The sequence below is a fragment of the Liolophura sinensis genome, chromosome 9, assembly GCF_032854445.1.
Source record: "Liolophura sinensis isolate JHLJ2023 chromosome 9, CUHK_Ljap_v2, whole genome shotgun sequence".
NCBI lineage: Eukaryota > Metazoa > Mollusca > Polyplacophora > Chitonida > Chitonidae > Liolophura > Liolophura sinensis.
The window spans coordinates 11,751,946-11,869,717 of record NC_088303.1 but is presented as its reverse complement, the minus strand read 5'-3'; the positions used below and the strand labels follow the sequence as shown (position 1 = coordinate 11,869,717).

General features: G+C 40.1%; 7 protein-coding genes and 1 long non-coding RNA gene across 12 annotated transcripts; 2 read left to right on the top strand and 6 right to left on the bottom strand.

The window, feature by feature from the left end:
- Positions 1-9,403: 9,403 nt before the first annotated feature.
- LOC135475476 (peroxinectin A-like) lies at positions 9,404-24,763 on the bottom strand. 2 transcript variants are annotated; one of them, XM_064755388.1, is made up of 14 exons: positions 24,652-24,763; positions 22,093-22,126; positions 21,616-21,721; positions 20,478-20,601; positions 19,722-19,921; positions 18,702-18,896; positions 18,175-18,220; positions 16,320-16,438; positions 15,700-15,801; positions 15,327-15,419; positions 13,113-13,812; positions 11,865-12,034; positions 10,481-10,586; positions 9,404-9,949 (listed from the first exon to the last, which is right to left on the bottom strand). In XM_064755388.1, exons 1-14 carry the CDS (start codon positions 24,678-24,680, stop codon positions 9,889-9,891), a joined length of 2,085 nt encoding a protein of 694 aa, XP_064611458.1. In that variant the 5' UTR covers positions 24,681-24,763; the 3' UTR covers positions 9,404-9,888. The 2 variants fall into 2 exon arrangements, with proteins under 2 accessions (XP_064611458.1, XP_064611459.1); XM_064755389.1 differs by lacking the exon at positions 15,700-15,801.
- A 1,974-nt stretch (positions 24,764-26,737) lies between these two features.
- Positions 26,738-30,913, bottom strand: LOC135475600 (peroxidase-like protein 3). The gene is made up of 8 exons (XM_064755526.1): positions 30,736-30,913; positions 30,162-30,207; positions 29,777-29,895; positions 29,335-29,436; positions 28,957-29,049; positions 28,001-28,709; positions 27,565-27,734; positions 26,738-26,847 (listed from the first exon to the last, which is right to left on the bottom strand). Exons 1-8 carry the CDS (start codon positions 30,911-30,913, stop codon positions 26,738-26,740), a joined length of 1,527 nt encoding a protein of 508 aa, XP_064611596.1.
- Positions 30,914-31,514: 601 nt separating this feature from the next.
- Positions 31,515-32,632, bottom strand: LOC135475087 (uncharacterized). The gene is made up of 3 exons (XR_010445023.1): positions 32,543-32,632; positions 31,974-32,097; positions 31,515-31,622 (listed from the first exon to the last, which is right to left on the bottom strand). It is a non-coding gene; the product is annotated as an uncharacterized LOC135475087 (long non-coding RNA).
- Positions 32,633-37,682: 5,050 nt separating this feature from the next.
- LOC135475599 (peroxidase-like protein 3) lies at positions 37,683-40,870 on the bottom strand. The gene is made up of 6 exons (XM_064755525.1): positions 40,861-40,870; positions 40,106-40,207; positions 39,728-39,820; positions 38,772-39,480; positions 38,336-38,505; positions 37,683-37,792 (listed from the first exon to the last, which is right to left on the bottom strand). The coding sequence occupies exons 1-6, from the start codon at positions 40,868-40,870 to the stop codon at positions 37,683-37,685; spliced, it is 1,194 nt and encodes a 397-aa protein (XP_064611595.1).
- Positions 40,871-47,997: 7,127 nt separating this feature from the next.
- Positions 47,998-54,529, bottom strand: LOC135475598 (peroxidase-like). The gene is made up of 12 exons (XM_064755524.1): positions 54,314-54,529; positions 53,493-53,595; positions 52,924-53,047; positions 52,357-52,571; positions 51,686-51,874; positions 51,108-51,153; positions 50,723-50,841; positions 50,282-50,383; positions 49,917-50,009; positions 48,961-49,669; positions 48,508-48,677; positions 47,998-48,107 (listed from the first exon to the last, which is right to left on the bottom strand). The coding sequence occupies exons 1-12, from the start codon at positions 54,527-54,529 to the stop codon at positions 47,998-48,000; spliced, it is 2,196 nt and encodes a 731-aa protein (XP_064611594.1).
- A 4,679-nt stretch (positions 54,530-59,208) lies between these two features.
- LOC135475597 (short transient receptor potential channel 7-like) lies at positions 59,209-73,960 on the bottom strand. Its single transcript, XM_064755523.1, has 11 exons — positions 73,205-73,960; positions 72,465-72,662; positions 70,762-70,929; positions 70,297-70,488; positions 65,619-65,916; positions 64,458-64,719; positions 63,500-63,722; positions 62,465-62,662; positions 62,098-62,148; positions 61,834-61,903; positions 59,209-60,562 (listed from the first exon to the last, which is right to left on the bottom strand). Exons 1-11 carry the CDS (start codon positions 73,958-73,960, stop codon positions 60,363-60,365), a joined length of 2,616 nt encoding a protein of 871 aa, XP_064611593.1. The 3' UTR covers positions 59,209-60,362.
- A 15,735-nt stretch (positions 73,961-89,695) lies between these two features.
- LOC135474954 (lipoma-preferred partner homolog) lies at positions 89,696-111,001 on the top strand. 4 transcript variants are annotated; one of them, XM_064754657.1, is made up of 10 exons: positions 89,696-89,941; positions 96,660-96,799; positions 97,516-97,527; positions 100,606-101,280; positions 102,042-102,143; positions 103,082-103,149; positions 104,059-104,106; positions 104,880-105,010; positions 105,250-105,370; positions 105,942-111,001. In XM_064754657.1, the coding sequence occupies exons 2-10, from the start codon at positions 96,661-96,663 to the stop codon at positions 106,071-106,073; spliced, it is 1,428 nt and encodes a 475-aa protein (XP_064610727.1). In that variant the 5' UTR covers positions 89,696-89,941; position 96,660; the 3' UTR covers positions 106,074-111,001. The 4 variants fall into 4 exon arrangements, with proteins under 4 accessions (XP_064610727.1, XP_064610729.1, XP_064610730.1 ...); XM_064754658.1 differs by lacking the exon at positions 89,696-89,941 and adding an exon at positions 95,401-95,954; XM_064754659.1 differs by lacking the exon at positions 97,516-97,527.
- A 2,262-nt stretch (positions 111,002-113,263) lies between these two features.
- Positions 113,264-117,400, top strand: LOC135475406 (uncharacterized). The gene is made up of 4 exons (XM_064755291.1): positions 113,264-113,322; positions 113,977-114,164; positions 114,976-115,062; positions 116,360-117,400. Exons 1-4 carry the CDS (start codon positions 113,313-113,315, stop codon positions 116,819-116,821), a joined length of 747 nt encoding a protein of 248 aa, XP_064611361.1. The 5' UTR covers positions 113,264-113,312; the 3' UTR covers positions 116,822-117,400.
- The last annotated feature ends 372 nt before the right edge of the window (positions 117,401-117,772 follow it).

The following is a 117,772-nucleotide window of genomic DNA, read 5'->3' as shown; positions in this document are numbered from 1 at the left end:
CTAACCTGGGAACATGGCCAACCGATTTCAGAGCTATAACCATGCGGGTAAAGCCTGGTTAAACTTCGTCACCCATTGAAGAAATGTGATTTGGTAAGATACGATTAAAATTTGCCCTGTACAACGTTAAACAACAAAAGAAAGTTCATGCCCAGGGGTTATCTTGTTAGCGTAGCCAAATGACTAAGGAGCCTCTCACCAATGCGATCGTTGTCAGTTTAAGTCCAACTCATGCTGACTTCCTCTCCAATCGTATGTTGGAACATCTCCCGGCAGCCTCTGAGTCAATCGTCGCATAATTGAACTATTTTGGCTATAAAAAGCCAATCAAATAAATAAATGAATTAAACAAAGGGAAGTTTAATAGTCGACGACAAAGTTTACATGGAGACGCGGCAAAACCTCAAAACGTACACCACCCACCCTATTCACTAGCTTCAGATAGATTATAAAGACTATTAGAAGCGGATGGGAAAATAACCTGTCCTGCAGGCACAACATTACAACATTGTTGATAGCCAGTCCCGGTATTGTCGCCTATGTTTGTACATAAAACTCAATCAGCAACATATGTGGGACCCGCATTGATTTGATTTCCCTAGACATACCGTAATGAACATTATGCGGTAACATATGACACCTAAATAGTCAAACGCTGCAAATTATGCCAGGGTTGACGATCATGCTAATGATGCGTTTATGCTAACAAATATTGAAAAACATGGAACATAAATTTATTGTATTATCATTGGATGTATCTCTTCACATAATCGTGACGAGGAGCACAGCGGGGATAATGTAACCTAAGCTTTGAGACAACTTAACCTCAGGCAGACACACGTCGTTATTTTCTCCTTTTCAGGCTGTTTTGTGTGGTGACTGTGCATTCTGGCAATGGTAAGCAGAAGTGTGTTGGAAAATTGTGTTTACAATAATGAGGATGTAAACGGGCTGACCGGGCATAGGACTATTGTTGTGTTCTGTATAATAATCTGAAGGGAAAACACCGTGTTGACCGTTAGTTCTTTTCTTTATTGGGCAGTCCGGTTTGTGAGTAAAGTGTTCACTGCTGGCTGTCCTTTTAAAGACACAGAGAACAGTTGTCAACCACGACGTGTCCCTTCAGGTTACAATTGTGTTGTGTTCCCTATGGTGACCTAATCTCCAATCAGCGTCTGACTGGACATGGTAACCATAAGACTACTGATTGTTAGACAAAACTCAAATTAAGACGAAGCCTGCAGTTTGCACTGGTTTCCACAATGTACCTAATAAATCTTACGCATCTAGCATGACAAGTAATACACACTTATTCCTACATCTTTGTTAAAAATAAGACCATATTAGTATATAAAAATACAAAATTAACTCGTATGTGTATACCCACATATGAACATACAATAATTCTTTACCTTAATACAATATAAAATACATAGTAGACACATATGAAATCTGATAACAATAGTCTTTAATATCAATTAGACAATCATTTTAGTTTACGTATACTTCATGTGTACAATACAACACTATACCCGGCATTGGAAGGGTCGGCCTCAGGAATACACCTGACATTAGAATGGGCCGACCTGAGGAATATACCTGACCTTGGGATTGGTCACCCTCAGAAAGATACCGGCAATGAAACGGGTCGGCCTCAGGATTATACCCGGCTTTAGTACGAGTCGGCCTCAGGAATATACCCGGCACTGGGAATATACCGGTATTGGAAGGATCGGCAACAGGAATATATCGGCATTGAAAGGATCAGCCTCAGGAATATACCTGGTCTTGGGACTGGTCGGCCTCAGGAATATACCTGATCTTCGGAGTGGTCGGCCTCAGGATTATACCCGGCATTAGAAGGGGCAGCCTCAGGATTATACCCGGCATTGGAATCTGTCGGCCTTAGGATTATACCAGGAATTGGAATGGATCGGCCTCAGGATTGTATTCGGCATATATCCCGAAGGAATGTATCCCTGATTGGAACGAGTTGGCCACAGAAATGGAACGGGTCAGCCACAGGAATATACCCGACGTTGGGACTAGTTCGCCTCAGGTATATACCGGCATTGGGACTGGTCAGCCTCAGGAATACACAAGTATTGGAAGGATCGGCCACAGAAATATACCGGCACTGGAAGGATCGGCCTCAGGATAATACCAGGCATTGGAACGGGTCGGCCTCAGGAATATACCCGGCAATGGAAAGGAAAGGCCACAGGAATATGTCCCTAATTGGAAAGGGTCGATCAAAGGAATATACCGGCATTGGAAGGGTCGGCCTCAGGAATATACACGGAACTGACACTAGTCGGCTTCAGGAATATACCAGCATTGGAAGGATCGGCCATGGGAATATACCCAGCATATTGGAACGGGTCAGCCACAGGAATATATTGTCACTAAAACTGGTCGGCCTCAGGAATATACCCGACATCGGGACTGGTATATACCCGACATCGGGACTGGTCGGCCACAGGAATATATCCGGCATTGGAATGGATAGACCACAGGAATATGTCCCTAATTAGAAAGGGTTGATCAAAGGAATATATCCCTCCTTGGGACTGGTCGATCTCAGGAATATACACGGAACTGAGACTAGTCGGCCTCAGGAATATACCGGCATTGGAAGGGTCGGCCACAGGATTATACCCAGCATATTGGAACGGGTCAGCCACAGGAATATATCGTCATTGAGACTAGTCGGCCTCAGGATATACCCAGCTCTGAAGCTGGTCGATCACAGGAATTGTCCCTCGTTGGAACGGGTCTGCCATAGGAATATACAAGACATCGGGACTGGTCGGTCACAGGAATATACCCCGACATTGGGACTGGTCGGCCACAGGAGTATACCCGGTATTGGAACGGGTCGACCACAAGAACATACCCGATATCTGAACCGGCCGGCCAAAGGAATATACCCGATATTGGAACATGTCGGCCACAGAAGTATACCCGACATCGGGACTGGTGGGCAATGGGAATACATCCGGAATTGGGCTGGGTCGGCCACAAGAATATACCCGACATCGGGACTGGTCGGTCACAGGGATATAGCTGATATTGGAACGAATCGGCCACAAGAATATACCCGATATTGGAACGGGTCGGCCACAGGAATATCTCTGGAAATGGAACGGATCGGCCACAGGAATATACCCGATATTGAAACGTGTCGGCCACAAGAATATACCCTATATTGCAAAACAGGTGGGCCACAGGAATATACCCGACACCGGGACTGGTTAGCCACAGGAATATATCCAGCATTGGAAGGGATCTACCCCAGGAATATTCCAGGCATCAGGACTGGTCGGCCACAGGAATATACATGATATTGGAATGGGTCGGCCACAGGAATATCTCCGGCATTGAAGCGGGTCGGCCACAAGAATGTACCCGACATCGGGACTGGTCGGCCACAGGAATATATCCGGCATTGGAGCGGGTCGGTGACAGTAATATACCCGATATCGGGACTGGTCGGCTACAGGGATATACCCGATATCGGGACTGGTCGGCTACAGGGATATACCCGACATCGGGACTGGTCGGCCACAGGAATATATCCGGCGTTGGAGAGGGTGGGTCACAGGGAATATGCAGCACTGGAACGGGTCCGCCATAAGAATAAACAGTGCCTTGGAACTTATCGCCCATAAGGATAGATCCGACATTGCAACTGGTTGGTTACATGTATTCCTACTCGGAAACAGATAGGAAAACAACGTAAATGAGACTCAACACCTCAAGTAGGTCTCAAGGCCATAATATGACGCAGTATCACAAGTAAGACTCAAAACAACTTTTAAGACTGCACAAGCTAGACTTAACTGCAAGTAGGACACACGCCACAAGTAAGACCCAGTACCACAAGTGAGACTCAGTACCACAAGTAAGACCTATACAGATCGAAAAACTCTTTTAATTTTAAGTGGTCTATTTAGCATCACTAAACAGACCACTTAAAATTATGCATGAATATACTTTCATTTATATTTTTAGAATTATCTGAAAAGAGTGAAGGGCGATCAAACATGTCAGTTCTAAGGTGGGTTTCATATTATCAGGGGTTAGGAACTCTGACGTCACAGGAAGTTTATTAAACTCTTATCCTATGTTGAATGTTGGAATAGCTCTCTTTACCTATAAGTAAAAGATTACGGAAATAATGTCTCCAAGAATTCCTTCCTTCTAGTGGAACATCAGCCTAAACAAAGGTGATGTGACATCAGGGCTCCTAGATACCGTCAGTATGCCCATAAAACCCAACATAGTATTCAAATATTTAAATGTCTTTCAACACTGTTAAAAGAGAATCTGAAAAAATGATGACAGTATTTTCACGCACGGTTTTATTATAGCTTTCTTTTACTTTAAAGTGAACATAAGGTCTGCCACTATATATTCATAGAAAAATATGATATAGGACACAGTTATTGCAGAAAAATATGCAAAAATGTTTTGAAAGACGAAAAGTTGAAATTCAGCTCTGGGTATATGGCACTGACGGACAGTTCTCTCGGAGTAGCCATGTTGTAGAAGCCCAAACTTGACCAATAACTAATTGGCTGTCGTGTCAAAAAACCTATTAACTTTCTATTGTCAATGTGGTTTCATATAGTGGATAAACAGACATCGATGCAATGAAGTAGATTTTACAGTTAGTTTAAGTTTAATGATGCATTTTGAGCCCCACATTTATGAGTAGGGAACTGAGAACGGCTGCCTGTGTCACAATGCGTACATGTTCGGCCGGATTCTGCAGGAACTTGTCATGGTGAGCTGGCAATAAAAACCGCCTCGGTAGAGTCATAGCTAGAAGAAAAATGTTATGACTTTGCAGTATATTTCTTTAGCAAAGTCAGATTTATTACGAAAAAACATTCCCAAAATCTGAATGAAAAGGTCCGTTATCAAGCAGAAGGTCCTGTTTATGTTCGGTAAATTCCCTGAAGTCGGTACTGTCGACTTGGCCACCTACACCCATGCAGGACGAGAGCGAGCATGGCCGCTACCTTGTGTCCGCTACACGAATTTTGTGCCCACAAACATTGCCCTGACCGAACGTCAAACTAAAAGAAACATCGGCCCTTTAAACACGGAACAGAGCTGATACTCTTTGGTTGGGTATCAGACGTTTTTGTTTGTATTTTCTCATTGTCACATTGTTTAATACCAATGGTACGGGAGAGCTATTAGGTTTTGTGACGTCACCCTGGATAGCTATAACATGGCAAAATGGCATCACCAAATGAGTGGCTAGGTGCTGACGATTGTTTGCTATTTTTTCTTGGAAAGTGGTGTAGAATTTATTAAAATATTTTTGGAACATTTATGGAATAGTACTTTGTTAATTAATTCAGCTTTAGTGGCTGACTTTATATTTACTTTAAGCTTTCGGAGAATGCAAATGAAGTTAAATTAGTCACTGTAGTCATCATGACAATGTGGAAATATTATTAGCATAAATCCGTGGCCAGTATCTGTTCCTCCCATGTCTCACTGGCTACCTGGTGAAGGAAGAACTGTTTTTTATTGTGCTGACCAAAGTAAAGGTTAGGAGGGCAAGGGGTAGAAATCGTATGGGACGCACATGTATAATGAGCATTGGACATATTGCTCAATGTTGATTAAATCCCAGTTCTCTCGGGGTGCAATAAACTGAAACGTATCCCTAATTATGTATCGTTAATAGACTATATCAGTTCAGACCATCAGCCTATGACGAATATGGTCGTGTACTGTCAGCCAGCAGTCAGGGGTTCAGAAACGACCTTATGTATCCGAGTTGTCACAGTACCTCGTACAGAATGGCAGAGGAAGAACAGCTTTCCAAGGAAAAGCTCATAGCAAGAAGCCTTCTTCATCAAAAAAGGACTAAATCATCACACGAACAATCCATGAAGCAGAAACCATGGAGTTGAAAAATGTTTGGGTGTCATGACTTCTTCTGTAGCCTTCTTGTTCTTCTGTTTTCATGTGTGGTGAACAATCAAGAGTATGGAAGGATGAAATCGGATGAAAATCATAGCTTCTTATTCATTTACTTGACAGGCATCCTTCAATGCTAGTGCAAAGTGTCTGCTTCAGTAACCTAATGCTTAGAGCGTCTGTCTCGAAGTCGGGTTACTCCGACATCAAACGCCGGTCGGGTCATACTAAAGATTTTAAAAATGATAATTGCTCCAATTTAGCTTGGCGCTCAGCACTGAGAGGCTATAGCAGGGAAACATGACTGGTTTGCCCGGTGTGAGTATAATGTGACTGGGTGAGGGTCATGCCTGGTGTCTTCGGTATGATACTTCAGTGGAGGCAGCACTTTGGCAGCATCGCCCTGCAGCAAGAAGGCACAATAAATGTACACACCTAATGACTTTCGTCGTCATATGACAACTTAGATTTGATAGGAAGGCTACAAAAGAGCTTTCCTCTAGCAGGCTAATAATGTAAAACTTCAGTTCAATACATAAAGTACTGAAATCGCGAATTTTGGTAATTTGCGGTAATTAATATGCACACAGGGCATCAGTGATGGAACATCCTCCTTGTGTCCTTGTGATTTATATGCATGTAAAAAACAGGCCAATATATGCTGTACATTAGATGTCACCTCTAACAGTTTGTTTATCTTTGAGTCTAATATTCAACACATTAAGTCAGGAATTTTAGTAATTTACGGTGTTTAATAATCACATATCGTATCAACGATAGAATATCCTCTGCGTGTTACTGTGCTCTACATGTGTGCAAACCATGAGCTCAATAAATGCAGTACTTTTTGAGAATATCCCCCTCGTGCTATTCTGCTCTACAATACCGGTAATACTTTTTACGATACCACCCCTAACATTTTGTTTAGCATTGATTTTAATACACAATACATTGAGTCAGGAATTCAGTAATTTATGATATTCAATTACACCCCGACTCAAGGGTGGAATATCCCCCTCGTGCCATTCAGCTCTACAATACCGGTAATACTTTTTACGATGCCAACCCTAACATTTTGTTTCACAATGCTTTCTCTGTTATTGGACGCCAACGCCGATGCTCAGGGTAAGACATAACTACGCCTGTACAAAGCTAAAAACGCTAAGTACGACGTTAAACCATAATCATACATACATATACTCGTGAAAGGTTATACCTCTCGGTTTGCAAAATCTATGGATCATTTGGTCAATTCCAAAACGACGATCAACGTCGAAATCATGCAAAGAGAAGCGGTCAACAGATTTCAATAATGTTGCAAATACATAAGGAATGTTTTAGGCGAATGAATGAAACCAGTATCCGAAACGTTAGACAGTAGTTGCATTGGCCGTCTGTTTCTATATATTTTTATGCTTCTACATGCTTCCATAATTACGTCATCATAGCAAAGTAATAAGCCGTAAGGAAAGCTAAGTCATAAATACAAATGGGAGTCCAGGTTTCTCCAACTAAAACGATTCTATATTACACCCATTTCACGAGTCATGTAAGAGAGTTTTAATCAATGCACTTTTTGAATAAAACCGAAATTTGTTTAATTTAATGAATACAATTTTTGGTAGAATGAACAGTATAAATTTTTGACGGTACATTTTCGTGAGAGTAACACTATACATCTACTATTCTTACTGAAAACATAACAAGTTTTACCCAACGTCAGTGTCCGACACACAAAGCCAGCAATACCAAAGTCCCACTACAGAATGTGAGCAAAAAGACTCATGAGGTTGTCTCCCTTCCTCATGAAAGAACATGGGTTCCATTCTGTCGTATGGATTGTCACAATTCATTCCCTGATATTTTTAGGCACATCTCTGCCCTTTTTCTTTGCGTGGGTTGTGGGGGTGGGGGGCAGTTTTTTTTATATTTGTGCTGGTTTGGTGGTGGTATCAGTTTGTAGGACAGGAATTTTGATTCTAATTAATTAGGATTTTAGGCATGGTTTGAGGTAAAACCGGATGTTGATGTGGCCATAAAGGCAAATGTAATGAAAAGGCAGGGTTTCAGATGTCAGAAACAGAGGTTGTAACCCGCCACATGTGCAAACAAGGTTGCAGTTCAAACTTTTGGCAGAGTTATGACACGGGTTGAGGATTACCAGGTCGGGGATTGCAGATTGAAGAAGCATGTTTTGGCATCAAACGTTAATATGTAAGTAAATATAAAATAATTGTTGGTTAGCGCGCTGGCACAGCGTAATGACCCAGGAGTCTCTCACCAATGCGGTCGCTGTGAGTTCAAGTCCAGCTCATGCTGGCTTTCTCTCCGGCCGTACACGGGAAGGTTTGTCGACAACCTGCGGATGGTCGTGGTTTTCCCCCGGGCACTGCCCGGTTTCCACCCACAATAATGCTAAGTGAAATATCCTTGAGTACGGCGTAAAACACCAATCAAATAAATAAAATAATTGTCGACTGCCTCTTTATTCACCAAAATACGCGTTTGCATGAAGGAGTAAAGTGGATGGAAAGTGTTTTTAAGTTATTATAAGCATGTTATGTCCTCTTTCAGAAAACTTTTTTAGTAACTTCGCCTTATGGCACTTTAACCTAGACAACGTCTTCAACGAAAAAAGTTACGAGAAATATAACTTATTCGGTATGAAGTTTTGTGAAAGTGGCCCCAGGAATTAATCTTACACCGCGTGATAGATCACCTTAAATCCACAGTATATAATTGTTAGCTTATACGATAGACCAACGACAAAGCGGTTCGCCCTTTGAGCCATGTGTCGTTAAACATGGCGGCTCTGCTTCCTGTACAGATAAAACTTGCTGGTATGATGTGAAAGATTCTGGAGCACGGTGTCAAGTCTCAATCAAGAAATAAAGCTATCCATTGAGGTGACACTACTTGAACATGACGGCATTGGGACTGCCCACTTGTAAAAGAACAAAGAAGTATTCTGACCATGAAAACGAGATGAACAATTGGTAGGTTGAAGAGTTTAAAGGTACAATGGCACTCTGGTTATAATGAAAGCGTCTCATAGGATATGTGTTGGTAGGGACATATAGTGTTACCGATACGTATATACTCACTAGAAACAAGAAATAAACAAAATGCAGCTCCAGACCTGGGAATTAAATTCTGAACACATATCGGTAAAGAAAATTTGCTTTTAACAGCAGTCTTTGAATTGCAAGCACAACATTAAGCTGCACTAGAGCATGTAACCATTATGTCCACCAAAACTAGAAGAATGCTGAATCTCCAAACGTCATTACGCGAACATGACCATACACCTGAATGTTGCGTTATTGAGAGATAATGGTTACCATGACAACCTCCAAACTAGACAAGTGCAGTTTGCACTTCATCAAATTCCAAACTGGACAAAAAGAGGGCGAGGGATGGTAAGTTTACTCATGAATTATGCAGACAGGGCATTGCTTTGTTTTTGTTTGTTTATTATCGTTCAACTATTTAACATTACACATAAACCGAAAGCAAAGACAAACTCTAAACTATTATATATAAACATTCCCGGGTGGTCTGTTTTAAAGGTAAAGTTTGGAAATATCATTAATTGCTTTCCATTTTATAAAATTCATTATGCAGTTGGCTAATTGCTTGACTCCACAGGCTCCAAAGGTATGGCACACAGATATTAATGCAAACTACAGTTAACAGAATACTTTATGCAAATGAGTTAAAGATTATTTCAGTTTAGTTCTCCAAATCGATCAAACTTACCTTGTAATTTGAACATTTGAATATCATTCAACATGCAGTTTGATAAACAAACAAAAATGAAGATAATTTTTTTCTGATTCTTGAGGATTTATCCTTGGTTTTGAATACACTTTTCCTTTAAACAACAACAAAAAAAATTGACGAAAGCTATTAGTAAAACATGTTGTGCTGATTAGACAAATCCCTCTATTCCTGCCAGTGCGACAGGTCAATCCGCGGGATGTCATCACAAGCTATCCGCTCGTTTCTGGAATAAAAAAAAGAACAACAAAAGCAGGGTATAACCTTACGGTGGCGGACTTAAATATGTCTAGGCAGTACAAAGCCCAACTTAATAGTGTAGGATTCATACTTGTATCGCAGGTGAATTCATTGGTATGACGCTACTGTGTGGATTATCAGCAAAACTTGTGTGGAAAGGACTTTAAATACTTGGTTCAAAACAATCATGTTGATATGTTTGGATAAAGGTTTGGATGCAGTAAGTTAACCCTCTAGCTTGCTTGTATCTAAGTAATCAGATTTAGAAGTATATGAAGGTATGGATTTAAAGATGGACTTTTCAGAAGACCCAATCATTTTGATGTTGTGGCGATGCCTCGCTTCCAACATGTGCGTTGCCTTGCCACGACATGGCTGATATATACTGGCCGAGTGGCATAAAACCATTATGTCTCCAGCATGTGCGTTGCCTTTCCACGACATGGCTGATATATACTGGCCGCGTGGCATAAAACCTGTCATGGACATAAGCAATGTTTTTTTTACATACACTTACCCCTGCACGCTGCTAAGCTTAAAGGCCTCAGGCTGAATGGTGTCCACGTCAAAATTGTCACAAATTATTCGTGCCAGGGTCACTCGCCTGATCTCTGCCAACTGAGCTGAAAACAAGCAGCCTCATTCTAATCTAGGGTATGGCTACCAGGCTGGTATTTCATGTATTAGTGCATCTTTTTTTACCCTACCGTGGCCATTTACACAATGCACTAGGGGTTTTAAGTATTCCAGTGCTACAGATAAAGGGCATACAGGCGTAAATATGCTTCAAATATAAGATGTTACGCTTCTAAAATTAAAACAGATCGTACAGTATACGCATGAAGATTTGTGTGTACGCCCAAGTTCCCGAAAGCTAGAGTACATGCGAGACTTAAAGCAGACGGCCCTGCCAAAATCAAAAGTAAATTTCCACAGCGAACTATGTGCTCGGTTCTCCTTCCATGTAGACACTGTAGACCTCTGTTATCAAAGCAAAAGGAATGCAACGAACAGAATAAAATTGTCAATGAGTGAGTTACTGAAATAAACCCTACACAGGTTGATGTGAAATAAATGTATTAACTTCATTCAAATTCATTCATCTTGCGTAAGAGCTGAAATAAACACTGTATTCTAGAATGTTTTGGGGCAATTTATATGTGGGCCTACATGTACTTGTATACCGGGTAGCCCTAACTAAAAAGGAAAGAATCTCTGTGTATGTCGACATATGTATACATGTATGCACATGCAGGCCTATGTCTTTTCTTCATCCCCTTTCACTCGATCAACTTTATACTGTACAGGTGTATTACTGGTGACCCAAAATAGTGAAGTTTTAACGGTTTGAAAAATAATGTGTTCTGCGGTACCGCGTATTTGGACAGTCTGCGTACCGTACTCTTGCTGACAAAAAAATTATCTGTAACACTGGCTATAGTTAATTTTCTTAAACACGTTGTGTATTTTAATTCTAGTACAATATCGTTTGTTTTAATATATAAGTTCCATGGGTGTCTTTTTTCCGGGTAATGGTGAATGCAGAGTGGACCCGATGAGAAAATGGCGGCTAAATCAGCTGTTGTCGATGTGCGTTTCGTGGCGAATCGTGCGCCAGTTACATTGCTGTTAATTGCGAGGATATAGTCATTATTAACTAGGTGGTATGAAGGACTACCTCAAGAGCACTCAAGGAAACCTGATTGTGTGGCTTCTAGTGCTGATATGTTGACAGCACACTTAGAATTCTAGGTTAGTAAATGGAAGAGTACAGGTCCGTATTTCTAAAAACTATGCTGGGAGGAATGAAACAGATCTCAGGTGTAAAAGTCATCGTGTAATGTGTTCTATTACATCACATTGCCATGACTTTATCTCACGTATGTTGGCTGCCCACTTACCAGAGGTAAAGGCATGCAGCGTGCGCCCTGTCTCATACCAAAACCGGTCACCTCTCTTGTACCGCTCGAATTGCCGCCCCAGAATGTTTCCGAAGAGGGGACCGATCAGACCGCCTGTCACTGGTTCCTCGGCCACGCCCCCTGTCCACACGTCGATGTCGTCAGGATGACTGAACGATCAACAACAGACGAATGTATGGGGTACCATTATAGACCATAAGGCGTTGATGGTTACTCTAGATATGGTACACGCACAACAAATTGGCATTACTATGCAAATAATCATATTTTAGGCAGCTCAGAAAACACCCAAAGCAGTCAAACAATAAATGCTATATAGCGAATGCAAACATTAAACCCACATGCATGAACAACTGTCGGTAGATTGGTAGTACCATTTCCTGCGAAAAAGCAACTCGGTCATTGTCGGGTTTATCATTGTTCTCTTGTAATACATGAGCACCACGTCACCAGTTTGCCCATATAAATATATATCATTGTGACGACAGAAACAGACAAAGAACTACACACCTTAGACCGGAATTAAATTTGACGGTCAGTATTTTCCACTGATAATTCGTAGCCGCACTTTGTGAGAACTGTGCGCTATGCCACATTTCCGGTGTGGCTTTGTTGATGAGGCAGCTAGAATTACATATCTGTTTCAGTTATTTGATGGGGCAGGGTTGTTCAGCTTGGAAAGAATGATCTGAGATACACAGTATCCGTGGTAACCTGTTTGTGGATGACAGGCTGTTTGTTACCGATGTGCCACTCAAAAGAATGTGTCGCCTGCTAGAGCAGTATTTATTTATTTATTTATTTAGGTATTAATTTATTTAATTGGTGTTAGGTCGTACTTATGTGTTCACATATAAGACGGCGGCCAGCATTAATTAACCACGTTACTGATCTTCGGAAGTTTTGTGAAACCTGTTGCTGAGGCTAAAGAAGATGTGCCTGTTCGTTTATGTATTTACTTATTTGCTTGGTGTTTTATGTCGTACTAAGAATATTTCACTTATACGACAGCGACCAGCAATATGATGCGAGGAAACCGGGCTGAGCCCTGGGGAAACCTACGACCACCTGTTTGAACAGCTACTTTACAACCGCCAAAAGAGCAAGGGTGTAATTTTCTTAAGCACCATAAAACGATTCTTATGGAGTGTTTTGTCAAGAAACACTCGATGTTGGACTCCGAATTTAGCACTTTACTCAGAAAAATGTTGTGTACATTTTACTTGCCCATATACACTAGCTAAAGCCTCTGTGGTTGCTGCGGGGATGTCTGGTAGTGAGGTGAAGGACGAACTAGTGGTCAGGTTCAAGGATCTGCGCCAACTGTTATAAGGTGCCAAGCCATGCTCACGAGCCCGCTGGATATTCAGTGCCACAAGGTCAACGCCATTGTCTTGGCGAGTCTCCTGGAGCTTGTTGGCGAGGTCAGAAGTGATGAAAGGGTCCATGGGCTGGCTCCTCTGCACTAAAAGTCCCCTCATCATCGTCTGCTCATTCAGCAAGTACACGTTTGGGCGAAGGAAGAGATCCTTTAACTGTAACGCTGGCGAGTTGAGAACGGTATAGTCTCTCTGGCACAGCGGATAGTTGGGCGCCACCATCGAGTGCCCAAACCTAAAAGCCGCTGTGGATACCACATTGGACGTAGAGGCATCAATATTGGCGTTGTAACTGGTGAAGAAGCCATACCTGTACCCTCTCAGGTTGTACTTTCTCATCAGAGTGGGACCGAGAAGGGGAGGTAACCATTCCGTGTATGTGATGTGCTGAATCATGGCGGACACTAGTCGTCTGGTCTCTTGGTACAGCATCTCGTCGTCCCAGTTTGGATTGTGCTGAGCGAGAGTTCTGGCGATACGGTTGTGTTCCCTTATCCACAAAGTGTGCATCCCCAACAACGGCATCACCTCGGCTGCCCGAGGGTCACCTGATGATCAGACGATAAGTACCGGCATTAGACCAACAGGTGCAGTAGGATGATTGCCAACAGCCCCTCCCCCTCCAACCAACCTCATACATATCACCATATCTACTTCCCCTGGAAAATTTTTGTAAGAGCCCCTTTACAAGGCATGGTCTTTCCGAATTGTTATATTGATGTTCATACCTTAGTATTGATGTAAATAGCCGCTCAATATTAATGTAAAAAGCTGGTCAATATTGATGTAAATAGCTCTTCAATATTTATGTAAATAAGGTGTTCAATATTGATGTGAATAGCTGTTCAGTATTGATGTAAATAGCTGGACATTGTGATATTAATATCAATAACAAGACAACATGATGCTGATTTGAATAGCTGTAAACTGTGATATTAATTTGAATAACTGAACACAATGACATTACTATGAATAGATGGACACTATATGATTCTGATTTGAATAACTGGACACTGTATGATATTAATTTGAATAACTTGACACTCTATGACATTAATTTGAATAACTGGACCCCATGATATTAATTTGAATAACTGAACACTATGACATTAATTTGAATAACTGAACACTATATGATATTGATTTGAATAACTGAAAATCCGTATCATATATGATATTCATTTGAATAACTGGACACCGTGATGTTGATTTGAATAAATGGACACCATGATATTGATTTGTATATCTGGATCCCATGATATTGATTTGAATAACTGGACACTATGTTATATTGATTTGAATTACTGGACACTATATCTTATTAATTTGAACACCATGATACTGATTTGAATAACTAATCACGATTATCTAAAGCTAGTGAAAGGTTATGGGGCCACCATCCCAACCCATGAGGCGAGGTCTTATTCCTATTCAACATCATGATACAAGCTTACAAGTAGGTAATCTTTATATTTTAACGATCTTTGTACTAGAAAACATAAAGCCATGGCGTCATTACACAATAGCTTAGTTGTTTTATCGCCTTGCTGTAATAAGCCATAAAATAAGACAAAAACTGCATTGAGGTTAACTTTTGATAGATAATTCGGCCACTGAGATCGTTCTGTGCGACCTCACGATGCCTTTCGGAGGAATAGGCGTGAATGGTTTTTACACCGTTTGATTTGAGTTACAATGACCGATTTTGTGAATTACAAAACTTCGGATACCAATTTACAGTGCGTTAATCTGTTTGAACAAATTTAACAAAGCGTTTCAACAACCGATTGTGATAAATTTCAAATTTGAATATTCACCGTGTCGTATTTTTTTTACATGGTTGGGTTAAAAGGGGTGAAGACATGCTCCCCCCCCCACTCCGCCCACTCCCACCCCCTTTCCAAGAGACCCCCTCCAACCACCCCCACTCCCACCTCCTCTCCAAGCCCCCACTCCCACCCACTTTCCAAGCCACACCGACGATGTAAATTTGAGGAACTGATTACCAAACTTTATAGAAATAGATCAAGACATCAGTTTGAGAAACTGATCTGTGTCTTACCGGCCTGGACGAAAGAAAAGCCTTGTCTCTCAGCGAGGTGATTTCCATGCGACCTATAGGGCAGTTCATCTGGCATTGATGTTGCCATCTCCCCTGGCACAGTATAATAAATAAGACACAGACATATTTCAATAGCAAAATAGGTCTACACCCTACGGAGGTAGCATCTTAACCCGTAGAATGGTTTGTTCATGTACGGTTTAAATTTGGGGTAGATAGTGAGGAGGTCCTGACTTTAAATGTATGCTTGTATAGGCAAACTACATATAATCGTTTACAGTTTGTAGACTAAGAAAATACTGTATTCTCCACCAGGTTTCTACACTGAAAGGTTTCCTTTGTTTGTTATTTTATTTTCGTGTCTCAAACCTACCGCCACTGTGCGTCCGTAAAAAGTCCGCTCTCTCTTGAGTGGAGCCGTATACAGCACTGCCATCAATGTACGATGTAGCGACGTTCATTTGCTCCCTACGCCCTGTTGAAAGTAGTCCGCAAAATTAAGTAGCCTATGCCACTTTACAAGCAAGCGTATAAATACAGGGCCCATGGACTGATACCTGCTTGAACAAAATGGCTGGGCATCACAGCATGAGCGAATAACACTCCGAATCATCCATTATAGTTAACAGTCCCACTAGGATCATTCCGCCTTGACCGATGACGTCACGTTCTCAAATCTGACAGGATGTTTGGCTGCGACTTTATGTCGGGATGTGTGTTAGACAACTGGCGATGTGCGGTGTTTTTGTCAGGGCTCTGTCGACAGCCACTAAACTGACCGCTGTCGCATAAGTGTAATATTATCGGGTACGGCGTGAAATCCCAATCAAATAAATATATGAATGAACTAAATCTTCAGAATATGTAACAAACCAGAATTTTTTAAATGAGCTTAGAAATGGTTCATTACTAAAGAATACTGTTTTAATAGTGACGAAACATAAATAAAAATCCAGATATGCCCATCTTGCCTTTTCACAGCAGTATACTTACCCTTTTTGCAGAGGATGTCCGTGGCTTCTAGCGTTCTTATGAGAGGCAGACAGGAACGTCCCGAGTCGCGGAGAGGATCACCACTCGGGATGTCTATATTGAAACATTCCGCCTGAGGCCTTTAGTGTAAATAAACATCAAACACACATGAGATGCAATTGTGTGTGGTTAGTATCGTGTTACAGGTGCATCGATCAATACCAACTGTCCATTGTAACGAAAGACTCAGACCTACGTTTACAACATCAGGATGCATCATCATTACCGACTTTTTTAATGAACTTACGACAGATTATCAGATTTAAATCTGGCAAAGCTAAAATGTTGTATTCTATCGTCTCAATGTGTCACAATGCTACATCTGCAGGTAATATCGTCACAACGTTTCACATTGTCGCATCTGCAGATAAAGTCGACACAATGTGTCACAGTGGTACATCTGCTGATAATGTCGTCACAATGTGCTACAGTGGCACATCTGCTGATAATGTCGTCACAATGTGTCACAGTGGCACATCTGCTGATAATGTCGTCACAGTGTGTCACAGTGGTACATCTGCTGATAATGTCGTCACAATGTGCTACAGTGGCACATCTGCTGATAATGTCGTCACAATGTGTCACACTGGTACATCTGCAGATAATGTCGTCACAATGTGTCACAGTGGTACATCTGCAGATAATGTCGTCACAACAAACAAATATGTACAGCATTTATCAGATGAAGCCCGTGTTGCAAGAGGACAGGGTTACGTCCCCGTAAATATCACGCATAAATAACGTAAGATTTGTAAAATAGCCCCGGAAATTATACTGTGACGCTCGGAAAAGAAACGACTTGATGCTTCGTAATTCCAGAGCAATTAAAAAAAGTCGCAGGTTTTTTGACCTGTCGACAGCGACGCCTCCTAATTATCGTTATCCTAATAGCCTGCCAGGAAGCTCGATTCGTTAGCTCACCCGCCATTTTGTTCGCCAAACATCCCGTATTACATTTATCCCAAAATGTTGGATTTAATCAAGGTGAAATCGTGCTGGTGTGGCACCTTTGGCACCTGTCACATACATGGCACATGTGACATCTTTGACACTATTATTTCCCGAGGTAGCTTTCGTGAACGCTTAACCGGTCCGGTATCATTTTCCCAAAATGAATATCTGCATGAAGCAAAATTGAGTGGGCTGGCATCCTGACAACCAACTGGAGGTCGCCATCGTGAAAGAGCGGAGAAAAGAAAAAACACTGTTTGTTTGGAACAAATTATGAGTAAGATTAATTGTTGGTGTCAAATTTAAACATGAGAAGAAAACTAAAGAGCTTAAGTCCTCCATGCCATTGTGGCAGGAGATAGGAGATTGAAGTAACAAACTTTACGTTGTGATTGTTGTTAACCAATGTGTGGACGCGGTACACAACTCTGTAACAAGCTTTATGTTGTGGGTGTTGTTAACCAATATGTGGACGCGGTACACAACTCTGTAACAAACTTTATGTTGTGGGTGTTGTTAACCAATGTGTGGACGCGGTACACAACTCTGTAACAAACAGTTTGTTGTGGGTGTTGTTAACCAATGTGTGGACGCGGTACACACCTCTCTAACAAACTGTATTTTGTGGGTGTTGTTTACCAATGTATGGACGCGGTACACACCTCTCTAACAAACTGTATGTTGTGGGTGTTGTTAACCAATGTATGGACGCGGTACACACCTCTGTAACAAACTTCATGTTGTGAGTGATGTTGACCAGTGTGTGGACGCGGTACACATCCCAGTGTGAATTAGTTAGTTGTCAAAAGTGTCAGCTGTCAGTCGGCCACGAAGAATCCTACAATTATACTTTAGTTTTACTTACGATGGGTGAGTTTGAGAACAACAGTCCAGTTTTGATGAGTTTGACCCTGTGAAGCAAAATGCAGACGGAGATATTCATAACCACAGCTATATTCCAGACTGAAAAAGTTTAATTTTGTCATCATCATTTAGGGTCCCATAGTCCAAGTATTATGTTGTTGTGATAATTTCCCAAAATGTACACTAACATAATTGATAGACGATTTAAGTACTAACTGGCCTTTTGCGTAGAACACTAAAATGCATTATTTACGTAGACCAGGATGGATACTATTTCTTCCACGACCAGAGGGTGCCATCGTGATGGGCTTTCCTGAACCTGGCTTAATGCTTGAGATCTGAACAGTCTCCTAATTCACTTCATCAGTTTTAGAAACTAGGTTAGCTATCATTCATTTCTAATTCTATAACATGCAAATATTTCCATGCGAGTTTATAATACGAAACAACGGTTACAAATAAAAAAATCTGCCAGAAGATGCGCTGATGGTCATGATGGTTAGGTGGTTATGAACATTGCATTCGTACCGGAAGGGACTGCCCGATCTGTGACGGTATGTGCCAAGAACTGGCCCCACGCCGTGAAGAAGAAACTCATGGCGCCATCTGTCTTCGCCAGGGTGCCTTGTTGATGAATCATCCTGCTGACGGTACGGGCACCTGGCAGATCTCCGAATTTCCCCTTAGTCCGCGGCTGGTCGTCAATATCGGCGTGGTTTGGAGCTAAAAGTAATAAAAATGTATGCCGTTTCATTTCAAGCCTTGAGTGTGAAAGCTCCTGACCAGTTTCATATTTTATAACGAATCTGGTATTCAGTTCTTCTACTAACAACAATCTGCAGTTCTAATACTGAAGCATTATGGAAATATTTAAAACCACGATTTTAGGCATTCATGATGAACACGAATTCTTGAAGATGTTGTTCAGAATGGGTAGAAATAATCTGCAAGTTTTCTTTTCCTTCTTTCAGGGTATAAATTACTAATGAACAATGTTTTCTTGTATTCTACCATTGCTTGTACACACGAAGTTTATAAATTTGGGTAGGATTCGCCAAGCATAATGTCGGCAAGTACTTCCGATCCGTCTAATGTCACTATATAACGGACAAAAAAGGAGAAATACTGGTTACTGATTTCACTGTGTGTATTTCAATGTATACTCAAGAGTATTTCACTTACACGACGGCAAAGCCCAGAGGGAACCCACGACCCATCAGGCTGCGAATAATCAATTCAGACCTAGTGGTCTCTCCACTAGGCGATCGACCCGCTATATCTAGAGCAGAGAACGGACAAACAGGATGCTGTGCCATTGAGAGCGCATTATATAAGTTTGGATCGACTCTGGAACCGTCGGGCTAGAAGGTCACACCTCCATGATTTGTCAAGACAGTAACAATAAGGGAACAAAACATCACATCCAATCACAGTTGTCGGTCAATTATGTTTCTCATATTTTGCATTTCTTTCTTTCATAAATAGAATAAAATAAATATAGTGTGATAAAAATAATAAATCAGCTCTCTAAAAAATACTGGCTCTGACCTGATTCATATACCGGATCTAAGTCCCTGACAAATGGTGTGAAGGAAGCACCTTGTAGAGGATTCCTCATGTTGTTACACGTGCCATCTATGGATCGGTATTTGGACGGCTCACACTCTGGTGGTGGAATGAAGGGACAGGACACGGGAGAGTCTGGGTACCCCAGGACATCCTGAAGACTGATGGTCAAGTTGTCCCTCCTGTCAACCATGATAGCTTTTCTACCTTAGCACTACTCATAGAAATTAATGGAAGGTCTTTAACTTCAGCATTAAGTGAAAGTGCTTCATGATACGACCATAACGAATGCTGTTCTACGTCTATGCAAGTCTTAGCATGATAAATTCATTTGCTAATTGTGTTGTTCTTGTCTAGAACTGATGAACCTTTGAACAAAGTATGGGCAGGGGCATATAAAATTTACGACATCTACCTTATGATGAAGCATGAAACTGAGGCAGATGTGGCAGTAATAAACGAAACGATGGGTTCTATTGTCTAACAGAACATGGACATCTTAGTTACAACTTGAACTAAAACACAAGAAAATCACAAAGCGTGTAAAACTGCATGATTGTCTGTAAACATATCTTCGGTCTTTAATATCGACTTGGAACATTCCATATCGGCTCTTAGATTTAACGTTTATGTAGGTGCAGTAGGGAAGGATACTGTATTTTGTGAGGTACATTTAACACCAGAACTCTAACAATTTGTACTGCTAATCTTGCACAGTGTCACTGTGCTATCACAGACCTGATCAAAAATGCTATCCAGTTGATAAGTCTGCTGGCCGTCTCTATCTCCTGTGCCTTCTCAGCGGTGTCCTCAAACATGACGGACTCCACGGACATGAAGTCCTCCGCACGCTTGTCCACGCCTAACGACACGAAATTTCATGTAAAATCGAAACACACTGAAGTAAACGCAATCGCCAACCATGTTTATCTAAATTAGATCTAAATTAGAAATCGAAGACTAATCGCATTAAAACTCACCTAGAAGATCTTCTTCAGCAGATGATGCGTCTTAAGGACTTTTAGCTACAATCATGATGTATACAGATAGTTACAATGGACATTTCTCTAAATTCACTTTCTGAAATGGGGTGTCGTTACCCCATCCACCCCTCATGAAAAATAAAAAAAAGCTGCCCCCCCTCCCCGCCACAAAACAGCGTTAACGTTAGAAAGCTTAAAGTATTAACACAGAACGAACAAACTGTATGCGGTTGAATATTCGCCACAAGTATAGAAGGCACTCAGAGAATGCATCGCTTCTTACTGTAGTTCAGTAGTACCTCTAAACAACCTATTCATGACAGTTTTGCGTCGCTTGTCCTGCATGTTCGTCAGATGATTTGTGTCTCTGGTGTCAGTTTTGCGTCGATTGTTCTACACGTTCGTCTGACGTTTTGTGTCTCTAATGACAGTTGTTCGCCGGTCGTCCTACACGTTCGCCGGACGGTTTACCGCTGATTACAGCCTTGCGTCGCGTGTCCTACACCATCACCTGATGGTTTGTGTCCCTGATGAGAGTTTTGCGTCCCTTATCCCAAAAGTTCGTCTGATGATTTGTTTTTTTCTGATAAGAGTTTTGGGTCGCTTGTCCCATACGTTCGACTGATGGTTTGTGTCTCTGATGAGAGTTTTTCTTCGCTTACTCTACCCGTTGGTCTGACGGTTTATGTCTCTGATAACAGTTTTGCGCCGGTTGTCCTTTAGGTCCACCTGATGGTTTTGCGGCTGATGACGCTTAGAAGCTAGTTGGTATCCTGCAGAAAATGGCAAAATATCCAAGCTCGGATGCCGTCCAAAACTATTCAACTGTCATATTAAATCAGTATAATACCTCATTAAGTTTCTGTAAAAAGTCAGATCGATTACTACCGTACCTTTTCTGAATCTTTCTGCCAGCAAGACATCTTCAGCGGCGACGTGGTCCTCGGCCTGTTGAATAAGACTGCCAATGACGTTTGCGGTGTCTTGGCCTGAGGTCAACTAAAACATTACAATTAACGAAGTCTATTAGGTCCGAGTGAAAACGCTGGTACTATAATAATTATGTATATCAATATTTAGTATTCCACTATACCGAAAAATACGCTTTGTTAATAAATAAAACCTTTTCCATAATTCCTTCGTGCACTGATTAATGTGTTTGCATATCTTGAAGTGGTTTCAGTTTTTCATTTAGGGTCTTGGTATTTGTTTTTCTTTTGTCCGGTCAACATATCATTGTATCAGTGTACTTACAATTTTTCAACCCAGGACGCTGTTTGTAAAACTTGCCTTCTGACCACATCGTGCAAATCATGCCAAACTTTTAACCTTTAAACAAATGTATCTTATCGGAATAATGTGTGACGTACCATTGGCGTAATCCACACAAACAGAACAAACCACCTGGAATTTAAAGAAAGTATCTATTATATTAATACAGTAAGGAGACTAAAATTTCTTGGAATTGTAAGACAAAACAAGACTTACGTGAATTTGAAGAAAAGAAAAACGTATTTCCTGGCTACTTTTTGCGATGTAATTGTAATTCAATATGGGAGATTTGTCTCCAGTTACTCCCAGTTCCACTGAACTCCAATGTGCAGTCCCATGCATATAATTTTAATGACTGTCTGACAAACCACCACCATATCTAAAGAAGTGATTTATTCAAAACAAAGGAGTTCGTTTATCAACTTTTAACAGTCTTCACATTGACAAACACAGTCTTAATTGTGCTGCATTTAACTGACATTATTATTCCAACCAACACTATAATTAATCCATCTTTCCATTTATTAATTGCATCTGATGTTTATAACAAAGTATTATTAACTTTCTTCATACTTTAAAATGCTGTTGCATACACTGTCATTACTTCTTTGTACATTGTTACAGAGAGCCTTTGGAGAGAGCAAATTGTACAGGATACCTAGATATTTAAACAAAGATTTCATTCATCTATATCAAATTCAACACGTCGTCGACATACTGTGATGTATTAACACCGACAAAGGCCTGTTGTATACCGACGCTCTCATCAATTCAGCACGTCGTGTTCCTAAATCTTCGCAAGATTTAACACTCGGTGCTCATTTCCCCAAGCACGACTAACTGTACTAACATACGAGTTGTTAAACACCTTGCCAAACAAGAAAAGAAAAGGGTAGAGAGATTTGTAACTCAAATTACTACAAATCACAAGAGTAAACAGGTGTAGCATATCTCTTTCACTTGTAGTAAGGGCATTCATTTCACCTATGTTTCCCTACTGGGTGGCAATGTCTGGACAAGACAAACACACGGATAACATAATCAAGCAAATGATATTTAACAATACTTACCAAACGCGTGATGATCAATGGGGTTTGAATGATACCTTAACCATCCGTGTCAGTTTGTACCAGTGGGCAGAGACACTCACTTAGGTCATTGTGGAACTGTTTGTGCTTCTGAAATTTTACCTTTAAATTCAAACATTGCATGCTGGCCACTAGCTGATAAAACTGCATTGCAGTTATGTATCAATGTGTAATGTATCTAACAACGTGTATCCGATGTTACAACTGTACATCTGTGCTATTACATTAAGTATTCTAGCACATATTCAGTTGTATCTTGATCAGTTGAGGTGTGTGAATGGCCAATAAAGTTGCAGGCTTTACACTACCATGTTTGTCTTGACTGCCAGGCTCTTGGCCTAAGAGGTCATCGCACATGCGGAATCTTACGACATCCGTCTTGTTAATTACAAGAAAGTTTGTTTTGAATTTCACGACAAAGCGACAAACGGGGGGAATTGTATCTACGACTTATTCATGGAGTACCCAATAGGTTGACTCTCATTTTAGACGAACATGCGGATGGTCGAGTGTTTCCCCGGCCTATGCCCGGTTTACGCCCACCATAATGCTGGCCGCCGTCGTATAAATGAATTATTCCTGAGTACGGCGTAAAACACCAATCAAATAAATAAATAAATAAATCAATTTAGATGTGGCTAATGTTCCCAGAGAAATGACTGTTTAAACTGTGCTATTCTTCTTCTCTGTGATAGTTCATGTTTCTTGCTACCACAATTGTTGTACTATGGACATGAGGGCGTATAGTCGAGCGGTTAAGATGCTTCTTCTTTTTCACTGCGATACTCTGAATTGTTTACTGTGACATTCAGGGTTGTTTACTGCGATATTGAATGTTGTTTACCGTTGTTCGCAGAGTTGTTTACTGGGATACTCAGAGTTGCTTACCATGATAGGCTACTTAGAGTTGTTCAGAATTGTTTACCGTGATACACAGAGTTGTTCACAGTGATGCGCAGAGCTGTTTGTTGGGAAACACCGAGCTGGGTCTCATTTCTATATTGTGCGATGTGAGCGAGTCTCCGATGTGGACCGTCTTCATGCAGAATCCGGTCTATTGGAGCTGACCAGTAATTTATAGTAGAACTGATAGTAACTGAAGACATAAAAGACCCTAACGTTTTGCACAAATATGAAAACGAAACAACTGGCAAAGCCCTTTGAATGCAGAAATATATATTTATCCAATAAGTTCTTCTAAAGTAGGAAACCCAAAGCTCACTTTTAACCTATTCAATCAGGCTAGAAATTATTTGACCCGTTGTATTGATGTTTCGGGGAAACTCGTGATTTTTCACTGATGCTAAGATAGCCTGGTTTACAGTTAGATGACAGCAAGAAGACTGGAGAGAAAATTAATGCATGCAGCTCTGTGGGCATTTGATGAACCACCTGACATGTCACAGTCGTTACCCAGCGAGAGAGGAATTCAACAACGTGAAAACATTTCTCATCGGGTAGACTTTTCTGGAAGGATGTGCATCAGGTGGGACGCTTAAAAAAATGTTTTCAGCTGAGCTATAAACATATACAATTAACGGATAATAAGAATATACATTAATGTCTTACCTCATCTGTGTTAGTGTCTGTGGCTTCATGCTGGTGATACTATGGCTATGGTCCAGACAAGCGTGAGGGTCCAGTGACCCTTACCCAGGATTTGTAAAAGCAACTGTGACTAGAATCCTTCAAAGTGGCTCATAAAACATCAACTGAACATGAGATTTGCCCTTCGCAGTTCACAATGAGATCACCACCCTGTCCGTCATCGGTAACTTACACTTCACATTAAGATCATTAGTCTGTCTATCATCGGTAACTTACACTAATCTCACTAAAATTATGTCAAGCCTAGATATAATGCTTCGAGACGTACAGTAAGACAGGTGTCACAAAATGTGATTGTGCAGCCCATAGAGTGTTGAATGTGCCTGAGGTTGGTACATGTACTATCGTCTTCTAGCGATTTACATTAAAATACAGAATACGTGAAGAAAACACAACGGAAGAATCAAAAATTAGAGGTACCCATATCACATAATAGAAAACAAATACAGTAGGCAACATATTTTGACACACCACTGAACGCCAAATTACAAGTAGGTCACTATTACTGTGAATGTTTTAAAGGGCCACATCAAGTTAGTCCGTCATTTAGCCCGCAAAAACACAATTTGATCAGATTCACTTTTACGTTCGTCTTGGACTGGACCAGAAAGAGGGATTAGTGTCTATACTGAGATATTCTGGATTAGCTTTTGGCCTCTGCACACATTGTGCACGTTGACAAGAATTAAAAATGGCGAAACTGTTGCACGAGATCATTTTAGCAACTAAGTGCTAGATTTTCACTATAATTGGTCAGATACCTGAGGGTTGTGTATCAGATTTCTGCCATTTTAGGGATATGTATAGTCGGTACCCTTGCCAAACCCGATTATCCCCATTCCAAATTGTACGCTGCACCCTTGAAGCGTACAAAAACGAGGTAAAAGCCTTAACGTCTTAAAACACGAAATTGTTTTTTCGTTAAAGCGGCATTCTTTGAAGGAATATCCTTATTTTTCAATTTTTATTTATCTGATTAGCCTTTTACGTCCTGCTCAAGAATATTTCACTTAAACAACGACGACCAGCACTGTTGTCGGAGGAAGCCTAACAGTGCTGACAGACCTTCCAAGTTACGATCAGAACGGAAACCAGCATGAGAAGCAGGTGAAGTCACGGCAACCACATTCGTGAGATCGAGGGGAAATGACCACAAAAGACTCAATCAGACGACACGGTGAAGTCACTGACGTCGCTGGTGTTTTCAGTGCTGCGTGTGTCATCTCTCTTGGCGCTCTCCATCGCACAGTATAACCAGAAACAAAATGCCAGTATTTCATATTTACTCTATATTTTAAAATGTATCAAAATTTAACAAATTTGTATAAAACATGATTTAATGATCAAACATAAATATAATTTAGATGCACCATATTCTCTCTATATACAATTCCATTACTACTGTGAACATTTTAGTAAACATATATACAATATTTACATAGTTTCCTTTAAATGTCTAATCAAACACCCACATATAATCACAGTATGTGATAACAGCTAGTTTAGACAATAAGACAGCAAATACTAATACAAATACTAAAACAGTCACTGTTTGGAATACTAGCTGGGTTCACAATGAGTCAACGTTAAAGCGAAGAGGCGTGAAGTTAAGATCATCTGATGGAAAAACAGTTTCACAGAAACAGTCGTTCAGATGTGAAAATTACACGTACGATGTGTAATGTGTTATTCGGTATACGTGTGATTCTCTCCTTCACAGTCCAGTGTTCAAAGCGATCACATTTCCTAAAGGAACCTTGACATCAGATCTCACCAAAGTGACAGGTCCAGTTGTGGAAGATCTGAACAAGACATCCTTTCATTTCTGAAAGAAACAAAATCATTGTTAAGATTTTCGCAAGAAGACTACTCTAATTCTGTTCTAAAGAATGGTCTTCTGTTACTTTCCCTGTGATTCGGAGATTTAGAAAAAAAATACAAGCACATTAGGTCCTATGTGGTAATTTCGTACCACCAGAATATGGGCATTATTATCAGATCCAATACACATTGAACAATTATTTGTTTAAGTGAAATATTCTTTCATTTACCCTTTAGTTGATGCCATGCGGAATGCCTGTGACTGGATCATGTCCACGTCAAAGCTGTTGCACATAATACGGGCAAAGGTCATCATGCGGATCTGCTTCAGCTGAGCTAAAAACAGGAAAAAAAAAACATATTTTTTTATTACTGGTGCTATGCTTCTTGGATTAGATGAGTGAGTGAGTGAGTGCTTGGGGTTTAACGTCGTACTCAACAATTTTTCAGTCATATGACGACGAAGGAATCATTAGGGTGCATGTACGTGTAATGTGCCTCCTTGTTGCAGGACGGATTTCCACCGCTCTTTTATTTAGCGCTGCTTCACTGAGACGACTTACCGAAGGCAAGTAAGTTGCCCCGCCCGAGACATTATACTGATACGGGTCAACCAGTCGCTGCACTATCCCCTTTATGCTAAACGCCAGGCGAGGAAGTTACAACTTCCTCTTTTAAAGTCTTAGGTGTGACTCAATCAAGGATTGATCTTGGATCTACCGGTCCCGAAGATTAGATGAGGGTAAGGGTTAAGATGACATGAATGTTATACTGCTGGGAAAATAATTACTTGACAGTGCAAATCTCAGAGCCCTCCGTTTAAAGGGTCTACAACTACGCTAACGCCCCTCATTCGTGTACAATATATCAATGGTCAAAACGACTCAAGGCTGCAAATCGATGCTGATATTCTAACACCAATACTTTAACCATAACATCGTTATTCTAATAATTCAAATGCAGCTTACAAACAGAGCCTTCAACTAAAACCATAATATTCTGTCTAATTTCACAAACGGTCGTATACATGGTAAAAGTAGTATGGTAACTCACCGGCTGTAAAACCTTGGGGCTCCTCCGATGTCTCATACCAAAACCTATCCCCCTGTCGGTAACGGCTGAACTGACGGGCCAGAAGGTGTGAAAACACCGGGCCTAACAAACCTCCTGGCACAGGCCTCTCCGAGACACCCCCCGTCCAGATGTCCACGTCATCGGGGTGACTGAAAATATATTACATCCACTTTAAAACAACCGCTGAAGCGAATCTTTTCGAATTTACTTCTTGAAGTAAAAAGGATAGAACGACCGTAGCAAACTTTAAGTAGCTCATTAGTAATTGTTAGGCCCGGTGTTTTTAGTAACTTATTAGTAATGAGTTACTAAAATACTGTTCTAAGCCCCATTCGTGTTAATCTGATTTACTTTCCAACGGAACATGTATGATTGATTACCACAGAACGTTTAACATTCCACCCTGGAGACTCACCCATAAACACTGGCCAGCGCCTGAACGGTGTCCTCGGGGATGTCCACAAATCCGCTCGCCCCTGTAAAGGAAGACGCCGAGGGCAGACCAGTGAAAGTCCTCCAAGAGTTGTACGAGGGAAGTCCGTGATCTCTGCCTCTCTGGATATTGAACGCTACCAGATCACCACCGTTTCCCTGATGAGTTTTGAATAGTTTGTTGGTTAGATCGTTGGTGACGATGGCATCCATGGAAGCCGCGGGCTTTGTCAACAGCCCTCTCATTAGGCCCTGTTCATGCAACAGGTATTGGTTAGACCGGAAGAACATATCCCCTAGCTTCAAGGCAGGAGAGCTACCTTGTGTGAAGTCCTTTTTACATAAAGGAAAGGAGGCGGTGATGAGTGAATGACCGAAGCGGAACGCTGCAGTGGATACGACGTTAGTGGTGGAGGCGTCCACTGCGGGATCATACTCTGTGTAGAATCCAGAGACCCGTGGGAGAAGATCGTAGTCCTTGACTATGGCTGGGCCAAGCAGAACTGGCAACCACTCGCTGTAGGTGATGTGCTGGATTAAAGCCGCGACGATTCTCCTCGACTCCTGATACAGCTTTTCGTCATCCCAGAACCGGTTGATAACGGCCAGCTCACGAGCAATACGGTTGTGTTCTCTCAGCCATATCGTGTGGATTCCTGTCAGCATGGGTACTTCCGGTGCTCTAGGATCACCTGTTTGTAGAAAAGTACAATATAGTACTCTCAAGCGTCTCTTTAGACCGTTTAACGAGTTACCATTTTCGTAAATTAGTAGTTAGATGGCCCTAACTGATTAAGTGCCCACTTGTAAAACGTAACATTGGGAAAAAACGATATCCAGTATTATACGCAGACGAAGTTTTGTCCAACAAATTTTTAATGGTGCTGGAAAACATATAAACATAGCTTCCTGTGATGTAAAAGAGGTTTGTTGACTTACCTGCTCGTGCAAAGGCCAATCCCATCTTTTCGGCGATCGCATTGGGATGGGACTTATGTGGAAGCTCATTCGGTTCAGACGTCCACAGCTCGCCTGCATAATGTAAGCCAGGTGGCGCATATTATGTAATAACACAACACTGGGTAGAGGAGGTGCTCAAAATATATTTAAACCATTGATCAACAACCGTATCCATAGTGTGCCAGGTTCTTCAAGCAAGATACATTTCTGATTATTTCTCTCGAAAGCTGAATGCTGTTATTATTAAACTTGGCGAATATTTTGTCGTTTTCATTTTGACGTAAGTATCAATGGCTATTCATATATATTTATATCATATATGTCGCTTTTTAACTGTGGTTTGATAAAACAGCTTACCACCGTGATGCCTTCTCAGATATTCCACCTTTTCTTTGTCTGACCCGTACACCGCACTACCGTCAATGTAGGAAGATGCGAGATTCAGCTGCTCCCTTTGACCTGTGCATCATACAATCAGTTATGTACTGCTAAATATATTTAAGTGCTGATTAATGATTCATTCTAAACACATTACTTTGTCGATTAGCCTGGGTTTGGTTTGTTTAAAGTATCACTCAGCCACTGACATTGTTTCAATTGGTCCATTGAAAATTAGATGTAGGCCAAAGTTATAGATACCAGTGAACAATATTTTCGGCCGTAGCGTCACATAAATTATCTGTGTAATTAGTAGTTGGTGGAAAAAGAAGAATGCCGTACCCATATCGAAAGTGCATCTTCCACAAGAGTAAAATGAACTAGTGTTATACTTGTAAAAAAGAAAGTCAAAAGTTTGTACCGGTCACACATCCCATAGTCGTTGTTTCCATAGACCTCAAAAATCCCAAACAGGTCCGCCCATCCTTTCTGAACGGGTCCCCTTCCGGAATGTCGATGTTGAAACATTCAGAACGAGGTCTGCAAAAATACAGATAAAAATGAACAAACTCTTTGCATACAACGTGCAACTATACATAGAAATTCTCTAACGACAAGCTGAGATGCATTCTCTCCTTCTATCATGTCGCCCTCTAACGATTTTGGGGAGCCAAGTGGAAATATTAAACTAATTTGAGTACAAGTCTGAAGCAATCGAGTTTCTGTACACGACATGAGTTCCTTACACAGAAAAGGCAAATGGATGTAAGTGTAGAAATCCTCAGAGAAACTGCAATGACACTTACGTGGGGACATCTTGCGAGCAGCAGTCCACCCTGGTACTGTTGTATCCTATCAGATGGAAATGTGACATTAAACATCTTTCTCAGAAACTATGACTGAACTCCTACTTTGACAATAAACCAAATAAGTTCAATAATGGATGGTTACATGGGCTGACTATAACAATGAGCAGTGTCTTAGCATGGATGTACTCTGCGTATTTGCGTTACACCGTGTAAGTGTTTTCATGTTTTCCTAACTGTCTGTCCCTCCATGGGCATCCAGGTGCACATAGCTACATCACACACCTTTAGCTGGTAACTTCTAAATTAAAGGTCTCTAATCTTTACAATTTGTTAAACGACGTTAAACCCTGAGTACTCACTCACTCACTTACAATTCGTGTTACAAGTTACTTGACATCATAAAGACAGCGAATTGCAGCCACCCTCATAAATGATAACACATGCGTTCACTTCTTTTTATTTCACGTATTCACATAAAACACGTCAATGTTATCTAAAAGGATAACATTATTGTTCTACAGAATATGGAATGCTCATGTGGAACGGTTTTCAAGCTTCAACGGCGAGTTACCTGTAGCGACGGCTCTGTCAGAAATCATGTGTGCCATGAACTGACCCCAGAATGTGAAGATGGAGCTGATATCCCGGTCCGTCTTCTCCGCAGAGTTCCCTTGATGGACTGCCCGGCTGACAGCCCTGGCGCTGGGTAACCTCCCGGTCTTACCTTGCTGACGGGGCTGGTCGTCCATGCCATCAACACCTGACAAATGTAGGCCGGAAACGTTAATAACCCACAGACAGAGAGTTTGACAAAGTTTCTGTCAGTTAAATCTGAACAGAAATTTGAGCGACAGCTGGCATGAAACAAGAGAAAAGTTCACTGTAAAGTTCTAATGCAAATGGAAGTCTCTGGCATACCTCTCTATTTTCGCAAGTCGAATTGCACAGTGTCTTACAACAATGGCATACTTCTGTAATCCGTTGGCGACACGAACTATTTGACGAGACAGAACCAGATAAAGTCGATGGTTTCGCCTTAGACGAGAACGTAACTAACTTTGTGGGTATATCTTTCTCCCACCATAATCTGAGCCGGCGATGTATAATTGAAAAATTTTGAATACAGCGTAAACCAGTCAAATAATATACACTTGTTGTGGGGCCAAAGAAAACAACACAATTATTTGATTGGAACTACAGCACTCCTGGCTCATACTGCTGCCCGTGAAATACATATGCTTACTTGTTTCGTATTCGGCAAGCATCTCTCTGGCGAATGGAGTAAAGCTTGCTCCTCGCAGCGGCTGCTGCAGATTGTTGCAGCTTCCGTCCACAGACCGGTATTTGGATCTCGTACATTTCTCGGAAAACTCATATGGGCAGTAAACAGTGTCCAAGTGTTTGGGAAGTTTGGCAAAGTCAATGATCTCTCTCACCGTGGCGTTGACTTTCTCCCTCCTGCAAAATTGTATTTGTAACTTCTAATTATTAGGTCGATAGTTATTTGCATGTAGAAATCAAGAGCGTGTGGTTGATGATGAAGTGTTATGTAACATTACAATACCTTTTGAGAACTTACATTTATACGCAAATGAAAAGTGAAGCCAAGCATAGCTGTCAGTCTTGATACTGGTTGTGCACACTATTATGTTATTGTGTTATTGCAGCAACCATACCACGTGTGAAGATACAGCATAAACCTTAGATTTCAAAAAAATATTTTTGCATCTTGAAAAATGCGAGCTGATTTTTATTCCTCACATTTCTGGATGCATATCAAGACCTTAACGACCTGATCACCTTGAGTACCTGATTAGAAAAGATATCCAGTTAACCAGTCTGCTCTGTCTGTTGATCTCCAAAGCATGTTCCGGTGTCTCTTCAAACATTGCTGCTTCTATGGTTTTGAAATCCTCAGTCCTCTTATCAACTCCTGCGAATGAAATATCCAACTTAGTAATACAATCTGCATTTTGCGCTAAGGCGGGTTTTTCAAATCCTAGTGCTCAGCGAAAATCAGCCAAGATAAATATAATTGGCAGAAAGATCTTAGACACCATACGTCTCACAAATGTTTCTAAAATCTTCTGCTAACTAATACTAATTATAATTGTAGTCAAAAAAACTGGAAGAGAAATCGGAAACGAGCCATTGAATACAGTTTAACACAGTGTCTGTGGGCAATCTCTACTCAGATAGACGTTTTGGTTCCATGAATAAAATTTTAGGGCAAAACACGTCATAGAAGAGAAGAAAGACAAAGGCATTATTCAATATAAATGGAGTATCGCTGTTGAGAAAAACAGTTTCATTCCCTGGTTGTAAATAAACCTCACATGGACGACAAATCAGTGACATCATCTGCCAAGGTCACATACCGTTTTGGAATCTGAGCTGGTATAAAGCGTCTTCTTTGGCAGACGTTCTTCTGGCAATGTCGATAAGCCTCTTGGTCGTCCCGAAGTTCACAGCCTGGCATCTCTGCAATAAGCGTTTTTGTTTACGGCTTCGAAACTATAAACAATATTCTGTTGAAAAGGACTAAGTCGCGTAATCACACTCGCTGTGTACACACCCAATCTCACCTAAGGTCGTTTCATTTTCGTTAGGGACGGGATAGCGTGGTTGAGTAAAAGTACAAGATGGTGTCTGGAGAGGATAAGTAACTCTCCAAAATGTGTTAAACTATTGTAAGTGCCATTGCATAATGCAGTTATCTTATTATGACTCGCCATCGAATAATACTGTATCATCTAGTGCCTCAGACAGAAATGACCTGTGTTCAGGTTCGGAACAAGTGCCCAGTTTTACAAAGATGGTACAGTAATTGTTACGTACAAAATATCGTACAACAAATATACGATTAAAAAAATGTCGTACGCTTTGTGAAACTGGGCCCAGGAGTGGTCCTGCTTAATTCTGAGCACTTGGACATGAGCTATTCCCAGTTATTACAATCCTAAATCAGGACAACACTATTACTGTTGTGCAATTCCTGTGACGAATAAATAGGTGGCTGGTTCGAAAACCGTTGCGGTATTAACAAATTCTCGGCTCTAACTGATATTAGAGCCTCGTCTCTAATATCAGTGCTTTCCCTAGAGTCCTTCTATTATCGTGACCCCGAGTCAATGGCATTTCATAAATAGGGACAGTTCTTTCTGGTATAATTTGTTACAGATTCAGATGTAGACATTAAATTTTACCGTAAGCAATCCACAAACGATACTGATCAGACACACAACTGGGAACCTGGAACAAAACAAGAGATGGTACACATGAAGTAAGAAACAGGTGAATTTATATTCTATCCCTTTTCACTGACGTCTACCATGTTGAGCAGGGTAATCGACCTTGCGTAACCAGATGGAAAACCCTTTGGTTTCCGGTGGATCGGCATTTAACACAGGAATGCGGTTCATCTTAACATATGTACAATGAAACAAACATATGTACAATGAAATGCTGCTTTAGAAAGCCTTAAAAATGTGCCAAAACGTAAGCACAATTCATCCATGGTTTTACTTATTAACTTAGCAAAGATTTATGTCGAGTTGACCCAAAATGATCACTTACCTCATTTTCGGTCGCTGCTTCTCTATCCCTTGCTAAATATCGCTGGTGGTGTTCTCCGTTCAAATTGTGGGAGGTGATGTGGAATATCAGCAGAACTGGAAGGTTATATATCCTCTCACCTGAGGTGACGTCACAGGATGTGCCCTTGGGGGTAGGGATTTGTAGGTAGGGGAAGAGCGGGCGGCGGGAGGGGTCAGTGAGAGTTCCCATTTTACTTGCCATACACTTATTGTCGAGTTCAGGCAATACATGGATTATTGAGTGATAATCCATTGGTTACATTTTCAAGAAATATATTTGGTATAAAACTGAATTACTGTAATTAGTAAAATAATCCAAGATTTTGGCTAGTGGTCTGAGATCAGTATTAACAAACCCTTCAAATGCATACTAATCCATTCAAATGGTAAGCCACACAGTTACTGTATCAATTTTAATAAAAATAATGAGTCTTTTTCTTCTAGCTTAAAGCTAAACTATAGAAGTATATAACTACAGTTAAATGTGTATTGTCTGTTTGTACTGGAATTAAAAATGCGGTCGACCTATACTAATATCTATGACCATTTGTATAATTAGACAGTAATTTCTTAACATATTTTAAAATGGGAAACGTGTGTGAGTCTTTTGACATATGTAACATCTCACCCACTACCCCTGTCCCTTCTACTCCACCACCCCACCCTCCGATTCTCATTTCATTCCTCAAATGTCAAGGGTTTACCTTTAACTAGATCTAACCAATTACTCCTGACTACGAGCGGATTATCCTCTTTGCAACAAAAATATTATTGCTTCTTTTCTTCCACTTCAGTCACTTCAATCATTTTCTTTCATATACCTGAATTCTTTTAAAGAGGATTTTCCCTCTAAAAGAGTTTAATCGCATTTAAGTAGGACTAGAACATATACCTGTGGTTATACATGTTAACTGGCATTTATCAGCAGGACTTTCTCTATAAAAAAATCTCTTAAAGAATTAGCTCTTAGAAGAATACAGTGAAATATAGAAAACATTAATATTAAGGAACGAATTTGCTCAGCTCTGTTCATATAATAGGCCTTATATTTTTAATATCTGCTTGTACTCCACTGACTTACACATAATTAGGCACCACAGCCAACATACTAGTTCCACAAGATGTGCATAAGCTAAAGTTGTTTTCATAGCGACTGTGGATAAGAGAATGAAGCAGCCAGAATTGTATAAAACGATTACAACTGAAAAATGCTGAATAATTCCAATTATGAAGAAAGACACCGGTCACTCATTCATCACCACAGCAAATAACAATCTACAAAAGTCATTTGAACTATTACTTCATAGAACTGTGTTCTCTTTCATATTGAAACCTTGTATGTAGGATAGTAATAAACTAGTTTTCCTTGCCTCACCTATTGCTTTGAGATCCACGTGGTTAATAAATAGCACTTTCATGACTTTCATGACTGTTTTGTTTCCGTGATTTCCATTTAAACTATATCAAGTTTGAGACAAAAACTAGGTTGCATATATTTTCAAACTTGTTGATTTGTTAATGAAATTATAGGGAAGACATGTTTGTGGAAGCGTTTTGTAAAACATATGTACTTGTTATTGTACAGAAGGCCTATATATTAATTTATTTCATATTTATTAAGTGATAAGCGCATTGTTAGTGACAACGTGCTGACTGTACTCGTTTAACTAGGTTACGTGTCCACCCGGAAAAGTTTATTAATACAATCCTCTTGTTAATAGAGTTTATTTAGAAAATGTGAACCCCTGACCAGGAGTATTTCCATAAAGGATTAGATTTAGACACCGGATAATCACTGCAGGACTTTCCTGATTACAATTTGTTAATCAGTGGGATTATAACCTTGTCTGAGAGGCCTTCTGCAAGTCACTGAGTGACATCGTTAACCCCTACCTGCTCGCGGATATGTTCTCAGGTATTCCGCCATAACCCGCTGACATTGTTACCCTACCCACCCCAAACCACCAGCAGGTAACCCCTACTGCGAATGTTTCGACAAAACTGACACGTCAATATATCTAATGATGTTACAAAATATTGAAAATAAATTTTGAATTTGAGTTCTATTTGTCGAATTTTGTCTCAAATGAACGTAATCTATTATCCAAACAGAGCCAGTAAACACCACTTACCAAGTCAGTAGGAAAGATGGTTCAAATAGGATAGGCGTGAGCGGTTAACTAAAAATTGCGAAACCAACAGCATTTGGGGATGAATATCCAAAGTGCAAGGATTTGCCAAAGATAATGTGTCATATTTGCTATTCTTTTCCGTTATCAATGTAAATTTACGTGTTCACCTGTGGTGCCATCTTGGGTGGCAGGAGTGAAATAAAAGAAGGAATGAATGAACAAAGGCGCTTTAGGAGTTCACGGTGGTGCGTTATTCTCGTGATTTCATATCAATCATGCATATCTTTTATGCCTAAATGCGGGTTATTACTTCACTGTAAAACATTCGTTAGGTAAGGGTAATTTATCTGCATTGTAATTTTCTCTATTCCTGACTGACCCTGGGACATACATACTGGATAAAAACTAACAGATATCATTTTGTGTTCTGGTCAGATACCTGAGGATTGTATGTCAGATTTCTGCCATTTTAGGGATATGTATAGTCGGTACTCTTGCCAAACCCGGTCATCCCCATTCCAAACTGTACGCTGCACCCTTGAAGCGTAAAAAAAACGAGGTAAAAGCCATAACGTCTTAACACGAAATTGTTTTTTAGTTAAAGCGGCATTCGTATTTTTAAATATTTATTCGTCTTTTACGCCCTGCTCAAGAATATTTCACTTAAACAACGACGGCCAGTGGGAGGGAGCCTAACAATGCACAGGGGAAGCCCACGGACATCCGTGGGTTGCTGACAGACCTTCCAAGTTACGACCAGAACGGAAACCAGCATGAGAAGGAGGTGAAGTCATGGCAACCACATTCGTGAGATCGAGGGGAAATGACCACAAAAGACTCAACCAGACAACAAGGTGAAGTCACTGACGTCGCTGGTGTTTTCAGTGCAGCGTGTGTCATCTCTCTAGGCGCTCTCTTTGGCACAGTATAACAAGAAACAAAATGCCAGTATTTCATATTTATTCTATATTTTAAAATGTATCAAAATGTAACAAATTTGTATAAAACATGATTTAATGATCAAACATACATATAATTTAGATGCACCATATTCTCTCTATATACAATTTTATCACTACTGTAAACATTTTAGTAAACATATATACAATATTTACATAGTTTTCTTTAAATGTCTAATCAAACACCCACATATCATCACAGTATGTGATTACAGCTAGTTTAGACAATAAGACAGCAAATACTAATACAAATACTAAAACAGTCACTGTTTGGCATACTAGCTGGGTTCACAATGAGTCAACGTTAAAGCGAAGAGGCGTGAAGTTAAGATGACCTGAAGGAAAAACAGTTTCACAGAAACAGTCGTTCAGATGTGATATTTACACGTACGATGTGTAATGTGTTATTCGGTATACGTGTGATTCTCTCCTTTACAGTCCAGTGTTCAAAGCCATTACATTTCTTAAAGGACCATTGACATCTAATATCACCAAAGTGACAGGTCCAGTTGTGGAAGATCTGAACAACTCTATTCCAACGAATGTTCTTCGGTTACTTTCCCTGTGATTCGGAGATTTAGAAAAAAAAACAAGCACATCGGGTCCTATGTGGTAATTTCGCACCACCAGAATGTGGGCATTATTATCAGATCCAATACACATTGAACAGTTATGAAAAGCCAAAACCATATTTGGCTTGGAGTATTTGTTATCGAACCACTGACCAATATTACATGCCATAAATACAGACTCATAGCAGACTAATAAAATGCTGGTTTCTTCAAAGGGTTTTAGTGAAATGTTTTTGAGCACCTATAAAATCAAAGGTGTTTACCCTTTAGCTGATGCCATGCGGAATGCCTGTGGCTGGATCATGTCCACGTCAAAGCTGTTGCACATAATACGGGCAAAGGTCATCATGCGGATCTGCTTCAGCTGAGCTGAAAACACGAAAAAAAACACATTTTTTATTACTGGTGCTATGCTTCTTGGATTAGATGAGAGTAAGGAATAAGATGACATGAACGTTATATTACTGTGTTAATAATTACTTGACAGTGCAAATCTCAGAGCTCCCGTTTTAAGGGTCTGCCCCTAAGGTAACGCTGCTCATTCGTGTACAATATATCAACGGTCAAAACGACTCAAGGCTGCAAATCGATGCTGATATTCTTACACCAATACTTTAACCATAACATCGTTATTCTAATAATTCAAATGCAGCTTACAAACAGAGCCTTCAACTAAAACCATAACATTCTGTCTAATTTCACAAACGGTCGCATACATGGTACAAGTAGTATGGTAACTCACCCGCTTGGTATGCAAAACCAATCCTTTAACCATAACATCGTTACATTAATAATTCAAATGCAGCTTACAAACAAAACCTTTAACTAAAACCATAACAAACTGACTAACTACATGAATTAAAAATATTCACAAACGGTCGCATACATGGTAAAAGTAGTATGGTAACTCACCGGCTGTAAAACCTTGGGGCTCCTCCGACGTCTCATACCAAAACCTATCCCCCTGTCGGTAACGGCTGAATTGACGGGCCAGAAGGTGTGAAAACGCCGGACCTAACAAACCTCCTGGCACAGGCCTCTCCGAGACACCCCCCGTCCAGATGTCCACGTCATCGGGGTGACTGAAAATATATTACATCCACTTTAAAACAACCGCTAAAGCGAATCTTTTCGAATTTAGTTCTTGAAGTAAAAAGGATAGAACGACCGTAGCAAACTTTAAGTAGCTCATTAGTAATTGTTAGGCCCGGTGTTTTTAGTAATTTATTAGTAATGAGTTACTAAAATACTGTTCTAAGCCTCATTCGTATTATTCTGATTTACTTTCCAACGGAACATGTATGATTGATTACCACAGAACGTTTAACATTCCACCCTGGAGACTCACCCATAAACACTGGCCAGCGCCTGAACGGTGTCCTCGGGGATGTCCACAAATCCGCCCGCCCCTGTAAAGGAAGACGCCGAGGGCAGACCAGTGAAAGTCCTCCAAGAGTTGTACGAGGGAAGTCCGTGATCTCTGCCTCTCTGGATATTGAACGCTACCAGATCACCACCGTTTCCCTGATGAGTTTTGAACAGTTTGTTGGTTAGATCGTTGGTGACGATGGCATCCATGGAAGCCACGGGCTTTGTCAACAGCCCTCTCATTAGGCCCTGTTCATGCAGCAGGTATTGGTTAGACCGGAAGAACATATCCCCTAGCTTCAAGGCAGGAGAGCTACCTTGTGTGAAGTCCTTTTTACATAAAGGAAAGGAGGCGGTGACCAGTGAATGACCGAAGCGGAACGCTGCAGTGGATACGACGTTAGTGGTGGAGGCGTCCACTGCGGGATCATACTCTGTGTAGAATCCAGAGACCCGTGGGAGAAGATCGTAGTCCTTGACTATGGCTGGGCCTAGCAGAACTGGCAACCACTCGCTGTAGGTGATGTGCTGGATTAAAGCCACGGCAATTCTCCTCGACTCCTGATACAGCTTTTCGTCATCCCAGAACCGGTTGATAACGGCCAGCTCACGAGCAATACGGTTGTGTTCTCTCAGCCATATCGTGTGGATTCCTGTCAGCATGGGTACTTCCGGTGCTCTAGGGTCACCTGTTTGTAGAAAAGTACAATATAGTACTCTCAAGCGTCTCTTTAGACCGTTTAATGAGTTACCATTTTCGTAAATTAGTAGTTAGATGGCCCTAACTGATTAAGTGCCCACTTGTAAAACGTAACATTGGGAAAAAACGATATCCAGTATTATACGCAGACGAATTTTTGTCCAACGAATTTTTAATGGTGCTGGAAAACATATAAACATAGCTTCCTGTGATGTAAAAGAGGTTTGTTGACTTACCTGCTCGTGCAAAGGCCAATCCCATCTTTTCGGCGATCGCATTGGGATGGGACTTATGTGGAAGCTCATTCGGTTCAGACGTCCACAGCTCGCCTGCATAATGTAAGCCAGGTGGCGCATATTATGTAATAACACAACACTGGGTAGAGGAGGTGCTCAAAATATATTTAAACCATTGATCAACAACCGTATCCATAGTGTGCCAGGTTCTTCAAGCAAGATACATTTCTGATTATTTCTCTCGAAAGCTGAATGCTGTTATTATTAAACTTGGCGAATATTTTGTCGTTTTCATTTTGACGTAAGTATCAATGGCTATTCATATATATTTATATCATATATGTCGCTTTTTAACTGTGGTTTGATAAAACAGCTTACCACCGTGATGCCTTCTCAGATATTCCACCTTTTCTTTGTCTGACCCGTACACCGCACTACCGTCAATGTAGGAAGATGCGAGATTCAGCTGCTCCCTTTGACCTGTGCATCATACAATCAGTTATGTACTGCTAAATATATTTAAGTGCTGATTAATGATTTAATTTCAACACATTACTTTGTCGATTAACCTGGGTTTGGTTTGTTTAAAGTATCACTCAGCCACCGACAATGTTTCAATTGGTCCATTGAAAATTAGATGTAGGCCAAAGTTATAGTTACCAGTGAACAATATTTTCGGCCGTAGCGTCACATAAATTATCTGTGTAATTAGTAGTTGGTGGAAAAAGAAGAAAGTCAAAAGTTTGTACCGGTCACACATCCCATAGTCGTTGTTTCCATAGACCTCAAAAATCCCAAACAGGTCCGCCCATCCTTTCTGAACGGGTCCCCTTCCGGAATGTCGATGTTGAAACATTCAGAACGCGGTCTGCAAAATACGGATACAAATGAACAAACTCTTTGCATACAACGTGCAACTATAAATAGAAATTCTCTAACGACAAGCTGAGACGTATTCTCTCCTTCTATCATGTCGCCCTCTAACGAATTTGGCGAGCCAAGTGGAAGAATTAAACTAATGTGAGTACAAGTCTGAAGCAATCGAGTTTCTGTACACGACATGAGTTTCTTACACAGAAAAGGCAAATGGATGTAAGTGTAGAAATTCTCAGAGAAACTGCAATGACACTTACGTGGGGACATCTTGCGAGCAGCAGTCCACCCTGGTACTGTTGTATCCTATCAGATGGAAACGTGACAATAAATATCTTTCTCAGAAACCATAAATGAACACCTCCTTTCACAACAAACCAGATAAGTTCAATAATGGATGGTTACATGGGCTGACTATAACAATGAGCAGTGTCTTAGTATGAATGTACATTGCGCATTTGCGTTACACCGTGTAAATGTTCTCATGTTATCCTGAGTGTCTTTCCCTGCATGGGTTTCCAGGTGCACATAGCTACATCACACACCTTTAGCTGGTAACTTCTAAATTAAAGGTCTCTAATCTTTACAATTTGTTAAACGACGTTAAACCCTGAGTACTCACTCACTCACTTACAATTCGTGTTACAAGTTATTTGACATCATGAAGACAGCGAATTGCAGCCACCCTCATAAATGATAACACATGCGTTCACTTCTTTTTATTTCACGTATTCACATAAAAAACGTCAATGTTATCTAAAAGGATAACATTATTGTTCTACAGAATATGGAATGCTCATGTGGAACGGTTTTCAAGCTTCAACGGCGAGTTACCTGTAGCGACGGCTCTGTCAGAAATCATGTGTGCCATGAACTGGCCCCAGAATGTGAAGATGGAGCTGATATCCCGGTCCGTCTTCTCCGCAAAGTTCCCTTGATGGACTGCCCGGCTGACAGCCCTAGCGCTGGGTAACCTCCCGGTCTTACCTTGCTGACGGGGCTGGTCGTCCATGCCATCAACACCTGACAAATGTAGGCCGAAAACGTTAATAAACCACAGACATAGAGTTTGACAAAGTTTCTGTCAGTTAAATCTGAACAGAAATTTGAGCGACAGCTGGCATGAAACAAGAGAAAAGTTCACTGTACGCCTAATGCAAATGGAAGTCTCTGCCATACCTCTCTATTTTCGCAAGTCGAATTGCAGTGTCTTACATCAATGGCATACTTCTGTTGCGACACGAACTATTTGACGAGACAGAACCAGACAAAGTCGATGGTTTCGCCTTAGACGAGAACGTAACTAACTTTGTGGTATATCTTTCTCCCACCATAATCTGAGCCGGCGATGTATAATTGAAAAATTTTGAATAGATCGTAAACCAGTCAAATAATATACACTTGTTGTGGGCCACAGAAAACAACACAATATTTTGACTGGAACTTCAACGCTCCTGGCTCGTACTGTTACCCGTGAAATACATATGCTTACTTGTTTCGTATTCGGCTAGCATCTCTCTGGCGAATGGAGTAAAGCTTGCTCCTCGCAGCGGCTGCTGCAGATTGTTGCAACCGGTATTTGGATCTCGTACATTTCTCGGAAAACTCATATGGGCAGTAAACAGTGTCCAAGTGTTTGGGAAGTTTAGCAAAGTCAATGATCTCTCTCACCGTGGCGTTGACTTTCTCCCTCCTGCAAAAATTGTATTTGTAACTTCTAATTATTATGTCGATAGTTATTTGCATGAAGAAATCCAGAACCTGAAGTTGATGAAGAAGTGTTATGTCCCATTACAATACCTTTTCAGAATGTACAATTATACAAAAATGAAAGTAAAACCAAGCATAGCTGTCAGTCTTGATACTGGTTGTGCACACAATTATGTTATTGTGTTATTGCCCCAACCATACCACGTGTGAAGATACAGCATAAACCTTAGGTTTAAAAAAAAATATTTATGCATCTTGAAAAATGCGAGCTGATTTTTATTCCTCACATTTCTGGATGCATATCAAGACCTTAACGACCTGATCACCTTGAGTACCTGATTAGAAAAGATATCCAGTTAACCAGTCTACTCTGTCTGTTGATCTCCAAAGCATGTTCCGGTGTCTCTTCAAACATTGCTGCTTCTATGGTTTTGAAATCCTCAGTCCTCTTATCAACTCCTGCCAATGAAATATCCAACTTAGTAATACATTCTGCATTTTGCGCTAAGGCGGGTTTTTCAAATCCTAGCGCTCAGCGCAAATCAGCCAAGATAAATATAATTGGCAGAAAGATCTTAGACACCATACGTCTCACAAATGTTTCTAAAATCCTCTGCCAACTAATACTAATAATAATTGTAATCCAAAAAAACTGGAAGAGAAATCGGAAACGAGCCATTGAATACAGTTTAACACAGTGCCTGTGGGCAACCTCTACTCAGATAGACGTTTTGGTTCCATGAATAAAATTTTGGGGGAAAACACGTCATAGAAGAGAAGAAAGGCGAAGGTATTATTAAATGTAAATGGAGTATCGCTGTTGAGAAAAACAGTTTCATTCCCTGGTTGTAAATAAACCTCACATGGACGACAAATCAGTGACATCATCTGCCAAGGTCACATACCGTTTTGGAACCTGAGCTGGTACAAAGTAATACGTTATATTATTACGACTCGCCATCGAATAATACTGTATCGTTTTGTGCCTCAGACAGAAAGGACCTGTGTTCAGGTGCGGAACCAGTGCCAAGTTTTACAAAGATGGTAATTGTAACGTACAAAATATCGTACAACAAATATACGATTAAAAAAATGTCGTACGCTTTGTGAAACTGGACCCAGGAGTGGTCCTGCTTAATTCTGAGCACTTGGACATGAGCTATTCCCAGTTCTTACAATCCTAAATCAGGACAACACTATTACTGTTGTGCAATTCCTGTGACGAATAAATCGGTCGCTGGTTCGAAAACCTTTGGGGTATTAGCAAATTCTCGGCTCTAACTGATATTAGAGCCTCGGCTTTAATATCAGTGCTTTCCCTAGAGTCCTTCTATTATCGTGACTCCTAATCGATGGGATTTCATTAATAGGGGCAGTTCTTTCTGGTATAATTTGTTACAGAGTCAGATGTAGACATTAAATTTTACCGTAAGCAATCCGCAAACGATACTCATCAGACACACAACTGGGAACCTGGAACAAAACAAGATATGGTATACATGGAGTAAGAAACAGGTGAATTTATATTCTATCCTTTCTCACTGACGTCTTACATGTTGAGCAGGGTATTCAACCTTGCATAACCAGAAGAAAACCCTTTGGCTTCCGGTGGAACGGCATTTAACACAGGAATGCGGCTCATGTATATAATCTTAACATATGTACAATGAAACAAACATATGTACAATAAAATGCTGCTTTAGAAAGCCTTAAAAATGTGCCAAAAGGTAAGCACAATTTATATATGGTTTGACTTATTAACTTAGCAAAGATTTATGTGAAGTTGACCCAAAATGATCACTTATTTCATTTTCGGTGGCTGCTCTCTATCCCTTGCTAAATATCGCTGGTGGTGTTCAAATTGTGGGAGGTGATGTGAAATATCAGCAGAACTGGAAGGTTATATATCCTCTCACCTGAGGTGACGTCCCAAGATATGCCCTTGAGGGTAGGGATTAGTGAGTAGGGGTAGAGCGGGCGGCGGGAGGGGTCAGTGAGAGTTCCCATTTTACTTGCCAAACACTTATTATCGAGTTTAGGCATTAAATGAATAACTGAGTGATAATCCATTGGTTACATTTTCAAGAAATATATTTGGTATAAACTGAATTATTGTAATTAGTAAAATAATCCAAGATTTTGGCTAGTGGTCTGAGATCAGTATTAACAAACCCTTCAAATGCATACTAATGCATTCAAAAGAGTTTAATCGCACTTATGTAGGACTAGAACATATACCTGTGGTTATACATGTTAACTGGCATTTATCAGCAGGACTTTCTCTATAAAAAATCTCTTAAATAATTAGCTTTTAGAAGAATAGCGTGAAAAATAGAAAACATTAATATTAAGGAACGAATTTGCTCAGCTCTATTCATATAATAGGTCTTATATTTTTAATATCTGCTTGTACTCCACTGACTTACACATAATTAGGCACCACAGCCAACATACTAGTTCCACAAGATGTGCATAAGCTAAAGTTGTTTTCATAGCGACTGTGGATAAGAGAATGAAGCAGCCAGAATTGTATAAAACGATTACAACTGAAAAATGCTGAATAATTCCAGTTATGAAGAAAGACACCGGTCACTCATTCATCACCACAGCAAATAACAATCTACAAAAGTCATTTGAACTTTTACTTCATAGAACTGTGTTCTCTTTCATATTGAAACCTTGTATGTAGGATAGTAATAAACTGGTTTTCCTTGCCTCACCTATTGCTTTGAGATCCACGTGGTTAATATATAGCACTTTCATGACTTTCTCGAAACACTTCTTTATTTTTTGTTAACGCATGACTTATTTATTATGTTATTTATGTTATTTATTGTGTTATTTTGCAAATATCGTGGTGTGTAAAAAACAATTATGGGTATATTTGTTTGAGTTAAAGTTAAATTTTGATATCGTTTGAATGCTTTACTGGTTAATATAGGCAAATGTATTTATCGCTAAAGTGCATGTGTTAAAGAACTATAACATATTGACAATACGAGTCTTATCAGTTCTTTTTATTAATAACACTTGTTATTTGTTTCATCACGATTCTGTTAAATTTACATTGATTAATGTTTGGTTTACGTTACTCTTCATAATTCATTGCTGTTTTGTTTTCGTGATTTCCATTTAAACTATATCAAGTTTGAGACAAAAACTAGGTTGAATAAATTTTCAACCTTGTTGATTTGTTAATGAAATTATAGGGAAGAGATGTTTGTGGAAGCGTTTTGTGAAACATATGTACTTGTTATTGTACAGTAGGCCTATATATTAATTTATTTCATATTTATTAAGTGATAAACGCATTGTTAGTTACAACGTGCTGACTGTACTCGTTTAACTAGATTACGTGTCCACCCGGGAAAGGTTCGAAAAGGTTATGAATATAATCCTTTTGTTAATAGAGTTTATTTAGAAAATGTGAACCCCTGACCAGGAGTATTTCCATAAAGGATTAGATTTAGACACCGGATAATCACTGCAGGACTTTCCTGATTACAATTTGTTAATCAGTGGGATTATAACCTTGTCTGAGAGGCCTTCTGCAAGTCACTGAGTGACATCGTTAACCCCTACCTGCTCGCGGATATGTTCCCAGGTATTCCGCCATATCCCGCTGACATTGTTACCCTACCCACCCCAAACCACCAGCAGGTAACCCCTACTGCGAATGTTTCGACAAAACTGACACGTCAATATATCTAATGATGTTACAAAATATTGAAAATAAATTTTGAATTTGAGTTCTATTTGTCGAATTTTGGTACAACAGAACGTAAATTATTATCCAAACTTAGAGCCAGTAAACACCACTTACCAAGTCAGTAGGAAAGATGGTTCAAATAGGATAGGCGTGAGCGGTTAACTAAAAATTGCGAAACCAACAGCATTTGGGGATGAATATCCAAAGTGCAAGGATTTGCCAAAGATAATGTGTCATATTTGCTATTCTTTTCAGTTATCAATGTAAATTTACGTGTTCACCTGTGGTGCCATCTTTGGTGGCAGGAGTGAAATAAAAGACAGAATGAATGAACAAAGGCGCCTTAGGAGTTCACGGTGGTGCGTTATTCTCGTGATTTCATATCAATCATGCATATCTTTTATGCTAAATGCGGGTTATTACTTCACTGTAAAAAATTCATTAGGTAAGGGTATAATTTATCTGCATTGTCATTTTCTCTATTCCCGACTGACCCTGGGACATACATACTGGATAAAAACTAACAGATATCATTTTGTTTTCTGGTCAGATACCTGAGGATTGTATGTCAGATTTCTGCCATTTTAGGGATATGTATAGTCGGTACTCTTGCCAAACCCGGTCATCCCCATTCCAAACTGTACGCTGCACCCTTGAAGCGTAAAAAAAACGAGGTAAAAGCCATAACGTCTTAACACGAAATTGTTTTTTAGTTAAAGCGGCATTCGTATTTTTAAATATTTATTTGTCTTTTACGCCCTGCTCAAGAATATTTCACTTAAACAACGACGGCCAGCATTGTAGTGGGAGGAAGCCTAACAATGCACAGAGAAAGCCCATGGACATCCGTGGGTTGCTGACAGACCTTCCAAGTTACGACCAGAACGGAAACCAGCATGAGAAGGAGGTGAAAGTCATGGCAACCACATTCGTGAGATCGAGGGGAAATGACCACAAAAGACTCAACCAGACAACAAGGTGAAGTCACTGACGTCGCTAGTGTTTTCAGTGCTGCGTGTGTCATCTCTCTAGGCGCTCTCTATCGCAAAGTATAACAAGAAACAAAATGCCAGTATTTCATATTTACTGTATATTTTAAAATGTATCAAATTTGTATAAAACATGATTTAATGATCAAACATACATATAATTTAGATGCACCATATTCTCTCTATATACAATTCCATCACTACTGTGAACATTTTAGTAAACATATATACAATATTTACATAGTGTCCTTTAAATCTCTAATCAAACACCCACATATCATCACAGTATGTGATTACAGCTAGTTTAGACAATAAGACAGCAAATACTAATACTAACACTAAAGCAGTCACTGTTTGGCATATTAGCTGGGTTCACAATGAGTCAACGTTAAAGCGAAGAGGCGTGAAGTTAAGATGATCTGATGGAAAAACAGTTTCACAGAAACAGTCGTTCAGATGTGATATTTACACGTACGATGTGTAATGTGTTATTCGGTATACGTGTGATTCTCTCCTTCACAGTCCAGTGTTCAAAGCGATCACAGCTCCTAAAGGACCATGACATCAAATCTCACCAAAGTGACAGGTCCAGTTGTGGAAGATCTAAACAAGACATCCTTTCATTTCTGAAAGAAACAAAATCATTGTTAAGATTTTCGCAAGAAGACTACTCTAATTCTGTTCTAAAGAATGGCCTTCTGTTACTTTCCCTGTGATTCGTAGATTTAGAAAAAAAACAGGCACATCAGGACCTATGTGGTAATTTCGCACCACCAGAATGTGGGCATTGTTATCAGAAAAAATATATATAGAACAATTACGAAAAGTCGAAACCATATTTGGCTTGGAGTATTTGTTTTCGCATAATTGTCCAATATTACACGCCACAAATACAGACTCATAGCAGACTAATAGATTCATGGTTTCTTCAAAGTGTTTCAGAGAAATATTCTTGAGTAGGTCGTAAAACACCTAATTAAATCAGGTATTTACCCTTTAGTTGATGCCATGCGGAATGCCTGTGGCTGGACCGTGTCAACGTCAAAGCTGTTGCACATAATACGGGCAAAGGTCATCATCCGAATCTGCTTCAGCTGAGCTGAAAACACGAAAAGAAAAAAAAACACATTTCTTATTACTGGTGCTATGCTTCTTGGGTTAGATAAGAGTAAGGATTAAGATGACATGAACGTTATATTACTGGGATAACAATTACTTGACAGTGCAAATCTCAGAGCCCTCCGTTTTAAAGGTCTACAACAAAGCTGACGCCAATCATTCGTGTACAATACACGGTCAGAACGACTTGAGACTCGGGGCTAGAAATCTACGCTTGGTATGCGAAACCAATCCTTTAACCATAACATCGTTACATTAATAATTCAAATGCAGCTTACAAACAGAACCTTCAACTAAAACCATAACAAACTGACTAACTACAGGAATTAAAAATATTCACAAACGGTCGCATACATGGTAAAAGTAGTATAGTAACTCACCGGCTGTAAAACCTTGGGGCTCCTCCGACGTCTCATACCAAAACCTATCCCCCTGCCGGTAACGGCTGAACTGACGGGCCAGAAGGTGTGAAAACACCGGGCCTAACAAACCTCCTGGTACAGGCCTCTCCGAGACACCCCCCGTCCAGATGTCCACGTCATCAGGGTGACTGAAAATATATTACATCCACTTTAAAACAACCGCTGAAGCGAATCTTTTCGAATTTAGTTCTTGAAGTAAAAAGGATAGAACGACAGTAGCAAACTTTAAGTAGCTCATTAGTAATTTTTAGGCCCGGTCTTTTAGTAACTTATTAGTAATGAGTTACTAAAATACTGTTCTAAGCCCCATTCGTGTTATTCTGATTTACTTTCCAACGGAACATGAATGATTGATTTAAAAGCTTCCAGCGTTACCACAAACCATTTTAACATTCCACCCTGGAGACTCACCTATAAACACTGGCCAGAGCCTGGACGGTGTCTTCGGGGATGTCCACAAATCCGCCCGCCCCTGTAAAGGAAGACGCCGAGGGCAGACCAGTGAAAGTCCTCCAAGAGTTGTACGAGGGAAGTCCGTGATCTCTGCCTCTCTGGATATTGAACGCTACCAGATCACCACCGTTTCCCTGATGAGTTTTGAACAGTTTGTTGGTTAGATCGTTGGTGACGATGGCATCCATGGAAGCCGCGGGCTTTGTCAACAGCCCTCTCATTAGGCCCTGTTCATGCAGCAGGTATTGGTTAGACTGGAAGAATATATCTCCTAGCTTCAAGGCAGGAGAGCTACCTTGTGTGAAGTCTTTTTTACATAAAGGAAAGGTGGAGGTGACCAGTGAATGACCGAAGCGGAACGCTGCAGTGGATACGACGTTAGTGGTGGAGGCGTCCACTGCGGGATCATACTCTGTGTAGAATCCAGAGACCCGTGGGAGAAGATCGTAGTCCTTAACTATGGCTGGGCCTAGCAGAACTGGCAACCACTCGCTGTAGGTGATGTGCTGGATTAAAGCCACGACGATTCTCCTCGCCTCCTGGTACAGCTTTTCGTCATCCCAAAACCGGTTGATAACGGCCAGCTCACGAGCAATACGGTTGTGTTCTCTCAGCCATATCGTGTGGATTCCTGTCAGCATGGCTACTTCCGGTGCTCTAGGATCACCTGTTTGTAGAAAAGTACAATAAAGTACTCTCAAGCGTCTCTTTAGACTGTTTAATGAGTTGCCATTTTCGTAAATTAGTAGTTAGATGGCCCTAACTGATTAAGTGCCCACTTGTAAAACGTAACATTGGGATAAAACGATATCCAGTATTATACGCAGACGAATTTTTATCCAACGAATTTTTAAGGGTGCTGGAAAACAATTAAACACTATTTCCTCTGAAGTAAAAGAGTTTTGTTGACTTACCTGCTCGTGCAAAGGCCAATCCCATCTTTTCGGCGATCGCATTGGGATGGGACTTATGTGGAAGCTCATTCGGTTCAGACGTCCACAGCTCGCCTGCATATTATGTAATAACACAACGCTGGGTAGAGGAGGTGCTCAAAGTACGTTTAAACCATTGATCAAAAACCGTATACATGGTGTGTCTTAAAGCCAGGTTCTTCAAGCGAGGTGCATTTCTGATTATTTCTCTGGAAAGCTGAATGCTGTTATTATTAAACTTGGCGAATATTTTGTCGTATTCATTTTGACGTAAGTATCAATGGATATTCATATATATTTATATCATATATGTGGCTTTTTAACTGTGGTTTGATAAAACAGCTTACCACCGTGATGCCTTCTCAGATATTCCACCTTTTCGTTGTGTGACCCGTACACCGCGCTACCGTCAATGTAGGAAGATGCGAGATTCAGCTGCTCTCTTTTACCTGTGCATCATACAATCAGTTATGTACTGCTAAATATATTTAAGTGCTGGTAATGATTCATTCTAAACACATTAGTTTGTCGATTAGCCTGGGTTTGGTTTGTTTAAAGTATCACTCAGCCACCGACAATGTTTCAATTGGTCCATTGAAAATTAGATGTAGGCCAAAGTTACAGTTATCAGTGAACAATATTTTCGGCCGTAGCGTCACATAAATTATCTGTGTAATTAGTAGTTGGTGGAAAAAGAAGAATGCCGTACCCATGTCGAAAGTGCATCTTCCACAAGAGTAAAATGAACTAGTGTTTTACATGTAAAGGAGAAAGTCAAAAGTTTGTACCGGTCACACATCCCATAGTCGTTGTTTCCATAGACCTCAAAAATCCCAAACAGGTCCGCCCATCCTTTCTGAACGGGTCCCCTTCCGGAATGTCGATGTTGAAACATTCAGAACGAGGTCTGCAAAAATACAGATAAAAATGAACAAATTCTTGGCATACAACGTGCAACCATACATAGAAATTCTCTAACGACAAGCTGAGATGCATTCTCTCCTTCTATCATGTCGCCCTCTAACGATTTTGGGGAGCCAAGTGGAAATATTAAACTAATTTGAGTACACGTCTGAAGCAATCGAGTTTCTGTACACGACATGAGTTCCTTACACAGAAAAGGCAAATGGATGTAAGTGTAGAAATCCTCAGAGAAACAGCAATGACACTTACGTGGGGACATCTTGCGAGCAGCAGTCCACCCTGGTGCTGTTGTATCCTATCAGATGGAAATGTGACATTAAACATCTTTCTCAGAAACTATAAATGAACTCCTACTTTCACAGTAAACCAAATAAGTTCAATAATGGATGGTTACATGGGCTGACTATAATAATGAGCAGTGGCTTAGTATGGATGTACGGTGCGTATTTGCGTTACACCGTGTAAGTGTTTTCATGTTTTCCTAACTGTCTGTCCCTCCATGGGCATCCAGGTGCACATAGCTACATCACACACCTTTAGCTGGTAACTTCTAAATTAAAGGTCTATAATCTTTACAATTTGTCAAACGACGTTAAACCCTGAGTACTCACTCACTCACTCACTTACAATTCGTGTTACAAGTTACTTGACATCATACAGACAGCGAATTGGAGCCACCCTCATAAATGATAACACATGCGTTCACTTCTTTTTATTTCACGTATTCACATAAAACACGTCAAAGTTATCTAAAAGGATAACATTATTGTTCTACAGAATATGGAATGCTCTTGTGGAACGGTTTTCAAGCGTCAACGGCGAGTTACCTGTAGCGACGGCTCTGTCAGAAATCATGTGTGCCATGAACTGGCCCCAGAATGTGAAGATGGAGCTGATATCCCGGTCCGTCTTCTCCGCAAAGTTCCCTTGATGGACTGCCCGGCTGACAGCCCTAGCGCTGGGTAACCTCCCGGTCTTACCATGCTGACGGGGCTGGTCGTCCATGCCGTCAACACCTGACAAATGTAGGCCGGAAACGTTAATAAACCACAGACAGAGAGTATGACAAAGTTTCTGTCAGTTAAATCTGAACAGAAATTTGAGCGACAGCTGGCATGAAACAAGAGAAAAGTTCACGGTAAAGTTCTAATGCAAATGGAAGTCTCTGCCATACCTCTCTATTTTCGAAGTCGAATTGCACAGTGTCTTACAACAATGGCATACTTCTGTAATCTATTGGCGACACGAACTATTTGACGAGACAGAACCAGATAAAGTCGATGGTTTCGCCTTAGGCGAGAACGTAACTAACTTTGTGGGTGTATCTTTCTCCCACCATAATCTGAGCCGGCGATGTATAATTGAAAAATTTTGAATACAGCGTAAACCAGTCAAATAATATACACTTGTTGTGGGGCCAAAGAAAACAACACAATTATTTGATTGGAACTACAGCGCTCCTGGCTCATACTGCTGCCCGTGAAATACATATGCTTACTTGTTTCGTATTCGGCAAGCATCTCTCTGGCGAATGGAGTAAAGCTTGCTCCTCGCAGCGGCTGCTGCAGATTGTTGCAGCTTCCGTCCACAGACCGGTATTTGGATCTCGTACATTTCTCGGAAAACTCATATGGGCAGTAAACAGTGTCCAAGTGTTTGGGAAGTTTGGCAAAGTCAATGATCTCTCTCACCGTGGCATTGACTTTCTCCCTCCTGCAAAATTGTATTTGTAACTTCTAATTATTATGTCGATAGTTATTTGCATGTAGAAATCCAGAGCGTGTGGTTGATGATGAAGTGTTATGTAACATTACAATACCTTTTCAGAACTTACATTTATACGCAAAAGAAAAGTGAAACCAAGCATAGCTGTCAGTCTTGACACTGGTTGTGCACACATTTATGTTATTGTGTTATTGCCCCAACCATACCAAGTGTGAAGATACAGCATAAACCTTAGATTTCAAAAAAAATATTTTTGCATCTTGAAAAATGCGAGCTGATTTTTATTCCTCACATTTCTGGATGCATATCAAGACCTTAACGACCTGATCACCTTGAGTACCTGATTAGAAAAGATATCCAGTTAACCAGTCTACTCTGTCTGTTGATCTCCAAAGCATGTTCCGGTGTCTCTTCAAACATTGCTGCTTCTATGGTTTTGAAATCCTCAGTCCTCTTATCAACTCCTGCCAATGAAATATCCAACTTAGTAATACAATCTGCATTTTGCGCTAAGGCGGGTTTTTCAAATCCTAGCGCTCAGCGAAAATCAGCCAAGATAAATATAATTGGCAGAAAGATCTGAGACACCATACGTCTCACAAATGTTTCTAAAATCCTCTGCCAATTATTATTAATTATAACTGTAGTCGAAAAAACTGGAAGAGAAATTGGAAACGAGCCACTGAATACAGTTTAACACAGTGCCTGTGTTCAATCTCTACTCAGATAGACGTTTTGGTTTCATGAATAAAATTTTAGGAGAAAACACGTCATAGAAGAGAAGAAAGACAAAGGCATTATTCAATATAAATGAAGTATCTCTGATGAGAAAAACAGTTTCATTCCCTGGTTGTAAATAAACCTCACATGGACGACAAATCAGTGACATCATCTGCCAAGGTCACATACCGTTTTGGAATCTGAGCTGGTATAAAGCGTCTTCTTTGGCAGACGTTCTTCTGGCAATGTCGATAAGCCTCTTGGTCGTCCCGAAGTTCACAGCCTGGCATCTCTGCAATAAGTGTTTTTGTTTACGGCTTCGAAACTATAAACAATATTCTGTTGAAAAAGACTAAGTCGCGTAATCACACTCGCTGTGTACGCACCCAATCTCACCTAAGGTCGTTTCATTCCCGTTAGGGACGGGATAGCGTGGTTGAGTAAAAGTACAAGACGTTGCCTGGAGAGGATAAGTAACTCTCCAAAATGTGTTAAACTATTGTAAGTGCCATTGCATAATGCAGTTCCCTTACGACATCGAATAATACTGTATCATCTAGTGCCTCAGACAGAAATGACCTGTGTTCAGGTTCGGAACCAGTGCCCAGTTTTACAAAGATGGTACAGTAATTGTAACGTACAAAATATCGTACGACAAATATACGATTAAAAAAAATGTCGTACGCTTTGTGAAACTGGGCCCAGGAGTGGTCCTGCTTAATTCTGAGCACTTGGACATGAGCTATTCCCAGTTATTACAATCCTAAATCAGGACAACACTATTACTGTTGTGCAATTCCTATGACGAATAAATAGGTCGCTGGTTCGAAAACCGTTGCGGTATTAACAAATTCTCGGCTCTAACTGATATTAGAGCCTCGTCTCTAATATCAGTGCTTTCCCTAGAGCCCTTCTATTATTGTGACCCCGAGTCGATGGCATTTCATAAATAGGGGCAGTTCTTTCTGGTATAATTTGTTACAGATTCAGATGTAGACATTAAATCTTACCGTAAGCAATCCGCAAACGACACTGATCAGACACACAGCTGGGAACCTGGAACAAAACAAGATATGGTACACGTGAAGTAAGAAACAGGTCAATTTATATTCTATCCCTTTTAACTGACCCCTACCATGTTGAGCAGGGTAATCAACCTTGCGTAACCAGATGGAAAACCCTTTGGCTTCCGGTGGATCGGCATTTAACACAGGAATGCGGTTCATGTATATAATCTTAACATATGTACAATGAAACAAACATATGTACAATGAAATGCTGCTTTAGAAAGCCTTAAAAATGTGCCAAAACGTAAGCACACTTTTTATATGGTTTGACTTATTAACTTAGCAAAGATTTATGTCGAGTTGACCCAAAATGATCACTTACCTCATTTTCGGTGGCTGCTCTCTATCCCTTGCTAAATATCGCTGGTGGTGTTCTCCGTTCAAATTGTGAGAGGTGATGTGAAATATCAGCAGAACAGGAAGGTTATATATCCTCTCACCTGAGGTGACGTCACAGGATGTGCCCTTGGGGGTAGGGATTAGTGGGTAGGGGAAGAGCGGGCGGCGGGAGGGGTCAGTGAGAGTTCCCATTTTACTTGCCAAACACTTATTGTCGAGTTCAGGTATTACATGGATTATTGAGTGATAATCTATTGGTTACATTTTCAAGAAATATATTTGGTATTAAACTGAATTACTGTAATTAGTAAAATAATCTAAGATTTGGGCTAGTGGTCTGAGATTAGTATTAACAAACCCTTCAAATGCATACTAATCCATTCAAATGGTAAGCCACACAGTTACTGTATCAATTTTAATAAAAATAATGAGTCTTTTTCTTCTAGTTTGAAGTTAAACTATAGAAAAAGTTAAATGTATATTGTCTGTTTGTATTGGAATTAAAAATGGGGAAGACCTATACTAATATCTATGACCATTTTTATAATCAGTCAGTAACATATTTTAAAATAGGAAACGTGTGTGCGTCTCTTGACATATGTAACATCTCACCCACTACCCCTGTCCCTTCTACTCCACCACCCCACCCTCCGATTCTCATTTCATTCCTCAAATGTCAAGGGTTTACCTTTAACTAGATCTAACCAATTACTCCTGACTACAAGCGGATTATCCTCTTTGCAACAAAAATATTATTGCTTCTTTTCTTCCACTTCAGTCACTTCAATCATTTTCTTTCATATACCTGAATTCTTTTAAAGAGGATTTTCCCTCTAAAAGAGTTTAAACGCACTTAAGTAGGACTAGAACATATACCTGTGGTTAAACATGTTCACTGGTATTTATCAGCAGGACTTTCTCTATAAAAATCTCTTAAAGAATTAGCTCTTAGAAGAATAGAGTGAAACACAGAAAACATTAATATTAAGGAACGAATTTGCTCAGCTCTGTTCATATAATAGGTCTTATAAGTTTTATATCTGCTTGTACTCCACTGACTTACACATAATTAGCCACCACAGCCAACATACTAGTTCCACAAGATGTGCATAAGCTAAAGTTGTTTTCATAGCGACTGTGGATAAGAGAATGAAGCAGCCAGACTTGTATAAAACGATTACAACTGAAAAATGCTGAATAATTCCAATTATGAAGAAAGATACCGGTCACTCATTCATCACCATGGCAAATAACAATCTACAAAAGTCATTTGAACTATTACTTCATAGAACTGTGTTCTCTTTCATATTGAAACCTTGTATGTAGGATAGCAATAAACTGTTTTTCCTTGCCTCACCTATTGCTTTGAGATCCACGTGGTTAATAAATAGCACTTTCATGACTTTCTCGAAACACTTTTTTATTTTTGTTAACGCATGACTTCTTTATTATGTTATTTATGTTATTTATTGTGCTATTTTGCAAATATGATGGTGTGTAGAAAACAATTATGGGTATATTTGTTTGGGTTAAAGTGAGACTTTGATATCGTTTAGATACTTTAATAGTTATTATTGACAAATGGACTTTTCTTTAAAGTGCATGTGTTAAAGAACCATAACATACTGACATTGCGAGTCTTCTCTTTTTTGCATTAAAAATGAACACTTGTTATTTGTTTCATAACGTAATAAATTCTGTTAAATTTACATTGATTAATGTTTGGTTTACGTTACTCTTAATAATTAATTGCTGTTTTGTTTTCGTGATTTCCATTTAAACTATATCAAGTTTGAGACAAAAACTAGGTTGAATAAATTTTCAACCTTGTTGATTTGTTAATGAAACTATAAGGAAGAGATGGTTGAGGAAGCGTTTTGTAAAACATATGTACTTGTTATTGTACAGTAGGCCCATATATTTATTTATTTAAAATTTATTAAGTGGTAAACGCATTGTTAGTTACAAGGTGCTGACTGTACTCGTTTAACTAGATTACGTGTCCACCCGGGAAAGGTTCGAAAAGTTTACGAATACAATCCTCTTGACAAAAGAGTTTACTTAGGGGATTTGAACCGCTGACACGGAGCATTTCCATAAAGGATTAGATTTAGACACCGGGTAATCACCGCAGGACTTTCCTGATTACAATGTTGTTAATCAGTGGGATTATAACCTTGCCTGAGAGGCCTTCTGCAAGTCACTGACTGACATCGTTAACCCCCTACCTGCTCGCGGATATATTCTAAGGTATTCCGCCATAACCCGCTGACATTGTTACCCTACCCACCCCAAACCACCAGCAGGTAACCTCTACGACGAATGTTTCGACAAAAAACTGGCACGTCAATATATGCTTATCATCTAATGATTTTACAAAGTATGGAAAATAAATTTTGAATTTGAGTTCTATTTGTCGAATTTTGGCTCAAAAGAACGTAATCTATTATCCAAACTTAGAACTAATACACACCACTTAACTATTCAGCGAGAAAGATGGTTCAAATAGGATAGACGTGAGCGGTTAACTAAAAATTGCGAAGCCAACAGCGTTTGGGGAGGAATATCCAAAGTCCAAAGATTTGCCCTAAACTACATAATTTCCACAAGAAATACATCCCCAAAAATAAAAGACAGAGACCCATATATATATATATATATATATATATATACTAAATTACTTAATTACTAAATTATATAATGTATTTTGGTTTATTGATGAAGGAATTTCTATCTACAATGTGTCATACTTGCTATTCTTTTCCGTTATCAATGTAAATTTACGTGTTCGCCTGCGGTGCCATCTTTTGGTGGCAGGAGTGAAATAAAAGAAGGGATGAATGAACCAAGGCGCCTTAGTAGTTCACGGTCGTGCTTTATTCTCGTGATTTCATATCAATCATGCATATCTTAAATGCGGGTTATTACTTCACTTTAAAAATTGCGTGAGGCAAGGGGATAATTCATCTCGACTGACCCTGGGACATACATTCTGGATAAAAACTAACAAAGTTAACATTTTGTTTTTCATATCTGGTAAGCTGTCTATATTTTTGAGTGGTGTTTACAGGTTTCTCTTGGCACAGACTATTTACAAACAACCCCTATGTCTTAGCCGGGGTACAGCAGTGCCTGGAAATTACAGGTGAATAACGACAAAACAAAAATTATCACTTCTAGAGCTCAAGGAATACATGCATATAATTTAAGTGGAAAAGATATAGAAAATGCAAATGATTTTAAATATTTAGGAATAGTTTCAAAAAGCAGAAACCTTTCTCAAACCCCCATTTAAAGCTAATTGCTACAATGTAATGAGACGGGATATGTAAGAGTGTTACGTTGGCATAATGTCAATCTGATTTTTGTACAGTACATGTATGTAAATTATCTCTGTATAATGTGATGTAAATGCCGTAAATTATTAACTAGACTTAGAACCACTAACCATAGACTGCTAACTGGGAAATGTAGTATGTGTGACACGAAGAGTGCTGGAGATAAAGTTCATAATATTTGGCAATGCTCGTTGTCCTAATTTACTGGTATAAAACTTTACATTACCATTACTGTTTGACAAATCTTTCACGAAATAAGTGATGCGGTCAAATACGGTTGAAGTATTTTTCAAGTTCATTGAACGTATGTACATTCCGAGTAGGTGTAACTTTGTTCAGTTCTATTCATGTCGGAAGTACGTTCGTCCTGTTAAAAGCTGTATGTACATACACTGAGGTCATTATGTCTGAGACATGCAATGAAGCACCCAACAAACATAGATTCTCAAAAAACTCCAGAAGGTCTGTCTATCTTATCATCATCTTACAGTTTAGTTTTGTATTTTATTTGAGTTTAATTGACACACGTTTTTTTACACTACAGCGAAGAATGCTAACAATTCTCCTCAACGTGGAATTTATATTTCGCTGCTAGGCGTTTTACTCTCTGTTGGAAGCCTTTCGTTATATTTATGTGAGAGATTATTTTTCTAGTTAAAACCTTTATAGCAAAGGCTTAACAGCGGAGTACTGATGCTTCCTGCACAGTTGCCTTTCTGTGGTCTTACTGATTACATGTACTTTAGAAATCACCTAATCCTATATCCAAAAAACACACTAGGCTATCGGTATTTATACATGTATCTGTAAAAACACAAGTCTGAACTGATGGGCTTGTATTGGATTTCGAAATCACATTGATGAAAATTCAATAATGCTATGACCAACAATATCCACTGGCCATATTACAGGCCGTTCATACACGTCTTTCCAGCGAAAAGTTTCTACCTGTACAATACAATGGTTTAACTGGAGCAGGTACCAATAATATGTACAATAACTATTCGGGGTATTTCTCGTTTCGTCATAAAAATGTGCTTGTATTTATTCAGAGACTGCAATAAGTCGTGCATAAGAATACTTTCACTTGTGTGACGGAGATTAAACTGAACAAACTAACCGCCGGCATGAGACCGGTGTAGTGATGAAAGAATGCCCATCATCAGTGTTGAAGAAGTTTATTTGGAGCAATCTAGTGAACACTTTGCACTTACAAAAATGGCGGGACCACACAGTGTGTAGTGGCGCACACGCGCGTACACATATATAGTTGTTAAGAAAACATGCATCCCGTCAACATACGAAACATTGTGGAAATTCATAATTACACCCAGAGCTTAATCAAATACTTGGCAGATCGCCTAATAGTTGTGCGGTATAATGATTGCCTTTACGCTTCGAATAGTATACTGATTTCGCCACATCCATAGTGGTACACCGATTGCCTGACAGTTGATACAGTATCTCCAGTGTATCACATTTCAATTGGTTATCATTGCCTGATAGCTGATCGGTTCAATGACTGTCTCAAAGTGCAAACAGTATCATGATTGCCTCACAGTTCAAACGGTTTAAGGATTGTCTCCACATGTACACTGCATATGGATTGCAGCAAATCACTATTTTATTAACTATCACATATCAACACGCAGATCACAGGCATTTGTTTAAGATATATTAAATTGTACGGGTTGTGGTGCCTGTATGGTAGGGCGGGCAGGTGGTCAAGGCATCTAATTACAAGATATCATCAAAGTGTGTTGGTAAACAGATCAAATCGTCACTAGTTCATGGCATTGCATTTGGGGTTCAGCAAATTGCCGCCACTGATTGGTTAGCTTGTCTGTGGGGAAAGCTTGGAGGTTAAGATATGCAAATTCTCTAGTAAAATAATATACACCCTAATTCGTTAAAGCACAAACTCTTTAACCCAATACTACAACCGTTGACTGTAGGTAAGGAAGGACAATGCGATAATTAAAGTTATATGATGTATCTTTTCATGGTGTATATGGAACTTATGTATGTCTAAGTTTCCATTTTTAAGAATTTACTCGCACTAAGTAATTCGTTAAACGTTGGAATCTTAAAGTTCAGTTATGATCCAAATTCAGTTCTCCCGCGTTGTGATGTCGTTTCCTAAGTCTTGTTTATTTCCGTTACATATTGTGGTGCGGTGGCTTCCGAATATCAGCAGAGTTGTTCAGAAACACAAACATACATTCCAGACATTTTTTTTAAACACTTGGAAAAAAATGTGCGCAATTTCAAACCGAGCATGGATCTTGTTGAAGCACGGACAACCGTGCATGCCTCTAAGGTGGTGCTGACTGCCCTGCCTCCTTCTCTGCGCTTAACCTCTGGAAATCCTCCCGCAGTGTCCCTTGAAGGCCTTGCACACCGGACAGACCTTTGATCACCGCCGACATCTCGTCATCCAGGTAGTCGAGCCTCTTCTCCAGCTTAGACGTCACCCGGTCCAGAGCTCGCCTTAGCATTTCGTCCTTTGTGGAATCTGGATGGGCAGAGAATATACCACAGGTGTTTACGGTGTTAAAATGAATGATTGAGTGGTGAGTTGAGGGGACTAGTCAGTGAGATGAGCCACTCGAATTGCTGTATGCGTTCCTGTGGCTCAGTTGGTTAGCGTACTAGCGCTAGAGGATTCTATCTAATATTCTTGAGCACGGCGTAAAGCACCAGTCAAATAAATAAATAAATAACAAATGGCTGTAACTTGAGAATACCTGGAAATGAATGCCGGAGTAATCATATGCTTGGCTTATTTTATTTCGAGAAGATAAGGCATGGGATCACCGAGATTGTCAAGTCTGATATTAATTTTGTCTGCAGTTTCACATGCTGGAAGGTTTTAATCTTGAAATGTACGGTGTGTGCAGCAAACTGAATACAGATATCAAGAAATCCGTGCTCCTACATGCCTAACAGAATAAAGCTCCAATTAAACATTATCTCTAAATAAAATTCAGCAAGCTCATTTTCTTAAAGTAACAATATTGTTACCATAAATAATGTACATGTACGTCCCATAATTGTTCTTACTCCACCGGCATTGGCAGGTTGTTATCATTATGAAAACGACTGATTTCCCCATAAAGACACAGTACCACTTCAGGATGACTGGGATAGCGAAGTGAAGATTCACTGAAACAAACTTGCGCGCATCACAGGCAAATTGTCGAACATAATTTGCAGCCACAGGCTGGCTAAATACTCCAATTGCTATCTCACTACCGCCCTCCAAAAGCTCGCTAAGAACTCCGATGGCTATCTCACTACCACCCTCCACAAGCTCGCTAAGAACTCCGATGGCTATCTCACTACCACCCTCCACAAGCTCGCTAAGAACTCCGATGGCTATCTCACTACCACCCTCCAAAAGCTCGCTAAGAACTCCGATGGCTATCTTACTACCACCCTCCACAAGCTCGCTAAGAACTCCGATGGCTATCTCACTACCACCCTCCACAAGTTCGCTAAGAACTCCGATGGCTATCTCACTACCACCCTCCACAAGCTCGCTAAGAACTCCGATGGTTATCTCACAACCGCCCTCCACAAGCTCGCTAAGAACTCCGAAGGTTGTCTCTCAATCTCTAAATGCCTATCATGGATTTGCTCGTCTACATTTTTTACAATGGCAGATGCTTCCAGAAATAATCGATAAAGCTTAATGATGATTGAGATGAATAGATGACTAATCGATCTATTGATTTTCATGGATTGCTTCATTGCTTTCATTGCCTCTACAGATTCTGTACTGACCTTCATCCTGCTCCATTCTCTCTCGTTCCACCTTCCTCACATATCTCTTCACTAGGGTAGTTAAAACGTCCTGGATATCATAAAGACAGAAAAGAAAAACCATGTCACAGTTGTCACACCATCACGCCCGTCCCTATCATTTTGGTCATTTGAAGATGCATTTCGTTCATTTGTCCAAACCAACGTTAAACCAGTTATAAAAGATAAGTGTATTTGCACCGTTAGATGGCTACAAAGCTATGTCTTCGTACTAAATGCACTTACCACTCTGGAATGTCGGTCATCTTCTTCATTAAACCCCTCGTACTCAGCTGGCTATTTCAGGAAAATCAAATTAAACAATGTTATCAGTCAACAAATGTTATACACTGCATAAGGCATGATTATGCAAACGTACATACATGTAACATGCAAGCTCCCTTTTCCACCATATAGAGAATACCGGTGATACAAAAACTAAGCGATTTCAGTTTCGAGATAGTTGAATGACTAGAAAGTTAGCTCTTTGGGCGAAAAAGTTAGATTTCCAGATTGAAATTGGTAGATTGTACTAAGTTATAATCCCTTAAGATTTTTAATTTATTTCACGTGGGTTTTGTCCGTTTTTTTTTAACACAGAGCTTATACTTACTCTGACAAACCTTTCCAGTCGTTTTGCTTCAATTTTCACAGCTTTTGAGCAACACTTTTCGTGCATCCATACACAAGTCATCATGACGCTTTTCGTGCTGGGGATCAAGTTAAAAGGTGGCGGCACTGCGCTGCCGGGATCTATAAAGTTCAGCCACAATTCTGTTCTACCAAACTTCCACTCCACGTCTCGGTCATCCTGTGTACGACATACACACAACATGAAGTAACCGGGTCAAAGTGTTGCCTCACTGAATCAAGTCATCTTACATGACACCCGCCAGCCCAATATATACGCCGTTAGAGAAATCTTAGAACATGGAAACATCCAAGTTTGATTAGAGAAAATATTCATTCACGACACGCATAATTACATAGTAGAGGGGCTTTGTGGCTGAGTGGTTAGCCTTCTAGCGCAGCACTATACCAGAAGTATTCACAAATGCTCATGCTGGCTTCCTCTGGAATGGCCACCGCCGTTGTATAAGTGAAATATTCTTGAGCACAGCGTGAAGCCTCAAAAAGGTTCGGATATCCTGGACTGTCATTTTCACAACTCACTCGAAAAATATTTATGACATTTAACCCTCACTATGCAATATTATCAGTTTATTATTTATATAAAGGTGAAATGTCAGGATTTCCTTCACTGATAAAAGTGACATGTCAATGGCTTAGTTAGATATCACTGTTGTTATTACACACCGCCATCACGTAAAAAATAAAACATTTTATTTTATGACGTTCCAATCCGAACATAGCGGAATGACGTCATAATACAAGTTCAGTCAGCTTTAACATTCCTACGTCATGCAACAAGACACGACGTCATATAAGACTATATGAGCGACGTCACGTTATATGCACAGGTCTGTGAAGGCCTATAGCTAAAAACATTGCTTAAACTTATTCAAATAAAGAAAATCATGATATTGTCAAAATACAAATAATAAATAAGATTACATAGTATATTTGACATTTTGAATAAAGAAAGAAAAGATCGCTTTGCAAAGGTGAATGAGAAAGGAATTATTACCTGAATTTCCTGGAAGGTGTTAGCCATCATGGCGATGAGAAGATTCATAAGAACCACTGCAGTGGAGAAGACGAAGACGCCAAAGAGGACTGAGCCGATGTTAGCTGTGATGACGGAACGTAAGATGTAAGCGTCGCTTTCGTCTTCATGCTCAACGTTCGTGTATTCACTGTCCCCCATACCAAACATGGCCCAGATTAATGTCTTACTGGTTGTGGTCAAGCTGAAAGAGGAATGCACCACATTTTAGTACACAAGCACGTGGTATTTAATCACCGGGCACAAGCACGATTCTAAACGATACAGGATGGCTTAGAAAGAGCTCCAAGCTGAATCAAATCCATCGTAACATTATTTTTGGGTCAAAAATAGGCCTGATAAAAAATTATACAATAGTCGAAAAGTTTGGTTAGATAATACTGTGGTATCGTATCATCAACCTTATACGATGACTGGTTTACCGCTTAGTAGTATTTAACTGATCCCTGATGCTGGGCGTAGGCTATCATGATTGACCTCATAATGAATCTGGTGGAATGATTATAACTGTAACGGTACCCGTTATAATGAGAGTTGTACTTAAGCTCTAACATCAGGTGTAAGCACATTGGCTGTAGCCATGTCGTTACATATTATATCTATTGAACGATGGTTGCACCTTACGTACATCAAACCTCTTAAAATAAAGGCTGCTGTTACGAACGTATACCAGATAAGATTAAAAAGCCGTTGTTAACTGTGAATATCAAAGATGATCAAACATGTTAAAACTTCATATGTGTGCGTCTTATCTTGTCAAACCGATATTTATTGTCACATGTTTACACCACACCTACACATGATTGTTTATGTGTATTTAGTAACTCATTGCACGTGTATATTCGATGGGGTGATTGCAATCATCACACGTGTTTAAGTGATGGTTTGTATAAAGCGAGGTGTATTTACACTTGTATACCTGGTAAAATGTTCGTTGTGGCAGGACTCTCCGCCGTAAAGCACGGCCATTCCGCAAGCAAACGCCAGTAAGATCAGAATGAACATGGAACACAACTTGACAATGTCTCCACTGGTTCTACGGAAAGACACGAGCATTGTCCCAAACTGTTCATTAGAGGGCATGATGAAGGAGATGCGCCCGATGCTCATGAGGACGGCGATGGAAAATGTGATGTCAGAGAGGAGGGATGGGTCCGGCACCCAGGTGGGTTCCCACACAACTGCAACATAGACAGATACATCAAAACTAGTCTTTCAGGAATAGTTCTTCGTATATGGCGGTTACATTTTCTATTTTATTATGATTTAATCTGCTTTTTAAATATACAGGTGTTGTACGGTACACACTCTAAAACATGTCTCCCAGGTAGGGAAAAGTTGAATGATTTCAACTCTTCACGAAGAAGTTGATACACATGGTTATTTTAGCAAGTGGACAGAATGGAGACAATCGCTTTGATGTAATATGGATATGTATATATTTATGATTCGTATAAGGCTTCGTTATCTGAGGCGTTGGGATCCTGCAGTGGTATCGACATTTAATTGTAAACACACGTGGGGTAGGTATGCTCCTTCCGCTTATCAAACTATGTAAGATCAAAGGCCCCTGAACGAGAAGCTCATGACTTTCTGGAATTTCAAATGCCCAAAACAGATAAAACTACTTAAGAACTATACTGAAGTATACCCTTAAATTCCTTTCCTTTCAACGTCAAAAACTGGCCGATGTTCTGTGTGAAATTTCTAGTTTCTTTCTTTTTTTTTAAAGAAAAGGTAGACGGGCGTGTTCAGTTGGACACCAAACTGATTGCAGCTAGAGTAATCTCCCTTGGCAAGTAGAAGCATAAATCGACAGCGGCAAATAAAAATGTAAACAATAACTTACCATGGATTATGTAAATTATCCTGAAACTCAAGTTAATGCTATATTTGCTGTACATGCGCCAAGGTAGACGTCTTTGTAAACAATTTGTTTAGAGCGGAGAATTTCAAAAAGTGAACACTGACACAAGTAAATTGTAACTGAACGTTACAGTGTTCAGAATAGCTCCTTTGTCAAAATTCTTTTCTTCTGATATTAACTATAATACTGTGACGGGTAAAGCGTGTCACTCACGGGTGGGTTGTTTCAGCTTGACTGGGCTATCACATATGGCGTACTCTTCTCTGAGCTGATCGCAGTAGCCTGGCTCCCCGGATTGGCGGTACTCCGTATCGTACAGTTTCCTGAGCGCCCTGGGCGCCACAACCTCCAGCGAGAACGTACACATAAACAGTGCTAACATTATAGTGTCCATGACGTTCCAGAAGGAAGAAAAATAATCCTTGCCTCCTTCGTCGTAGATCTGTTTGCTTTCCTCCCACATCAGACCTATCGTTTTTTTAACATAGAGGATCACAGAAAATTTTAGAAACTAATACAAGCCATTGTTATTCAACTGTAAAGGGCATCATGGACATTTAGTAATTTATCTGATAGGTATTTATTTATTTATTTATTTATGTATTTATTTATGTATTTATTTATTTATTTATTTATTTGTTTATTTGTTTATTTATTTGATTGGTGTTTTACGCTGTACTCAATAGATAGGTGTTTCGAATTGTGCTTGAACATATTAACAGATAGTGTAACTTATTTATTTAGTCGTTGTTATAGCGCCCATTCTCGACAGTTTTGCGTGGTACATATCCGCATCATATAAAGATGTACGCGCAATGACCCAGAAGTTTCCCACCAATTCTTTCCTTTTGAGTTCAGCTGAAGCTGGCTTCCTCCGGCCGTATTTAGAAAAGTCTGCCAGCAACCTACGGAAGGACATGGGTTTCCCTGGGCACTGTCCGGTTTGCTGACCACCGTCATACATGTAAAATATTCTTGTGAACAGCGTAAAACACCAATCAAATAAGCAAATAAATGTGAAGACGTACAGAGGGAAAAGGTAATCTAAGATCCAGAACATACACCTAAGCAGGAGGCAGGCGAATTGCTGTGTGGAAATCATGTTATCTACCAGATTCAGTACTCACCTAAGACCCAGAACATGAACAGGAGGAAGGTAAACTGCTGTGTGGAGATCATGTTATCTACCAGATTCAGTACTCACCTAAGACCCAGAACATGAACAGGAGGAAGGTAAACTGCTGTGTGGAGATCATGTTATCTACCAGATTCAGTACTCACCTTAGACCCAGAACATGAGCAGGAGGAAGGTAAACTGCTGTGTGGAGATCATGTTATCTACCAGGTTTAGTACTCATATAAGGCCCAGAACATGAGCAGGAGGAAGGTAAACTGCTGTGTGGAGATCATGTTATCTGCCAGATTCAGTACTCACCTAAGACCCAGAACATGAGCAGGAGGAAGGTAAACTGCTGTGTGGAGATCATGTTATCTACCAGATTCAGTACTCACCTAAGACCCAGAACATGAGCAGGAGGAAGGTAAACTGCTGTGTGGAGATCATGTTATCTACCAGATTCAGTACTCACCTAAGACCCAGAACATGAACAGGAGAAAGGCAAACTGCTGTGTGGAGATCATGTTATCTACCAGGTTCAGTGCTCACCTAAGACCCAGAACATGAGCAGGAGAAAGGCGAACTGCTGTTTGGAGATCATGTTATCTACCAGATCCAGTACTCACCTAAGAGCCAGAACATGAGCAGGAGAAAGGCGAACTGCTGTGTGGAGATCATGTTATCTACCAGATTCAGTGCTCACCTAAGACCCAGAACATGAGCAGGAGGAAGGTGAACTGCTGTGTGGAGATCATGTTATCTACCAGATCCAGAACTCACTTAAGACCCAGAACATGAGCAGGAGAAAGGCAAACTGCTGTGTGGAGATCATGTTATCTACCAGGTTCAGTACTCACCTAAGACCCAGAACATGAACAGGAGAAAGGCGAACTGCTGTGAGGAGATCATGTTTTCTACCATGTTCAGTACTCACCTAAGACCCAGAACATGAACAGGAGAAAGGCAAACTGCTGTGTGGAGATGATGTTATCTACCAGGTTCAGTGCTCACCTAAGACCCAGAACATGAGCAGGAGGAAGGTAAACTGCTGTGAGGAGATCATGTTATCTACCAGATTCAGTACTCACCTAAGACCCAGAACATGAGCAGGAGGAAGGTAAACTGCTGTGTGGAGATCATGTTATCTACCAGATTCAGTACTCACCTAAGACCCAGAACATGAGCAGGAGGAAGGGAAACTTCTGTGAGGAGATCATGTTATCTACCAGATTCTGTACTCACCTAAGACCCAGAACATGAGCAGGAGGAAGGTAAAGTGCTGTGAGGAGATCATGTTATCTACCAGGTTCAGTGCTCACCTAAGACCCAGAACATGAGCAGGAGGAAGGTAAACTGCTGTGAGGAGATCATGTTATCTACCAGGTTCAGTGCTCACCTGACCCAGAACATGAACAGGAGAAAGGTGAACTGCTGTGTGGAGATCATGTTATCTACCAGGTTTAGTACTCATATAAGGCCCAGAACATGAGCAGGAGGAAGGTAAACTGCTGTGAGGAGATCATGTTATCTACCAGATTCAGTACTCACCTAAGACCCAGAACATGAGCAGGAGAAAGGCAAACTGCTGTGTGGAGATCATGTTATCTACCAGATTCAGTACTCACTTAAGACCCAGAACATGAACAGGAGAAAGGCGAACTGCTGTGAGGAGATCATATTATCTACCAGGTTCAGTGCTCACCTAAGACCCAGAACATGAGCAGGAGGAAGGTAAACTGCTGTGAGGAGATCATGTTATCTACCACGTTCTGTGCTCACCTAAGACCCAGAACATGAGCAAGAGAAAGGGAAACTGCTGTGAGGAGATCATGTTATCTACCAGATTCAGTACTCACCTAAGACCCAGGACATGAGCAGGAGGAAGGGAAACTGCTGTGAGGAGATCATGTTATCTACCAGATTCAGTACTCACCTAAGACCCAGAACATGAGCAGGAGAAAGGCAAACTGTTGTGAGGAGATCATGTTATCTACCAGGTTTAGTACTCATATAAGACCCAGAACATGAGCAGGAGGAAGGGAAACTGCTGTGAGGAGATCATGTTATCTACCAGATTCAGTACTCACCTAAGACCCAGAACATGAGCAGGAGAAAGGCAAACTGCTGTGTGGAGATCATGTTATCTACCAGGTTTAGTACTCATATAAGACCCAGAACATGAGCAGGAGGAAGGGAAACTGCTGTGTGGAGATCATGTTATCTACCAGATTCAGTACTCACCTAAGACCCAGGACATGAACAGGAGAAAGGCGAACTGCTGTGAGGAGATCATATTATCTACCAGGTTCAGTGCTCACCTAAGACCCAGAACATGAGCAGGAGTAAGGGGAACTGCTGTGAGGAGATCATGTTATCTACCAGGTTCTGTGCTCACCTAAGACCCAGAACATGAGCAAGAGAAAGGGAAACTGCTGTGTGGAGATCATGTTATCTACCAGACTCAGTACTCACCTAAGACCCAGAACATGAGCAGGAGGAAGGGAAACTGCTGTAAGGAGATCATGTTATCTACCAGATTCAGTACTCACCTAAGACCCAGAACATGAGCAGGAGAAAGGCAAACTGCTGTGTGGAGATCATGTTATCTACCAGGTTCAGTACTCACTTAAGACCCAGAACATGAGCAGAAGAAAGGCGAACTGCTGTGAGGAGATCATGTTTTCTACCAGGTTCAGTACTCACCTAAGACCCAGAACATGAACAGGAGAAAGGCGAACTGCTGTGTGGAGATCATGTTATCTACCAGGTTCAGTGCTCACCTAAGACCCAGAACATGAACAGGAGAAAGGTAAACTGCTGTGTGGAGATCATGTTATCTACCAGATTCAGTACTCACCTAAGACCCAGAACATGAGCAGGAGGAAGGTAAACTGCTGTGAGGAGATCATGTTATCTACCAGGATTAGTACTCACTTAAGACCCAGAACATGAGCAGGAGGAAGGGGAACTGCTGTGTGGAGATCATGTTTTCTACCAGATTCTGTACTCACCTTAGATCCAGAACATGAGCAGGAGAAAGGCGAACTGCTGTGTGGAGATCATGTTTTCTACCAGGTTCAGTACTCACCTAAGACCCAGAACATGAGCAGGAGGAAGGGGAACTGCTGTGTGGAGATCATGTTATCTACCAGATCCAGAACTCACCTAAGACCCAGAACATGAGCAGGAGAAAGGCGAACTGCTGTGAGGAGATCATGTTATCTACCAGATTCAGTACTCACCTAAGACCCAGAACATGAGCAGGAGGAAGGTAAACTGCTGTGAGGAGATCATGTTATCTACCAGATTCAGTACTCACCTAAGACCCAGAACATGAGCAGGAGAAAGGCGAACTGCTGTGTGGAGATCATGTTATCTACCAGATCCAGAACTCACCTAAGACCCAGAACATGAGCAGGAGAAAGGCGAACTCCTGTAAGGAGAGCATGTTATCTACCAGATTCAGTACTCACCTAAGACCCAGAACATGAGCAGGAGAAAGGTGAACTGCTGTAAGGAGCTCATGTTGTCTTCTAGATTCAGTACTCACCTAAAGCCCAGAACATGAGCAAGAGGAAGGCGAACTGCTGTAAGGAGCTCATGTTGTCTTCTAGATTCAGTACTCACCTAAGACCCAGAATATGAGCAGGAGAAAGGTAAACTGCTGTGCGGAGCTCATGTTGTTTTCTAGATTCAGTACTCACCTAAGACCCAGAACATGAGCAAGAGGAAGGCGAACTGGCTGTGCGGAGCTCATGTTGTTTTCTAGATTCAGTACTCACCTAATACCCAGAACATAAGGAAGAGGAAGGTGAACTGCTGTGTGGAGCTCATGTTGTCACAGCCAATCCCGTCCATGCTCATTCCCAGATTGAGCTTTGCTATCATCACTAAGATGAGGAAGGTCAGGTATGAGCACGTGAAACTGACAAAGCGCATGATTGGTGTGTTCAATATCGTTGCCACCTGTTGACGGTATAAAGGGGATGAGGAGGTATAAATACATTTAAAAAAGGACACAGCACGTAATGTTAAGAAGAATAAAAGTATGGTACTGGAGTATTTGCATGGTTACATGTAAATGACAAAGTACTGACAGCTTTTAGTTCAAGCAGAGTTTTATTCTGAGTGGACAGAAAGGTGACGATGGGTCACAAAGTGGTCAAAGCATATTTTGCTAATTGTTTCATGAAGCATAAATTATGCATTACATTTGGTATAATAGGTTACTAGGGTTACCTTACTCCAGGGGGCTACCAAGTAGACAATAGAGAGCAGCGGAACGAGGAAAATGCCGGCTGGTATGGCGGCCATCAGGTAACCGAATCTGTTCAAGTAGCGGAGAACTGGGACGCCACTAAACCATAGCTGAGCTACCTGTGCCTGACAGCTGGGGTGAGCGACAAACTGAAACCGAAATCAAGAGACGTTATACACTTGAGCAGCGCCACAACCTAAACCTCCTCTCAGGTAAGAGAATCTGATCAGGTAGCGGAGAACAGGGACGCCACAGAACCACAGCTGAGCTACAAAACAACTAGGGTGAGCGACAAACTGAAACCGAAACGAAGAGACGTTATACACTTGAGCTGTGCCACAGCTCAAACCTCTTCTCAGGTAAGAGAATCTGATCAGGTAGCGGAGAACAGGGACGCCACAGAACCACAGCTGAGCTACAAAACAACTAGGGTGAGCGACAAACTAAAACCGAAACCAAGAGACGTTATACACTTGAGCAGTGCCACAACCCAAATCTCCTCTCAGGTAAGAGAATCTGATCAGGTAGCGGAGAACAGGGGACGCCACAGAACCACAGCTGAGCTACAAAACAATCTGATCAGCTAGTGGAGAACAGGGACGCCACTGAAACACAGTTGAGCTACCTGTGCCTGACAACTGGGATGAGCGACAAACTGAAATCGACGTCATAGAACTGAGCAGAGCAACGCATCGTCACCCAAACCTCCCCTGAGGTGAGCGACATTAGTATTACATCAAAATAATGTAGAATAACCGGGGAAGTTTGGTGTGATAGACAAGGCAGGATTTATATAATACCTTTAGTTATAGTTTATTAGCTATAGTTTATTATGACGGTTCACTACTTTCTTTTGTTAAAATGAAAATATAAAATATTTAAAAAATCCACCGAAATACACATATTGAATGAATGAATGATTATGGTTTAACGCCACATCGGCAATATTTCAGCCATATCGTGGCGACACCTATTGAAGATTTAAAGCTGAATTTCCTGTCAGTATTCATAAAAAATTCTAAGAATACTTACCATAAGAAACGCTAGACAATATAAAGTGTAAAACAAAATGAAATATTGGAGATTCAATTAATTCTAACCCCCATTTCAAATAAGACTTTCTGTATTTATCTATTTTTTATTGGTGTGTAACGCTGGAGACGTTTTCGTTTATGAATGTGTAGATATGATTGCAGGAAACCAGTGCCGAGAGAAAATCGCCATCCTTCGGCAGATACTTGACAATACTCTTGATGTAAACCCACAATCGAATCAGCGAGAGCTGGATCCGAACCTGCGACCTCACTGGTTAGGCTCCGATCAGCTGAGGCGAGAAGAACCCTTTAGAAGAACGTAATACTGATGTAGGCAAGTTGTGAGAGGGGACGTGATCCGTATTTACTTGACATTTTCCTTAAATACCGTTTTTATGCATTTAATTAATGAGAAAATTCTTGAGAACCTTGACACTGATTAGTTAAGTCTTTATCATTTGGGTAATTATTTAGAATTCCATTTAAGAATCGTTTACAGAAATTTGAGGGATAAAAGTGGATTGTAAGGAATCGTTATCATAGGCAGCTTCTCGGCATCTTTAGAAGTGTGGTTGTACTTTTCTCAGCAATGTTCAGAATACGGGATATATTCGTTCATATTTGTCCATAGTGTAATGATGGAACCTTACCTTCTTCTGATTGAGACTCATAGCGACCTTTAGCAGAGGCAGTATGTCGTCCTCCTCATCCGTGGCCTCGTCCAAATCCCCGTCCAAATCCATCGTCCTTCCACTCAGCACTGTGGACACCTCTACAGAACTTCTACACTCCGCAATCAGGTCGATGGCGAACTGCTGGCATTGCTGGTCCAGGTCGAGGTACGTTTGCTGCAAGAAAAGTGTCAACTTTACTAAATGCGTACATAAATATATTAATATTGTACTTTTGTTTCCGGAGATGTGTATGTGGTAAACATGTGTGACTACAGAATCTGAGAGTATTTCACACACATAAAATAGCGATCAGCAGAAAGTTACACGTTCCCCTGAAGAGTAATGTACCCATATCCAGTCGTCATGGGACTTTGTTCGGATATCAGACCTGGGACTTTGTCCGGATATCAGACATGGAATTTGTCCAGATATAAGATATAGGATTTTGTGCGGTTATCAGACATGGGATTTGTCCTGGTAACATCCATGGGATTTGGACTGGATATCAGATATAGGATTTTGACTGGATATCAGATATAGGATTTTGTCCAGTCAACATGGGATTTTGTCCGGATACCAAAACATGGGATTTTTTTCCGGATACCAGACACGGGGTTTTGTCCTGATATCAGACATGGGATTTTGTTCGAATATCAAACATGGAATTTTGCCCAGTCAACATGGGATTTTGTCCCGATAGCAGACGTGGAACGTACCTTGTATTCGATTTCAATCTCGCTGAGCTTCTTGAACTTATGGCTGAGCAGGAAGGCCGCTATAACTGGATCTTTTTCCGTGACACATATGTGAGCCGGACTAGCTAGGGCTTTGAATGTACTCAGTCGTTGTTTTGTGTACTGCATCATATCCTCTGATTTCTGTGCCTCGCACGGCGCACACATGCAGAAGTAATCGTGCGGAGGCTCGATGAAGGCCTTTTTCAAGACAAGTGTTCGAACAATTGCGAAGTTACACTCCATGGCAGCCAAAACAAGAGCTTCTCTGAGGAGTGCTGCTGCTTCGGGATTGATATCGCCTTTGGCTTCTGGAACGCTACCTGTGTCTTTGCCATTCTGGTAGGGTTGTTCATTTTCGCCATCCGCATCCCTTGTCACTGAGGGGACGGCTGTTTCCGAGTACTGGGGGTGCTGAATTATCAGCTCAAAGATAAAGTTTCTATCTTCTTGCACGGCACACAGTAAAGCCCTGTGGACGGTTTCTTTGGAACATTTGGGCAAGAGATATTCCACGATGTCCACATTATTGGCATCGACGGCCAGCTCTAACGCCGTGCGCCCTGATAGGTTCACGATTTCAACAGCGACAGCCCCGGATTCTAGAATTTCTTTTAACTTGTCTATATCCCCTAGTTCTGCGGCTTCGAGAAACTGTCTTTCCTCATCGGAAGAGTCGGCCTGAAGTCTGGCCTCCACCAACCTCTGGCGAGTCTCAAAATTCTTATCAGCAGACATCTCCATCTCAGGTAAATTCAGGTGCAAACTTCGATTAACATTTGGTTATAGTTGCCTACCCGATTAAAGTCATAGTAACTGGTTAAAACAGAGCATGAACAGTTGTCTTCAACAAGAGTTCTTCATGGCCAGTTCCAGCATAAGTCAGCCCTTCAGCGGAGCAACTTTCACCATGTTTGACTCTGACTAAATGTCATCAAAGTCTCGTCATGAGGGCATTGTGAAGTTATTCCGCATACATTAGGAAAATGTTTTGTATGTTTGAAAAGCACAATATGCAAGGTGTTACCATGTTATGCTCGGACGAGCCATCGCACCATGTGTCGTGGGCTGTCTATTGTTCCCAAGCATACCTATCCTCTCTGCTGTTCGATCTGACATACTGGCTCACGTACATAACTCATTCTCTAATTCATATAATCATAGGCATATTTATTTTACCTAAAATGTTGTGTAATAAACATATATATTGGATGGAGAATATCAGCATGAATTGTATCCCCACTGCATTTTACTTAATATATACATTACGTTTTGAGTGCTATGAACGGTTGGGTCAAATCTCAGGTTTACGTTCAAGATTATCTTATTTTTTGATTATTTGTTGTTGGTATTCACTACTTTACATGAAATACATATTATTCATATAATGTATGTTTATTTTATCTTATTTTTTGATTATTTGTTGTTGGTATTCACTACTTTACATGAAATACATATTATTCATATAATGTATGTTTATTAATGTATGTTTATAATACATAAAGATCTAACCATTTCTGAACAAAAGATTAATAAATGTACTTCAGAGCAAATGAAGGATGTGATGTATAGGGGTAACCATACTTTTGAATTATGCAGTTTTATTATGGTGACGGATTTCTATCCAATACGAAAATAATTTTAACACCCCCGGAAATAAGTTGCAAACTGGACACAAAATAATTTTAACCCTCCATACAAGAAATTTCTATAACCACCATGAAAATAATTTCAGCCCGCCTCTTAATTAACGTTAACCTGCACGGAAAATAAAATTTCAACCCGGCCCTCGTGTTCTGTTTGCTCATATATACACAAAATAAGCACCATCTAGCGATATTATAGTGTTCCCATTTCTATAAAATCTGACAGCTTATTTTCTACTCAACCTGAATATAATTTAACATCTGCCGGAAATTAATTTTAGCCTTCACTTAAAATAATTCTACCCCTCCGTAAAATTAATTTCCATACGCCACACCAAAATAATTTCGGTCTGCCCAGAAATTAATTTAAACCTGCACGGAAAATGGAATTTTAGGCCGTCTCTATAAACAATTCCAACCGTCTGTTGGCTCATACACAAGGTATTCACTGTTTGGTGATATTACAGTGTTCAGATATATTTTTTATTGAATTTAGCGGCTTTTTGTGTGGGTTGAAGATTCGTGGTGCATGTTGATAATGTTTTTCAGTTCGGACTGAAAAAAAAGCTGTTGGCATCATAGGAAGTGCTGATATAAGTGTTTCTTGTTACGAGCTGTTTTAATCAGATGAAATGGGTGCATTTATCATAAGTGACTCAGTTAATTTTCTCTTCGTTTTAATTTAAGCTTTCAATAACACAACCCCAGCACTGCGAACTAGTGAGGTGTTATTGGTCACATGCTGTTGAATATCCTGCAAAGGCCAGGGTTGTCATCAGGCAACGATATGCATTATATGAATATGAGGAGATGTATATGAGGACTTGTTCTCCGGGTCTGTGTTGGAGAAACTTTGGACATTCAAATTCCTCATTACCTAATTCGTCAGGATATTTGTCACATACATGGTAAAGGGTGGTGTTTCCTCGGCCGGTTTCCTCCGGTTTCTATCCGGTCTCCTCCAACTACAAATCTGAATGTCGTTAGTTCTTCTTCATTTCGGCACGAATTAACAAACAGCTTATCCACATGTGCATGCAGTTAACACAGCAACTTCAAATTATGGTGGACAATACATATGCAGCTGTCAGTTGTCGGTGCTGTTGACAAGTGTCGTGGGAGCTTCCGTCGCTCAGCATTATGACTCGGGAGTAATTTCAAGCCCAGTTTATGCTGGCCTCCTCCGGTGGTACCTGAAAGGTCTGGCATCAACCTGCGTATAGTCGTAGTTTTCCCCACCATACATTGTTTACACATTAGTCTTTGAACTGTGATGCAGACCTAAGAGTGACTATTGTTGAAATAGGGCTTCTAGAGCATTTGGACTACAACCGGCTAGTTCCTTTTAAAGGCTGAGCTTACATGATGAACTTGTTTACACGTTTAAGCATACTGAGCATGCTCCGATGTAACTCCGCCGAGTACAGTCTGAAACATGTAGTGATTGCAAACCGATTTGTCCGCGCTAAAAGTGGCGGCGTTCACATTACTACTCCTACATTTTAGTTTTTCTCGCTCATGTTTTTTGTCACCATACAGTGCAAATTGTTAACTTTCAAGAGCAAAAGGGTCCATGGAATCAATTACTGAGCGCGGAATAACACTGTTTAACGTCATTAAGTATTGAATTTTTGATTCAGATATTGTTCGCCATTTTACAGCTTTTGGGTCGATTTATGTATTATGAATGCAGCGTTTTTCCCTCACGCCAATCTAGGAAACCAGCGTCAACCTGGCCTACGTGATTTAGGAGGTAGGAAAACGGGAGTCTGAAATAAGGACGGAGAGTGGTAGTTACAATGAAACAAACAAGATATTTACTTGCATTACAAGTTTCCCACTGAGCGTACACAAATCGAGATCTATACAGATACAGATTGGCAGAGCCGTTACTTTAATTTATCTAGCATATAGAGACGGTGTTCCCTACACCGTGCGCTCCAACAGTCTCCTTCGACGACCACCAACTATCAGCCAGATCGCCCACAACCTCCACGGTATCCTACACTTACGCCAAGTGGCTCAGCCCGTCTAGGGCACTTACGTCTGTCTGCTTCATGACAAGTTGATCAGGCCGTCTATGGCACCTACGAGTGTCTGCTCACGGCAAGTCGGTCAGTCCGTCCGCGCTACTTACGGCTGTCTGCTCACGGCAAGTCGGTCAGCCCCTCCGCCGCAAACACGGAAGTAAAATAGTGCTCAAAATCGACAAACGGGGCCGTATATTCGTCCATCCAGCACAGAGTTCATGACACAACATGTTGCAACATGCTGTGTTGGCCGTTTTAATCCTGGCATACGCATTGCAGGCAAGCTTGACCTTATTCCAGTGTCTGTTTTGATTATCACAAGTAAACAATACCTTTGTGCCTTCAGCCATGCTGTTTGCTTCCCAGTGACAATAAAACTGTTGTGTCAGCTACTGGGGAATCAATAAAACTTGTAGGGAAAATGAATGGGAATTTCACAATTGGTGACAAGGTCATGTCTGTCATGTTTTGTGTGGCTCAAAAATTGCCCTAGGACTGTCTCACTGGAATCAGATAGAATGCAAAATAGACTTCCACAAATGCACTGTTACTTGGTTAAATTTCACTGCACCTATGTTACATGTAGATAATCTTACAGGAACCAGCTGGCCTGTTTGTCCGTTAGATTCAGTACAACTCCTAGGCCGATCAGGAGTCACACTGCGGGAAAATATTGATAAGTTACCAGATGGACTGGTTGGTGTTGTAAACCCTGTGAAGAACTTGTATCACAGTTCAGCCTTTACCCCGCCCATGTGGTGGCCACCAGTGAACAATTGTTTGTTCCAATTCGAACATCCTCTAAACCTGTGCAAGTGAGAATATCTATCAGAGTGGGTGTATTACAGGTACATAGTCCATGTGATTGGCCTATAGTAATAGCTAACCTCCAACCTTCTGGAGAAAAGTTGCCATTTGTTGATCAGATCGATCTCACTGGGTCTAAGTTGGAGTTAGAAGAGAAAACTGTGTTGGAAAATAAGTTAAATGAATGCAGTGACATTCTAGTTGATAAAAATGCAGATCTAGGTAGAACCAATTTGATATAACATGAAGTAAAATACCCAAGGACACGATCCAATAAAGCTTCGACCATACTGCGCACCAGCAAGCCAGCGAGACATGGCTGAAAGGGAAGTAGATAAGAGGCTGGATAAGGGCGTTATATCGCCCATCAAATAGTCCCTGGTCATCTCCTGTTGTGTTGGTTCAAAAGCCAGATAAATCCTGTCGTGTTTGTGTCGACTGTCGATCCTTAAACTCAGTTACTAAGAAGTTAATGTACCCAATACCGTTAGTGGACGACATGGTCCATGCTTTTGAAGGTGCTAAGTACTTCACCACCCTTGACTTACTCTCGGGATACTAGAAGGTGGATGTAGCCGAAAAGGACAAGGAGATTTCTCAACTTTTTGTGGTCATTCTGAGTTTAATGTTATGGCCTTTGAATTGGTAAATGCACCGAGCACCTTCCGACGTCGAATGGACTTACTCTTGGTTGGTTTGAATTGGAAAACCTGTCTAGTCTACATTGACGACATAATCATTTTTTCAGCCACCTTGAAGATCATATTTCTGAACTCCGTAAAGTGCTTCAGCGTATCCGTGAAGCAAGCCTGAGAAAGTAAGTGCCATTAAGAAGTTCCCCTACCCATCCAATGTGACTGAACTCTGCAGCTTCCTGGACGTTGTGTCGTATTGTCGGAAGTATATACGTAACTTTACGTCCATAGCATTCTCTTTACATAATCTCTTGAAGAAAGATGTAAAATTCTCATGGTGTCAAGACTTCGAAAACGCATTCAACCGACTGAGAGATGCTGCTTGCTTTACATCTATTTTACAATATTTCTCTCTAGCATGTGTGCCCTACATAGACGCCAGTAACCACGGACTAGGTGTTGTATTGGCTCAGCTCGATGATGAAGAAGAGCAAACGATTGTTTATGCAACTGTTCAATGAAGTGAAGTCCTGTATCTCCTGTTTTAAAAAGTAAACTCCACCACCGGACACCACCGCCTCTTTTACCATTTCCGGTGGAAGGACAATTTGATCGTAGAGTTGTTAGCTCCTATCCAGCACACGGATAAAGGTTATCGGTATGTTGTTGTGTTCAGCGACTACTTGACAAAAAGTGCCAAAGGGGTTGGCAATAAAGTCCCAAGATGCACGTACATGCGCCAACCTATTTGTTCAAGAAATAGTTGCTCGTCATTGAAGTCATAATCCTCCTGTTAGACAGAGAAAAGAGCTTCTTGTTCAAGTTGTTAAAGTTGTTTGCGAAATCATGAACACTACCAAAGTAGATAATACTGTCTATCATCCGCAGATCCATGTGCTCGTGGAGGGTTTAATCTTACGTTGGCAACAATGCTGACCATGTATGTTAGTAACCATCACTGTGACTGGGATCGTATTATACCATTCGCACTGTTTGCATACAGAACAAGCATGCAAGAGAGCATTCAGGAAAGGCCTTTTTATTTACTCTATGGTAGAGAACCCCTGTTACCAGTGGACACTTCACTTCTTCCGAGGATTTCAGTCTTTAGATCTCTGGAGGGGTAGGGATGTGACGGCAAGCAGTTCCTGTCTACAACCCTCTCCCTTTTAGACCCTCCAGTTGTTTTAAGAACATATATATGTATGTAGAAAGGTTTACGGAAGTGACAAGATGTAAACAAAGGCTGGTGTTGAATACTAAATCAAAAGACTATAAATTGTTTTGCTCAGCTTTATGCCAGTTACTTGGCCATCACATTATTGACACTTCGGGACTAAGTCATAATTCTGCGTTGGGGCATAGTGATTGTTGGATAAGCAGTTGTTCATCAAGGTCTTGGAACTGTGGATGTGTTGTTTTGCCTATGGATGGCCTGGGGGTGAGTTATTATAGATGTTCAGTTTTTCAACGGCTTCTGACGGTGATGCTCCTTAACGGCATGGGATGGTTATTGTGGGTGTGTAGTTGATCCTCAAGGGCTTATAACCAGATTATTTTGGGTGTTTAGTTGCTCCTCGACGGCTTGGGACTGTTGTGGCTATGTAGTTGTTCATCAGTCGCCTGGGACTGAACCATTGTTCATCAGTGGCTTGGAACTGGGTCATCATGAACCATAATTGGCATCTTGGACTGTCCTTGTTGGCAAGCTTCGGCTCATCAACGGCATGGGATGGGATGTTATTATGGATGTTCATTTGTTTACCGGTTTAGGGGTTGGGCTGTTCATTAATGGCTTGTATCTGTGTCATTTTGGGAATGCAGTTACTCAGCTTGCAATTGAGTCATTTGTGTCATAATGGATGAGTAAATTTAGTTGTTCATCAATGGCTTGGGACTGAGTTTGCATTTATTGAAATAATCAGTATGGTGACTGAAATGACCTACTAGGTTACTCATATAACCAACTTTGTGACTGTTATAGCCATCCTACTGGTTGATATGAGCAGCTTACTGACTAGTATTACCAGCCTGGTGACTGATATGACCTATCAGGTGACTGATATGACCAATCCGGTGACTGATATGACTTTCCAGGTGATTATTTATTTATTTGTTTATTTATTTATTTGGATGATGTTTTACACCATACTCAAGAATATTTCACTTATAAGACCATGGCCAGCATTATGGTGGGAGGAAACCGCACAGAGCTCGGGGAAACCGCAGATGGATGGTCATCTGCAGGCTGCTTACAGACCTTCCTACGTACAGCCGGAGTGGACTTGAACTGACAGCGACCGCATTGGTGGAATGCTCTTTGGTCACTACGTTGCGTTGGCACTTCAACCACCTCGGCCAACCTGGCGACTGATGTGACCAACCTGGTGACTGATATGACAAACCTGGCAACTGGTATGACCTACCTGGTGACTAATATGACTTACTAGGTAACTGATATGACCTACCTGGTGACTAATATGACATACCTGGTGATTAATATGACATAGCTGGAGACTGATATGACTTACCTGGCCACTGATATGACCATCCTGGCGCGTGATTTGGCCTACCTGACGGCTGATATGACTTATCCTGGTGACTGACATGGCTTACCTGCTGACTGATATGACCTACTTAGTGACTGATGTGGCATACCTGCTGACTGATATGACCTACTTGTTGATTGATATGGCCTATCTGGTGACATATATGACCTACTTGGCGACTGATGACTTAACTCGCGACATGACCTACCAGTTGATTAATATGACCTACAGAGGGACAGATATGACCTACCAGGTGAAATTCAGGATACATGTTGCATGAATAGAGTATAACTCAAATATACCGTAGACGTAAAAGTTGTGCTCCAAGATGAATAAGCTACGTGATGAGTTTACGTCGAAGTCAGAAGTTACATAAAAGGCCAAAGTGTGAAAGTATTTTTAGCGTCAATAGTCGGCTTACATTCTCGTCAGGCTTAAAAAGCATCTAAATCGGAGGGCATATTGACAGATGACCTTAAGAAATTCGTTTTTTAAACGCGTGTTGAAAGAAATTTGACGACGCACGATCATACAGCAATTACAATACTTTCAGCTGCACATACTTTTGTTGTATTGTGCTACAAGCCCCGAATACGCGAGCGGTGTGCGACAGTATATGACCCGATTTTCAGTAGAAAGGACTCGTATTGCATTTCCTAGCAGATGTTATACTTGCCACAGTCAAGATAGGGCTATCATACACATACGATGATATCGATGGACAGAAAGGCAGTGTAAGCGGGCGAGTATAGGTAGGTTTACTATAGAAGAGTAATTGTCCAGTCCATCGATATACTATTCATATTTACAATGTTCAGTTTTAAAAGGACATGGCCTGTTGTGGACATCCATATAGGTCTACTTTCTATTCAGTGTTGCTTTTGATGTTTGTTGCCGGCATTAAATCATAAAAAGCATTTACACTTCCAGCAGTACAGTGAAGTGTTGTAGCCTTTGTACCTCTATACATGTTCTTCACCGAGACTAAGCCTACGTATAAAAATTAAACATTCTGTCAAGCAACACCTTTTGTATTCGATTAGACCTACATACTACAGGTTAAATACATACATGCAGGGTCCTGTTCTAACAGACTGAAACCAGCTGACGGTATTCAAAACTAGTGCTTCGATGAGTCGAGAATTGTATGTTAGGCTCTTTCTTGTTAATCTCGTGCAATTAAATGGTTATATTTCTCATAACAATTAACTATTTTTATAATTACAAACCTATATGTGCCTAATCAAGCATAAGCGGTATCACAGACTGTTGTTGCTTTTGCATTCACGAGCCTATGTATACCTCTGCCGGCGCCAGGTAATGTGATATCATGCGTGACAATTCGTTCATAGGTTTACGTGATGGTTTCATGCAGAGTACATCGACTGCTCACCTCGTGTATAACTCGCCGCTAAGGCTTGATCACATAAGGACACACGCGTGCATTTCTGTAGGATAGAGCTGTAACAAGGAAAGCGTTTTGCGTCTGGATAAGCTGATCAAGGCATCTTTATCTTGGACAGTATGGTACGTGCATTACATTATATCTCCATAGACCGTGCCTAGCGAGCAAGTAAGGTGATTATTTATCCCACACACTGATCTGACGCATGTAAATGTCGATATCATGTAATGAACACATCCATGTGTAAGTAAAACAAAGCCAAACCTTTAAGGCCTATATATACATGATATATGTAGCCTACATAGGTCTACGCACGTTGTGACTGTGCACACATATAGGCCATGTACACTCGTTCCATTTCTAACTGGTTGACAGCCTATACTTAATATCCCGTACCATGTAGAAACCCGATTAAACACTCAGGAAGTTGGCGTCAGTTTTCACAAGAAGACACCCACTGTGCTATAAGCCTATATCAGGTTATATGTCTGCTTATCCAATATAACCAGGGATACAGCAGGTAAATTATACTGACGGTGATACACTTAATACACAGCATAGGATAAGAAGCCGTAACCTATATTCAGTTCACTGCTTAAATGTCGACACGTTAACATGAAGGACGCAGCAGAACAGATGCAACCCTTCTACCATATTATTGAGGATTTATGGAGGAGTGGCCTAATCAGAGATCTTCTGGCGTTAACGCCATGCTCGATTCTGCATTATTTAGGTCAGCTATCACCAAAGGGTGAAGGGTGAGCCAATTGCTTCACACAACTATATCTTTTATAGTGCTGCTTCACTGAAACTCCATATTTCGAGCATGTCACCAACCATGACACCAAACCCAGACACTTAAAGGAAATGACACCCAACCCCCACCATCCCACTCACCCATCTAGCATACGACATTGACTTGGGCTTTTGATTAACTGCCTGAATTAGTCAGTAGGTTTTTAATTTGCCAACACTGTATGACGGTCAATCTGGTCAAACCACAATTATGTAGGCATCTATGCGTCGAAACAGACGTTCGTCAACCAAGATGTCCGGACGTCCCAGATCATTAATCGCAAGGCCAATTCCCAAAACGAACGCAATTAACGCAATATACCGAAGAACTAAGAAAGTATGAAATTAAGAAACAAGCATGCAAAGACAAGCAGTCAACAGTTTTCAGTGATTGTATGCTCCAGACGAATGAGTAAGATCAGTATTCAAATCGTGTACCATGCTAGTATGTCGATAATAAAATATGTGTCTCAGTTGCCCTATGATTGCAGGTGTGTATATACCCAACGTGGAGATCTAATTCAACCTGATGAATATATAGCGCCGGGTTAAGCGGAACTAGAAACATTCATGCAGCAGAGTCAATACTTACAAAAAAAATTATACCGTAAAATAAGTAAATGTACCTCTGCCAGCACGATAAAAATGCTTTTTAACGAAAACTGCACAGTGCATTGAGGCTTATGAACAGGGTTTTCGTATTACATACATATAAATAGCTGCTGAACAAAATTTGTGACATAAATATAGGATAAATGTATAGCTAGACGGCTGATTCAAGTCGCCATGTTGGAGTATGATATTCCTAATTTCAGAAACCATTATATCTTATTCATGGTCGTTAAAGAGCACACAGTCAAGCCTCACGGTGAAATCTACACGTATGATACACATACATGCCCCTCACCAATGCCGTCGGTGTGAGTTCAAGTCCACCTCATGCTGCGGATGGTCGTGGGTTCCCCCGGGCTCCGCCCGGTTTCCTCCCACCATATTGCTGGCTGCTGTAGTATAAGTGAAGTATTCTTGAGTAAACACCAATCAAATGAATAAATAAATAAGTTAGCGAAAGGTTTTTTTGCTGACAACTTTTACCCGAAACTTCTGTGGATGTGCTAGTGGAGGTGCTCTTTGTACAGTTACTTGGAATACACCATATGTAAGCCATCGGGAAGGCTACAACCGCGAGTAAGAGTATACACATTGTATATATATATTATAGCATGGACATGACAAACTGCACATGATCATTTATACCCTTAAAACTGAAGTGTTAGATTATGAATGAATCTTATTTGCTGTACACACGATGTTCAGGAATGCCATGTCGTTTCCACAGGCTTTCCATTCGAAGGGAGTATGCATATTTGACATGTATAAGATAATTACCCAATGTGTCACGCTTCCCGCAAGCTTGATAATGTGCGTGGGCGTGTACAGAGATTACGCGCGCTGTCACTCATGCGTGTAATTGAGTGAGTGAGTGCTTGGGGTTTAACGTCGTACTCAACAATTTTTCAGTCATATGACGACGAAGGAATCCTTAGGGTGCATGCACGTGTAATGTGCCTCCTTTTTACAGGACGGATTTAGTGCTGCTTCACTGAGACGACTTACCGAAGACAAGTAAGCCGTCCCGCCCGAGCCGTTATACTGATACGGGTCAACCAGTCGTTGCACTATCCCCTTCACGCTGAACGCCAAGCGAGGAAGTTACAACTTCCTCTTTTAAAGTCTTAGGTGTGACTCGATCAAGGATTGATCCTGGATCTACCGGTCCAGAAGCTGACGCTCTACCAACTGTGTTATCCGGGCCGGTGCGTGTAAGCAGGTTAAGGCATAAATAACATATTTTGTTTGGATTTTCATCGCGTAGGCCTACATATGTGTATATTACACCGTTTAAAAAGTGGTGGAAGTCCTATATGTAGCGTAAAATTTAAATGATGAGTCAGAGATTAAATGTAATAGAATAAATTATTACGGATCTTTTTTCCTCTCTTTTAGGGGATCAGCAAACCAATGGAATTTACCGCATTTTTGGAAGAAAAGTGTCGAAAATTTTTCCGCTATCTCGACGTGTGCAAGGCTGGTTACCTTACATCGAAAACATTCAAACGAATAGAAGAAAATGTGCGAAAAATGCATCATCCAGACGGCACTAAAGGAGGAGCACAGGTGGACATTTCAAAATGGTGGCAGCCTTTGGAGGCTTTGACCGATGACGGCAACCTAGACGAACCTAGGTTTATAGCTGTGATGAAGTTTATTTACTCCGACCCTGAGGAGTTCGAAAAATTCCAACTGAACTGTGAGGCGGGGTTTTCATTGTTGTTCATATCCATCAAGAAGGATAAATCGGACACTTTTACCAGGAATGACCTTCAGATGTGTTACCGCTGGTTTGGGGTCACGGACCGGAAGTTTTCGGACAGGGTTTTTGTCGCCTTGGATACGGACTCTGATGGTCTTGTAAGTCAAAAAGAGTTTTCGGAGGCTTTGCATAAATATTTCTTCAGCAATGACACGCATGTGGGATGCAGCTTCTTGTTTGACCTGTGACAAGCCAGCACGTCTTTAACAACATTTGCACTTTCAAAGGAACAGACCGAGTGGTCCATTCATTGAGCGTTCAGTCACATTCGCTCACGAGCATATATAGCTTGATGACATCTCTAAAACTGTCATGGACACCCCCGAAATGAACCGGTGTGTTCTGGGTAAGGTGTGTGACATTGTTCGTAGGGCTGCCATGGAAAGGCCCATGAATTCGTTAATTTTGAGAAGTTTTTGACTTATTTTTATAACCAAGGTGCTAGACACAAGTAGCCTATTAAGACACTTATAAATATGGCATCTATGAGTTGATAGTATCAGCAAGCCATACCCTGTATAATATGTAGACGGCAAACAAAAGCTCCCGTATATTACGGACTGAAGGGATTTGGAGGTATCAACACAGGACTGAAGAGTTTTGGAGGTATCAACACAGGACTGAAGGGTTTTGGGGGTGTCATTGCAGGACTGAAGGGTTTTGGATGTGTCAGTGCATAACTAATGGGTTTTGGATGTGTCAGTGCATAAGTGATGGGTTTTGGAGGTGCCAATGCAAACTGATCGTTTTTGAGGTGCGAAGGCAGAGAGAAAGAGATAAGAATCTCCAGTAAACATGACGCAAGTGTGCTGATTATGAAGGGCCACTAATTTTAATGTATTTTGCATAAATTATATATTTACATAGAGTCAGACTCACTGATATAGGCCTACATGTATTGTGCCTGTAGATATACACAAGGAAATGATGGCTTGATTACTACATTTTTATGTACTATACACTGACCAAGTTAGCAAACATGACTTTTCAAAATTAACCTAGAATTGTCTAAACCACATGTTGTATATATGAATATAACATATTGAAATCCAGATTAATGTGATAAGATATCCATAAATAAAATACGTTGAATATAATTTACTCAGACTAGTGAGACTGACTCCATATTTTGTTATGCATGTCTACATTAATGGCGAAATTCTATATGCTCCTGTTAGTAAATGCCAGAATGTCGGTGTTCCATCACCTCTAGCAATCTGCAAATTGACACATTTGTGGATGTCAGGCTGTCAGATTTCTTATTTAATTAACTGTTATCTCAACAAGCCAAGTTAATGTAACCATAGCTTCCTGCTTTAGAAGTTTAAGAATTTGGCTAGGGTAAGAAAATAAAAGATATTGTTTGGAGATTTTAGGAACTGATTACAGATCATTATTAAAAAGATAAAAAACAAGATCGCCTTAACGCTATTCGTGTAACGCTAAACAGAAGCATACAGTAAAGATTGGTTGACCCGTATCAGTATAATGGCTCGGGTGGAGCGGCTTACTTGCCTCCGGTAAGCCGTCTCGGTGAAGCAGCACTAGATAAAAGAGCGGTGGAAATCCGCCCTGCAACAAGGAAGCACATTACACGCACCCTAAGGACTCCTTCGTCGTCATATGACTGAAAAATTAATAAATACGACGTGAAACCCTAAGCACTCACTCACTCAGTTGCTGGAAAGATCGGCTTAGTCATTGCTTTAGTGAAGGGTTATGTACTGGATGTACATCTGAAATAGATAGGTGCCTTGCGAGGACAGAGTCTAGGCAGGCGCTCAGTTAAACTGCTCGTTGGCCCAGATCCTCGGCATGCCTAGATAGTTTTTCCTTCCTCTATGTGGTGTTTGCTAATTTCACTTCCAGCTCGATTTATAATGAGCGAGTGCCGTAGATCGAATCCATCTGGCTTATAAAACCAGACGTGAACAATTAACAATGATGGTACAGGTGTAGAATGTGCTTAGTACTTGGAGCTTGTACTGATCATGAATTACCTGGGCTATCAAAAAGAATAAAAAAAAATAAAATAAAATAAAAAATTAAAAAGTTAAACCATTAATGGATAATTTGTTTATTTGGTTGGGATTTGTGCCTTTCTTGAGACAATTTGACCATGCTGTATGACGGCGGACATATTATGGGTCGTGAAAACCAGGTAGAACATATACGTCTATCTGGGGGATCCATTGCCTGGAACACTTACCTGACAAAAGATCCACGTAGACTTGAGACCAGTGTGAAGTGCACGCACAGGATCTGATCTCCCAATGTTGTATATGTATATTAGGCATATTAGACTGAAGGTATGGAAGCTCAATATAGTACTGTAGCTATGATTTATATGTACATTTACACGTGTAATCTAGGCCCTATAAATGGAAATCTTTCCACATACTAACTATTCTTGCTTACCTTTAGTGGTACGGCGTAAAATACCAGCCAAAGAAATGAACGAGTAAGGCTCTACACCATCTTAGGCTAATAAGTGAAATATCTTTGAGTACAAATCATGGCGACCGACATATTTTGATTTTGGGAGAGGGAGAACGGTAGGCCCTAAGCTGAGGGCGAGGATCGAGAAGAAGCCTAACTATACTGCATGTTCCTGGGAGCTCTAAAACAGGATATAGAGATGAGCTCTAGGTCAGGATATAGAGATGAGATCTAGATTAGGATATAGAGATGAGCTCTGGATCAGGATATAGAGATGATCTCTAGGTCAGGATATAGAGATGAGCTCTAGATTAGGATATAGAGATGAGCTCTGGATCAGGATATAGAGACGAACTCTAAATCATGATATAGAGATGAGCTCTAGATCAGGATGCAGAGATCAGTAAATTAAACTCTATTGTTAGATATTATATACATATGCCATGTTTTAGTATTTCTAGTATTTGAGCTTTCTTCAAGAAAAAAGTTGGTGTTCTGTGTGAAAACATTTAATCGCTTTTAAATAAAATTATAACATGAACAGTCATTTCATTATAAGGTGTTTCGGGACAACGTACATCTGTAGCCTGTGAGCTTATTTTGGCGCATCTGCAGTGTATGGGACTTGCCAGACCTGTGCCGTCGTTGTCAAGGATTTACATTGACAGGTCGGCATGCGACATGCAGACACTGGAAAATTCATATCCAAAAACCTGTCAAATATAAGTGTGGAAATTTCAAAACCTGTCGCCAGATTTATCAGAAAATTTGTATACCCCGCTTTCAATAACAAACGACGTCAAAAATTCACTGTTCATGCTGGCTCCATCTCCGGTCGTACGTAGGAAAGCCTGTCAGCAACCTGCGGGTGGTCGTGGGTTTCCTCGGGCTCTATCCAGCTTCCTGACATCATAATATGTGCGACCTCCGTGGCTCAGTTGGTTTGCGCGTTGGAGAGCCTCTCACCAATGCGATCGCTGTGAGTTCAAGTCCAGCTCATGCTGGCTTCCTCTCCGGCCGTACGTGGGAAGATCTGTGAGCAACGTGCATATGGTCGTGGGTTGCCCCCGGGCTGTGCCCGGTTTCCTCCCACCATAATGCTAACCGCCCTCGTATAAGTGACATTTTCTTCGAGTACGGCGTAAAACACCAATCAAATAAATAAATCATACTATGTTGCCCACCGTTGTACGCCAAAGTGAAATATTCTTGAGCTCGGCGTAAATCACCAATCAAATAGAAGTAGAAGTGTATAGCAAACATTGTGTAGAAGGACGGATTTCAGCCACATGAGGAGATTTTAATTGCTCAATAGACGAAATTTCGATGTCTTCTTGTCTTGTCTTTTTTTTTTATTTTATATTAGGGCCTATATATGTTCTCACGATGTTTCAGTTTATTTATATCGAGTTACCATAATTCATAGAACTGGTACGAAGCAGAGTTTGCCCTATTTGCATTCGACAAATCAACAAAACAACTCGTACCATGTGAAAGCGAAACAAGATTTTTTAGATCTTCGTTTATTCTCGTAAGCCTGAAACCAAGTTACCTGCTGCCAGTGAGGCTAGCAACTAAGAGTAGTTCCCCTTAATGCACATTGTTCAACAGAGTTATTCACTCTTGAATGCCTCATTCTTCAAATCTTTCCACAAGCAGGGAATTCAGCAGTTTTCGTTGTATTGACTCTGATTTTCGCGAGGCGCGATTGTCTCACAACTTCCTTCGAATCGTCCTAACCACGGCGATTAGGTGGTTTTATCCGCGTACATGCGTAAAACAGCTGTAAATCCGTGATATTCGCAAGACACTTTCTGGTTTCCCGAAAAGCAGGAAGTGACGTAAACTCGTAGCATGACATTTCCTGGGATATCCATTTTTAGGCATATGTATTTCCTACTTCTGCTCAAAAACATTTCTGCTTTAACTTAGGCTGTATAGCTTCTGCAAATTGGACTGGCTTGGCCCTCAAAGATATTCTGGCTTATATCATATCAGCTGAACGTCGAAACACCCTGCTGAAGAGAGAAGACGGTCAGGTATGTCCCAACTTGTCTGTCAGTGCCAGTCACTGAGTTAGTGTCAGTAAGAACGTATAATACACATGCATGTAATAGTGTAGGCCTACCGAGGGCATGAAACAGTGAGGCCGCCGATCATCACACACTCGGTGTCATCATCGCTGTGATGTCAAAATAAGCCTACAGTGGGTTGTTATTTATGTGGGCAGGAGACGTGGACAGCAGCTACGATATGGGCAAAGTGATGTTCATGTGTCTGTATTTTTATACTGTATACTGTGTAGTTCTACGGATAGGCCTACATAAGGATTATGAACTGACTCATCTCAGTTTCCTTTTTACCAAAAGTAAATACCTTATATTTACAATATGTGGACTGATTCCACAAAGGAATTTCTGACTTAAGTCAAAATTGAAAACCACTTTAGAATGCTTAGTTTGTACTGTAAGTTGAAATTTGCAGACATTTTTCTTACGATAACATTGATGAAGTGGACAAAATTTTAAATCTAAAGCCAAACATGCAGTAAGCTTTAAGATCGTATTTCAACTGGCTTTGTGGAATCGGCCAGTGAACAATAATAAGTAATTCATCTTGTAGTGGTAGAGAAATGTAACAGTGGCTCAGCGTAATAATTCTTGTATTAAAAAATCGTTTCAATATATTTAGGGCTGACGCTCACAAAAGGCAGTATGGCTGTATGCCTCATAGATTCCATTCATCATATAAGTCTGAAAGTAATGGCTTTTCTTCTGTTCTGACATGTGTTAAGTACATACATTTACAGTATGCGTCTTTGTCTGTTGTGTATTGACAGTATTTCACCTTATGTTATTATTTACACTAATTGTTGGCATGTCACAATATATACTTGTTGTTTTTGATAGTTCTTACAATCAAATAATCTCATCTTTGCTTAAGACTTAATTTATAAGACATAATCTATAAAATACAAATATAAAAATCTAAGGATTTGCGGCACGTATAGTGAGAAGTTTGTTGACAGCTTTTATATGATTTAGTTGTATTTGCAGTTTGAATAATAATTTTTGATTACATTTACTATAGCATGGGCATTTGAAAAAAGCTTCACTATTAAGAAGTTATTTACAGTAGACGAATGATTGAAACAATGGAGGATTTTAGCTGGAATGGGCTGTGACCTTTTGGTTGACTTTCAATTCCTAGGACATCAGACAAGGGCATCAAAACTTTTCTCAAACATCAAAATGTAGATTCAGACAAGAAGCAGTCAGGAACGTACTGATTGCTTATCTGCCATGATATTCTCTGAAGACTGCTTTCTTTCCACACTTATGACACACATGGGAAGATGTGCCAGTATCTTCCCAAAGGTCGATGGTTTATTTCAGGAACTTTGTTTTCACTCCTTTTAAATATAAGTGAAATATTTACGAGCATGAAAACAGATTATTATCTTTGCTTTGTACCCATTCATGTGTTGTGTTTAACCAAAGGAATCAGTGCAAACAATTCACAGGACATTTGGGAACAGTACATGGCTGACATTTCAGATCTACCACTGAGCTACTTGTTACTGAGGAATAGGTCAGTAGGTTTATGTCATGGCTGTCATCCTAGGGCTTTGAATGTCAATCTCATCAGCTTGCTTGGTGTAAACAAAACCAGGAAGGCCCTACATACATTTATGTAGTGTGAGTTGACATGATTTTGTGTGCTGTAGTTTATGTGTGTATAGTTCATATTTGTTGTTACAATTGTGCAAATCCATGTGCACTTGTACATATATAAAAATCAAGACTAATTGCAAACCTTGTTTACATTATATTTATTTATTTATTTATTTAGGCATTTTCTGAGGACTTTATCTGGCCTGATCTAATAGATCATGATTTTGTGACATGTTTCATTCATTCGCTTGGCTATTCAAAGCGTTAACCCGCATAATACATTTATATGTACATTTTAATTTTATGTCATTAGCAGCAATTTCCAAAAAAAAAAAAACAAAAACAGATACATAAATCGGATTCTAATGATGGTGACTGTACAGTATAGTCAAGGTCATTTAGCCCGTGTGTACTCTGGAGTTTGCAGCACTCTTCCAAAGTTCTATAGTGAGAAATACTGTGAGTATTGGGACAAACCCATCAGGCCCATGAAACTGTACAACACCACAATATCAAGAATGCTTATCTGATACACGTAAGATCAATTTAAGAGGACTTTAATACAGTTTACTTTAATACAGTTTACTTTACTTGTGTCCTGTCCAGAATAACTACATGTAGATCAACAACAGATTGTATATACAAATTTTACAGTAGATGGTCTCATGAGTCTCTTTGTGGCAGCTAAGCCAAGTTGACCTGTAGATGTAGTACCTTAGAAATGTGCAAAGGTAAAAATAGCAGAACCATTTTTTTAGGACCTAAATCTATTTTAAGAAGCTGTCTTTTAATTTTCTTGGCATTTATGAGTCATGCCCAGTAAGCCTATGTGAATGTGGTATAGTAGTACTACTGAGGGGTATAGTATGCAGTACTACTGAGGGGTATAGTATGCAGTAGGTGTACTGCTGTAGTACCTCCTTCAGACTTAACCTCATGTAGTGACTGTCTACAAATGCTCAAAGCACAGCTAGACCATTAGTCCTCCAGCTGAGGAAGGTGTGCGACCTGCCGTAGACCAGAAATGTGATAGAGAAGATCCCAGCACAAGTGTTGCCAGGACTTCCTTATCTGCCCAAGCTTCCTTATTTGTCATGTGTATCTGCAGAAGTCTGAAGCCTGGGATTTAAGACTGCATAGCTGACATACTGAATATATATTTGACGTCTCTACATGAATACATAATGTAAGTAGAGTATCCTGTATTGTCACATACATATACAGCTGTACACAGACCTGCATGTATAATTTATTTGCTATTGTTGTATGCTTTTTCTGAGAGATCTGGAGCTGATAATTTGGCTTAATTGATGTATACCTGTATGAAGTACATGTATGCTGAAGAATAATACATGTAAAAATGCTTTACATTTATTTATTTACACTCTTACATTGTCTTAGCAATAAATTATAGCCTTACAGTTGTTTAAAAAAATCAGTAACAACATGTAATTGATTTTATTTATTTATTTGACTAGTGTTTTACGCCATATTCAAGAATATTTTACTTATACAACCGCGGCCAGTATTAAGGTGGGAGGAAACTGGGAAATCCACGACCATCTGCAGGTTGCTAACAGACCTTCCCATGTACGGACAACATGTAATTGAATTCCCACATGTACATGTATGTGCAACAGTGTTTAGTATATCTGTATCGTATATAGTGCACAGTGAAGAAGATATATGCCCATATAAACTTTTGTGTCAGGAATCCTGTCAGTTCAAAATCTACTAGAGCTTGACTTTTTTGACACGTACATGTATTTCTTTATTTTGTATTTACTCCGTGTAATGATTTTTGTTTGAGCTTACAGTGTTTAGGAGCTTAATACTGAGAACACCATGTAAGAAATAGCTACAATATACACCTACATTTATATAGTACAGTAAAGCCAAAAATGAAGGAAAAAACATAACGGCCCATGGATAATATTTTACGTATGACTGGTTCTTTGCTGAATTCAAAATTTAAAGCAGAGAATGGAGCAACATGTACACTGGTAACAGTATTTTGTGTTATATTCCCACAATCTTCTTTTTCAAATTAATTTAAAAGTGAGGGGGCCTCCGTGGCTCAGTCGGTTAAAGCGCTAGCGCAGCGTAATGACCCAGGAGCCTCTCACCAATGCTGTCGCTGTGAGTTCAAGTCCAGCTCATGCTGGCTTTCTCTCCGGCCGTACGTGAGAAGGTCTGCCAGCAACCTGCGGATGGTCGTTGGTTTCCCCCGGGCTCTGCCCGGTTTCCACCCACCATAATGCTGGCCGCCGTCGTATAAGTGAAATATTCTTGAGTACGGCGTAAAACACCAATCAAAAAAAAAAAAAAAAAAAAAAAAAAATTTAAAAGTGGCTCAACGTGATTTCAACACAGATATAGGTCTACAACTTGTATTAATGTCTTCCACAGGTATTAAAAAAACACATACATACAGTACATGTACCCTGATTCACACTATTGTGGATATTGGGAAGTGTCTCAGCTAGCTCTTACAGTGGTGGAGACAGAATGCATCTGCTTGTATACCAACCTGTTTATATACTATCTGTGATACAGCTACATGTACATAACCACACATTGCACACTAATCTGCTGGGAATGGGTTTTTTCTGCTAGTCTACAAACAGGTGGTTGATAGATAGTTTCTGCTGTTTTCTCCCACACCTCACTCATCCTAAACAACCATGCAGGTACAGTGTTATCTTGGCTAGACTTAACCTAATTCTGTCCCTGGTTTGCCTGCATCAGTATGATCAATTCAAGAGGACGCATGTTTGTCAACACTAAATGGTTTGCTGAGGAGAGAAATCTGTGTCAACTCAGCCTTTCTCATGTTTTATGGTGTAAACCTTTTTTTAAAAAAGAGCAAAAAAGTATCCACATTTCTGGCCTTACACCAAGAAAGAGATAAAACATCTTTTCAAGTACTTGCTATGTGTAAAGCTCTTCTAAAGAGCGTTATAATCTCTATTGTACTATATTCTATGTGTACTTTGTTTGCTGTGCATTGGTAGAGCCATTTAAGTTCATTCTTTGTAATTTCATTCTTTACTAAAGATATATTATTCCCCAAAGCAGGGTTATTCATATTTACACATGTCCATCAGAGCAGCACCCACTCCCCCACCCCCACTTCTTTGTTCTCCCACCTCTCCCACGCCACTTCCATCATTATAACTCAATGCCTTTTCTCTTCCCTGTATTCTCTTCACCCCTTTCCCTCGACTGTTGCGGGTATCTTTAAGCCTTTTAGTCATGTGTGGACAAAAAAGAGTTTTTCATTTCACTGGACATTGTGTATGATTTATATATAAATCTGTAATTATGTGATGATAAAAAAAACAAAACAATGGGAGGAAATTTTTGTGGCTTGTTAAACTGGATTTCTGCCTTCCACCTAATTTAAAACATGATATTCTACCAAACAATGTGATGAAGTTACAAGATGAAAAAATACAGATTGACCTCATTCTCAGTAGCAAATGGGCACGTGTACACATATGACTCAGTGAATAAATGTACAGGTACATACATATACATGTACACTTTATTTCAAAATGTCTAACTTTCCAGTATTAAAATATTAACATACATATATGTAAATGTAACAGGCAGGATTTTTATACATTTGTTATTATTTTGTTATTGTTAGCCAATATGGCTTCACAAGTCTGTAGGAAAGGTGACAAAGTTACATGCTGTGATTTTTAGCTTGCAGGCCAGAGCCAAACACACTTTTTTAATTTGGGCAACCTTTCATTCTACTAATTTGGGCTAAAATATTAAAAAAACTTTATATATCGGGGCCGTGCTATAAAGAACTGTCTTGTTTTGTTTAGGTAAGTACATGTATTGTTAAAAAGAGAACCTTTGAACTTCCTTGGTGAGACTGTCAGACACTTTATTTATAATACCCGTGAGGTTGTGTGTTCAAAACCAGCTCTTGCAGGTTCTGCTGTTGCGTCAAGGGAGTTTGTCATGTACCTGAAATAGGATGGTGGTGTTCACTTTGGGCACTCTGCCTATAAAACTAACCACTGAGAGAAAAATTCTTGAGTATTAAAACACAGGTCAGTCAAATAAATTAAAGGGACATCATGTTGTATGCATGTTGTAGCCGGATGCACCAAGAGGATGTCATGAAGTCAGAGTGACTTGTAGATGTATAATAGTGATAGAAGTTACTTCCTTCCTTGCAGAGCTCTACATGTCGATGAAATAAGTGTTTCTTGTTGTCCTGGTACATCCATACAAATACTGTATTTCTCTTCTTCAGGCTGTACTACACTGTCATTGACTGACTGCTTGAGGGTCATCACTGGATTGCTCGTCCAGCGACTGGTTTAGAAAGAGGGACTGGTTACATGATGTAGTTCTGGTGGGCCAAACTGTACACACACACACACACACACACACACACATGCACATGTATCTCTCTTCTCCAGATCATGTGTTACAGTATTGCCTATTGTCTATTTCAGGATGGCTAAACCAATGACTGGTTGAGAGAGCTTTGTTACATGATGTAGTCCTGGACCAGTGGCTAAACCGATGACTGGATGAATTAGTTTGGTTACATGGCAAATTTCTGGAAAGTTTACTTGTACAGTTACACCCATATTTCGCTGCTCCAGATCATGTGTTATAAAATTGCTTGTTGTGTGGTACAAGATGGTGAAAGCAGTGACTGGTTGAGAGAGGTTAGTTACATGATGTAGTTCTGGAAGACCTTCTGGTACACCCATACATGTATCTCTCTGCCCCAGATCATGTGTTACAATATTGCATATTGTCTGTGACAGGATGGCTAAAGCAGCGACTGGTTTGGAGAGAGGTTTTGTTACATGCTGGATATTTAGTCCTGAAGGCTTTGTTTTACATGAGACACCCATACATGTATCTCGCTACCCCAGATCATGTGTTGCAATTTTGTCTACCATCTGTTACAGGATCGCTAAACCAGCGACTGGTTTGGAGAGAGAGTTTTGTGACTCAAGAAGGGCCTTGTTGTATATGATACACCCATACTTGTATCTCTCTGCCGCAGGTCATGCAATACAATATTGTCTACCATCTGTTACAGGATGGCTAAACCAGCAACTGGTTTGGAGAGAGAGTTTGGCTACATGATGATACAGGAGCAGAACCAGCATGGAGCCCTGCCACCTGGGCTTGCCCCCAGACCCAAACCACAGCATGATGCCCCTAAACCTTACAGGCCAGGTAGCGTGATTAATATATGACCATTATTAATCGATTTCTGTATAACGTACATTACTGTACATGGTTATTGTGTAAACATAGATATACAATATATAATGTTGATTTTGAAATCAGAAAAATAATAGATTTGGTCGAATGTTATGTTTTTGTACTGGTATTGTATAAAGTTTGTCTTGCTCATTCCTCAGATTCAGTTGTTCATTTACACATAGCGTGGGTGTTGTACTGTTTTACAATCCACACCACATATTTGTTCGGTGATTTCATAGTGTTTGTTTCCTCCAGTTTTGCATGATTTAAACAGACCTCCAACTATATTTGATTTCTAAAACTTGTTAATGCAAAAAGGTTTTGAAGGGTTTAACAGGGATGTGTTTCGAAATACCCAGCTTATGCATTTAAGGGGAGATAACTTTATATAATAGTGTCATACAAAAACAGAATGATTAAATTCCAGTAGAAGTTATTTTTTAATTAAATACCTCATATATAGTTAACAAGTATATATTCACAGTATACACACAGTATAAAATATACAATAGTTCCCTGCATACTGACAAAGGCACGTGCATGTAATAAATGTTGCATCTCTTACTTTTATAAACATAGATTATGATAATTTTGGATCCTTACATACATGTATACATGTAGAGTTTATGTTATGTTTGTCTTTTGGATGCCCTCATCCCCAGTGTTTGTTGTGTTGTCACTTTCAGCTCCTGGGAAAGGTAAGTTTTCTGGTTGACCCTTGACCTCTTGATTGCATGAATGTCCCATCAGCTGGTGTTCTCTTTATTCCTTCTCATTATAGATTTAAGCATTTTCTTTTACCCTGATACACATGTAGGTGTTCTGATTGTCATCCACAGTGTAGATTATCATGCTGTTTCTTCTGCTGTAGTTTTGTGGTATTTGTTTACAGTGCTTAGAGTATATACTCCCTCCACCAATTAGGTTTGTGTTGTTTGTTTATTTTTCCACCTTTCTGTCTGTCAACAACTTCATAGAAAATGTTATATTGTGGAATTAGATGAAAGTTTGTGCAAAGTTTGGCCTTGGGGCCTACAACCATGAATAAACTAAATTTTGGTTGTACTGGATCAGGATCACTGAAGTGTTTCACCATTAGGTATTGCGTGATGGCAGTACTCTATGTGATGTCCTTTTGAGTATTGTGATGAGTATTGTCCCTTTGATTGTAGTTTGAGCATTTGTACATTTAATAGTGGCTGATGACTGTGCTGTCGGAGTGCCTTCTAGTTTTGTTTTATTCCTTTTTTTATTGTGTCATTGTTTCATGGTTTGTTGCCCATCGACCGCTTTCTGTTATTGGGTACATTGATCATCACATTCCACATTTCTGTTACGGTATATTGACCATAATACACCACGTTTCTGCTATTGTACATTGACCTCCCTACACTACATTTCTCTCATAGTACATTGACCACCGCGCACTGCATTTCTGTTATGGTACATTGACTGTCATACATGTACACTACATTTCTGTCTACGGTACATTGACCATCCTGCACTACATTTCTGTTTACGTACATTGACAATTATACACTGCATTTCTGTCACGGTACATGGACCATCGTACAGTGTATTTCTGTTACAGTACATTGACCATTGTGCACTGCATTTTTGTTATGTCACATTGACCATTGTGACCATTGTACACTACATTTCTGTTATGGTACATTGATTATCATATGCTACATTTCTGTTATGGTACATTGACCATTTTACACTACATTTCTGTTATGTCACATTGACCATTGTGACCATTGTACACTACATTTCTGTTATGTCACATTGACAATTGTGACCATTGTACACTACATTTCTGTTATGTCACATTGACCATTGTGACCATTGTACACTACATTTCTGTTATGGTACATTGATTATCATATGCTACATTTCTGTTATGGTACATTGACCATTTTACACTACATTTCTGTTATGTCACATTGACAATTGTGACCATTGTACACTACATTTCTGTTATGTCACATTGACCATTGTGACCATTGTACACTACATTTCTGTTATGGTACATTGACTATCTTATGCTACATTTCTGTTATGGTACATTGACCATTTTACACTACATTTCTGTTATGTCACATTGACCATTGTGACCATTGTACACTAAATTTCTGTTATGTCACATTGACCATTGTGACCATTGTACACTACATTTCTGTTATGTCACATTGACAATTGTGACCATTGTACACTACATTTCTGTTATGTCACATTGACCATTGTGACCATTGTACACTACATTTCTGTTATGTCACATTAACCATTGTGACCATTGTACACTACATTTCTGTTATGTCACATTGACAATTGTGACCATTGTACACTACATTTCTGTTATGTCACATTGACCATTGTGACCATTGTACACTACATTTCTGTTATGTCACATTGACCATTGTGACCATTGTACACTACATTTCTGTTATGTCACATTAACCAGTGTGACCATTGTACACTACATTTCTGTTATGTCACATTGACCATTGTGACCATTGTACACTACATTTCTGTTATGTCACATTGACCATTGTGACCATTGTACACTACATTTCTGTTATGTCACATTGACCATTGTACACTACATTTGTGTTATGGTACATTGACTATCATATGCTACATTTCTGTTATGGTGGATAAATAGTACACTGATAAGTGTGTCGTATGTGCAGGTGTGTATATCTTAGTTTTGTTTAGTATATCATTTGTGTGTGGTGTCGTGAATCTTTCATCTCTAGTTGATGTTGTTACTGTTGTAATTCTTTCAAATTGTATTTTACATTTGTTGCATGTGTTTTGTTTACTGCAGACATACTGTGTTTGTGTTTCTATAGGTGTAGTTAGTTCTTTTACCACGTCTCAGTCTCTCAGTCCAACATAGCATGAAACTTCAGTCCCTGGTTTCCCATTGTTCTCTTCTATTTTGGGTTGGAACAAACATTAAGCATCACCATCAAATCACCTTTACAGTATAATATTCAGGTGCCTGAAAACCACATCCTTTCATGACTTCCAGTAGGTAATGTCTAAAAAGTGTCAAAAATTGTCTAAAGTGCCTAAGTGTCAGACAGGATTTTTATCTGAAAAATCTAAGCTAAAAATGTTCATGCATTTTCCCGTATGTTTGGCATGATTGATAAGTATGAGTTCTGCCCGCTAACCTTTGTAAATCTGAAAAATGCCTGAAGCAAGCTTCATTGTAATCCTGCGTAATGAATTTCCAGTCTGTTATTTTATAAGATTGCCCACTGGAGACTATTATTCCAGATTCCCAAATCGCCTTTGTCATGAGAAAATGCTGGTATTAAAACAAAAACAAATGCATGTAACCAGTAATGTAATGAATGTAAATTGAAAATATTGTAGTGAATCAAATTAAAACTGTGTAGTATTGAAGGCACTGTTGTCACTTTTACCTGCTGATGATGCCTATGTCAAGAAAAATTTTATCAGTCTTGCAAAAGTGATGATTTAAATGTGATGAAGTAGTTTTAATCTTCAGTTTTTGTGAAAAGGTTATTGTGGTGACATTTGTTTTAGTGTAATCATATTAATGATACGCATGTAATTTCTAAAAGGATTAATTGATAACATTGAGTACTGTAACTGAGACATGCTTTACCTCAGGTATGTGCACATGTGAAACTCGGCTGGTTGCAGTAGTGTGTATGGTACATACACATGTAATGACACATGTATAATAGCAGGTTTATATGTGTATCATGGCGCATGTCTTTCTGTTGCTCTACTTTCAGGTGTCTCATACAGGTCGGTGAATTACCATGTACAGCAGGAGGATGACTTCCCCCCACCACCCCCTCCCCAAGGCCAGATGGGGTATGGAGACGATCCAGCCTTCCCCCCACCCCCTCCCCTGGACCAGGGCCGCGCCTACCACTATGCTGATGAGGACTACCCTCCTCCCCCACCTCCAGGGCAATATGACTCCTACCCCTCACACGGCCAGCCTGTGTCAGTCCGCACAACCGGCACAGGCTACTCGGCCCAGACGAGCTACGGTAACCCAGCCAACTCCTATAACAACCAGCCAGACTATCCGCGGGCAGCGCCTGGAGGAGACTATCGCAACAAAGACCAGACTCATACCAAGGTCCTGTATGGCTCATCGCCTACGTCCAACCCATCCCCTGCCCACTCCCACTCTGTCAGCTCCTCTTACGCAGACGTCAGTGGACTGCCCAGCCATGGCGGGTCTGGATACGCCCCTGCACCTAAACCCTCACCCCCTCAGCCGGCCTTTACCCGCCCAAGCACCTCTGGACAAGTCAGCTCCGGCATGCAGTACCATGCCGCAGGGCCCACCAAGCTGAGCGAGGCATCAAACTCTGCGGGGAAAGAGGCAGAGGTGGATGCACTCACTAACCTACTTCTACAGAACATGGAGTCTGCCGGAGATCCTGACTTTTTTGGTAATCTGAAGCTTAAAAACAGTACACATAAAAAGTTGCAGAAGTTAACGGTTTGTCATACGACCACACATTCGTATGTGGGAACGAGGAGACTGTGAGGGTGGTAGCCATGGAGCTTATTTTTTTTTTTTACCTTCCACCATATTAAGATAATAATACACACTTTGTGGTGTCCCCCACACATTTATATATATTATTGTCATAACCTCTTCTAAACTACAGGGCCAAACTTTACAGGAACTCTGTTTAGGGCATGAATTAGAATGTAAGTGTATATTTGTATGTCATTGCCAGCATCCTTAAATAAATTGATTGGCATTAGGACTAAATAAATTTCATTCCTTTCCGGCCGTATGTGGGAAGGTCTGCCAGCAATCTCCAGATGGTTGTGGCTTTTCCCCTGGGCTCTGCCTGGTTTCCACCCAGCATAATGCTGGCTGCCGTGGTATAAGTGAAATATTCTTGAGTATGGCATAAAACACCAATCAAATAAATAAATAAATAATTAACTTTCACGTTTCTGTTTGCTCTCTGAAATAAAACTGCAGTATAAGTGTGTGTAACCATGGAGGTATATACCCTGCTGTGTTGGTATCATACATTGAACACAGTCTTAGTCATTCCTCCTTCATTATATACCTCCATAGTGTAACTGAATGAAGTTCATTGTCTCACAGATCAAGTGCCATGTTTGTGTTAGTGTATGGGTTCAGAATTCAGCAACTTTATTGCAGGTGGTGTATACTCTGTTTTGTATTTAGGAATGTGTGCCAAGTGTGGCAAACAGGTGATTGGGGAGAATAATGGGTGTACAGCCATGGACCAGGTGTACCACATCACATGCTTCATCTGTGTCAACTGTAGTAAGTATCCAGTAGATATTAATTAACACTTATTGGGGGAAAATAATGGGTGTACAGCTATGGCCAGGTGTACCACATCACATGCTTCATCTGTGTCAACTGTAGTAAGTATCCAATAGATAATGATTAAAACTTATTGGGGGAAAATAATGGGTGTACAGCTATGGCCAGGTGTACCACATCACATGCTTCATCTGTGTCAACTGTAGTAAGTATCCAATAGATAATGATTAACACTTATTGGGGGAGAATAATGGGTGTACAGCTATGGCCAGGTGTACCACATCACATGCTTCATCTGTGTCAACTGTAGTAAGTATCCAATAGATAATGATTAAAACTTATTGGGGGAAAATAATGGGTGTACAGCTATGGCCAGGTGTACCACATCACATGCTTCATCTGTGTCAACTGTTGTATGTATCTAGTGAGGGGAACATAGTGATTGTTTTTTCCATCCATCTCCCTCAGGTTTGTGCAGAGCATTTCTCTGCAGTTCTTGAATAAAGGATTCTTAAAACTCACACAAAGTGTGCAAAATGATCTCTCAGGCTATTTTTCACATTTTGATCTGTATTAGGAGTTGTCTGCCCCTGGGCTGTTTGCGCATCGTGGTGAGCAGTTGTGGTCTAAATGTCTTCGTGTTTCTGGTCCCAGTAAAAGTTATCATAGAATTCAAAGTTTCAAAGGCATTTTATTAAGTTGGAAAAATGAAAAAATTCTTTGCCTTTCATATTATCACAAGATAAGAGTTTCAGAACCAGGTTTACTTTGTACTGTATTACTATACAGTATTGTTATTTGATAGTTGTTGAAAATATGATATAATAGTCACTTGACATTTATTGAATTTGTGAAAATAAAATTGACCATTTTGAGCAGCAGAAAATCTTGTTGATTACATGTGTTTAGTAGAGCTGTGTTGTATCTTTCTTCAGCAAAAATGTTGAGAGGCCTTCCATTCTACTCCATGGAGAACAAGCCCTATTGTGAAGAGTGCTATCTGGTGAGTACGATCAGAGAATATTGTCTTTGTACTGTAAGTGCTGGTAGTTGTAAATGTGTGTCTGGAAACTTTGTGTGTGTAGTAATGTTGTCAGGGCCCTGACTGATTGACTCAGTGTACCTGCCATTCACTGTTGTCATTCTGAACTCAGCTCAGTTTGCGTGGTCTTGTCCATCACTTAATGTTTGTAGGTTCAGTTGTCAAGAGATTTACTGCTGTGATATAGTTGATGTTTAAAGTTATATTACACATGTTAATACGTCATGACTTCCAGATGCTGTTTGGGTAACTCACGGGTTTCTGCCTAGGTATACATTAGAAACAGACTGAACATATTCCGTGAGCAAGACAGTAACATTGACATTTTGGTTCATAATTAATTAATTATTTTTATTAATTATTCTACCTGTCTTAGACGCACACTGGCTGAGAGGTGTAAGTCATCTCACGTCGGAGACCACTGTTATACCCTGTAAAACAAACTCTGTCCAGTGAGGTGTGAAGACTTGTCCAGAAAGCTTAAAACCAAGAGCATCAATCGAGCCTGACTGAACTTCAAAACATGCACATCTGGTCTCAACATCACATTCAAACAATATGATTCAGTCATGCATCAAGATAAAATGGTCATGCATTAATGGCTTAGGAAATATATGGTTCTAAAGCCTGTTACTCAGTTTATAAAAGGATATGAGGTATGTAGGTTGAAAGGTTGAAATTTATTTGCAAAAACTGGCGGAGACCAAAGAAACTTTCTGTGTGTCATGATTTCATTGTAAAAAATTTTTAATATTTCTTCCCAAAACAACCTGAATTGAATAAATATAACCAGAAGTTGGAGTTTTATTTAGTCAACAGACTGAATATGACCCATAATTTATAATATTTCCATAAATTTTTGTTTTACAGAACACTCTAGAGAAATGTTCGGTGTGTTCCAAGATCATCACAGACAGGGTAAGTTGAGCAGTAACACTTGATAAGAAATTGGTTTTATAGTACATGTGGGTTTGTGATTCATCTATGTAAAATGCATGTTCACTGTAGAATACCCTCAGGTCTGCATCGTAAGTGTGGGGACATTCTGTAATTCTTCAAACTTTTTGCACGTTTGCTAGGTGTTTTATGAAACATACTCTGAAGGCATTATTCTGTGTTGACTGATAAAATTAGACTTTTTGTGAAGCCCTGAAACTGGTCAATCAAACTGGTGTAGTTTTTTCTCCAAAATCAAATGAACGGTGTGCTTAAATTTGAACGGAAATTTGCTCTTTCCTTTGTGAAAAGGTTGAGGAAATAGGGTAGCTCCACTTTATCAACATTCACAATTACTCAGTGGTCACTTTTAACTTACACTGGTGTGGTAAAGGAGAAATGTTGATAGGATATTTACAGAGAAATCAAATAAGCATTTGTGTATGTTATTCTATAGCATCTTTTGGTTGTTAATCTACATCAAATCCTGAAGTAACTGTGGTAGATGTGAATTGGCATGACATTGTGTGTTTTGTAAACTTGTCTCAGTTAATGAGGGCCACAAGGAAGCCCCACCACCCAGTCTGTTTTACATGTGTGTTTTGTAAACTTAGCTCAGTTACGGAGAAAGCAGGCCACATGAAACCCCACCACCTAGCCTGTTTTCGTAAACTTGTGTCTCAGTTACTGAGAACCACATTAAAACCCAAAACCCAACCTGTTTTACATGTGTGTTTTGTAAACTTGTGTCTCAGTTACTGAGGGCCACAGGAAAACCATACCACCCGGCCTGTTTCACATGTGTTGTTTGTGGGAAAAGCTTAGATGGAATACCATTCACTGTGGATGCCACCAATCAGATACATTGTATAGAAGATTTTCACAAGTGAGTACATGTTAAATGTGTATACCGAGTAGAACATGTATACCAGTATACGTTTTTGATTTGAGGCGTATATTGTTTTTATTGGCTTACCTGTACATATATGTGATAGCAAGAGCAATTTTTTACCTCCATTTTGCACAAGCATATAGCTGTATCGAGTGTCTGATCATACATATTTGTTTCTTTAATTCATGACATAGTGTTGGTCTTGTATTTTACACCTGTTGTGTCCCCCACAGGAAATTTGCACCTCGGTGCTGTGTGTGTCACCACCCCATTATGCCAGAACCTGGGAACGAGGAGACTGTGAGGGTGGTAGCCATGGACAGGAGCTTCCATGTCAACTGTTACAGATGTGAGGTGAGCTCAAAAACACAGCAAGCACACACACATACATTTCCCTGCTGTTCCATCCTTTGTGAGTAACAGAACAAGATGTTTGTTGCTGGACTGGTCAGTTTCAGGAACATAATCTCTCCAAAGTAATTTTATTTTACACAAGCAGACAGAGTATTATAATGATTGAAATAGTCTCTTTGAATTTCAATTGAGTGGCCTCCCTTTAACTGGTTTTTGGGTACAGAGCTGCTACAATAGTCGGAAGCTAAGGACCATGTACAATATACAATGTAGCCACAGATTAAAATTTATCTACTCCAATACAGGTATTTTGATATGTGTAAGTTTTGACTGGCTTAGATTTGCAGTGTTTTTGTGTTCCAGAAGGTGAATAAACTACATGTATAATACAAAGACATCAACATTTCAATCAGGGCATGTCGATATTGTATTGTCAACCCCTTCATGGTTCTGTTACCATAGTCATAGACTTGAGGACTTGTCCATGTATGGTGTATTAAAGGAATGGTCCAGTTATTCCCCTTGTCTCTTTGTCACATTGTTCACAGCTTTTTTGTTTGTGTTCTGTCAGGACTGTGGAATGCTACTGTCCTCAGAGGCTGAAGGAAGAGGTTGTTACCCACTGGATGACCACATTCTGTGTAAAAACTGTAATGCTAAGAGGATTCAGGCAATGACCACAAAGATGACCACAGAACTATGAGGGGTGACCTCAGAAGTGACCTCATGTCCACCGGCTGGGCACAGCAATGTCGATGGACATTTACAGTTCTTGTAGCAGTGAATTATGTGGAGGGTTGGGCAATGAGTGATGAGTACCTTTTAAAAATGAAGAGGTTTGAAAACAGTGGTCTGCCCCATCACAAGAGTTGATATAGCGACATCTTCTCACATTTGGTACAGTCACCTCAAAACAAAATTGACTGGTGCTGATAAAAAAGCCAAAATGATTGACAGTTTCAACAAGTTGATTGGCTGATTGATTTTATTTGATTCACAGTTGCATCATCAAGTTGATAGGCTTATGTGTTGTTTGATAAGTAGTTATATCAACAAGTTGATTGGCGGATGCGGTGTATGGTTGACAGTTACGTCATCAAGTCGGTGAGCTTACCATCTGTCTGAATGTAAGTCTTGACATAGTTGTGATATACATCATTCTCTAGCAGTGGATGTTGATCACCCAATGCTGGACTTCCCAACTGTTAAGTACCAGCTACCTGAGTACTGGTCACTGAGCTACATGACTTGAAACTGAATTGATTTGGACAAGAAATGAAGTCTTATGACTCCTTCATCAGAAGGTCCTTGTGTGACAATAGTATTCAGGAAGTCACGATCATGACAATTTGAATTTGTAGTTACATTTTTCTCTCAGATGAAAGCTACTTGGCAGTATGTACATGTATATACATAGATACTCCAATTCTTCAACCTTTTCAATCGCCTTAGCAACCAATACATTTTCAGAAAACTGTGGGGTGTGGAGAAATAATTTGCACAGTTTTATGAAGCTTGCATCTTTAATAACACAAACAAATCAATTCTGATGTCATGTTCATAATAATTGTATGCATAAATTCCACTGAAAAAAGTGCTTTAGTGGTTGAAAAAGTTGAAGATTTACAACACATGTTGTAATGAAGTCCTTAGTCACTGATGATGTACTTGGCAGTTTGTGTAAAAATATCCATGGACATGTATGTAGTATATCAAAAAACTGAGGATGTCAGTCATGAAGCTTATGTGACAGTTTATAGCCTTTTGGAGGTTTGTATGCAAATTATGTCTTTTTCTTATATACTCAACTGTATACCAGAGATGACTAACACTGAGGTAGATTTTTAGACTAATTTTGAAGACAGCGTAAAGGCTCAGCCCAAAAAATCACTAAATGTTATTAGCAGTATTGGCTTGAAAAAGGTGATGTTTGTCTCTGTGGATTTACCTGTAGATAGCTTGTGAGAAGCAGTGACTTCCAGAGAACTATTTGTGCAGTCACTTTTTTGCATGTATTTGTGTATGTTTACACCAGACAGACTGGTATTATTTCTAGATATAAAGTGGGTACACATAATGCACTTTGTGGGCTTCCATAGATGTGTATTGTTGGACGAAACTTTATCATAGTCTTAGCAAGCAGAGGATAAAGTATGACTGTTACTTATCAAAATGCTTTATTGGTTACATATAAATTCATATGACATGGCAAATACATGGACTCGTGTCTTTATCAGTTACATGTAATTTCATATGACATGACAAATCCATGGACTGGTTTCTTTATCAGTTACATGTAAGTTCATATGGCATGGCAAATCCATGGACTGGTGTCTTTATCAGTTACATGTAATTTCATATGACATGACAAATCCATGGACTGGTTTCTTTACCAGTTACATGTAAGTTCATATGACCTGGCAAATTCATGGACTGGTGTCTTTATCAGTTACATGTAAGTTCCTGTGACATGACAAATCCATGGACTAGCGTCTTTATCATTTACATGTAAGTTCATATGACATGGCAAATCCATGAACTGGTGTCTTTATCAGTTACACTTAAGTTCATATGACATGTCAAATGCATGGACTGGTGTCTTCATCAGTTACATTTGAGCTCATATGACATGGCAAATCCATGGACTGGTGTCTTTATCAGTTACATTTAAGTTCTTATGACATGGCAAATTCATGGACTGGTGTCTTTATCAGTTACATGTAAGTTCATATGACATGGCAAATGCATGGACTGGTGTTTTTATCAGTTACATGTAATTTCATGTGACATGGCAAATGCATGGACTGCAGTAAGTTAATTTTGTACAATATTTCTTATACAGGTATCATTAACCAAGAGGAGGGTTCAGATACTAATTGAATCTCTTTGGGTTATGACTAAAATTCTTTGACATGGCCTTCTGTGTGTCCAAATCACTGAATACAATCCAGTTGATTTGAATTGCCACATGAACATTGCTTTTTGCTTGCCCATTTTCTGACGAGGTCAATAAATTTCTTCCTAAAATTGTTAAAAATTATTTGATCTTTGCACTTGGAAGTAATGTCAGGGTGTTATTCAACTCGTTGATTCAATGGCATATTATCAGAATATGTGTCTGCAATATAGAGTACATATACATGTATATATAAAGGCTAGATATGGCTGATGTTTGATATATTGAATGTGCCCATCCATAGGCGATAAGTTAACAAAGGGTGTGTTTTTGCTGTTTTACTCCACGGATACAACATTTGGATCGTCAATACTTTGTAACTACTGCTGTGGACGTGGCTCTGCGACATAACTGTTGTGTGCTGGATATGGCTCTGCGACATAACTGTTGTGTGCTGGATATGGCTGTGAGACATAACTGTTGTGTGCTGGATATGGCTCTGAGACATAACTGTTGTGCTGGGTGTGGCTCTGTGTCATAACTGTTGTGCTGGGTGTGGCTGTGAGACATAACTGTTGTGTGTTGGATATGTCTCTGAGACATAACTGTTGTGCAGGGTGTGGCTGTGAGACATAACTGTTGTGTGCTGGATATGGTTCTGAGACATAACTGTTGTGCTGGGTGTGGCTCTGAGACATAACTGTTGTGCTCCGTGTGGCTCTGAGACTTAACTGTTGTGCTCAGTATGGCTCTGAGACATAACTGTTGTGGTCAGCATGGCTATGAGACATGGGTTTAACAGAGCATTGGATTAATTACCAAACAGTCTTATACAATTATGTACATGTAGTTAAGAAATGAAGCTAAAATTAGAAATGATGCTAGAATATTTATCCTGACTTACATGGTGTAATCACGAGTGATGTTGATCAGCTTTAGACTTTAGGTACAGAAATAACACAGATATGGTGTGTGGTGCAGTTTTGTAACATTATACAGTATTCATGAATGTTCAGTTAAAATGGCATGTGAAAATGTAATTGTTTTGAGAACTGTCTAGTTTGAACAATGGGGCACACCAGTTCGTACAAAGGGAAGCAAATCTTGCAACTGATAAAACAGCAGAGCCCTCTACCTACTTAAATAACAATACCACTGATTTCAATACCAACACCAGAAATGATGAATAATAAAAGCTGACAGTGTTATTTAGATAGATAGAGGGCACTGCTGTTTTATCAGTTCCAAGATTTGTTTCCCTTTGTAGAAGGCTGGTGAACCCCATTTTGAGACTGACTAATTTATTGCAGAAATATCCATGCACAAGGGTGGATGCTAGGCTTGGGCATATATAGCAGTCTAATAAATTCATGTACATCTCGTACATATTTTGTGTGCACTAGCAACAAATATTTTAAGTGTTTCCATTGAATATTTGAACAGTGCTGGTTGTCTCCCATTGAGCGCATAATACAAACCCTTACGAAACCTAATGGTGTTAAGCTTTATGTAACCACCTGTTGTTGTTGTTTGTTAATCTCAAGTTGTTACCTGTCTGGTTGTGATGCATTTGTGATCTGTGGTAAACAGTATTTTACAGTCATAGAGGACATTTTAGCTCAAAAAGATAACAACGAATGCTCTGAATACTCTCACAAGTAAATAAGGCGAATACAGCCGGTACAACATATCCTCAGCTGAAAATGACACTGTTGGGTAAATGCCTGGTGTTAGACATGCATTAAGTTCCACAAAGCCCAGGCATTGGTATGCTTTTATACTTTTGTTGTATTTATAATTTTCCTCCTTGGGTACAAGTATTCATGCTTTTTTTTTTAAAATAATTTTTGTTGGCAGTGATTGTGTTTTCTTACTAATTCAGAAGTTGTTTTATGCTTCAGAATGTGCTATTTTTATAGTATTGATTTAGGTACATTGTTACAGTTTACATACTTGTATATCGCCTATGTGTACATGATCACTAGCCTACAATACAGTCAGCTTACCAGGTTTGAGTTTACATATGGGTACTGGAAATATACTGTTCCCACTGCCACTGGCTGATAAGCTACTTGGCAGTGAAAATATATTTAAGTATAAAGTTTGTGTGGATCCACTTCTCTCATTTTAAAAGTGTACATAAACAAGTACATGTATTTGTTCCTTATCATTTTATTTATTGAGGATTCCAGTAATGCAGTTATCCTAGATTTGAATGCTAGTCCTGTGTTATTTACTAGGGTCCAAACTGTTCAGAATATCAAAGCTTGTAGTAGTATTTATAGATATACATGTACCTGTTCACATTCACCTCTTGGCTCTCTATATTTATTTGTGGCAGTGTGTACAGTGTAACAGATTTCTGACATAAAAATTACTAATATTTTCATCGTAGAAGTTTTTTTATTCCTTAGCACTAAAATTTGATTGCTTCAGGAGTAAATTAAGTAATGCATCTATGTGGTATTGATACATGTGGATTGTCATGAATGAATGTTTGGCCAGGATCTTCCTTAGACATGATAAAGTTTTTGCAGAACCTAGATTTTGCAGTTTTTTGACCAGTCACTCTGGAAACAAGTTTTGTAATGGGAAGCAAAGATAAGTGTGTATCTGGGCAGTAATAACTGTAGGCCTCTATGTTGACCTAATTACATTTATATGTACATGTATGTGATCAGTTTTGTTAGGTATTGTCTTGTCACAAATAAACTTGTATAGTGATATATTTATAACACATTGTTTGTTTTAATACGCCATATATATGTATAGTAATTATGAACGCAATTTACCACAGATGTTACCAGACATAGTATGTGTGTAATATTTGCAGGTCATGAACACGTACTATGGTTTTGACATTATGATGAAATAGGGTTTGCCCTGGCAGTCTACAGAGAGGACATGTGAAATGCAGCCGCGTGGTGTAGATTTTGCGACAAGAAATTTGTTTGTAATGTTACAAACAAGAAATAGCTCAATTACTCCAACATCACTTCCAACTCGCCTGATAATATGATTTCCATTAAATGATTATGACATTGATTGTTTGAACCCAAGACATTAATAGTTTGTCCTTAAACTGTAGGCCTATAATTCCTGACAGTTGGTGTCCAGCTCTGTCGTGATGTCTTGATCAGGTGTCAGATCTGTTATCCAGCCTTGTCATGATTTGTTGGTAAGGTGTCCGGTCTGGTGTCCATGTTTGTCATGAGGCCTTGGTGAGGTGTACTACCTGATATCTAACTTTGGGCCATGGTGATGTGTCAGGGACCAAAATTTAAAACGTTGCCACAGTGCTTAGTTTTATTGGTTTTAGAAGATGAAATTTTCACACATTCTTCTTAATATAACATTAATGGGATGGCCCAAATTTCAGTTTACAGGGCTTGAAAATGAGCTCTAAAATCTTGTTTCAAATGTAGACTTAAATTAAAACTGGTTTTGTGTAATCAGCTCCCGGTTTGGTGTCTAGCTTTGCCATGCTGCCTTGGTAAGGTGTCATGGTTGCTGATTAGCTTGGCCATGATGCCTTGATGAGGTGTCACATCTGGTGTCTCACTTTGTCATTATGTCTTGGTAAGGTGTCAGCCTGGTGTGTAGATTTTTATGATACCTTGATAGGTAGTTTAGGTTTAATGACTAGCTTTATCATGATGCCTTGGTAAGGTGTCAGGTCTGGTGTGTAGATTTTTATGATGCCTTGGTAATGTGTAATGTTTGATGGTTAGCTTTGCAATGCTTCCTTGATGAGGTGTAAATGCTGGTGTCTTTGTCATTATGCCTTAGCAAGGTGTACAATCTGATATCTAGGTTCGTCATGCTGCCTTGGTGCCAGAGCTGGTGAATACCTTTTTCATGATGCTTTGGTTAGGTGTCAGGTCTGGTGTCTAGATTTTTCTGATGCCTTGTTAAGGTAGGTTAGGTTTGATGACTAACTTTGTCTTGGTAAGGTGTCAGGTCTTGTATTTGTCTTTGTCATCATGCCTTGGTAAGGTGTCATGTCTGATGTCTGTATTTCCCAGATGAGAAGGTGATGGCCTAAGGTCAAAAATCGTGTACAAAATCCAGTGTGGTGAGTGTAAATCCTCACATATCGGAAAACTAAGGTTCATACATGAGCATATCAAAGAACATGATGTAACTGCATGTAGCACAAGCTGTAAAAACTAAGCTTTGAGTGACCACTGATTTTTACTGGCCACAATCCACACATGACATCTGCCTCTATTATTGACGCCGTCCCCAATGACAGCATTATTAAAGAATTGAAACAATGACTACACATCAACCAGGACCACTAAAATCTCTAAAATACTAGCTTCGTCGTCTGTGCCCCCATATCTGTTCAAATTTTAGGCAAATGTGAGAACTCTATTTCCCACTTCCTGGCAGTATGGTTATATTAATCATGACCACGCAGTACCCGGTGCTTTAAAAATGATTCTTATTGCAGTTGAAAGACACGTGAGATTCTAAATATTAGGCACCAATCTGAATGTGTACTGAAGTTTTTGAACTTTTAGTTAGACTATGAGTTGAAAATGTTATAATTTACCAAATACCAGTGTATCTATGACATGTACCGTCGTCTGAATTATCGCTTAAACAGCTTGACCTACAAACTCGACTGACATTCAATGTGTTATCAGCTGACGAGTATTTACACACTCCATAACAGCCTAGATCTGAGATACAAACCCTGCCACAGCAATGGTTGGCCTATACCCGAGATCCAGAAAAAATCTCCTGCGTGTTCAGTCGGGAATGCTTGCTCTTATTCTTATCAGGAAACCTGCATGTGATCCAATTAGAATAGAAAATGTAGAAATGTTTTGATAGCATTTCATCTGAATCTGTTAGGCCATGAATATTCACGAGATATGCCATAACCCTGACTGATATATGTTTCAGAGACTGTCCGGGTTGGCTCTATTTCGTTCTTTAACAAAATCACGTGAATCGTGTCTCATTAACGCACGTTCTGTCACATGAGGCAATAAATGAACACCATCAGCGCCTGATGAACACTGACAGACGGACAACATGGAATCAGGTGAGCAACAATCGCCTTAGTTTCAGTTCATCATTGAAGGCACTTAATACATACAACAAGTATGGTGCCGTTTAATCCAGAAATTATCAATTCGAAATTTCGAATTGACTTCATCGAATAAATCTATTACCGACATAACTCGAAGGCGTGAAATGTACTTTACACAATATTCACCTGTACTATTTTATAGAACAACTATTTACTTTATGGCATGGAATGCCGAAGGAAGGATTTCAGCCATGCAATAAATAGACGGCGTCAGCTAACAGTCGTTCAAAATTTTTTTATATCTTGGGATTTCTGTGAACCAACGTTCAGTAAACGTGTCCTTTCCAGGTACATGCACAAAGATGATTGTGCTATTACGATGTGAAAACGCCCTCGTCAGCTGGTTCGGTTTCAGCTTTAACGCAAGGGCTTCAGTACCTTCAGATTTTGGACGAGGATGAGCATAAACAGTCAGTTTGGAGGAAAGGGTTACTCTTAAATTAAACTGCTACATCATGAAAGATGATAAAACTTGTTAGAAACGTTTATCCTTTAATCATCACACAATACAATAACCCACAGGAACTGCTCACTGGTCATGCATTTCCCAACCCCTTGCTTTAACGGGCATCATGGACATATCTGTTACTCTCTTCCTCTGTACAGGTGTCTCCGTTACAGAGCGGTTGCGACTACGCAGAGATAAAGGAAGAGGGCTCCTTCATAAAATTGGCGTCGCTCAGTTGGCTCTTGGGGCCGTGGCGATCATTCTGGGAGCAGTAACCTTGGTGTACGCGGCACCAAATGGTACATTCATCTACTACATCGGAACACCTTTGTGGTGTGGGCTCTTTGTGAGTGTAATTTGTAAAGTGTAAATTCCAAGCCTTGTCACTTTACTGTGCCTTGTGCTACAAACACCAAATCCTGATTAACAACTGTATAAGCCTGTCAAATGCCAAGTATAAACCACGCATCTAGGCTGGTTGCACCCTTAAAGTGAAAACCTCGAAATAGATCTAAAGACGCACTTAGCCGTCAATCATTTAACACTTAGAATGTATGTCTTACACCAGGACATCTTTAAATAGGATTTGTGAGTAGACATATTTTCTTTCACACAACTATTGGCCTACATTCCTTCATTCTCAAACAGTTGCTGAACTGTACAGTTGCTCTGCCGGGCAACTCCATTAAACTGAAACAGATTTAGTTCTTGAAAAAAATCCGTTCCACTGTGCGTAGTAGATAGGGAAATATAAAGGGCAAAGATTTGACGTGTGTAACTTCGAGCAACTCATTACTAAGATACAGAATAACCGATGGTTAACAAGACTATTCTGATCCCGTCAACAAGAATGCCCATAGAAGTAATCAAAATGGCGCCATTTTGTCTTTAGTCATCTCACATTAATGTCATTTCGTAGCGTTTTACTAGTTAGTAGAATCTCAAATTGCTCCTTTACGGGTAGACATGTTCTGAAGTATCCATTCTCCACCGACTGGTGATCCTGAAAATAGTTACTCGAATTTCTCGTCCGAGCCGGAACTAAAGTGCTGTTACTTTATCCTTCCTACTTACAAGAAGTGAAATGTGTTCCGTACGCTATTTACATGATATCAACGTATGACAGTATTACAGTTTTTTTAATCTCCGCTTTGCAGCTGCTGATTGGCGGATTCTTAGGCATCAAAGGCAGTCATGAACGAGACGGACCGGGAGATCTTCCGACAGGCAGACAGAGGGCCTTTGTAGGTTATGGCGTAGATCAAGCAGAAATATCTAATGCTTTTTGCAAACATACAATCTACAGCTAACTGGACAGAAGTATTCGGTTCTTTTCTATAAGAACAAAACACTGTACATCATTTGCAGCGTAAAGCAGCGTCTCATGCTTTTCTAAAACAACATGATACGGCGTGGACCTCGTAGTAGTATGCGATGCCGGGGAAAAAACACGGCGTGGACAGCTGCATCCCACGCTTTTCCTCATTGTGGTCTGTTTTATTGGGTCTAGAGGCGGTTCTACATATATGTAGAATGGTAAGTAATAGTAAGTATATGGTAAGTCATGCAGATGTGGCTACAGAGGCGTCCTGTCTGACAAGTAGTGTAGCTGTGGCTAGTGGCATCACGTCTGGTAAGTAATGACATTGTCGCTAGCCGCAGGATGCCTAGTTAGTAATGCAGGTGTGGTTACTTGCGTCGCATCTATAGTAAGAAAGGCAGGTGTGGATAGTCGTGTCACCTCTGGTCAGTGATACAGATATGGCAAGTCGCGTCGCGGCTGGTAAGTAATGCAGTTGTGGATAGTCACGTCGCAGCCGGTAAGTAATGCCTTTGTGGATTGTGGCGTTGCGGCTGGTAAGTTATGTAGCTGTGGATTGTCGCGTGGCCTCTTGCAACTTATGCAGTTGTGGATAGTGACGTCTATCTATAGTAAGTAATGCAGGTGTAGATGATCACGTCACCTCTGGGAGTTGCGATTAGTCGCGTCGCGGCTGGTAAGTAATGCAATTGTCGATAGTCGCGTCGCGCCTATGGTAAGTAATTCAGTTGTGGAGAGTCGTGTGGCATCTGCATGGTAAATAATACCTTTGTGGATAGTCACGTGGCGGTTGGCAAGTAACGCAGTTATGGACAGTCGCGTCGCGTTTATTAAAAACGAAATTACATACAGCTGGAGAGTACGGTAATACTGCTGCTGTGGCTTATCGCGTCATATCTTGTGACAGTTGGGTTTAAACCAGAGGTTTCCATTAAATTTTCAGTGGCATCGAGCCGGCAGACTATAATATCTGGCGATCTAGTGTCAGTATAGTATTGCTGGGAAGGCAGTACCGTATGGTGCCTTCGACATGGCGTTTGTGTGAGGCAGCACTGAATGTTCGCATTGATATACATGTATGCCCTGACGAAATATTGTCAAAATAAATGTTTAAAGCGGTGAAATCCTTAGGTAACAAGCATAAAAGCACAAATCTGAACGCTTGATATTATAACATATAATGTTTCCTGAAGAGCTGAATGTCCATATCTTTCTTCCAGATCGTGGCTAACTACGGCCTGACGATCACAGTAATGACGCCAGCCCTTTTGACCGTGGTGTATTGTGGGATAGCTGTGGCCTGGTGCACTAAAACTCCACCAACTGATTACCAGGACGCATGCAAACACTTTCCGAATGAGAACACACTAATGGCTATTATCAACGTAATCACTGGGACGATGATAACATTAACCACAATCCCTTGCATGATTTTCTACTGTTTATATGCAAGAGCTTTTGGCCTTCGTGTCAATAACTATATGTCAACGGCTACAGATCCCATCGTGGAGGAACAAATGCGTCAACAAGCGGATGTCATACGCCAACAACAGGAAGAAATCCAGCGTTTGGCGCAACGTCAAAACGTCATGGAGAAACAACTGACATCTGGACATACCCCAATGGACGCCCCTCCCCCGTACGACGAGCCTGTGCCTGCAGTGGGGGTGGAAAAGGCGTAATCAGACTGTCAAACAGCTAACGTTATATAAACAGGGTATTGAATACCAAAATCATCCGGCCTCCAGGATCTTCATTTCTAAAATTCTTGATTGCTTTCAGTCCAAAAGTTATTCAGCTATACTCTTGGCCAGAAAGTGTCTGCGCTGGATGAATCGGAGTTGCCAGAGACTATCGGCCCTGAAGGCGATGGTCTGTATGTTATACGAGATGGTTATAGAAAGAACAATCGTAGCTAAAATAAGACTGTTATTTGGGGGAAATGTTCCTGTTCAACAACACAGCCATTAATATTTAAAACTATTGGTGATCATCATTATCAACGGTTGTTGACTTCTATACAGAGTTGGTTGTAACTTGTTATCGGCCATCTGCACATTTTAACTGGTAAATAAACACTTTGTCGACGTAAGAATAAATGTATTGGACAGAAAAAATGAATGTAACAAAATGTGTCACTTAATAGAGTACTTTCCATGATTTTCGAGACAAATACTATAAAATATATCCGCTTTCATCAGTATTGCGTATCGTTATTTCATTTTCTGAAGAAAATAAAGCGGTGTTTATATTAAAAGGGATTAATTATTTAAAGTTACGTTCACTTATTGGTCTCTTCCACAAAGCATGTGATTTTATAACTTACATGGAAACATCTAAAAGATCATGTCGCATTTGGAACTGCTGGGCTGGAATGCAGAAAAGCGGAATAATGGAGGTATAGCTAAAAGCGGAATAATGGAGGTATAGCTTATACCAGGTATAACTTCGTGGTTACATGCAACACAGTTGGTATGCATAAAGCTGGTGCAAGCAAAACGGCGGTAAAATGTTATTCCCTTAATAGGCGGCGATATGCATAGCGATAGATCAGCTTACTGCTGTTTAAACAGGCCTATGCCAAATTTACCGCGTAAGGTAATATATTTAGGTCTGCCATAGGGTATTAGTTT

Coding starts and splice junctions, on each gene's coding strand:
- LOC135475476 (XM_064755388.1), bottom strand. CDS start 24,680: ATGAAGCCACAGACACTAACACAGATGAG. Junction 20,602..21,615: donor GGCAGAAAGATTCAGAAAAG/GTACGGTAGTAA, acceptor TCGTGTCGTTAG/GCGTGGACAAGCGTGCGGAG. Junction 15,802..16,319: donor GGACATCCTCTGCAAAAAGG/GTAAGTATACTG, acceptor TACTTTCAACAG/GGCGTAGGGAGCAAATGAAC.
- LOC135475600 (XM_064755526.1), bottom strand. CDS start 30,913: ATGGACGACCAGCCCCGTCAGCAAGGTAAGACCGGGAGGTTACCCAGC. Junction 29,896..30,161: donor TGCTCGCAAGATGTCCCCAC/GTAAGTGTCATT, acceptor GTATTTTTGCAG/ACCTCGTTCTGAATGTTTCA. Junction 29,050..29,334: donor TCTGAGAAGGCATCACGGTG/GTAAGCTGTTTT, acceptor TACATTATGCAG/GCGAGCTGTGGACGTCTGAA.
- LOC135475599 (XM_064755525.1), bottom strand. Junction 39,821..40,105: donor TCTGAGAAGGCATCACGGTG/GTAAGCTGTTTT, acceptor TACATTATGCAG/GCGAGCTGTGGACGTCTGAA. Junction 37,793..38,335: donor GCCCCAAGGTTTTACAGCCG/GTGAGTTACCAT, acceptor TCGTGTTTTCAG/CTCAGCTGAAGCAGATCCGC.
- LOC135475598 (XM_064755524.1), bottom strand. CDS start 54,529: ATGAACCGCATTCCTGTGTTAAATGCCGATCCACCGGAAGCCAAAGGG. Junction 52,572..52,923: donor TGGATATCTTTTCTAATCAG/GTACTCAAGGTG, acceptor ACAATTTTGCAG/GAGGGAGAAAGTCAATGCCA. Junction 50,842..51,107: donor TGCTCGCAAGATGTCCCCAC/GTAAGTGTCATT, acceptor GTATTTTTGCAG/ACCTCGTTCTGAATGTTTCA.
- LOC135475597 (XM_064755523.1), bottom strand. CDS start 73,960: ATGTCTGCTGATAAGAATTTTGAGACTCGCCAGAGGTTGGTGGAGGCC. Junction 70,930..72,464: donor TGAGTCTCAATCAGAAGAAG/GTAAGGTTCCAT, acceptor TTTCGGTTTCAG/TTTGTCGCTCACCCCAGCTG. Junction 63,723..64,457: donor CACAACGAACATTTTACCAG/GTATACAAGTGT, acceptor TTCCTCTTTCAG/CTTGACCACAACCAGTAAGA.
- LOC135474954 (XM_064754657.1), top strand. CDS start 96,661: ATGGCTAAACCAGCAACTGGTTTGGAGAGAGAGTTTGGCTACATGATG. Junction 102,144..103,081: donor CTTCATCTGTGTCAACTGTA/GTAAGTATCCAG, acceptor ATCTTTCTTCAG/CAAAAATGTTGAGAGGCCTT. Junction 105,371..105,941: donor TCAACTGTTACAGATGTGAG/GTGAGCTCAAAA, acceptor GTGTTCTGTCAG/GACTGTGGAATGCTACTGTC.
- LOC135475406 (XM_064755291.1), top strand. Junction 114,165..114,975: donor CTTTGTGGTGTGGGCTCTTT/GTGAGTGTAATT, acceptor TCCGCTTTGCAG/CTGCTGATTGGCGGATTCTT. Junction 115,063..116,359: donor CAGGCAGACAGAGGGCCTTT/GTAGGTTATGGC, acceptor TCTTTCTTCCAG/ATCGTGGCTAACTACGGCCT.